Consider the following 122,777-nt stretch of genomic DNA (forward strand, 5'->3'; position numbering starts at 1 on the left):
AGTATGTTCCTTTATTTGTATATAAGTCAAACAATGCATCGTCGTCGGAAGCTACAGCTTCGGTTCACCGTTTTCTCGGATTCTGGTGTGGAGAACAAACAAAATCGAATCTTTGAGTGAAGTTTTGGCTCGAGGGGCTTACCGAAAGTTAATGAAAAGTAAATTAACCGAGAGTCTTTTTGAAGAAATCAGTCCATGGGCTTTCAGTTACCCAACTTAATAAGATAGGATGATTATGATTAGTAATGTTATTGTAAAGACATGCATGTATTACATGCATTATACATATATAGTTTGTTCTCCTCACCAGACAATATATATAGCTTGAAAAGAACTGAAGTAGAGATTTTATAGAGAAAATTTTTAGAATGATCATAAATTTTTTTTATCATAAATATAGCACACAAAGGTTAAAATGATCAAAATATTTCATAAAAAATATAAAAAGACACTTATACATGTATGGTTAATAAATCTAGACTCAAGGTTTACATTTGAAGGGTGAAGTTTAGAATTTTTAAAAATAAACGAATATATACTTAAAATTTAAAATAAAAAATTTCAAAACAATTTCAAAAATTTCAAACAGTTTTAAATAAAATTTTGAAAAAATTATAAAAAGTTCAAATGAAAAAAGTATTATTCAGAAAAAATAAAAATTATTATTTATTTTAATAATTATTTATATTTATATATTTATAAAGAAGTCCATAAGAGTTTTTTAACTCTTTAATGAAACTTCATTTGAACATTTTCCTCTTTATGTGCTCGTTTGATGAAAAAAATATTTTAAGGTTTTTTAAAAGAATTGCCTGAATTTATATTTGTTTCTCGTAACATCAACATGTTGTTGGGAAGAATTAAAACACATGAACAACCCAAAGCCGGTTCTTGGCATAACAAAATGAAACAATAGTTTTGGAACTTCCAAAATTTTCAAGACTAGTATGTACTTTCAGTCTAGCATTTCTGCATAACTAATTGGAATTATGTAAAGATTAATGAGATATGAGCTTCAATGTACATATATAAATTTTATATTGGAATTTTTGATGGAGCGTAAATAATACTCCCTCCGTTTCAATATACTTGATTTTTTAGAGTAGTTTTATTGTTTCGTAATAGATGAAATTTGCACAAATCTATGTAACTTTAACTCTATTAAAAACTGTGTAACCATTTGGATTTTTGTTATTTTTATTTATAATTAAATAAACTAATTTTATATTATAATTTATTGACACTTTTGATAAACAATATTTTTTTTAAATATTTGTGCATTGGAGTAAAATATCAAGTAATAAAAAACAGAGAGAGTATTATATAAATTTTTTTGTATTAATCTAGTCAACGCAGATTGATTTTGAGTTAAAAGCACAAAAAACACTAAGTAGAAGATTGTTATACTACAAACTTAGAGCATGATTATCCCATGATCCTAAAGTGGGATCCTTAATGATTATTTAATAGTTTAATTGTACTTAAGTGGGGTTAAGGATTCTAATTAAGAAACTCCCATTTTGAGCGGTCCAATGGGAGTTTCTTAATTAGGATCCTTAAAAAAAATTAGATAAAATTTATTTATTAAATAAAACATATTAAAAGATAACATTTAAAACATTGATATTAAAAAAAAACATAAAAATAAAGCTTAGTACAATAACTGAGAATAATTTGAAAGAAACACACGAACTCAGTTGTTGTCTTCATCACGTCCAAACTTACTCCATAAATGTTCAACCAAATCAGCTTTGAGTTGTTGATGCATTTGTCTATCACGAATTCTAGTTCGAACACCCATCATATTGGTGATATTTGAAGGGATATCTGTAGAATACGTGAGATCGACATGTGAAGTTCCAGTGTCTTCTCCTTCTTGGAACTCTGAAAGATTAAGAAGAGTATATCCATCTCGTTCATCTTCTACAATCATATTATGGAGTACGATACATGCTCTCATAATGTTCCCAATTTTCTCTTTATCCCAAAAAAGTGCTGGATTTTTGACAATGGCAAATCGAGCTTGCAAGACTCCAAAAGCACGCTCGACATCTTTTCGGACAGCTTCTTGATGTTGAGCAAACAAAGTCGCTTTCGGACCTTGTGGTATTGGAATAGATTGGATAAAAGTTGCCCATTTCGGATAAATACCATCGGTGAGATAGTAAGCCAAATGATATTCTCTTCCATTGACAGAGAAAGTAACTTGCGGAGCTTGACCTTTTATTATGTCATCAAAAACAGGTGAGCGATCAAGAACATTGATATCATTTAAAGTACCTGGAGGTCCAAAAAACGCATGCCATATCCATAAATCATACGAAGCAACCGCCTCTAACACTATTGTGGGTTTACCCGAACCACGTGAATATTGACCTTTCCAAGCGGTGGGACAATTCTTCCACTCCCAATGCATACAATCGATGCTCCCTATCATCCCGGGAAAGCCACGTTGCTCACCAATATAAAGTAGACGTTGAAGATCAGCTGGTGTTGGTTTTCTTAAGTACTCATCGCCGAATAAATATATTATTCCTTCTACAAAGTGTTCCACACATAACCGAACTGTCGTGCCACCGAGTCGGAGGTATTCGTCAACAGCATCAGCCGCAGAACCATAGGCCAAGACACGAATGGCTGCCGTACACTTCTGAAGTGGAGAGAGACTAAGCCTTCCGAGAGCATCTTTCTTTTGTCGAAAGTATTCAACTTCATTGGAAAGTCGATCAACAATACGCATGAACAATGACTTGTTCATTCTAAATCTTCGTCGGAATAGATTTTCAGGATATGTTGGAGTTTCACTGAAATAATCATTCCACAAACGTCGATCGCCTTCTTCACGATTTCTTTCGATGTGAACTCGTTTTTTTCTTTTTTTTCTTTCGTATTCTTGATCACCATAGTTAATGGCCAAATTTTCGAATGTTTGATCAAACTGTTGATCAAAATATTGATCAACATATTGATCAAAATATTCATCAAAACTTGGACCATCTACTCCCTCAAAATTGTTATGAGAAGAAGATGCCATATATGTGATCAAAATTGAAAATGTGTTTTTTTTTGGAAACGAGTGTATTTGGCGAAGGAGATAATTACGTAGAAGATATGATGATGAGAAAGAGTGTTTTGGCAAAGGAGATGATTAAGTAGAAGATATGATGATGAGAAATAGTGTTTTGGCAAAGGAGATGATCAAGTAGAAGATGACGAGAAAGAGTGTTTTGCGAATGAGACTTTGATATATTTAGAAAAGGAGAGAAGTAAACTTGTGAATTATGTATACAAAACTTGTGACTTATATAGAAAAGGAGAGAAGTAAAGAGAAGGGGTTTAATAGATGAGAAGAGAAGAAAGATCGTGTTAGATATGGGTCTTGTAATGGCTTTACTCTTTGAGTTGAGTTGAGATGAGATGAGAAGACAATTATCTAACTTATTTATTACCTAACCACACAGTCCTAACCACAACCATTCATCACAACAATTCACAAGCATTCATCACACTCTCTAACCACAACCTAACATGCATTTATTAACCTTAACAAGCATCTATCAACTTTATTACAGAGCTGAAAATACAGAGACAAAGCATTTACCAGTTTGAAGAGATCGTGAGCGATAGCTGAGAGACACACGGATCAGACGGAGAAGCTCTCAATGTCCTCGTTTGACACTCTCAACTCTTTATTTAGTTTGGTATAAGACTGTCCTTTTCCTGAACAAGATACATACATAAAAATAGATTAGCCGTAAACTAACTTAAGAAGAAGAAGACCTGAGATTCATTGAAGTACCTGAGATTCATTGAAGTACCCAACTAACTAATGATAGATATTGCTTCCTGCTCAATCTGAGAAAGTCCACAACTTGCGTAAACCCTAATTTCACAAGAACCAAAGATAATAAGAATAAGGAAGGTGTTTCATTCTAATACAGTGTTAGAGAAAATATACTAACCGCTTCTATCAAACGTTTCGTAGTCCATCACAAAGCTTTCATCCCCAATTCTTCAGAGAGTAGTTTCAGAGATGAAGATAGAATCAAGAGAAAGCACACACCAATTCGAGTTCAAGAGGAAGACGGAGGAGATGCGGTGATCGGTCTTCTGACGGATGACTCGAGAGAAGACGGAGGAGATGCGGTGAGGAGAACGCGAGTCGTCCTCCGTGGTGGTTTCCGATCAATCTTCTGGCGGAGAAAACGGACGAGACGTCGACGGGACCGACGGAGTCGTCGTCTTTCGTTGGTTTCGATCTTCTCTTTCTCGTCTCTCGGAGAAAACAAGAATGAAACGAAAATGCAAAAAGCCAAGAAAGAAAGAGAAAAGATATGTAAAAACAAAAGAAGATAAATTGTGGTGCTGCCACGTGTTTTAAAAACCACCATAAAACCGATTCCCAAAACCCTCCATTAAGGATCGGTAATCTTGATTTTTCTTTTCTTTGGATTTAATTAATTCACCAATAAACACTAAGAAACCCTTTAGGTTCTGCGATAAACATGGTCTTAGATACACTAATATCCTAATTCATTTTAACTTTATGCTATTTGAAATCCTCGTTTTAGTCAATTAGCTGTGAAAACGTTTATTCGAGTTATTAAATTAATAAATCCGACGACGGATTCGTTTCAGATAGCTTAATTTTTTCGGATATTTAGATTTGGATCTATCAAATTTGTTAATTTAATATTTATATCTGAAAGCCGCGAGTTCGGATCCGGATATCAAAATTAACGAATCCGAATATCCCTAATTTTTTTGCATATTCGGATCGGTCCCATGCTTAGTTTCTTCCTTCATCGTCGTAATCGTGCCCCAAAAAATTAAATAGAAAGAAACTCAAGATTCCAAATCGCATTAAAGAGTAACATTAAAAGATCTGAGGGAAAGAGGCACGAAAGCCTAGAAAAGTCAGATGCAAGTGCCCGAAAAAGAATGTGTAAAGAAACTTCCCTGTTGCCTTTCTATCATGCGAAGACAAAACTTCACCGCCACCTGTTTTGTCTTAAACTTCTTTTCACATTTAGTTTTTTTTTCCTTCGTTTCTGTTTTTTTTTCTTTCAATAATATTTTCACATTATAACAAACAAAGGTCATATTTAATCCACGTAACTCTAATATTTGTCTTTTAATGACTCCTTCGCATATGAGACCACGAATTGAATAAACACACAAACCCTACATATGTTGTGGAACTATGGGAGAGAGAGAAACATCTAGAGAGAGAAAGGGAGAAGAGATGAACAAATGGTTGGGGTTTTCTTTGACACCTCATTTGAGAATCTCCGATAGAGTTCAAGAAGAAGACGAAGAAAACTATGTTGTGACTAATCAACAAAAGGCTCTCATGCCTCTCAATTCGGATGGTTCTCCCTTCTTCACTGATCCTCTCACACATCATCCTCATCCTGGTACGTGTATATATATACGGTTAAGTTTCATGCATTTTGTAACTCATATGCATTTAATTAACAATGAAAAGTTGGCTCGTCATGTTTAGAATGTATTAATTATGCTTCTCTTTAGCTTGTTCAGATGTAGGATTCCCAACACATATATACACATATGCTCAAATATATACTATAAATAGATATGCTCACATATATACTATGCATACGTATGCTCACATATATACTATAAGTATATATGCTCACATATAGTGTATGTTGTTGGTTATGCAACGATTAATATATATTCTTAATTTGTTTTCTTTATATAGTCTGGCAATATGATATTAACCTTAATCATGATGATCATCATCATCATGACGAAGAAGTGCCAAAGCTGGAAGATTTCTTCTCCAACTCTCATCAAACCGAGTGTCCTCCTATAAGCGGCAATAACCAAACCAATGTGAACTGCACTACAATGCTTAACAGATTAAGCCCACCTGGTTATCTTCTCTACGAACAAGCCGTATCTACACCACAATACTCGAACCTAGATACCAACCTAAGCCATGATTATGGAGGTTCGGTCTCGGTTTTCAAATCTTGGTTAGGGCAAGGTACTCCAACATTTCCAGTCTCGAATACTTATGTTAGTGGAGAGGGCAGTACGAGCAATACAAGTAACTTTAGTCACGAAGAGACTAATTATAACACCAGTGGCTCGACGTTATTGTTGACTATGAGCCATGGCGCTGCTTCTGATCTGATCAACGAATTAAATGTATCTGTACCGGTGGAAGAACCGGTTAAGGTAGACGAGAAAAGAAAGAGTTTGGTCGGTAAATCGCAGGCCAAGGAACCGGTGGAAACGAGGAAGTCGGTTGATAGTTTGGGGCAAAGAACTTCTCAGTATCGTGGAGTTACAAAGTACGTAATCAAATTGTCGATGCCTTAAACTTACATGACATTTTTAATTTTATTTTGTTAAAGAACGTACACGATATAACAATGTGAATGCTACACTAAAGTACACATATATATATTTCTGCGTTGTTTTAGTTGTAAATATTGCTGTGTCGACGTCACGTGATATATATATATGCACGTATACAGACATAGGTGGACAGGGAGATATGAAGCTCACTTATGGGACAATAGCTGTAAGAAAGAAGGACAGTCGCGAAGGGGAAGACAAGGTTAGAAAACAAATTTTAAAATGATTAAATTTCGATTTAATTGTATAATCTTATTATTCGTGAATTGTACTAATAATGTTTTTGGTTTTTCTATATACTTTCAAATTCGCCTCTTGATCAATGACAGTGTATCTTGGTAAGCGAAAACACTTTATTTCAACAACCTATTCTGCAACAACCTTTTAAGTTTACTTTCATTTGGTGATATTGAAAACGTTGTAAACTTTACTAAATGATAAATATAATGCTCTTAAGTAATACTATAACAGGAGGGTATGATGATGAGGAGAAAGCTGCGAGGGCTTATGATTTAGCGGCCATGAAGTATTGGGGTCCTACTACTCACTTAAATTTTCCTGTAAGTTTCTTTTGTGGAGTGGACCATACATCCACTATTAGCTACTATTATTACATACACCAATACAACATATTTATTTCGATATTTAGATCCTGAATGCGTTTCTTAACGAACTTATTGACTCTTTTGATTGAAAGATATAGAGTTTGCTGGTGAATAGTGATGTCAGTTTTTTTTTACATTCTTCAATTCAGTTGAGTAATTACGAAAAGGAGATGGAGGAACTCAACAACATGACTAGGCAAGAATTTGTTGCCATGTTGAGGAGGTAAATAAACTCAGAATCACTCTCCTCTCGATGCTATATTGTATTTAGAAAAATACTTTAGGATAGCAGACTTAGCAGTAAAATAAAATTTTATTCAAATTTTCAATGTAAACTAGTATATGAGAGAAAAAAATCCAAATAAAACTAATTAAAAGTTTTTTCAAGTTTTATTTTATATTTGAATTTTTTAGGGTTTAGGGTTTCTTATTATGAGATAGAATTAGGGTTAGAGTTTAGTTTTGGAGTAATTTAATCGTTTTATCCTTTAGTTAATGTTATTTTTAAAAAAATGTGCTATTTTTATCACAGTTTTGTTGTTAGTTAAGAGATTTTCCTTTGTATTTATATTTGATATATATGGAACTATATATTAGTACTATAAATATTTTACTGTGAAAATATGCTATAGATTTTTTGTAGGTGTAAATATTTTCGCCGTAAGATTTTGGTCGTAGGTTTGAAAATATTTGATTATCTAGTTGTAAATTTTCTGAAACCAAGATATATATGAGTATTTTAGGTATTTTATTTTCTAAAACCAAAAATGAAAAAAATAAAAGAAAGTCTATAACTTAAAAAAAAAATCTAAAACATGACAGATTTGCGTTTTTGAAAAAAAAGAATTAAGCTATAGAAATGTTGTAAATCAGTTCTAAAGCACTTGCCAATCATCCTCTTAAACAACTCTTTTTTTTTTGAACTGATAATTTATTTTTAGCCTACAAACACCTTGACCAACATTTTGTGTCGACTTTCTCACATATAGGAATAGCAGTGGATTTTCAAGGGGAGCTTCGATTTACAGAGGAGTCACAAGGTTCGGTCTGGACATATACGTTTGAGAAATTACGTACATTTAGGCATGTAAATAGATTAGGATCGTGATCATGCATGTAAAATCGCTTGCAGGCATCATCAACATGGAAGATGGCAGGCTAGGATCGGAAGAGTTGCTGGAAACAAAGACTTGTACCTTGGCACATTTAGTATGAACCACTTTTACATTAGCTAGAAATTATATATACACATTTTTATTAATTATCAACTATGTTTAATATAATGAAGGCACACAAGAAGAAGCAGCGGAGGCGTACGATATAGCTGCAATAAAATTCAGAGGTGTAAACGCTGTTACCAATTTCGATATATGCAGATACGATGTGAAGAGAATATGTTCAAACTCTACGATCATCAATAGTGACCAGGCCAAACGTTCACCCTCCAACTCTGCCTCTGGCCAATAACGATTAAAGTGAAACTCCTTGCCGGAGAGGGGACGGTAAGACTTTTCCGATGTTTACTATGAGGAACTGATCACTGATGTAATATACAATCTCGTTATGGTTTAATAAACACTAGGGAAATTTGAACACGTAGCAAGCTTGTTGTAGCTCAGGGACACCAGGATTTTCAGTTTCAACTTGTTGTCGTATTGAATTGTTGGTTACATTTTCTAGTCGTGTCACCAATCTCTTTTGTTTCTGAGACCTCTCATGTCATTGAATTAAATCTTATACGTTGAGTTGGAATTATTTATTTTCTAACGAGTAATAGATTAGGAAATAAGAAAGTTCTTAATTAACTGTTTAGGAGTTATCTAAACCTTATTATTTATTGGGTTCAGGATTTTAAATTCTTATATATATGGAGATATCAAAATGTGACATAACATATAAGTTTAGAAATCTTGTGAGTGTTTAAGAATTTGAGTGATTTTTTTAAGCTAATAAGAGAGTGATTCTTATTGATCTTTGAGTTCATACAAACATACATAGATTCTACATTTGGTATCACAGGTTTCAGGTTGACAAGAAATCTGCAAGAAGACTAAAATACCCTTCGAAATATGAATGGTATCTATCGAGATATGATTGAGAGATATGTAGCAGAGATTAAGTCAGAAGATCCCAGAAGTTAATTGTGGGGCACGAGATGAATGTGATCCTTACTTTGAAGGGGAGAATATAAGATATCAAACTATGTCCCACATTGGTAGATTAGACAAAGAGTGTCTAATATATAAAGATAAGTCCAACTCTAATTAGTATGAGGCTTTTTTGGAAGGAACCCAAAAGCAAATTCATGCGGGTTTGCCTGTTAAGCCCAAAGTTGATAGTATCGTACTAATAATCGGGACAATATAGAGTTGGACATGGACTTTCACAATCTCAACAATTGGTATCATAGCCTTAGGAAGCGATGGGGGATATTGTTGCTGCGTCTGAAAAGATAAAACATGGTGGATGAACGCCTTCGATACAATGTCTGATGTTGAGCTCAACCAATTACACCGTTTGGTCTATGAGAATGAAGATCGCATTGAAATTCCAAAAATTCTGGGAAGCTATCGAGGAAGATGAACCAATCAGATGGAGATAATGGCTATAGCTTTATTGTTTCAATATATACATGAAACCCTTATTCTTCAAGCTGGAGAACTCAGCACTGCGAAAAAGTATGGGAAGCAATCAAGACAAGGCATGTAGGAGCAGAACAGGTTAAAGAGCTAGGTTACACACCCTTATGAATGAGTTTGATCGACTCAAGATGAAGGAGAACGAGACTATCGATGTTTTCGGAGGAAATTAGCTGAGATATCATCAAAATCTGCAGCTCTAGGTGTAAGCATCGAAGAGGCCAAACTCGTTAAGTAGTTCCTTGGTAGTCTCCCGCGAAAGAAGTATATTAATATTGTGGCTTCTCTCGAGAAAGTTCTAGATCTTAATACTACTAGTTTCGAAGACATTATCGGTCGTTTAAAATTTTACGAAGAACGCATCTTCGATGATGAAGAACCACATGAAGATCAAACGAAACTAATGGATGCAAACAATGAAGTTTCAACGAGCCAAAACAATCAAGAAGGTAGGAGAGACTACAATAGAGATTTCAGAAACCAAGGGCCTGGAGCAACAAGCTAAATCAAATCCTTATGGAGCTACAGTTCAAGAAGTGCAGGAAAGAGCCATCGGTTTATAGAGAGACTGTCAATAGATGCCTCTTAACTGGGGCAGTGTCCGTAGATGACTTGTTCATCACGGGAACAAGTAAAAGGGTTATTACAGAGTTTAAGGGGGAGATGGCATCAAGGTTTGATATGAGTGATCTTGGTGAATTAACCTACTACTTGGGAATAGAAGTGAGTCGACAAGCCGATGGTATAACCCTGCAACAACGATGTTATGCACTTAAAATCTTGGAGGAAATCGGAATGGTTAAGTGTAACATGACGCGCACACCGATGGAGTCCGAGTTAAAGTTATCTAAAGCTGAGAAGGAAAAAGACATCGATGCTACGAGCTACAGAAGGAGTGTCGATTGTGTCAGGTACTTGATTCATACCAGACCTAACCTATCGTATTGTGTGGACATCTTGAGTCGCTATATGCAATGTCCTAAGGAGTCTCACAGAGCTGCAATGAAGAAATATCTACGGTATCTACGAGGATCAACTACACTTGGTTTGGTCTTTAAGCATGTGCGTTCTGATATACCAAGACTCATCGGATATTTAGATAGCAGTCATAACATCGACCTTGATGATGGATGGAGCACGGCTGGTCACATATTTTACTTCAGTGAAAGTTTGATCACGTGGTGTAAGCAAGAAAACATTGTGTTATCTTCGTGTGAGGCTGAGTTCATGGCAGGGACCAAGGCAGCAAGGCAAGCTATATGGCTCCAAGAGTTTCTGAGTGAGATCATGGAACAGCCGTGTGAAAAGGTCACCATACTGATCGATAATCAATATGCAATTTCTTTGACTAAGAACCCAGTTTTTCACGAAAGAAACAAGTACGTACATTCAAGGTACCATTTTATCAGAGAGTGTGTTGAGAAATGTCAGATCATCGTGTATCATGTTCCTGGTGACAAGCAAAAGACATACATTCTAACTAAGGCACTGGAAAGAATCAAATTCAAGGAAATGAGAGATCTCATTGGTGTTCAAGATTTAGCGGGAAATGAATTCAAACTTAAATGGGAGAATGTTGAAATAAGCTTGAAATAACTTGAAGATCAAGTTATCTATTTCCTACCGAGTTATGGATTAGGAAATACGAAAGTCTTTAAGTGTTTAGGAGTTATCTAAACCTTATTATCTATTGTGTATATGAGTTTATATTTTTATATATATAGAGATGTTAAAGTGTGGCATAACATATGAGTTTAGAGATCTTTTGAATAAGTTTCTTAAACTAATAAGAAAGTTATTCTTATTGATCTTTGAGTTCATACAAGCATGCATAGACACTACTTTATATAAGTTCAAAACAATTACAAAGTAGACAAATAAAACATCTCTTCAAAAAATTATTTTATATTCGAATTCTAGCTAACCTGCTGGACCGAACTATACAATCTAATATATAACAAGTACGCGCACTCCAATGGTGCGCATTTACACGTTCTCTTTTTATTCGTTGTCTGTGTATATGTTGAATACGTTTGCATACATGTGTACACATGTACCTTTATACGTTATACATATACATACATTGTGAATTTTTGATCATAATAACAATTTTGTGTGTATATATGTTGGAGTCTTGGAGAAGATGCGTTTTGATTGAAGTAGGGTATCTTGCATGCTTAGCATCTTTCACAGATTCTTTATCACAGACAAAAATCTAGATTCCTTAATGTCGACGCAATGTGGCCACACATGCACACATTTGATGGCGAGTCTCTATATATACACATGTCCGTGTTATACTATATAAGTATATATATCGAACTGCTTTGAATATGCTTTGATGACGAAGGTGTAACTTTCTTAAATTGGCTCCATACCTCACAGATAAATGATATGATATAACTCAGAATCTACTTTACGTGTGTCTCTTTAATCACAGCACATTCCCCTCGAATACTAGTTAAAAAAATATTTTAAAATAATTTTATAAAATACTGTCAGAATCAGTATTAGACCATTCCATAGGTAACGTTTGTTTCGAAATATGAATCAGTACATTGGTAAAAACATCTGTCACAAAAAATAGTTTTACAGACAAAAAAAAAATATCACCAGAACGAGATCCATTTCCACAGAACAAGAACTATTCCATAGATGCTCTCTTTTTCTCAACCGTTAAAAAAATGACATAACGCGTGTTTTACACTGACATAAATTAGGATAAGACATGCGCTTTGCGCAGGGTAAATGTATATGAAAATTATTTAAGAAATACCGTATCAAAAATAAAATTTATATTATTGATCGAATAAATATTTTTGGCCCTTAAACAATTTTTAAAAACTATTTTGTTAATTATATAATTTGTTTGCTAATAAACTGATCTCATTTTTAAAAATATTTTAGGTTAAAAAGTTATTTATCGCATAAAAACCTAACATTTTGGTTACAATGAAACTATGTCAGCTCGGTTTTATATCATGATTTAGGAATTTAAAAGTTAATTACGGTTATGAGAAGTTTACGTTCACGTGACAATCCTATTTATCTTCGATATTTTTCTCCGTTTTATGTCATTTTGGTTATTGCTCGATATAAATATCGATTTTTGAGTTTATTCTCATTTCTTTCTTTTATTTTGGCATGAGATTTATAAAATGGTTAAGACTCAAAATTATTAAAGAGATACATACTTAGGTTAAGATTTCCGCATTGTGTATAATAAATATTATATATTTATTACTTATTTTATATTTTTTGCGTATTATGAAATAATAAAATAATCAGTATATATTAAAAAACTAAGAAATCAGTTACTATTATGTAATAAATTGGCTTGCACATTTAAATTAAATGACCGCTCTTGTTTATTCGCAATCATTTTAGGATGAATAAATTAAAACAATCAATCTTATATATCGTATATAACATATACAAAAAATTATGTGAGACTTTTAACAGTTTTAGTAATTTATACTCGTTTTGAAAAATTTAAAATACAACATATACACAAAATCTAAAATTTTAATATATGATAATGTAATTGTGTAATTTATTTTAATAATAAAGAATTAAACAAAAATGATAGAAAGTATACAGATTATTAGCAAATCTTCATTATTTAAAATTATTAATTACCATAATGGACATACTATATAATATAACATTCCCTAGCAATTTAATTTTGGACTAACAAAATTCTCAATTGATTTTCAAGCATGACAACTCAGCATGACACTTTTTTTTAATTAGAACAAACTACATGTTCTAAACGTTTTAAATGTTTTTCTATTAATATATAGGGGATGTTAAACCACTAACCATTAATTTTTAACATATTAATTTTAACAGTTTTAGTACTTTTGTCGTTTTTTAAAATTCAAAATATAACATATACGAAAAAATTTATATTTTAATTTTATAGCTAATTTGATTGTTTAATTTATTTTAATAATATAAAATTAAACAAAAACGATGGATGAGATATAAATTGTTATCAAATCTTTATTATTGGAATCATTAATTGTCATATATTTATTAGTCATATTTGGTAATTCCGCAGCTTTTATTTATTTAAGAAAAGAAAATATTAATTGTACACTTTAATTAATTTTATGATTAGTTTAATGAAAAGTATAATATATACTTAATTGGACCAACATATTTTCTAAAGACTCTAAATTTCATTCTGGTAAAAACACGTGGCTACATTTAAATATTGTAATGTTTCTCAATTAATATATAAGGGATTTTTTTTTTTTTGTTAAAGGATTTTCATTAATATTAATAAAGGATACAAGCAAGCTTTAGAACTAAAAGATAACAGTTACATAAGAGAAAGGGGGGAGGAACAGCAAAGGCTGATATTCAACTAGATTATCAAGAATGAGAAAAAGCAGTATGGTGGGTCAAACCAAAAGGAAGCCAACAAGGGACCTCTTGGGAGACCTTGAGCCTCCATCGCCGAGCATTTATCCCGCAAAGAAGAAAGGATGAGTTTTACCACCCTAGCAGCAGGCCATGTGAGGCCATCATGAAGACGCCTGTTTCTTTCTCTCCAAAGCTCATAGACAGATGCCTGCCAGCCCTGAAGAAAAGCTATCCTTTGTGTGTTATTACCAGGAGCATGAGGCAGCCAGAGTAAGACCTCCGACCATGATAAAGGCCAGTCTGCTATTCCAAATGTAGACATGATAGAGTTCCATACAGCAGAGGAGAAGGAGCATGTGAAAAAAAGGTGATCTCTGCTTTCATTGCAGCTTCCACACAACAAACCGACCGTTTCCACATCCGAACTCCAAGTAGCAATGCGGTCGAAAGTTGGATTCCTGTTAAGAGTGAATAGCCATGCTGTTGTAGCGTGTCTAGGAATCACAGCTTTATGCCAGATGAGCGGTGCCCAAGCCTTCCTTTGACGTTGAGTCCGTATGGCGTTGAAGACAATCTTTGCTGAAGGTTTTTCTCTCTCCTCTCGAGAGCGACAACACAGACGATTTCCTCTGCTCTCCGTTTGTTTCCGTCATGCTAGGTCATCGCCCGGATGGCTCCGCCAGCTCCGCCAGCACCGCCCCCTCCCCTCCCACCAGACCCTCCGGCCCTCCCGGCGGCACATCAGCTCCACCCACCGTCCCCTCCTAATCCTTCCATCAAATCCGGCTCTGCATCTCTTGAAGCCTCGGCTTCTCCGGTACTGGTCCCTTCTGACCAGACGACTCCCTCCGCCTCGTCGGTCGGTATTAAGGCTGGTCTTACTGATTTACCAGCTAATTGCTCTCCATCTCCTATGGCTGTGGACGCTCCTTCTGCTACAGGTCAAGGTTCTTCCAACCCAGATCCGACCCCTTCTCAAGAGAAAAAATTTAATTGGGCGGAGAACTTGCATTCTGCTGCTCGATTCCCGGTCACTGAAGTCCCGGTTTTTGTGTCTGCTGAAGGTAGACCTAGAGTTCGTGTCTCCAATGGGGTCTTTGAAAGAGGAGCCAAGCTTCACAGTGATTACATTGTTGGTATTTTCTATGGAAAAGCTCCTTCTTATGGTAAGATTTGGGGTGTTCTAAACTACTTATGGGGCAAGGACAAAAGGGTTACCATCCACCACTTATCGAAGAATGCTTACCTCTTCTACATTCCTTCCCCTTCCCTGCGTAACCGTATTCTCTAACACGAGCTTTGGCGAGTAGGGGATTCTCCCTTCTTTGTAACGAAGTGGAAGTCAGAATTTACCACTAATCCGCCGTCGCTAGACAAGGCTCCGGTGTGGATAACGCTACAGAATCTACCTTTTGATCTCATCACTCCTGAGGGTTTGAGCTCTGTATGTTATCCGCTGGGTAGAGTAGTGGACTCCAAACCGTTCACCAGCATCTCTTCTGCAGAGGTGAAGGTTATCGTTGATCTGACTAAGCCCATGCCTCCAGAGGTGGAAGTTGAATGTGACGATGGGAATGTGCTTCTTATTAAAGTTATTTGCCCCTGGTTACCTCCTCTCTGCCCCATCTGTAACCAAATTGGTCACAAGGCAGCTCTTTGTCCCTCTGCTCCGACTCCAGAGAAGAAAAAGGAGAAGCAAAAAGGTAAACAGAGTGTTTCCTCGGAAAATCAGGCTGTAAAACAAAAAGGCTCTTCTGTTGGTCCAGAATGGCGTCCTATATCTATTGTGGAAAAAGGATCCACGTCAAACAATGCAAGTATCCCAGAAACCAACAAGGGCTCTATCCCAGCGCCCGATCAGAACCTTGAAGCTTTGGCTTTTGAGCCCTCTTCTGCTCACGGAGGCTTGGTGTCGCCCACTGCGTCAGCAGCTGTTGACACTCAAGTCCGTCCGAAAACTTGCAACGACCTTCCTCAACGAAAAATTCCTTTCACAGAGATCAGAAGTAAAGGGTCTTCGAAAGGAAGAGTCTCTGTCAGAGACGACCCTGTGCTCACCGAAAATCCGTTCCAGGTTCTTCAGATAGAGGCTTCTCCAGAAGAAGTAAATGACCGGAGGATAATATGTGTCTCTCAAGAAGTTTCTCCCACCTCTTTGGCTTTGCTAAATCGTAATCAGAAGAAAAGAAAGCTCCGAAACTCCCCAGTTCTCGGTGGTATGCTTCCCATTGCGTGGAAGGATAATCACCCCACCATATAATTTTAATGTTAGGAACATTTTTTTGGAACGTGCGAGGACTAAACGAACCATCAAAGCATAGCCCACTATCTAGCTGGCTGTACATTAGACCAGTATCTTTTGGGGCGCTTCTAGAAACTCACGTTAAGGTAGCAAGCAAGCAAAATATATTGTCAGCTATTGGAGGGGATTGGTCAGTGAAGACTAACTACGAATTCTCGGAACTGGGGAAAATTTGGGTCTTGTTCAGAGCTCTAACTCGTGTTAGAGTTCTTTTCAAAGATCTGCAATCTATCACTTGCGAAGTTATTTTGGAAAACAACACTGAATTCATCTATACAGCAGTGTATGCGGCTAATGAAGTTGACACCCGGATTGATCTTTGGACTTCTCTCCGGGATACCTCAGCCTCCTTCGGCCTCCAAGGAAAACCATGGTTGGTTGTGGGGGATTTTAATGAAATATTACATCCCAGTGAGACGTCAAACAAAAGCGTTATCTCGACGTCGAGGGGTATGAGAGCTTTTGGTGACTATTTATCCGATATTGGATTATTTGACCTTCCTTGGTCTGGCCCAACTTTCACCTGGCAAAATAATAGACCTTCTGATCCTATTGGTAAGAAGCTGGATCGTTGTCTGATTAATGGTTGTTGGCTGCACAAATTCCCTTCCAGTCATTGTTTGTTTGAAGCGCCAGAATTTTCAGATCATACGCCGGGTTTCATCAAGCTGTCTTCTGATCCACCGTCTTTTGGAACACGTCCATTCAAATTCTTCAACCTGCTGCTAAAGAATCCCCTATTTCTAGAAAAGGTTGAGCAGTCTTGGTCAGAAGTTGGGTTGCAGGCTAATTCCTTAAAAGATTTTGGTTTCAAGTTAAAAAGCCTCAAACGCCCGATGAAATCCTTACTGAAGGAAAACTATAGTGACATCGAAAAAAGGGTGGCAGTAGCTTTTGATGACTTAACAGCAAAGCAGTTCCTGGCGTTGAATGATCCGTCTTCTCATAATGTTCAAAATGAAGTGGAAGCTCGAAGGATTTGGTCAGAGTTAAGGGTTGCGGAGGATAGCTTTTTCTATCAAAGATCTCGTATTAGATGGATGTGTGGGGGTGATTTGAATACTCTGTACTATCATAGCCTCACTACTTCTCGGAATGCTGGAAATGCCATAAAATTTCTTACTAATCCTGATGGATCGATGACCTCTTCCCTTGAGGAGGTTCATCAAGTGGCTGTTGATCATTTCCAGACTATTCTCAGCACAATCAGGGGTGCTTTTTGTCCAGAGTTACCAGAATATCTCGAGAGCCTGATTGTGGTTAAATGTTCCTCGCAGCAGCAGTCCCTGTTCAACGAAGAGTTCCCAAACGAACAGATCCAGAGCTGTCTCTTCAAGATGCCAAGAAACAAAACGCCAGGACCAGATGGATTTCCGGTTGAATTCTTCAAAAGTGCTTGGTCTATTGGACAAGAGTTTCTAACTACGGTCAGAAATTTCTTTACCCACTGTTTCATGTCGACTTCTCTAAACGCGACATCTCTGATCCTATTAGCGAAGCGCCCAGGAGCTGATAAAATTCAGGAATTTCGCCCTATTGCCTGCCTAAACACTCAGTACAAGCTCATCACTAGGCTGCTGTCGAAGAGATTGAAATCGACGCTGCCGGGTCTGATTTTACCTAACCAAACAGCCTTTGTGTCTGATCGCTTGTTAGTGGAAAACGTATTGCTAGCTTAAGAAGTTATTCAAGGGTACCATATCCCCTCTGGCCAACCAAAGATCACACTGAAAGTAGACTTAGCAAAGGCTTTTGACTCGGTCCGATGGGATTTTGTCCTCAGTGTACTCGCTGCTTACGACCTGCCTGCGAAATTCATTTCCTGGATCCGAACTTGCATCTGCTCTCCCTCCTTCTCGGTAAGCATCAATGGCGTCTCCTCAAGGTATTTCAAAAGTAAGACTGGCATGCGCCAAGGGGACCCTCTATCTCCAATTTTGTTTGTCATGATGATGAACGTTCTCTCTTTGATGCTTAATAAAGCCGCGGTAGAGGGCGTTTTTGACTATCACCAAGACTGCAAAGAAATGCAACTGACTCACCTTTGCTTCGCGGATGATTTACTGATCTTTCTTGATGGTTCAGAGAAGTCGCTAGAAGGAGTTTTGCAGATCCTCGCTGATTTTGAGCTTATTTCTGGCTTATCAGTGAATATTGCAAAGACCTCTTTGTTCAGCAGCGGTGTTCCAGATGATATTATTCAGAGGTTTCAGGCAAGATTTGGACTATCTCAAGCTTCCCTGCCTATCCGTTATTTGGGTCTCCCTCTAAGCTCCAAGAAGCTATCTTTAAAATATTATGATCCACTTCTTCTCCAGATCAAAAAGAAAGTGGAGTCTTGGACTTCAAGGACTCTATCGATGGCTGGAAGGCTCACTCTCATATCCTCGGTAATAGCGGGTATAACAAGATTCTGGATGTCGGCGTTTCTGTTGCCCAAATGTGTGATGAAGAAAATTAACAGTTTATGCAGCTCCTTTCTCTGGCATGGCACAATAGGCATTTCCACGGGTGCAAAGGTCTCGTGGGAAGAGCTCTCAATCCCAAAGACTGAAGGGGGCTTGGGGCTACGTAATATTATGCACTAGAACGAGACTTGCATCCTTAAACTGCTATGGATGATCTTCTTTAGGTCGGGCTCGCTTTGGGTGGCATGGATCAGAAATAAATATATCTCCTCTTCCTCCTTTTGGGCGTTGAACGGAAAGAACTACAGCTACTCTTGGATGTTTCGGAAAATCCTTGGCATGAGACCAAAAGCTCTACCCTTTTTGAAAATCTCTGTGAAAAATGGTGAATCCACTTTCTTTTGGTGGGATCCTTGGACACCTTTTGGGCCTCTATTCACATACCTGGCTTCAGATGGTCCTTCACTGATGGGCATCCCCATTGATGCTACTGTTGCTGATCTACGGACAACCTCGGGCTGGCTCTTACCAAATGCAAGATCAGATAAGCAACTGCTGTTATTCTCGTACATCTCCTCCCTTCAGCTCCATGACGGGTCAGATGTAGCATGTTGGTCAGTTGAAGACGTGCTATATAAGGGATTGAGACTTTTTTTTTTCAAATAGAACATATGAAAAGAAAGATCCAACGTTTGCCTAAAAAAAAAATTTGCCAAAAAAAAAGAAAGATCCAACGGTTTTATTTTTAATGGAAATTCATGTCCGACGGTTTCATTTGCACCGCAATGAATCATTTTTACATTACATCAAGCCATTTTACGATTTGATTTCCCCTGAAACTTTCTATAAAATGATTTAGTCTGAAACCATGTATGTATATATACAAAAGAAATGTAATGATGGGCCTTACTGATAAAATAATAGTAAAGAAAGATCCAAATGGATTTAGAGCATTTTTATCGCTCTCTTTTGAGCGTCTCTTACGAGGGGGGCACGGTTCAGAAAAAACCGTATGTTATGTATGCAAAATAAAAAACGTGTGTTGTGTGTTTTTTGCGCTGTTCGTGGGCCCCACCGACACGTGACGGTCCACGATTAATACGTTTTTTATTTTATTTTAATCAGAAAAAAAAAATCCTTACTGGAATTTAGGGATAAAGATGCTCTTATGGTCATTTGAGGGTTAAAGTCATACATATCATGCAGAATAATTGCTGCGTAGACCGAACTAAGAGCATGATTGTCGGTGGTCCTTGCTCTTGGGTCCTTAATACACATATATTTGTATGTATCTATTATATATGCGTATGTAATTGCGGGTTAAAGACTTTACGGAAACCCAAACCGAAAGTTCCTTAATTTAGTGTCTGTACGTAGACAGAGTTGGCAGAGGAAACAAACCCAGCGGTAATAGCACCGTCAAGGACAAATAGAACCTCAGAGGCACCAAGGTGAGTGTGCATTAATTGGGATCACACCTTTAGGAGCTAGGTCAAGTCTAGCGGTAGAGAGGCCTAGACCGTTTAGACCAGGGAACTGAGCGGCAAAACCTGGTGTAACCGCAGCACTGATGATGTTGGTAGTGTTACCGGGAGTGCCTAAGCCGGAAAAGGAAGATAATGCGCACACCATTTTGATTGGTTGGTGTAAGAACTAACTCGTTACTTTTAGCTCTGTTTTTCTCTGTTCTGTTCAGTGTTTATGTAGAGAGGTTGGTGGATGAAGTGTGTGGTGAACATTCAAAGATGGAGATAAGCTTAACCATTATGGACGTCCAAGAACAAGGACCACTCTTGAATACAAACAAAATGCGTCTTTTCTTTGACTGCCTGTTCTTCATCACTGGATCGCTGTGATCTGAATGATGATGTTGACATTGATATTTATTGCTGCGAAGATTTCGGGTGGTTTAAAGGAGAAGCCAGTGGACTCGGGCCAAGGTGTGGAGGTTTTGAGAAGAACAGACAAAAGAGTGAGCATTTGATGACACCAATCTTAGGTTCAGGGCATAATATCCGTATCCGAAAAAATCGACCAGAAACGATTCAAAATCAGGGTCCCGAATCCTACTGGACCCAACCTAAATACTCGAACGATCCAAAAAAAACTGGTACCAAATCTAATCCGTACCGAAAACTGAATGAATATCCAAAAATATATAAAATATATATATATATATATATAATTATAATAATATTAAAATCATAAGTCAAATACATTAGTTATTTTGGGGTCTTTATTGATAAAATTGGATAGGTTGGATACAAAATATCCAAACAAATTGTATCTATAATTATTTCCGGATAAAAATAACTGATTCGAATCGTATCTAATAAATATTTTTTGACGAATTTAGGTAGTTTGGATATAAAAATATATATGAATCAATTCAAGTAAAAAAGGTTCAGATTAATAATAGCATTTTATATTTTAAGATATATATATATTTTAAGTTTTCAATACATTTTATAGAGTTAATAATAGCAAATTACAAACTTTTAGAAAATTAAGCATATCACTGAATAGTTAATCATAAAATAATATATTTATCATCAGATTTAATATTTTTTAATATGTACAAACCAGAAAATATTCACCTTCTACAAATAGAAGGAGTACAAAATAAGTAATTGGAAATTCAAAATTGGTATTTAAAATCTGACAAATTAGACATATATAACTAAATTAATAAAGTTTAAGAGAACAAGAAATGAGTAGAGTCAAAATATGAAATTAGACCTTTGACAAAGAAAACGAGTAATTGCAAACGTTAAATTTGAAAATAACAAAATAAATAAAAATAGAAGATGGGAAAAATATGGTCAAGCGTGAAGTGTGTGGTACCATTGACCTTGTTTAACCAAATACGCTAGATTTGCATACTCAAAATTAGGCCTACGACGGATCAAGCAATTTTAAGGTATCCGGATCCGGATCCTTATCCGGCGGATCCATAAGTTTATTATCTTTATCCGGATCTGGGGTTTTCGGATATCCGGGCATCGGATATCCTTTTAAAAATTGTAAGATCCGGTGGATATCCGGATACGGATCGGGATCTTTAAAATAAAAAAAATAATAATATATATATATATAAAATATTAACAATAATTTAAAAATAAAAAGATATATAATGTTTTTAATTATCTCTATGTATAATATTACAAAATTTACATAAAGCCCGGATATCTTTTTAAAAATTGTAAGATCCGGTGGATATCCGGATACGGATCGGGATCTTTAAAATAAAAAATTATAATAATATTTATATATATAAAATATTAACAATAATTTAAAAATAAAAAGATATATAATGTTTTTAATTATCTCTATGTATAATATTACAAAATTTACATAAAATTTATATATACTATTATAAAAATGAAATTATATTAAATAAAAATAGTTTTTATAAATAGATATAACTATTTTGAAATAGTTATTAATAAAACTTACGCATCCGGATATTCAGACTAAAAATTTAAGATATCCGGATCTGGATCTGGCTTTGACGGATCCAACATTTTACTATCCGGATCCGGATTCGGCCCTTCTGGATATCCATATTTTCGGATCGGATCCGAATCGAATCTCATATTGAATCTGGATCTTAGATAAAAGTCCCAAGCCTACTCAATATTTTTTTTTTAATTATACAGAGGTATCCTGGCCTCACATAAGTGATCCAGACTAGTCACGTGTTGCCACGTTTCGGTTCTCTGTCCCTGGCGATGCCGAAATGTTAATTCCCCAGTGGCCGGGATTCGAACCCAGGTGGCGTACACGTGACTAGTATGGAGTATGTGCCTCACCTTCTACACAAGTAGATCTGCCCCTGAGTTTGGACCAGAGCTACAGTTGATGAACCATTAGAAGACACTATTTGACACCTAGAAGAAGGTAAAGAAATATTCTTATAAATATTCAGCAAAATGTAATGTAACTAGCACATGTGTGGCGAAGTAAAGAGTAAACGTACAAAAATGATATATTTCTTGGGAAAATTGAGCTGGATAGCTACAAAAAAATCATAATTTAATGTCTAACTAAAAAACATACCTCCATTATTTCAATAATATATACTATATTAAACCCTAGTATCCGGTTAATTAAAGCTCAAAATACATTCTTCTTCTTTGATTACCAACTATTACCACTTTTCTTCTACCCATACCACCCTGCCCTCTGTCATCGTTACGATATGATGATTTTCGCTTCTGAAACCTACATACCATGACGGTGTTACGGTCGAGGCGTTTCCGATTCTCTTCTTCACATCATCGATGCTTGTCAAATCAGTTGAAATAATGTATGTTATTTCGTTAATTCTATTTTAATAAGGCTATATATTATGTACTATTTGCATATTTTGATATTTGGGTTAGGATTTATATTATTTTTTAAGGTTTAGTGATTAGTGTTTTGCGCTCAGTTTATGAAATGTTTGAGTTGACGTTAGGGTAAACATTACCTCCTTTCCTACTATTTGTAAATTTTAGACATACATAGTATAGTTTGTTCAAAAGACATACATAGTATAATATATTTAAACCATTTTATAATTTCAATAGTAAACTATACCATTCAGCATGTTCTATTCTATTTATATTTTCATTTGAATGTTCTCATATGATGAAAGAGTTATGTTTACATGCTTATAATTTTATTTTTATGTTATTTACCATCTATAAGATATATATGAACATTGAAAACAGTTGTAGATAAACACATTATGCTTTTCTAATATAATATATTATTTGATAATTTCATTTATGTACTATTGTATTTAGTTCATTCTATACCAGTCACTCATTTAGTTTGTTCCGTCATATTCATTTTGGTTGTCGATGTGGTAATCAACACCACCGTACATTTTTATATTGATATTTATTCGTGTAACTGAAAACCGGTTTAAAAGAAGGATAAAACCGGGAGAAAATGGAACAAATGTTATGAAATCTAATTATGTCAAAATCAGTGTTACTTACCTAATTTATATTTGAAATATGGCTATTACACAAAGAAGTCCATATTTCTTTTAATTTTTCTTTTCTTTTTTTTGTTTGGTCAAAACAGAATGATATCTTACTTTTTATTTATTTTGGGTCAAAAACAAGAATGATATCTTTCTATGTTAAAGCATTGTTGTACATTGCCAATCATGGGGCTGAAAAATTGATACTAACCCAAAGATATATTTAACAAATATGCTCCGGCCCATATGTGAAGTTTTGGCAGGAAAGATTGTAAAGAAAATAAGAGGGTGTATTCATTAGAAAAGTTTGGCATGATTAGAATTAAAATAACTAATCAATTGTTATTCAACTATGAATTTTGAAAACTCATTTATAATAAGGGTTATTGGTAGGTGTATTTTAATGGATTTAGAAATCTACAATAAATAAAGTGTTATTGGTTATATTATTTTAAAATTTGTATTGAAATCATATGTTATTGGTTTTATAAATTCTAATTCAAATTACGTGTTATTCAATCATATGAATTTTACTAATAAATTTGATTTCATAATGGATTTGTATAGATTTTTTTGTTAAAAATAAAAAAAAAACTCAAATCCGAGGACAAACCTCCAGATTTGTAAATATTATCTAAAATTTATATGTTAGATTTGAAAATCTGTATATTTTATTTAGATTTGTAAATACTATATAGATTTATAAATGAGTTAAAAATATATATAAACCAATAACGCCTCCAAAATATATATAAATGAGTTAAACATTTATTAGCAGTGTTTTAGAAACCCGACCTGATACTGAACCATACAACTTACCGGATCACCGGGTTACTAAGTCGACTGCAGACGAACCGCGAGTTAATAAATAAATTAATTTTTTATATAATAATATATTAGATATTTAAAATATAAGAAATTTTTTATGTTTTAAAATCATTTGGAAAAATACTTAATTTCGTTTTCTTTATTTTTATTTTCATTTCACATAAAAAATATCAAAACAAATTAGACTATTTAAATTTTTTGTAACAAACTAAGAGTCATGAGATATAATGAAAATATATCAAAACTTAAAATCTATAAGAATTTAAATGTCTAGTATGAATAATCTAGTCTTTAAATTCAAAATAAGATAAAAGTAAAACATAAAATTATAATAAATTATCGATATCAAAAATAAACTAATACCAAATCACATCAACTAGTTTTGTTAATAGATTCATGTTCAACATGATCATATGCTTTTTAAAAACTAAAAACTAACTTATTAATTAGAATACAAAACAAATTAACTGAAAAATCCTAGGAAAAAAGAATTAAAATTCATGTATTGGTTCAACCGGTAGCCGGGTTTTAAAGATTTTTTGTGGGTTTTGTCGGATTTTTTAATTATGGGGTTTTCCTGTAATCCAAACCGGTTTACATACCGGATTACTGGGTTTATCGGTTTGACCGCAGATCTATGTCGGGGTTTGGAAACACTGTTTATCAGAGTACATTTCATATAACAATTTTAAATATTACATTTACTACTCCTGCCACGATTACCCGATTCTTTACCTGAAATACACAGGTCCAATTAAGACATAAGATAAAACAAATCTTACAGGTCGGGTCATGATTATACGCTCCAGATGTCTGCACTGGCACACCTTTAACAATAAATCTACAAAACTGATGCTGCAGAGCAAAAATCATTTTCAAAAAAATAGTTAATGAAAAGAAAAAAGATAAGAATCATTTATTTATATATTCCTCTTAAATCTCTCTGTCTCAGACTGTTTGTCTAGAGAGGACAAATAGATTCGCTTTCCCAGCATCCAATAATTGTCATATAATTTTCTCGAGAAATAAGATTCTTTGGTTTTGTTTCCCAAGAAAATATAATCTTGATTTCATCTCTGCTAATTATCCAGAGGTAAGGAAATCAAAACATTATTTTTCTTTTTTTTTTTTTCTTAGATATGAATCTTTTGGTTTAAGTGTCTGAGGTTTATAGACTTTACCTATTGCTATGAATCATATAGAAATGGTTTTTACTTTTGATGATATTATCTCTCTGTCTCTAGGCTACTTATAGAACAGCTATAACTTCTTCTCTTTTATCTATATACACATATAGATCTTTTTTCACAAAAAACATTGATTGGTATCTTGTCCTAAATTAAGGGTTCTGAGATTGATTGATTGATTGATAATATAACTGAAAAAGAAGACTTTTTATCTTTTTCTTTATGTTAGTGTAAAAATTGGGATCTTATTATGTGAGATCAAAAGCTTATAGACAAGGTCAACGGGAGAAGCAGAATTAAACAGTCTTGTTAAATGTGACTTGTCTTTCCCTTTTGTCTTGCATGTAGATTTTAATAAGCCCTCTTTTGTTTCTAACTGATATTGTTAATCTCAGGAACAAGACTAATCAAGATTTGAGCTTAATGGAATCAAGAATGGAAGGAGATGTGTTTTCTGGATATGGAGAAAGATACCAGATGGATGGCAAAGTGCTGCAGAATTTCCAGAAGAGATTTGTTCAGGTTCAATACATTTTGGAGCAAAACCGGCTTTTGATCAACGAGATCAATCAGAACCATGAGTCCAAACAAGCAGATCACTTGGGTCGAAATGTTCGTTTGATAAGAGAGCTCAATAACAATATCAGAACTGTGGCAAGTCTTTATGGTGATCTCTCTCATTCTTTCGCCAGATCAGTTGATGCTTCATCAGAAGGGGAGTCCACTGGGACCTTGAAATCTGATGGAAAGGCCAACAACCAAAAAATATTTAGATCCGGGTAATGTTATGTAGATTCGGTGCTAATTTGAGTGTGGATTTAAGTAATGACTTGTTGTTGTTGAACAAAAAAGACATTAACAACTTCACTTCTGTAAGTTCTGTTGAAATGAGTTCATGTCTTTAATTCTGAGAATAAAAGGAAGTTCATCTTTTATTAATCAGACTGATCATGTGTAGAGTATGTGGTTTCTTTTGTTCTGGATTTGACTTGTAGACCTTTTGTTGTTGTTGCAGTAACTAAAAGATTAGAAATGTTCATATAATCATATTGACCTTGATTTTAGATAAAATGAAGTATGAAACTAAGAAATAAAGGAAAAAGGAATTGAACTGTACTATAATGTTATCTAACAAAAGAAGTTCATAAAAGAGAATAAAAGATGATGATCATTGTTGCCTATGTGCTTGCATGATCCTTAAAGTCAAAAAGACAACAGAAACTTGTAGTTTTAGCTTTAGTTAGGTCACATTATTCCTCCAAGTTGATTTACAACAGAAAGCTTCTTTACTTCCTCCTATCCTTTTTCTTTTATTTATTTATTTTTGGCTTTTGGACAAGAGAATCCAGCCAACCTTTTAGTTCACTTCATGTATTGGTATTGCACTTTTTTTGTAATATTCAAATTTCTTGGCTCACACTTCCAATCAACTTTCTTGTGGATATCTTATTAAATTACAATAATGTAGGGATGTAAATAGCAGGGTCCCCATGCTCCGGTAAAGATCTCATGCTTGCTATAATACTCATGGTACTTTCTTCTAACAGAAAATAAAATCAAATTTGAATTAGTATAATAGGAGGAAAAAATATATCGAGAGACTCATATCAAATATGCAGGAGTTTCTTCTCTCCTTCAACATAAAGATGTTTATAGACAATGATGATCTCTAACGTTATATTCATCTCAACTTCAAAGCTTTACTTCTTTTCACCCTGTCTCTGCATCACTTTCATCAACTGTCCTTCCCAGTCAGAAACAGCCTTGCTCCATGCGAAACCTTATAGAATTAAAAGCCTCATAAATAGTAATGCTTCTTTGTACTGGCAGCAGCATCAGTAAAACTTGTTACTTCTTTACTAACTCATAGAAATGCAAAAAAAATTGTTATCAATCCTATTGGTGGGATCACACTTAAGAGCTTCAACACACAAACGAGCAGCGCCTTCCTTTGGCTGTAGCACCCTGCTTCTTAAAAAAAAACTTTTTGTTGCTGAAACCAAGCGGTGAAGTTCAACATATGTTTGGTCTGATCAATTAGTAGATGACTTTACCGCTGCTTTCATAAACATACTGCAGCTTCATTAAACCTCCAAATTAATTTGCAAGAGAAAGCAAATAATTTTAGTAGTAATTGGAATTTGGAACCATGTCAACTTCATGCAGATGCATGCTTCCACAGCCTTTCTTTTGTATTCACAAGTGCTTTGACCCGAGTCCCTTTCACAATCAGTTGCAGTATAATCATCTACATCACATCTCTACATTTAGCTCCTGAGACTTGATTCGAACAATAGAATAGTAAAAAGGGCCCTTGACTGAGGAGATATGAAGGTAGAGAAGTACTGGCCATGTCTGTAACTGCAAAGATACGGTTTCTTCCTCCTCACGTTACTACTGTAATCTTCCCAACAACTCAATGTAACCCTCTAGAAGAGAAAGAGTGACTTTAAACCAGGATAAGATTATTATATCATTCTTTCTCTTTCTGCAAGGTGTCCAAAGTCCATACCTACCTTTCATTTTGCAAGTTGCAACCTTATCTTAAACGTTATTATGGTGGCGTTATGTGGCTCTGATAACGTTTGAGACTTTCTTCATATATTTCACAGTTGATAGATTGTTTTGCTCGTTTAGTAGTACTTATTTACTTCTCTTTTTTTTTGGTGATAAATGTTTTTCTTTCATTCTATATTAGCTTACCTAGTGATGATACTATGATGTAGCTTGTTCTTACTTGATATATATTAAACTACCGCTAGTGGTAGTAGTAGTCATCGTTCTTGGTTTAGATTATTCTTTTTGTAAAAATTGTTTCTTATTAAACTAAGCCTCATAGCATTGATCAATCTCTAGTTTATCCTTACACCAGATTTGATGGTGTGAGAGGATCCAGGGACAATGCTTACATTGAAAGTGGAGTTTAATAGTCTCTCGGAGCTCTCTATGTCCAAGTTCTTGGGAGTTCGGAAGCTCCTTACATTGTTCACAATCACACATGTTGTCTTTTTACCATTGATTCTCTGTTTTGTCTCTTTTTAAAAAACAAGCACTTCCATCTCAACTCTATCCTCACACAAGAATTGATGGTGTAAGAGGATCTAGGGACAGTGCTTACATTGAAAGTGGAGTTTAATAGTCTCTCTGAACTCTCTATGTCAAAGTTCTTGGGAGTTCGGAAGCTCCTTACATTGTTCACAATCACACATGTCGTCCTTTATCATTGATTCTATGTTTTGTCTCTTTTTAAAAAACAAGCATTTCCATCTCAACCACTTAAGATTTCCCACTAGACTTCTTTTCCAAAAATAGCATATTATGTTCAACTGTAGTCTAAGATTAGGTTTGATGCTTTTTCTTTTATCAAAAGGGTTTGATGCTTAATAACTGTTTAGGTTGAAGAATTAAATCACATTGATTGTTGTTTGTTTGGTTATCCAAACACATTCATTGCTGAGTATTTGGAGTAGGTCTCTTTTGACCTAGTAAAGATCTTCACATGTTTATGAAAAGAAATACACTAATTATCTTGATGCGGTTGCTTTTACCTCCTGATGGGTTTATGCTTAGCCTTTGAAAGATGCAGCAGCAAACAGGCCATTGTTTTTTTTTTTTTTTTTTTTTGGTAAACATAAGCTACCAAAAATTGTTTGTACAGTGTGGTTTAGTTTGTAAAAGTTATAGAAGACAATTATGTATAACTTAACCACAATTAAATCTGGAGTAACAGAAATACCCACCCACCTACCTACCTACTCCATGAAAAGTTCATTCCGTTTTCCAAACTCTCAGTCGGCGCGTAATCCTAGTTTAGATGTACTAGACTACACGGTGTTCTTATACACGTGACACAAAACGGAGCGTAGCTCATTCTGTTTTGGCATTATTACTGACGTGGCAAAATCGGACATAAGCTTCCTAAGTGATAAACTCATAAGCTATGTATACGGTAGGCCTGGACACGGATCAAATATCCGAGTTTTGAAAGTATTTGTGATTTGTTTTGTATGCTACGAATATCTAATTTTTCGATTTGCTTTGCTTCGAAAAAATACGGATATTCGAAAAAACGGATATCCAAAAATAAATAGATATTTGCGGATATTTACGAATACGTACGGATATCTCATATGTTTTGATTAATGCAAATAATCTTAAAAATTTGATACAAATTTATTTTGTAAAATATTGTTTGCATGATATATAAGATAAAATTAAAATAAATAGTGAATCCACATATTTTGTAAAAAAAATTAAACTTATTTAAAATTTATAATAAGACAAAACTTAAGAAAAAATTATAATTGTCATAAATTTAGTCATTTCCTTTTATGTAATATTTTTATATAAGTAATAATGTGAATAGAATTTGTCAAATCATATGTTAGAATAACAATTATATAATTTTATACATTTAAAAAATCAAGATATACATGATTTATATATTACCGGTTCGGATCGGACATTCGCTTCCCAAAATTTTAATATTTGTGATTTGCTTCGATTTTAACGGATATTGATTTTTAGTATTTGCTTTGATTCGAAGGTTTACGGATATCCGGAATATTCGAATCAAATCGAAACGAATAACGAATCGAATCAAATTTAACTCGAAAAAATTGGGTGCTATCATATAGCTTTGTATCGGCTAAGTTCACGAGTTGGAGATAAGCGGACTCGAACCGCTGATATCCACCACAGGGTAAACCACCGCCTATCAGGCCCCTGACTGATTCTACCATAGAGGCCAACAATAGACTTACAATTTGAATAAAGAAAAAAATTGTATTTCGGATAAAATCCCCAGCTCTACTATACATTCCTAAACGGAGCGTAGTTCATTCTGTTTTGTCAATTGCTAAATTCTGCAGAATTTCAAGATGTGGAGTTAAAAGTTTTTCTTTTAGTGTTTTCATTCCTCTTCAAAATCTTATTTTTGTGATAAAAATAGTTACTTTGAAACTTAGTACTATTTTTGTTTTGAATTGTTTGATGGTATTATTTGAATGAGAATCAAATTTGGTTTAGCGTTTGATGTGAAATAGTACATAGTAATCTCTCAGCAGCATCCTTTATTGTGGATTCAGTCTCACTTGTTGAGCACATTTATCATTTTACTTGTTTTGGATTTCAGGATGTGCGTTTGAGTTAAATATACCATGGGTACTGTGGTTGGAACTGTTGTTGAGGAGTGCAGAGAGTTGTTTGAAGGGCAGTGCTCAGACAAGGATCACACCCAACAACTCAGATTGCCTACAAGCTTGTCTGGGTATAGATTACAAATTGTGTCTTTCGCTTTTGTAGTTGATCCTCTTGTTTGATATAAATGCCTTGAAATGGTTCTTAGGTTGCAGGAGATGGGAGACTAGTGCCTGCAACCGATGAAGAAATTTTGGAGGTGAACGAGTCGGATATGTATACTGCATCAGATGCTTCTCAGACTATAGGCTACCTTCCTGCCCAAGGGTTACCTCCTCGGTTGTCCCACCCACATTAAATTTCTCAAGGTTTGGTTCTCACTGTTATTTACATGTTGAAGCACTTTACATAAATACATATACAGGGAGTGGTTATCCTAGATTTGAATCAAATTTTTGGTTTTTATGACCAAAGTGTATCAATCCTTTTTCCTTTTAGTAATATGGTTCTGTTGCTTTTCCTCCTAGAGTCAGTATTGTTTACTTGCAAACTTTTTAATTAGACTCAGCTATCAATTCAGGTTTATTGCAGTCTGACAATTTGTGAACCATATACAGACCAGGTGAAAAGAAATCAGAATCTATCTGAAAATCTGAGGTCAGGTCTATTATCGTATCCTCAAGGAAGAGAGTTGCCGTCACCAGGGTGGTATCCTTTGCTGGATCTGAAATTGAGGTTCCATATGTTTCTCATGTCAGAAGAAGCCGTCCAAGTGAGTACATTATTTTTGGCTCTTATAGTATTTATCTTGGTTACTCATTCTTCTCAATATTGCACATATGGGAAAAACGATTTGTGTATGTTCTTGTGTGCGTAGTTAGCTTTGCTTTTAAGTTGAACCGTAATCAAGGATAATGCAATGTAGGGTCGATAACATAGCAAGGGAGAGAAGAAGTGTTAGATAAGATACAGTTTCTGTAGAGTTGTGTAACTTTATAAGGAATCTTTATGATATATGATAACACTATAACAAATATTAAGTTAATGATCTTCATTTCGAACTCTTAGATCTGCATTCGTTTTTATATATATCTGAATGTTGGACCCTCCAATGTAATAGTTTTTAAGTATGAAGTCTTTCACACGTATCTGAACTATGTGTTGATGACTTGTTGATATCAACAACAAGACTGTCCGAAATTGATGCGATATAGTGTAAATGTCCCAACCAAATGTTAATATGTGATCGACTCTAATCAAACTCGGTTAAGTCCTCCTGGTTCAGGAAGAGCTGTGTGTGGGGTTTCACCGGTTTGGGGTTAACCGTTTTACATACTTGCTTTTTTTTTTAAATGATTTTGTTTACAGTCTTGCATACTTGCTTCTACTCTAGAACATGTCACATAAATACGGCAGGACCAAATAATTAATATGATTACTAGATTTCTTATGTCCTATTGGGACATGAATATTCTACGTAACAGCATACGACACCTGTGTGTTCTTCCGGTGGATATTCAAATTTTGAAAACATCTTTTTCGTTCATTAAATATTGGAATTGCGGATTTTAAAACCATAAACACCATATAAAGTCTTTGAAAATTGATTACTATATCTTTCTCGCCTTAATATTTTGTCGCATTAAAACCCTACACGCCCATATGAAAATTTAAAATATTTCAAAACGTAATACTAACAATAATTCAATTAAACTTTATAATAAATTAATTATCGTTTCGACCTTATTGGCGCATTGATATGTGCTTTTCTCTAAGCCGTGTTGGGCAGCACGTTAAAATGGACCACCACGTTTGAGTTGTGTTAAAATCAAATTGACCGGTTTTAATTACGTTGTGGGACTCCTCTTTGTAGGTCCTACTCCCTCCTTCCACGTTTCCATTTGTAGCCGTCAGATTTAAATTACCACAAAACGATTCGTGTTGAAAAGTCAATCAAATCGACGGACACGGTTAGCTGTTGGGTGAACTAATCAATATTAAGGTCGTTCGACCACGACATCGCAGCGGCTAGTCAAAGTCATGTGCCATTTTTTCTACAAATTTAGAGTAAGTTTTGGTTTCAATCTAAATCTAATTATCGCCACATGATTTTTTTAACGATTATCGTTTCTCGTTCGAGTATTGAGTTAAACTTGATTTTCCAAAAATGGGACCCAACAGTGATAAAAAGGAGATTAATGGTCTATAAGCGTGAGTGAAAATAGTAAACAGTGGTCAATACCGTGTGCAGGGGATAAAGAAAGTACACAAAACTCGAAAAAAGCCAAAAGAATCATGGACGTGGACCGGTTCCATGTGACTATCCTTCGAACCAAAGTAAACTTGAAAGCTTTTCTGGAAAAAACCTTAAATATTTCACGTTGACATTATACAAATGAAAAGTTGAAAACTATAGAAGTAGCACACAACAAAGATTAAAAAGAAAATAATATGAAAGATAAATCTTCGATTTTTGTTGTCCAGATGATTTAAAAAAAATAAATATTCAAATTTATGTTCACTACATAGAATAAGAATATTAATTAAGTAATTAGCATTCGATAAAATAGAAAATACTAATTAGCATGGTAACGAGGATTTAATTATTCAGTTAAACTTACTGTCTTTTTTTTTTACAATTTACTCACTCATTTTGTCCACATATATGCTTTATTGATAGTCAACACCAACCACTATAACGTCTCTATCTAAAATACACTAACATATACTTATATAATCGAAGTAAAAATAAATACAGGGGGGGGGGGGGGGGGGGGGGGGGGGGGGAATATACATAAATCTATGAGTACGAAACTTGTCATTGCACAATTTTGATCTCTATATGTATCTGTGAGAAGAAACAAAGATATAAATATCTGGTTGGTTAGAAGAATGTATACCTACCTTGTTATTTAATTCATGTAATATGAAATAAATTTACATATTTTGTTTTTTCTCATCACGTCTTTGTCCCCCCCCCCTTGCAAATAGAGAGATAATATACACTATAAGAATACATCATCTATGATGTATCCAGTTCTTATCCGATTCACTCCACATAGCATTTTTTTGCTATTCCAAAATATCTTGATCCTTCTTTGGTCAAAGTCAAGATATCTTGATCATTGCTAATGTATTTTTCATTTAGGCATGTTAATGATTTGTGTTAGTATTATTATTGTGTTATCATTCATATTCAAACATGATAGATTACATGTTTTTGAAAGAGTTACGTGTCTTCCTTCAATAATTTTGTACATTTCATGTTAATATGAATGCAGCCTAATTAACCCACCTCACATATCTCCAAAATGTGTAAATATATGTTTTAGGAGCGTTTTTCTTGCTATTGATTGTTTTAGAAATTTAAATTTTGCCAAACGAAATATATTAATCTTATTTGTAGATATGTCATATTTTAAAGCATTTTATTTTCATATTAAGTAATCCAGTTTCTAGTAAACATTTAATTATATTGTATGTTTTATACCGTTGATATGTTAGTGAGCGACAAAAGACATGATTTAGACAGACAATTTTTTTCTACATCGAATAAACGTCTCCAGCGGCTACGGTCACCGGAATTTTTTCATCTGTTTTATTTTTTGTTAATTGATTTATTCCACACGAATTATGATCTACTATTTTTGTTGCTTTATCATTCAAGTGTGTCATTTCCTTCGGTGATGGAGTCTAACTCTGTTACTGTATGTGTCTCCCTCTAGGAGTTGTACTTTTTGATGTTCAATATATGCTTCGGTTTTATTCTGTTTTGTTTGATGCACTGTCTCCGCCCTAATATATTTCATAGAGGTGTTCAATATTCACAACTAATATTTGAGAATTCAGTTTCGCATCCCGCCATGGCCGGGAGAGACTCGAAGAAGGCTGCATCATCACAAAATTGTTTATCTTTTTATCAAATTGTATTTCCAACATACACATCACTGTAAGGGATGGAGACGAAAGACCTTTGATGTCTGTTACGTGTGACCAATATGGATAAGAGAGGCAATATGGAATCAAGAAATTTGGTTACTCAGACATTTGAAGAATTATATATCTAAAAGGTTGGATGATGTTGTTGCACCACTCTCTGGACGTTGGGAAATAGTGTTTGTTAGGGCATTAACCATGCTTTGTTTGTGCATTAATCTGAAGCATACACTTAATAATTGGTGTCAAGTCGGGAAGACTAGAAACCTACAATATCTTGGAAGGATTTTGGTACGGACTAAATAGTACCAAAGTGACTATTTTTGGAATTATGTTTGGAGACATCGGTTTTGAAGATTTGGTTTGTGAACAAAAAGTTCATCCTGAAGCTGCGTTCAAATCACATCAGAAGAAGATCAAATACGTAACAGATCATATAATGTGTTATTGTATAAGACTATTCTTTGGAAAGCATCGTTTAAATCTCTTATGCTGTAATTTTTTTCATTGTTGGTCAAGTATTTTTTTTCATTGTTAGCTTATGTGTCTATGTATTAGCTTGTTTCCAAGTAATTATGTAATGTTTCTTGTTATCACAATTTGAAATTACTCGAAAAAGTAAGTAATAAACCAGATTTAAGACTTTAATAACATTAAGATTTTTTCTATGAATTAAAACAAAATTACATAGGTTCTATGGAAAAATCTGATTTTAAAGCGAACAAAATATGGAGCGGATTGGTTCAACGACTCTACCTGAAAGTTTGGTTTCGTCGCAGAAGAGAAAAAGGTTGTGTGTGACAACGTCACCACCATCTCTCCTAATTTTCTGAACCCAAGATACCTTTCTTTTTCATCAAATCAAAGACCTACAACAATATACCTTTTTTTGTCGGGACAAAACAAGTATTTTTATATCGTATAGGAAAGTGGTATTTTTACTATTTAGATAAACATCTTTCTGGTTCAAAAAAAAAGATAAACATCTTTCTTTCATATCAAACTTTTTATAAAAACACTTAATTTAGAATATGTATTTTTTAAAATAATATTTTATATATTTTTGGTTTATGTGATACACAATGAAGAATGAATGGTAAATTAGAGTTTCACTTAAATTTTATTTTCTGAGTCCATTATTTAATACTCTGATATTTAATACTAATAAATGGAAGGAATATAATCAATTACTTAAAAAAATCATGATATAATTAACAACTTCACCAATTACGCCTTCTAGATACAAGTTAAATAAAAATGATATTTAAAATCATAAAACTCATTTAAACGCGCTTTATTTAAACTATTGCTTACCATAAATTACAGCTGGCTCATAAATACCTTTACATCTTTCCCCAGATTTATATTAACTATTTTCCTTAACATCCATAACTCTCACAAGTATTTTTTTTTTCAAATTTAACATCCATAACCAATCACTATTTTGTGCTAAGGAAAAACTTACTTGTGGGTAATTGCATACGTATTACTGATAGTAACGTATCTACCAATTACGCTGTTTAATTAATTCTAAATGTTAAAAATAGTTGTAAATTAAAGTTAATTAAATTATAGTTGAAGAGAGAGATACATAGGAAGAAGAAGCAGACCCGAAAGTACCTGCACTGGTTCAGATTTGCTATCTTTTGATAGAAAAAAAAATCCAAAACCGAGTGAAATTTTTCTCCGATTTTTGTTTTTGCTCAATTTTTCTAAGTCTCCTGAGAAAACAAAGAGAAGAAAAAGACAGCAAACTGATAGAGAGAGAAAGCTGCATTTTTTTTTAAATATGTATGCTTTGTGCTCATCCTTCTTGATCTAACATTGCCGACAATTTCTAGGCGAATAATCAAAGCTTCTTACATTTGGGTTTGTCTTCTGATTCTCTACTTCTCTTACAAATCTCCACCTGTCTGAAATTTTTTTCTGTGTTTCTGGGTTTTCCATTGTGCTTGACTTGTCATCTAGTTTATGGATCTTTTATCTCTAATCTTTTTTTTACAGCTGTCAATTTTTTTTTGCGTGTTCTTTCATTCTCCTGCTTAATAGTTTATCTATCTGAATTTAAGAATCAAATTGAGATTTCAAAAACTCTTATAATTTCTTTTTTTTTTTCTTCTCTTCTGTTTCTTTGGTAATTTTTTTTACTCTCTGGGCTTTGTAAATTCATCATCTTTCATAGAAAGTATATTTTTTTGTTGTTGAACTTAGATTCTTTTGATTTGTTTTCCCTATAGAGGTAAAATTTTATAAATATTTTTACACAAAAAATATATGTACGAAATTCGAGCTAATTCCGTATATAGCTTTATCTTTGGTGCTTGTGTCCTTTTAGACTTTCTCTGCCTTTTCCAAAAATATCAAAACTTTGGAAAAAATCTTATAATGGGTTTTGTTCATATATGCACAGGGTAAATTCAAAACCAACATGAAGCAGTAACCTATAATTCTTGAGGAACTGGATCCTGTTTAAAGATCATCTTGTTCTCTTGAGTAAAAAAGAGTAACAATGGCTCGAGGTAGAATACGATCAAAGCTGAGACTAAGCCATCTCTATACATTCGGATGTCTTAAACCAAGTACACTCGAAGGTGATGACCCTCCACACCCGCTCCACGGTCCAGGCTTCAGCCGTACAGTGTTCTGCAACCAGCCTCACATGCACAAGAAGAAGCCTCTGAGATACCGTTCCAACTACGTCTCCACCACTAGATACAACCTCATAACATTCTTCCCAAAGTCCTTATACGAGCAGTTCCACCGCGCTGCAAACCTCTACTTCTTGGTAGCAGCCATCCTCTCCGTCTTCCCTCTCTCCCCTTTCAACAAATGGAGCATGATCGCCCCTTTGGTCTTCGTCGTGGGACTTAGTATGATGAAAGAGGCTCTAGAAGACTGGCGTAGGTTCATGCAGGACGTCAAGATCAACGCTAGAAAGACGTGTGTTCATAAAACTGATGGTGTATTTCGTTCTAGGAAGTGGAAGAAGGTCAGCGTTGGGGATGTTGTGAGAGTGGAGAAGGACGAGTTCTTCCCTGCTGATCTGCTTCTCTTGTCGAGTAGCTACGAGGATGGGATCTGCTACGTGGAGACTATGAACTTGGACGGTGAGACTAACTTGAAAGTGAAGAGATCTTTGGAAGTGACGATGACGTTAGATGATGAAGAGTCTTTCAAGAACTTCATGGGACGATAAGATGCGAAGATCCTAACCCGAGTCTCTACACGTTCGTTGGGAATCTTGAGTATAAGCGTCAAACGTTTCCTCTTGATCCGAGTCAGATTCTGTTACGAGACTCGAAGCTAAGGAACACAGCTTATATCTACGGAGTTGTGGTGTTCACAGGGCACGACACTAAGGTTATGCAGAACTCAACAAAGTCACCTTCTAAAAGAAGCAGAATCGAGAGAACAATGGACTACATCATCTACACGCTTCTTGTCTTACTCATCTTGATCTCTTGCATCAGCTCATCAGGCTTTGCTTGGGAGACAGAGTTCCACATGCCGAAGATGTGGTACTTGAGACCAGACGCGCCTGAGGATCTAACTAACCCTATAAGTCCTGTCTACGCTGGTGTTGTTCATCTCATAACCGCTCTATTGCTTTACGGTTACTTGATTCCAATCTCTCTTTACGTCTCCATAGAGGTTGTCAAAGTCTGGCAAGCGAGTTTCATCAACCAGGACTTGCGCATGTACGATGACGAGAGCGGCGTCCCTGCGCAGGCACGGACGTCGAATCTCAACGAGGAGCTTGGTCAGGTTCATACCATCCTCTCTGACAAGACGGGGACGTTGACATGTAACCAGATGGACTTCTTGAAATGCTCCATCGCTGGGACTTCCTATGGTGTGCGTTCTAGTGAAGTGGAGCTCGCTGCTGCTAAGCAGATGGCTGTTGATCTTGAAGAGCATGGAGAGATATCAAGCGCTAATACTCCTCAGTCTCAGACCAAAGTGTATGGCACTTGGGACAGCAGCTGCACGCATGAGATTGAGATTGAAAGTGGTAATAATAACAATCCTAGAGTTCCTATAAAGGGATTTGGGTTTGAGGATGACAGACTCATGAATGGAAACTGGTTGAGAGAGTCACAACCAAATGATATCTTGCAGTTCTTCCGCGTGTTAGCTATTTGCCACACAGCTATTCCTGAGCTGGAGGAGGAGACTGGTAAGTACACTTATGAAGCAGAGTCACCTGATGAGGCTTCTTTTCTTGCTGCTGCTAGAGAGTTTGGTTTTGAGTTCTGTAAGAGAACTCAGTCTAGTGTGTTTATCCGTGAGAGGTTCTCTTCTTCAGGGCAAATAGTAGAAAGGTGAGTGTAGTAAGATAGGCTTTTTTGATTATAGTCTTTAATTCTCTACTAAGTAGCATACACAATGCAGGGAGTATAAGGTTCTGAACTTGTTGGACTTCACAAGCAAAAGAAAGAGAATGTCAGTAGTTGTAAGGGATGAGGAAGGGCAGCTTCTTCTACTATGCAAAGGAGCTGACAGGTTAGTTAGCATCCAAACCAAACAACTTACAGCATCTAACAAGACATGTGTTACATAAGTTTTTTTTGTTTCCTGTATTTTGCAGCATCATCTTTGAACGGTTGGCTAAGAATGGGAAGACATACTTGGGACCGACCACTAAGCATTTAACTGAATATGGAGAAGCTGGGCTACGTACACTTGCACTTGCTTACAGAAAGCTTGATGAGGAAGAATATTCAGCTTGGAACTCTGAGTTTCAAAAGGCCAAAACTTCAATAGGTTCTGATAGAGATGAGTTGCTTGAGACAGGAGCTGATATGATTGAAAAAGATCTTATCCTTATAGGTGCTACTGCTGTGGAAGACAAACTCCAGAAAGGGGTATGTATTATTAAACAGACACACTAAGGTCATGTCTTATCTTGCATATCTAAACTCAGTTTCTTTCATTTGGATGTAGGTTCCTCAGTGTATAGATAAACTTGCTCAAGCTGGGCTCAAGTTATGGGTTTTAACTGGGGACAAAATGGAAACAGCCATCAACATTGGGTAAAATCTCTCATTTATCTTGAACATAAAACTAGAAATGATATATGTTATTAACAAATTACCTTTTTATGAACTGCAGATTTGCATGTAGTTTACTTAGGCAAGGCATGAGACAGATCTGCATAACATCAATAAATCAAGATGGAGGATCTCAAGATTCCAAGAGGGTATACTAAAACATTCAATGACAAGTCCCTTCAGCTACAGTTTTGAAGCTAACTTTGTATATGTAATGTTTGATGTGTCAGGCTGTGAAAGAGAACATTTTGAACCAACTCACTAAAGCTGTGCAAATGGTGAAGCTAGAGAAGGATCCACATGCTGCGTTTGCTTTGATTATAGATGGGAAAACTCTAACTTATACATTGGAGGATGATATGAAGTATCAGTTCTTGGCTTTGGCAGTTGATTGTGCATCAGTCATTTGCTGCCGCGTGTCTCCCAAGCAAAAGGCTTTGGTAACAAGGCTGGTTAAAGAGGGAACTGGCAAAACCACATTGGCGATAGGTGATGGTGCAAATGATGTTGGGATGATTCAAGAAGCTGACATTGGTGTAGGGATTAGTGGAGTTGAAGGCATGCAGGCTGTTATGGCTAGTGACTTTTCGATTGCGCAGTTTCGGTTTTTGGAACGGTTACTTGTCGTCCATGGACACTGGTGCTACAAAAGAATAGCTCAAATGGTAATAAGTAGCTCTTGTGGGGGTTTTGATTACCTTTTTATTTGTAGTTTTGTTTCTAACATTGTGTTGTTTCTACATCCAGATATGCTACTTCTTCTACAAGAACATAGCATTTGGTCTCACTCTCTTCTACTTTGAGGCTTTCACCGGCTTTTCCGGACAGTCAGTGTACAATGACTACTACTTGTTGCTCTTCAATGTTGTCCTTACCTCATTGCCAGTGATTGCCCTTGGAGTCTTTGAACAAGATGTTTCCTCCGAGATCTGCTTACAAGTAAGCTTTAATAATCACCCTTCAAGAAGTTGAATCTCTGCTGATGACCTTTTCTTGCTTGTGCTTGTGTAGTTCCCAGCTTTATACCAACAAGGAACAAAGAACCTCTTCTTTGATTGGTCAAGAATCCTTGGATGGATGTGCAACGGCGTCTACTCATCGCTTGTCATATTCTTCCTCAACATAGGAATCATTTACTCTCAATCTTTCAGAGCAGGTGGGCAAACAGCTGACATGGACGCTGTTGGCACAACCATGTTCACTTGCATTATATGGGCAGTCAATGTTCAAATAGCACTAACCATGTCCCACTTCACTTGGATCCAACACGTTTTGATATGGGGAAGCATCGCTTTCTGGTATCTCTTTGTAGCACTCTATGGGATGATGCCATCAAGCCTCTCTGGAAACGTTTACAGGATTCTTGATGAGATTCTTGCTCCTGCGCCTATCTACTGGATGGCTACTTTGCTGGTCACGGTAACTGCAGTTATTCCTTACGTTACTCACATAGCTTACCAGAGGTTCTTGAATCCAATGGATCATCATATCATACAAGAGATCAAGTACTACAAGAGAGATGTGGAGGATGCTAGATTGTGGACCAGAGAGCGTACAAAGGCACGAGAGAAGACCAAGATCGGGTTTACGGCTAGAGTTGATGCGAAAATCAGACATCTAAGGTCGAAACTGAGTAAGAAGCAGTCAAATCTCTCTCATTGTTCAGCTCAAGATGCAATGTCACCTAGATCATTGTAGCATGTATAGGGTTTGGTTACTGGAAAGGTCTCAATTCTCTGATGCGTCAAGACTTTGGAGATGGTTCTTGATGCTGTTTTTGTGGAGAGGTTATAGGAGTGAGATCGATGTAAAGAGTAGTAGCTGATTTTTTTTTTTTTAAGTGTTGGTTCTCATTTTTCAACGTGCTTTGTTTCTTTTGTACAAAACTTAGGTTTTGTGGATACTTACTTAGGACACAGATTGCTAAAACCTAATTTTATATTGCATATCTACAGTTTTTTTTATCAGGCTAAGTAGCTGATGTTACTTAGGACACTTACTTTGTGTCTAAGTAGCTTTACTTAGGATACTTCCTTTGTGTCTGATGTTACTGAGGACAATTCCTTTGTGTCTAAGTAGTTTATCAACCTAATTTTATCAGCCTAAGTAGCTATGTTACTCATGGCCGGTTCAATAGTGTCATGACCCGGAAAAAAAAAATTAATTTCCAAACCATTATTGTTCTTTAAAAAATCTGATAGATATATGTTTTTTTTCAAAATACCAGAAGTATTTTTAAAAATAAATTTATGAAAATAAAAAAAATACTTTCATATAAAAAAATTTTTGGGCCCTTTTTCTTATTTTTAATATAAAAATACATGTATTTTTTTTTAAAAAAATCGGATCCTTATCTATTAAGAAATAGGGGGACAACGGATTGACCCGGGACGGTCGCACCGCTCGCCCCCTATCTAAGCCGGCCCTGATGTTACTCTTCTTCTGTTCCTCTCTTCAGAATAATTTTATTTTGCATATATACAATTATAATTTTTTTTATAACATAATTTATAAGATAATTGTTGCTTTATTAATAAAATCTCGATATTCAAACTGATATCTAATGTTTATTATACAAAAACTGAATTCAAACTCAAATACAGTTCTCAAAAATATTCAAAATATATTTAAAATATTAGTTATAATAATTTGATAGTAATCCAAATTACAACTTTTTACTCAAATATATTAGGGTGAATATTACTTGTACTTTTCAAGTAATTAAAATATTTCAACTATTTTTGATACAATCGAATATTAAAAACGAAATCCAAACCAAAACTAAAAGTTTATATTCTATCAATGATACCAAACCTATTCAAGTTATTACCAAAATTATATAAATCTGATGGATACTAGAATTTCTTTTGGTTAATTTTGGGTTAACAACCCGAATGGGTGTAAATTACAAACTTGGATAATGATTGAATCGCGTACGAATTCACTTTCTTTAAAAGTTGTTTCGATCTTATTTTAAGCTAAGAAGATACAAGAATAACAAATAAAATTTAAGTGTTTTTTTTCAAAAATATTTGACGATATTTTAACAATAAATCACTCAATATTTCTAACAATTAGTTTCCGATATTTTACTCTTTTTAAGTTATTACTAGATTCTTTCTCCGCGCGATGCGCGGAAAAGTGTGTGGATAGTCGATTTTAATAATAATAACTTCTAATGTTTTTGTTTGGATTCAAGGAAATGTATCTCCAAAACTAACAAAATTTAAGTTTATCTGTTTTTTTATTTTCCCTTTTATATTAAACAATTAAAATGTATGTTAAAGAAAATATTCACAAAACTTCAAACGAAATATTTTTTTATATTCATAGCGATTTCATAAAAATGAAATTTCAGAAAATAATCTTGGTATTAAAGTATAGAATTAGTCTTCTTTTTTAGAATATAGCAGTTATGGTTAATGCAATTTCGTACCTATCATTACATTAATTTTTATAATGAAAATCAAACTTTGCAATGAACACAATAAATTAAAATATAAAAATATTACAAAAAAAAATGAGATTATCAAATAATATTAAATGTATTACCAAACTATTACAATTAAGTATCATTGTTATGTTTATTTATATAAATTTGAATCGATCAACATTTTATATTGGGTCTGGCCAGAGATTTAGCTGAGTGTTGGATTATTATGGTTTATATTGTTGTGATTTGTAAATGGGTCAGCCCATGTCCATAATATGTTTTAGAATTAGGAAAACAGATATTTGTATATTATATTGTGTATGTAAAGAGTATTATTATGTTGGAAAAAAAAGAGTATTATTAAATTGAATGACTACATAAAATATTGTGTTTGAACTTGAATTTACAGTGTATATTTTTTTTTTTTTGTATTTAGGCAGTTTTAATAAATAGATCATTTACTGTAGTTGGTGTTATATTAAATCAAAATTAGTTGGGTTAAGTCAATGAAAAGAACATTATTAGAGGAACAGAACAGCATGTGAAAGACGCCTCAATTTAAAACCTATCGTACAGATTTTGATTAGCAAGAAATTTAAAATTTAAAATTTAAATTATGATCATGAGCTTTAGTTCATTAACTTGTTGATATGGTATTAGCCCTTTGTAGGGCTTTGGTGCATGTTCAGATATAGTATATATCAAACATTTTATGTTTTGTAAGATGAGTATCGAAACAAATATAGCAAAATCAAACTTAAAAAGAAAGCAATAACATAAGTTAACCAAAAAGAGTTTTCAAGAAAGACATTCAATTGTTGCAAATATGAAGTTTGAAATTGAAAAGGAAAAACGCATAAACGTCTAGTAACCATAAGCACCACCACTTAAAACATCTTAGCCACATTTGGCTCGTTTAGGATCATCTGCTTCATCATTTTCAGCAGCTCTTTTCACCTTTTCGCCCTTAGAGTCCATGGAAGGATCATCCTCAGCACCTCCATCATCCAAAGTTTTCTGGGCGACTGGGATAATCGCATCTTCATCCAGCTCGCCTTCAAGTTCTGGATCGTCTGAAGGGAGCATCTTTGTCACAGTCAAAGATTGGGTCTTGCCAGTCAAATTGTGAGTTGAGACCTTCACAATGAACTTGCGAGTCTGTCCTATGGTATCAGACACAGCTTGAGGCACTGGAACTATGAGCTTGAGGCACTGGAACTATGTAATCATCTCTTACACTCTCATTGGCCTAACATACATTCAAACAATTGTCACTACACATTTCTAACTATATTGAAAGAATACAGTTAAAAAAGAATAAAGATGGCGGTTTGTAATTACCTCAAAATAGCTTTCAACCAATTCAGAAGCTTTCTTTCCAGTCAACTCGTGACCAGCATCACCAAGGAGAAAAAAAAACGCCTGGTCACTCTTATCGTACACAGAGATCTTGGCCAGAAACCTGTGCCGTGAGCAGATTAATAATGAATCCTTTAAAAGAATGAGTATAGGCAAATTTGGTTCACTTACTGTGGAACACCAACAATATCACTCTTCCCACACTTCTTACACATAAGGGTGGTAGGCCCTTTGGTTGCCTTAGTGTGGCACACACCGCAGCCTATGTAATACCAGCTTAAACCGTGCACAACATCAGCAACGGTTGCTATGCACTCAAACCAAGCAACCTGCAAAAAAGTTTTAAAATTAAGTGAGAAACAGAGACTATCATATTAATGTGTTAACCATTGGTAATAAACTACCTTGGCAGCTGCTTGCTTCATATAAGAAAAGAGTTCGCCTATGGTCACTGTCTCAGTCTTAGTGACAACGTCTGCATCAACTCTGTTGGCGACATCTGAGTTTGAGACCAACCTGAGACAATGTCAAAGCATAAATACCATACTGGAAAACAATGAATATATGTTAAACATTATGCTTACCAAGTGAGATAATCTCGGGTTGCTTGGACATCACTGTCCATGAATACTCGTGTTGAGGCCATGGAAGATAGAGATAGGGCACCTATACCAGTTCAAATGATGTAATACAGATCAAAAATCTTAATAAATTAAGTTGAAGACTATGCACATCTATAATTTATGATACCCAGAACCTATCGAGTTACTCAACACCTAATGCTACACAGACTTTACAAACGCTCAAAGCTGTTAAACTACAAATCCAATCGGCTGCAGTTCTATTCATCAAAGCTAGACTGCACAGATAAGAATCACTACCATCCTATGTATTTTCTTTAACAATAAAAAAAATAATATACAAACCTCCAAAACGTTTCGGGTTTAGCGTGGTGACTAAAATAACTTTTGCAGTTCCTCCAGATGCTTTAAATTTTTCACTGAAATCGAAAGCAGCTTTGTCCCACAGGTATAGCTTCATAACGGGGCCTCTACAACATCCAAAACACGCGTGGTAAGGGAAAAAATATATGAAAATGGAAGAAGATATGTATTAGCTTACTCATGTGTTTGAACATGAAGCAAAACGCGGCGAGTTGAAGCTATCTCAGATTCATCTAGCACGAGACTGTCATTGAGAACCTGCCCATTCACAAGCTTGATGTGGCCAACATAATCTACAAAAGACATCATGCAAAGTCAATACTTTATATACTATATTCGCAGCAATGAAACCTATATATATAAGATTGGACAAACCTAAAAAGAAACTAACCTCATCATATACAGATGATGATGAGTTGGAATGATTGTGAGAACTTACCATAGAGATCTCCTTTCAAGTCGCAGGCAGCATCGAATTCTTCATATCCATGGAACCGAAAACGGTCATCAGGGAAACAGACCGGACTGTTCTCCAGAACAGAGAGAGCGGATGCTGATGAGAAGGTGATAACGACACCTGGCTCAGCTACTCGGTACAGAGTTTTATTTCTAGACCCGAAAAAATTATTGAGTCTGTAAATGCCACCCGCCATCATGTGTGGCAAGTAGGTTTCAATCCTTGCAGATGGGATGAAGCCCTGTATAACAGTGCCCTGTTAACAACATGAAAGAGTTATTTTAGAAAAGAAAGTCACGAATTATTTGAAAGGTGAACAAAAATATTAAAGATACTCAACATGCAATATGAATTCAGTAAGTTCAAAAACGTTTCTGTTGATATAAATAACGATCTAAAAACGTAGAGCAAATCACACAAGCGAGACAGTAAAAAGAATTAGCTTACGTGATTAAACTATCAAGCACGAACATTCATTCTTAAAAAAAAAGTGCATCAATATATATTTGATTCTAAAAAATATCAACTTGGAATAGACAGATAAGTTTGAAGCTAAAATGATATCTTAGCTTGTAGTTTAAACAATTTATTAACTTATATCATAAAAAATATCTCGGTTTATACCTCTTCGTCGATGAGTAGCATCTCGAGACCGAAAAGAAGCTTCGTCAGAACATTTCGAGCTTCCCAAAAGTGGATCAATCGAAACCTCACCTCGCCTTCATGAGGACCGAATTGCACATCTTTGAAGAACATCACTTCCCTAACGTTGGCGGAGACAATAGCTTTACCCCTAACATCAGAGGAGACAGCGGCTTTGCCCCTAACGCCGGAGGATACAACTGTCTTCGCCCTTTCAACTATCGGACCTGCATAATATGTATGATCGTTATCATTGTCTGAGAAAGCACAAAGCCTCAGATATTATAATAAGATAACGAAATACACGGGTCTTCTTACCATTAGGTTTCTTCGAGTTAGATACGCCGGTGGGGACACCGGAAGAGCCACCCGTCACGCCGTTGGGTTTGTTCAGACCGGGGGAAGAGACAGACGCATCGCCTTTGGATTTTTTTGAATGGGGAACGCCGATCGAGAGGCCCGAAGAGCCACCGTGTTTGCCGATGGACTTGTTCGTTCCGGGAAAGGAGTCAGCCCCAACGCCTCTTTGTTTCTTCGAAATCAGATCACCGGACAATGTCAATTTTCCGTTCGAACTCATCGCGATAATCAAGTTTGATCGAAATAAAACTCGGAATAAGAGTTTTATAAATGAATTAAGAAAACGAAAGGATGAGAGAATCCATAAATCAGATTAAATGGAGAAATGAAGTGGGGAACGTATTGATTGATCAGATCGTGAAACGGAAACGAAGGGAGGTAAAGCAAAGGGTCTCACGATTTGATCGAGCAAAACAGGATCTGGAGAAAAAAGAAAGCAAAACGGGATCTGGAGAAAAAGAAAAGGAAACGTCGTGACTCTCGTCTCTCAGATCACGCATGAGAAGAAGACAACGCAATAGAGATGGGCTTACTGGGCCAACAAATTAACATTCTTTCATTGGAAAAAAATCGAGGCCCAGCAACAAACACCCTAGATGACGTGTCAAAAACAGAACTCCTGATTGGTGGATTATTTTGTCATACGTGGACAGTCTTCCTGATCAGTTTATTCTCCTTTTATTACTTGTGTGATTTGTCAATATCCCATATATAGAATGTTAAAGGTTATAATGGATAAAACCAACAATTGCAATAGTTAGTCAAAAGTTATGAGTGAACACCAATAATTACAATGGTTGGTCAAAAATCACAATAGTTCTTTACCAAAAGTTTTAATCATAAACAGTTGCAATAATTTATCACTAAAAAATGCAATAGTATATTACAAATAGTTACAATCACAAATAATTATAATCACGAGTAATTCTTCATCTAAATATCCGAAATGTTTCACTTGAACGGTAGCAAAAAAAAATCATTTAAATTTCCAACAATTTCTAAAACTGAAATAGCCAATTAGAACCCGATCTGATAACCATCCAAATTCATAACCCAATGATTAGGTAATGAAAATCATCAAGTTGTTTGCGTGTTTGTTACTTTACAGTGATGTATGTGGTGGTTAATCAAATTTGAGTGCTGAGAGGTGGTTGGCTATTATGGGCCGATATGGACCAGTAGTACGGCCCATTAAAAGTATCCAACAACTCCACAATAATAATAAGAAAATAAAAATTATTAATAGTAGCATTTTGTCTATGTTCTTTACCAAATCTCTGCGTCCATCCAATCCCTTACCTTTCTTGGGATTATTTATATTCGCCGCGTGGTAGAGAGATGTCGCCGACGCTCTTTCGCCGGAAGTCAATCGGAATCCACCGCTACTCCTATCTTCAATCCGCTTGATTCATACGCCTCAAGTACTCTGCTCCAGTAGTAGCTAGTAGTATAGAGGTAGTTCTAGGGTTTCGATTCGATGGAGCCGCGAGTCGGAAACAAGTTTCGGCTGGGGAGGAAGATCGGAAGTGGATCATTCGGAGAGATCTATCTTGGTAATCCCCTTAACTATACTTGCTTGTTTGAATCGAATTATACTGAAGGAGTATGGTGTTGTGTAGGTACTGATATACAGACTAATGAAGAAGTTGCCATTAAACTCGTAAGTATTCGATCATTCGAGTAGAGAGAGCCTAGTTGTTTTGGGGGAATGTGAATCTGAGGTCTTCGCTTGCTTATTGATAAGTACTACTTACTTGCGGGCATATATATCGTGTCGATTTATAAAGAACTGAGCTTTGTGTCAATTCTTATTGTTATTGTTTGTTTTTTCTTAGCTTGTAGCTTTTTCTTTTTACCATGTTGAAATATAGACAGTTCCAAGTTCTGAATGGTGTTGAAGTTCCAAGCTTTGAATGTTAAACTACGAACATTCAGTTTATAGCATGATTGAAAACTAGCTATTCAGTGTGAAATAAAGCAGTAATATGAATTACTATAGAAACATAGGAGGTATATACTGTACTTTATAGGCTAATACACTGCCTTTAGCTATAAGGCTGTTACTTCTTTTTGTTAGAACTGAGAGCTGGTACTGTATTATTGATTCTTGGGAAGATAGTTTATTTAATGCTGAATGAGCTCTTAAGAGCCCACGACAACATTACATGCAGCTGGTGGGTCCATTCTGTTGAAGGTTTTGAGATGTCTTGTTGTGTGGTCTAAAGATGGAGATTTATGAGGCTGACACCTATTATGTTAACGTTGGTTGTATGTTATAAATATACCCGTTTTGAGATGTCTTGTTTCTGTTACCCGTTTGCGCTGGTTCCGACTGCCAAATATGATATTAATCAAATCCTCATTTTTTGTTTTCATGCTTCTTTGTTGTTCTGAATTTTCTACACATAATCATATATCAGAGTTTGACTGCTGTGCTTGCTGTATATGTTCTGATTGGCATGCTTTTTTTCTTCTTTCAGGAAAATGTGAAAACTAAGCATCCTCAGTTACTGTATGAATCAAAATTATATAAAGTATTACAAGGAGGAAGTAAGGACCTTAGTTATGTACTTGTTTTCATTTTGCAGTATGTGCTTTCTTCTTTCTAATTCAAGTAAGGTTGCTTTCCTCTTTTTTATTTCAGCCGGCGTTCCAAACATTAAATGGTATGGTGTTGAAGGGGAATATAACGTCCTTGTGATAGACTTGTTGGGGCCTAGCCTTGAAGATCTATTCAATTTCTGTAGTAGGAAACTTTCACTAAAGACTGTACTGATGCTTGCAGATCAAATGGTAGGATCCCTTCTATTGGCTGAAAATAATTTTCCTATTTTGAACAAAGGTATTGCCTAAATACTTTGGACATATTTTTTACCCTTGTCAGATCAATCGCATTGAATTTGTTCATCAGAGGTCATTTCTACACCGGGACATCAAGCCTGACAACTTTCTGATGGGTCTTGGGAGGCGCGCAAATCAGGTAGTTGTTGAAAAGGGTTGTTTTAGGCTTTGTTTACTCTCCTCAATTATCTGTTAAACGAAACGCTGGCCGAGTACAGGTATACATCATCGACTTTGGTCTGGCCAAGAAGTATAGAGACTCAAATCATCAGCACATACCGTACAGGTTAGCCACAGCCCTGTGATTTTCCTTGTTGAGCCTGTGCATCTGATACTTATGTGCTCACAGTATCGGACTCGAGTTGTTGGATCATAAGAATAATGGGTTGAGCTAGTGCTAGGGATTGCTTTCGTTTTCTACTAGCCTGTGTTGTTTAACTCGAGGTTTTCAATGTTATATATCACTGTGAAAGGATGGAGTCTTCTTGTCTGCTTAAAATAGGCTGCAGTGTGGTTATTACAATATTTTCTACTGTCTGTACCTTACCTGTTTACTGTTAGTTTTTGCCCTATCTAGAAAATGGGGCGAATTTTGCTTGTTTTTTAGTATAATCATTGCTTCATTCTGGTTTTAGTGTATATAAATGTTTAGAGACAAAACAAGAGTTTTTATAGGTGTTCTTTCATTTGGAATAAGGTATTGCTGCCGTTTTAGTCGATATATAGCCTCTTACTCAGGATATTTAGCTTATTTTTTCCAGTTTTTGTGAAGCTGCAATAGTATGTAAGAAAATTATTTGATGAATTGCTAGGATTAGTAACCCTTTCGATGATTGCAGTATATGATATATCATCTTAGCAATTCTAATCCTAATATCTTGCTTATTCCAGGGAAAACAAAAACTTAACTGGAACTGCTAGATATGCCAGCATGAACACTCACCTTGGCATTGGTATACCAGTTCATTTAACTTACTAATTATTCTGAAAATGTAATTCTGAATTGCAATGATCACTTGTATCACAGAACAAAGCCGCAGGGATGATTTGGAGTCACTTGGATTTGTTCTCATGTACTTTTTAAAAGGAAGGTGTGTATCTTCTTACCTTCCATGTTGAGATGTTGCTATTGCTTAGTTATAGTGCAGCCTTTCTCTTACTTTCCCCATCGAATGCAGTCTTCCTTGGCAAGGACTGAAAGCTGGTAATAAGAAGCAAAAGTATGAGAGGATTAGTGAAAAGAAAGTATCGACATCTATTGAGGTATAAATTATCACCCAAGGCCTGTGTTGGTGATACCTGTGATCTAACATTGATTAAATTAAATATTCTTTTTTCTTCTTTCAGTCTTTGTGCCGAGGATATCCATCTGAATTTGCTTCTTACTTCCATTATTGCCGGTCCCTGAGATTCGATGACAAGCCAGACTATGCCTACCTGAAACGGCTTTTCCGTGACCTGTTTATCCGCGAAGGTATGGTTCACTCGTCACTTTTGTTAATTCTAGTCTGGTGAATCAAATCTAACTTGAATCAGTAAAGTAACATGTTGGTTTAAATTTGCGTTCTCTACTCGTATTTTAGGCTTTCAGTTTGATTATGTATTTGATTGGACTATCTTGAAGTATCAGCAATCACAGCTTTCTACTCCTCCCCGTCCCAATGTAAGAATCATGTTGTTTTTTTCCTTTTTCGGATTTCATCTGTCTACTTAATTTCTGCTAATGCACATACCTTTGTTACAGGTCCCTGGAGTTGGGCAAAGCTCTGGCCTTCCCCCTGCTATTACTAGTGCTGAGAGGCCATCAGGTTGTTCCATCTATTTTGATTTTTGAGTAGTTTCTTCTATGTGTGGTTAAGCATTTAAACTATGATCCTCGGTTCTACAGGAATATGAGTATTAGATATGTTCTTTGATTCCACTGCAGGTGGCGAGGAAGCTAGAACTTCTTCTGGCTGGCCATCAGGAAACCCTAGGCGGATTTCTGGACAAATATTTAATTCAGGCAACTTAGCTAAACAAAAAGCACCAGTTTCAAATGATCCTGCAATCTCTAAAGATGTAATGGTGAGTACATAAAGTTGGTATCCTTTTTCTAGCTCCTGTTTTGAATAAGATGAACATAACGTTATGTGAGCCAGTTTGTATACACAAGGATTTGGCCGCTGAATTTGATTTATTTTTACCCCTACCAGTATGTAGTATCATGTTTTGCAAACATGATCTATAGGATTCTTTGTTCTTTATATAAAATAGTAACCGAGTTGTTTTGCTTGTGACAGTTATCTAGCTCTAGCTTTCTCCGCGCAATTGGGTCATCAAGACGTGCTGCTGTCTCCGGTAGTCGCGAGGCTGCAGTTCCTGGAACTGATTCCGAGCCATCAAACCCTCAAATCACTGAAGCTGGAACAAGCTCCAACCCAAAGATTTATGGTGGTCGAAGCTCACCTATAGTCTCATCTGAGAACAAGAAGCTATCATCTCCATCAAGGGGAAATACTTCAGTTATGAAGAACTATGAGTCCAATCTTAAAGGGATCGAGGGTCTGCACTTTTAGCCGCTGGGTACCCACTGACCAGTGAATGATGTTTGTAAATTTAAAGACAAAAGAAAACCTTTCTTAGGCCCTCCCCAGGTTTTAGAGGGAGGGAGACTTTGCTTGTGCTTGTAAGCACTCTCAAATAACAAAAGATAAAGTAAAGACTCTGAAGAAGTGATTCCAGAGGAATACAAACTCAGAAGTGAGTCAAGGAGTCAATAGACTTGACATTTTTAGTCCCCATTTGATTATTTTTCTACTCTGTTGTGTATGTCTCAGTTGGTACTGCAAAGTTAATTTGGAGTCTCGAAGGGATTTGAAGTGTAAGCGTTAATTGTACTGTTTTGTTTAAAACTGGACATGAGAGTTGCGTATGTCATGCCAAGTTGCACCCTTAGAGGACATGAGTGTTCCATGTTGCGTCATATTTCAATTCTTCATATCTATGAATGGAGTATATAGCGAATGCAATTAAATTCATCATAACTTGTATCAGCCAGCCTGAACCTCTTGTTGTTACCAGCGATCATAATATTGAGTTTGCTAAAAGTGGAATCTGAAAGATACAAGAAGCAAGAGAAGAGACTGAGAAGATTTTGTTGTAGGATCATGACAAGAGTTAAAAACCGATATAAAGAAAAGACAACAGTTTTATTATGTACTTATCCTTTAGTTTACAAACAGAACAATCAGATACAACACTTGCTTGCTTGTGTCTACAGCTCTTATTATCAAGATAAACTCCTAAAATCACTCTTAATACAATCAGATATCGTACGTTGATTACTACTCTTCCCTTTTGCTGAATATCTCTCTATCAGATCACCACAAACCGTTGACAGCATTTGAACAAGTCTCCTTGAACCACTTGAAGTTCTTTCTAATAGATCCCTTCACTTTCCCTTCAAGACCATACACGTTATAAGCAGCCACTCTCTTCTTCCTCTGAATCTCTGCCTCCTTTAACCCTTTCTTCACCTTATTATTCGATTTACTGTTGGGATTGTCTCTAACTGTTGTTGGATTCTTGTGTGGACTATAAGTTGACGTGCTATAAGATCTCAACATCACTGGAAGCTGTTGGTTTGCTGGGCTTGGTGCTGCCACTGCTTCTGGTGTTCCACCATTCGTTAAGCAATGGTACTTGTAGGCTATACTGCTGCTTCTCATCTCTTCTCTGCATGACTTTGATTTCAACATCTTCACTTGCAACAACCTCAAGAAGCTGGGTCTGCTTTTAGGAAGAAAAAAAGGAGAAATGCTTTCTTCTTTTTGTGTCTTGTAATAACACTTTTGGCTTATGTAATATAGGATATATATAGAAGGGAGATCAGGTACATTATATTCAAGATGAATTATGCTTGTGTATGTCTAGAGATCAATTTAAAAAATATTATTAGAGTTTAATTATTACCAAGTGTTACAAAAAAAAAGAGTTTGATTACTACTTAGTAGAGTACCTAGTACAGTGTTTGTGTGTTTATTCTTCCTAAGAAAATTCTGTAAGATCTTCTCATCTAATGTTCACTGAATAAACACATGGCCGGTGCTTCTTCATTCATGAATTCGAGAGAATATATTGTTTTTTTACCCTTTTTTTTTTTTTACATTAGCCGAAACACACATCCAAACTCGGAAACTCCACCAAATTAAATAAAACATGATTAAGAGAAATAGAAACTTGTGAGTCGCGTTAACAAGAAAGTTTTAACATAATGCCCAAAAAAACAAAACAAAACAAAAAGTCATGAGATGAGTTCTCTTCTCATTTTGCCAAAAAAAACTCTAAATAAGCTGGAAACAAAACATAGTAAAACTGCGGTAAAAAGGGTGGTAAAATTCAGCAGTTACTCGGTAAAAAAAAGAAAGAAATTACCATGCCGCCACAACAGGAGGACTCAGAGAAGATCAGCAACATTGCTTGGCAACTCTTCAACGACCACATTGTAAAACTTCTGAATATCAGACAACATCCTCTCATCGTCAGTTGTCATGAAGTTGATCGCCACTCCCTTCCTCCCAAACCTTCCACTTCTTCCAATACGGTGAAGGTAGTTCTCAGGTTGGGTAGGGAGGTCAAAGTTAATCACCAGAGACACTTGCTGAACATCAATACCACGTGCAAGGAGGTCAGTGGTTATGAGAACACGGGAAGAACCAGACCTGAACTCACGCATGATGATGTCTCTCGTGTTCTGGTCCATGTCTCCGTGCGTGGCTGAAACCGTGTGGTCACGGCTCCTCATTTTATCAGTCAACCAATCAACCTTACGCCTTGTGTTCACAAAGATGACACTCTGCGTGATGGCTAGCGTCTCGTAGAGATCACAAAGCGTCTCCAGCTTCCACTCTTCCTTGTCAACGTTGACGTAGAACTGCTTGATACCTTCAAGAGTCAGCTCGTCACGCTTCACAAGGATCCTCACCGGTTTGTTCATGAACTTCCTTGTGATCTCGAGAGCTTCAGGCGGCATCGTGGCGGAGAAGACACCGACCTGAACCTTAGAAGGAAGAAGCTGGAAGATGTCGTAAATCTGATCCTTGAAACCACGAGAGAGCATCTCATCGGCTTCATCAAGAACAAACATCTTCATGGCATCAGCGCGGAGAGATTGTCTACGCAACATGTCAAAGACACGTCCAGGTGTTCCAACGACAACGTGGACACCAGACTGGAGAATGCGTTGATCCTCACGCACACTTGTTCCACCAACACAGGCGTGAACCTTGACACCGAGGTAGTCACCAAGAGCCCTCATAACCTTTTCAATCTGCTGAGCGAGCTCTCTGGTGGGAGCCAGAACAAGAGCTTGGCATTGAACGAGAGTGTAATCAAGCTGCTGAAGAACGCCAGAGCAGAAGGTAGCGGTCTTGCCGGTTCCAGACTGAGCTTGCTGGATCACATCAAGACCCTTGCAGAATGGAATAATACCTCTCTGCTGAATAGCAGATGGCTTCTCAAAACCTGGAATCAAATTACCAGTTAGATTACAGAAATTTATGACAAGCTATACTACAGAAGCTCAATGAGTTTGTGTAAGAGTGACTAGGCCTAGGAATTTCGGTTTGGTTTTCTCAGTTTTTGGTTTTTCGGTCCTAGAGATATAGGATCAGTTTGGGTACTTATGAAATTTTGTTTGGTTTCTGTTATTTCGGTTTTTGATTCGGATGACAATGTTGGGAACTGGCTAATACCCGATAACATATTGGGTCTAATTCGGTTTACAAACAGTATATTTAGAATATTTGATTCTTTCAAACATAATAAAATTAATATTTTTAGATATATAAACTATTATTTTAAAATTTTGGGTACTCATTTCATTCTCGGTTCAGTTCCGGTTTGTTTTTTTTAGGCTCTAGACACAGGATCCTTGGGGATATTTATGAAATTTGGTTTGTTTGTTTTTTCGGTTCAGCACAGTTCAGTTCCGGGTAAATGTGCTTAGGGCTAAGAGTGACATTAAGCTTTGAAGTAACTAAAAGAAAGACAGAACCAAAACATATACAATGAAGGAATAAAAATTTGTACTATCTCACTAACCGTAGGCATAGATGCCTCTCAGGAGATCAGACTTGAGTTCCATTGCATCAAAGCTATCACAGACTTCATCATAAGTGGTGTAGAAAGTTTCCTCTCCTTCCTCGCCGAGTCTGCAAAACCACCATAGACCTTAGTCTTGGTTAGCTACTTAGGTTATAGAGTGATTCAAATGGTAAGTGAGAACTTACATGGCATTCATCTTAGAATCAAACTGACGAGGATCGTATTGTGTTCCTTCTGACGCCATTCCTGCCATGACTGGAGAGATATACATAAACACAAACCAAAACGACATTGTAAGAAACAAAAAAATATAGATTTCAAAAATCACACAAAGAAAACATTCAAATGTCTGAGATCCGACAACAACTGGAAAGGAAAGCAAGAATCAAATGAAACCAAAACATAACAAGTTGTCCCAATCTGCATTGTACAAAATGAAACCAAAACATAACAAGTTGTCCCAATCTGCATTGTACAAAACTAGATCTCTAACGAATCAGCATTGCGTAGGATGAAACAAATACGAATCAAAACCAGTATCAGAGATTCCAAACACACACAAAGTACAGAGAGAGACATTAAAACAAACCTGCTGTTAGCACAAAGTGAAAAAGAGAGATCTCGAGAGAGAAGAAATGGTCAAATGAGAGACGGAAACTCCTCGGATCTGCGCCGTGGAGTTTAAGAAGAAGAAAGTAACTGCTTCTACTTTATATACCTTCCACCGTCTTCTTTTTTTAGGTTTGAAAACCAAAACAACTTTTAACATTTTATTTTATTTACTGACTTGTCCTCCAATTTTTCATTTTTATACCTTTTTCACTCTTGTTCCTTTTTCAACATTAGTTCTAAAGTGTGGAAGTTTTATACACTGACTTGATTAATAATTCTATGAATTGAATTTTTTTTTTTTGTCAGCAATTCTACGACTTGAATTAGATCGTCCATTTGTAAATAATTTTTTTTGTATACACAGATAAAAATATTTTAAGAATCATAATAATTGATTAATATTTAAATTCTTTTATTTATAAAATTTATTTCATTTTATAAATTATATATAGGAAAATAAATACTATTTAATAAATAATATAAATCTTGTCTTGTCTATAGATGTATTTTATGTATAAAATATGAGAATTAATTAATTATTATTTTTATATATTATGTTGCATTTTTCATCCGAGTTAAACCATAATTGTTTTGGATTTTAAATAAATAAAACAAATTAATCATGTTATTTACATTTAGTTCAGTTTGTCTTATAATTATAAATATATTTGGGAAATATTTTTTTAATTTTTATATGTTATTTTATAACTAAATTAAATTATTACAGTCATAATTTTAATTTTAATCTTGAATTGGTTATTTATTTTAAAGTTAAATATCCCTTATATACTAAATCACAAGTCACATGAGCAATAACAGTATGACACATGGCATTAGTTTTACAAAAAAAAAAAACTAAAAACAAATAAGCGAAAACAACCGGTTGAAAAAATATTCTCCACCCCTTATTTTTCTGCAATTTCAACCATCTAATTCCTAAATTTTCTCAAAATTTCACCCACGTTTCATTATCAACTGTTTTCTTCTGTATATTTCCAGCTTTAAATATCATTTCCAAAACTTTTTAAAACGGTCAAAAGAGTAAAGAACTTATGCTCTTCCTTTTGTCTATTTTCACAGTTTCTTCAAAACCTCAAACTCCACTCTGTATTCGTCAGATGTAATATGAGCCCAAACAGTAAAATAATTCAGAGTGGAAATGACACTTGTGTATATATACTTCTGTTTCACAGATTCTAAAAGGAGACAAACCTAAATGGGAAATAAAATTTTATCAGCAACAAAGGTAAAGTATTTTATCAGCAACAAAGGTAAAGTATTTACCTTCTTTTTACTTATAAATTGGTTTTAATATCTGTTTTGTGACTTCTCTTTAGAAAAATTATGTTAACTATATTTCTCTAATGCAATAGAGTTGGATATATTGTAGAAGCTGATTCCAATGCTAAGTCTTGATTTTTCAGAGTGAACATAAATATGGGTCCTTTAGAGGAAAGGATGATACTTTCGGGTATGCACACCGTTGCTGATATTTTCTGCTGCTGTTGCGGAGATAATGTTGGCTGGAAATACGTAACTTGCTTTATATCTCTCTTTACTCTTTAGTCTCACTTCCAGTTTTCTTGGGACAGGTTTCTCATTTTTTCACATTTTTTCTTTCTTTATTTGTTAGGAATCAGAGCATGAGAAAGATCAGAAGTATAAAGAAGACAAATTTGTTCTGGAAAGGTAACATCGTCTCTTCTGAAAAGTTTCTCTTGGTCCATAGTTTCAGTTATTTAGTCGAAAAAAAAATTATGTTATCTATTTAGTATTTACTACAGATAGAGAAAATGAGTATACGTTGAAATTAGAACTCTAAACTATATTTTTGTGTTGTATATATCTCAAATTTTAAATATAAAATACTTTCAACATATATCTATTTTGAACTATTTTCCGTTTACAAGGTCTTTATTTGAATGCAACTATTTTATGAAATTGTTATCCATACTTATAGAATATTTAATTAATATAATTATTTTTTTATTGATAATTCTGAAATTGCAGTTTTATCATCAAATAATTTTAAAAACAGTTAATTTAATTCGTGCGTAGCACGAGGGTAACACTAGTAACATAAAATTTTGAATGGACCAGATGATCATAGGATGAATATATAATTTATATGATCACTTATATTGTTTAACACATTTTTTAATAATTATTATATCATTGAGATGATATTTTTAAGTATTATATATATATATATATATATATTCAATAACAACTAAAATCTTATGGATATTTCCTTTTCAGAGCATATATATACATATATATATATATATATATATGACAATCTACATCATATTCTTATGAATATTTTTATGTTCTTGGAAAATAAAATATAATAAAAACCAAAAATTATTAAGTAAAGGGAAAATATAAAATTTTAGTAATGGCATTTTGTAAACAGCTAATTTTGAAATGACGATGTTACTTTAGTCATTTGTTAAGAGTAAAATGACATTTCAGATATTATATATAGTATATATTCCATATCTATATATTTTTTTCTATTATAAAAATTTTCAAATAAAATTTAAATTATAAAAATAAAAATGTAGTAATATTTAGCAAATATTAAGTAAATTTAGTAATTTTAGTAAAAATTAGTAAAAATTACTCTGTAATTATTTAGTAATTTTTAGTAAAAATTAGTAAACATTACTCCGTAATTATTCATCCAACAGATTTTAATTACTAATAATCTATTTTAATAAATTTAATAAAATAAGATAAAAGTATAACCTTTTCCAGTTAGTATTTCTTTTTACTTTAAAACCATGTGCTAATCTGTTTGTATTAAAGTATGGTTGTAACTAAATTATCTATTTTTAGAGTAGAATGATGTGGAATGATTAATTCCACTAAATTCTATTAAAATATTATTTAATGTGAATAGAATGTAATGATCATTCATCAATTATACACAAAAAAATACAAAAAAAAACCTTCAATATAATTTTGTTAAGGAATAAAAGAAATGATACTATTCTATGGTGAACAAGACATTCATTATTTACAAACACGTTATACATAATTTATATTCTATCAATTCAAGCTGTATATAAAAGCAAAATGTATGTGACCAGCATATATAGCAAGCTAAGATATATTATATGTTGTACAAAAAAAGAACAGATTATACCTTTAAAATAATTGAAGCTTCAATACTAGAGAATCTTGGATACAGTTATAAATCCATCCCTTTCGTTTGTCGATCTTTTCCGAAAGATAATTCTATTGCATTTCGATCAACATCGTTTTTCCAAACAAACTCTCTTTGGTGGAGATCAATTTTATGAAAGTACATCATTCCCTCCTGGGTGGTACTTGAACCCAACCCCTACAGCAATAGAGACAATTAATATGGAGAGAACTATGGGCACTAAGTGTTCTATTTCTTATAAGAGAAAGCAAATCCTGTAATACTTGAAAGACCATTCGGTTGCATTACCTTTCTCTTTTTTTTCCACTCTCCGAGTTCATGTAGTGAGTAAAATGTTTCAGGTTCTTTACTCTTATGTGTTGCTTGAGTATATATTTTGTATAGTGTTAATCAAAAAAAAGTTATATTGGATGAAGAATCTACTTACCTTGACAATGAATGTTACAAAATCAATTATGAATAACGAAAGATTGAGTACTGAAGATTGAGTAATGAAGGCCATAAAGTAGAAAACAAATTTATTAACAATCCAATCATTTGAGTTCCATCATGATAATGTACAAGGTAAAAACTTTTACGAAATATATGTAGAATATAATGCACTATGGGTATATATAAGAAGTAAGCTACTAACTTGATATGTCATAATTATGACACTTCGCAATGATAAAATGTTTGTGTACTCATTTAAAAAAAATTAATGTCTTAAATGACCTTGTTTTTTTATTTGAGCGGTTGAGCCTTACTGACCTTTTTTAACATTCAAAACTTTTCTTGTAATTGGATATACGACATAGTAATCACGCTTTCCGCTACTGAAAGGCAACTTTGAACCAATATATTTTGCTTCATTATATAATTTACAAATAAAATTATAAATTTTTAAAAAGAAAAGAAAAGGTAATATTTAGTAATCTTGAATAAAATTAGTAATTATTTATCCGACAGATTTTAATTACTAATAATATAATTTAACTAATTTAATAAAATATTTGATTGTGTAAAATAAAGACTAATTACCTACTTCAATTAGTACTTTTTGCTTTGAAACAGTGTGGTAATCCGCTTGTATTAAAGTATATTTTATATTTTACATGAAGTTATGTCCAAGTCCATGGAGCAACAATGATACTAGAGTTTTTGTTCTGTTTTCGGCAACAGGAGAATTAATTAGTTACCTTCAATACTTGCTAAAACTTGGATTCCAAAGAAATACCTGTTTGCGGAACAGTATTACGGGAACAATTGTATGGAAGACTAAAATAAGGTCATTGTAACCACAAATTGCTGGTTCTTGTCGAAAACTCTACCATGAATTTAAGAATTTAATGTACCAAATATTATATTAATTATATAGAATTAATGAATGAAGCTTTGCTTTCTAATTTGTATGATTGTAATAGGTTGACAATATGAGTTGTAAAAGTTACATTGTCCTCAATCAAAACCATCTTGATAGAAATAGATCTTGTGAATATTTTTCCAAATCTTCAAAATATCATCTTAATAGTGAATTAGCATGAACAATAAGTGTAGTTTTCTACAAAGAAAATGCTTTTTTAGTAATAAACTAAAATTTTAGATATTGATATATTTGTGTTGACAATTATTTACTTATATAGTTATATATGGGCATCGAACTGTAATTAGGATTAATAATTTAAACTAAAAAGACAAATGTATACAGTTAAAAAGAAATTTATTTAGAAATAAAAAATTATGTAATTATAAAAATAAAATAGTCGTCAAAGTATTCCTAACTGATGTTAGTAAATTTGTAAACAAAAAGAATTATTTAAATATCCTAAATCAATATGTTTCTAACAAACATGTATAAATAGCACATAAGAGAAAAGATACATATGCTTTTGTTAACATGACCCATGTCGTAATAAATATGTAAATATTTAACTAACTTGAGAAAATTCCCTTTTATTAAATCACATATTTCAAATATATGAGATTGTTGTATACTTTAAAATTTAAGATATTGTCACTTTGATATAAAATCAAATCATCAAAATTATGGATATAATGTTTTTGTGAAATTAATGTGAATGTAACACTTAGAAATTTGTTTTTTTTTATATAATATTATAAATATTTTACATAAAAATATATGGTTGAAATTCTAAAAATAGAATTATTATTAATTATTCAGACTATTTGAAAATAGTGCAAAAACTATTAAATGTGAATTTTAATAAGTAATTCAATACAACAAGAAACGCATCAGACATGCATCCTTGTAAAACTATAAAAAATTTGGTTGTAAAATCGTAAAATTTTTAGTACGTAATAAAAATAATAAATCAGAAACTTTTTTTATTACAATTTTTGAATAATTTATTTTTCTCCCAAAATAACATTATAATACAAAATATTACTCAAAAACAGAGGCTCAGCTCTTAAATTAGAGCTTCTTTTTTCGTATATAATATCAACAACTAAACCCGAGACTCACACGTCCCTTGCTGTGTGTGTACTGCCTGGCCATCAGAAGAAAGTCTTCAAAATCACGAGTTTTGTCACCTAAGGAGACTGATAAGCTCAAAGATATGTCTCATAGACTCAAGCCAGGACCACAACCCCGTCACGAAAACCAGCAAAAGAACATATAAATAACACAAAGTTTTTTTTTGTTCAACAAATAACACAAAGTTTAGAGACAATAAAACTCCATACATTATATTATTATTTTAGCTTGTTTCCTAATGAATAAAAAGATAATGCGCAAGTCACGATTTTTACATTGTTCATGTATATCTTTAGCTAACTCCAGCAGAAGATCAGTTTCCTCTGCAAGCTTAGTCGTCTTCTTCAACTCTTCCACTGCTACTTTGGCAACGTGTATTTTATTCTCTGCCATTACAACTTTACATGCAGCGGTTATTGCAGCTTCGTCGATCATCTCTTGTGAAACTGAGGGGGTCGGATTGTTTGTTTGCCGGAGTTTTATATCTGTCTCTTTTAGGTTTGGAGCAGGTGTTCTTGTTGTTGTTTCTGATCTATCTGGTAGCTTATAGAAGTTCAGTAACTGCTGAGTGTTGGATCAAACAAGACACAAATTAAAAGAGAAAAAAAAAGAGATATGGAGGAGATGGTTTTGTATGTGAATTTAAAAAGAAAATGTGGCAGAGAAGAAATAGAGGTGAGGGTTCAAAGACTTACAGGTTTTGAGTTGCTAACCTTTGAAAGTTAGCCTGAGCAGCAAGCCTCCTCAGTAGTCTTGAACTAAGGACGCTTCTGAAATTTGGTGGCACTTCATGCCTTGGCTGCTCTTTCCATAGTAAACCACAAGGTCCATTAGGAAAGGTTGTAGCCACTAGGACGAATTTAAAAGAATATATAACAGAGACTGACCCCAACTAGAGTAAAATCAAGATTAATATAACATTTCTTAGATAGGCATAGTGGACAGCTTTAAAATGAATAGCAAAGAGAAACTTGTCTAACCTCAATGAAGCTGAAAATGGATCACCAACATCAGATCAATTTGCATCCGCTAAAGCCGAGAGAGCTTCAAATATCATCCCATCATACCTGAAAATTAGCAACTCATCAGAAGTTTTACCAATGCATATATTAATAGATGCACAACACAAGAAACTGAAGAAAAAAAGAAAGACAAACCTGGGAGCGTTTTTTGTATCCACCACAAAGATATCAACGCTAAAATCAGAAGATGCACTGCGTGGAAGGGAAGTAGCTGGTGAAGAAGAAGAAGAGTTAGTTAACATTAGGAGGTGGAGTAGAGGTAGAAATTATCTGATTAATCTGAAAACTTAAGTTACATGACATATTTAAATGGTCTATTCAAAATGATCTGTAACTGAAGCTAAATCAAACCAAAATGAATCTAAATTGAACCAAAATGAATCTAAATTGTTTATAGGATATTAGTCAGTTTTTAGCATTGTTATCCGAGTTTAACCGAAAAACAAAATCGTCAAATCAAAATAAGATCAAATTTATAAATATATGAAAAAATTCGTTATATGTATCTCTAATATCTGAAATAAAATTTAGAAAAATTGAACTGATCCAAATTGAAATGTGAACCGAAAATTGAATGCTAGGGGCTAGCCACAGTCCACATAAACGAAATTGGGTTTAACTGACTTAAACGAAAAGCTACGGGGCCAAATTCGAAATTACAGCGAATATCAAACGAATCTAGACAACAAGTGGGAACGAGTCTGGTCTTTCAGACAGAACTAACGAGGTAGTTTCCCTTAAAAAAAAAAAAAAGTTAAAAACCCTAAAGACAACAATTTTAATTCCATTTCTCATTTCTCATTTGCGCAACGTCGGAGAGAGAGCAGCTGCATCACACATTTCTCGGTCGCCTCTCCTTCTCTCTCTCTCTCTCCTGCGACCATCGAAACCCTAATCTCTCTCTCTCTCTCTAACTCTCATCCTCCCATGGCGGCGAACAACAACAGATCCGATCAAGAATCAGACGAAAACACACGTCTCTACAACCCTTACCAAAACTTCGAGGTCCCAATAAAATCTCAGTACCTCTACAAGCTCCCCACCTCCCCCGAGTACCTCTTCAGGGAGGAGTCCTTAAAGCAGCGCCGCTCCTGGGGCGAGAATCTCACCTTCTACACCGGAACCGCTTACCTCGGCGGCTCCGTCTCCGGCGCCACCGTCGGGGTCTTCACCGGCATCAAGAACTTCGAAACCGGCGACACGACGAAGCTCAAGATCAACAGGATCTTGAACTCGTCTGGTCACACGGGTCGAACGTGGGGTAACAGGATCGGGATCATCGGGTTGATGTACGCAGGGATCGAGAGCGGCGTCGTGGCTGCGATGGATAGGGATGATGTTTGGACGAGCGTGGTGGCGGGTCTTGGAACCGGAGCGGTTTTTAGGGCGGCGCGTGGGGTGAGATCTGCGGCGGTGGCGGGAGCTCTCGGTGGGTTGGCGGCTGGGGCTGTGGTTGCAGGGAAGCAAGTTGTGAAGCGGTATGTGCCCATATGATGAAGAGTGTGTCTAATTGGGAAGACTCTCTGTCTTCTCGTTTGTTTGAAATTTTTGATAGATTTGATTAGGTTTTTCGTTTGGAATCATAAAGATGAAAACTTTTTTTCATTTGGGTTCTTAAGGTGTATGAGTCTGTATGTCATTTTGATGAATAAATCTGCAAACTTTTTTATATACTGATGAAATGGTATATTCATTTGCCATGAGTTTATCGCTTCTTGGTTGTAGTTTCTGATAAATTAGTGTTCTTCGCTACAGTTTATGCTATCGTTTGATTGATCTATGTGTTGTATCAGACTTGAAGTGGTGAACATTTTTTTTTCTAGAATTTCTTATCACTTTGTTCTCCTGTTGTTCTCAGAGTTACGCCTTTTCTGATCCTGGTCCTTGTTGTCCCCTATTGTTCACTGTCTTTATAAATATCGTCTAGTTATGTTTATCTGGTTCTTTTCACTAGAACCAGTCACAAATTCTGTTTTTTTTTTTGGTTCTATATTGTATAGGTATGTTCCTTTGGTTGTTTATTGTGTAGTTATGTTTTTCAAATATTAATACACAAATACAGTATTGTGTCTTCTGTTCTTTAGCATTCTCTCAGTCTCCCAGATGATGTGGGATCAGTCACAAACACTGTTTTGTGTTTTACCTTGGCAGTTTTGTTGTATTGTTAATTCATTTCAGACGACTATTATCTTAGTTGCTGGTGATTTCTTACATGATATGAAACAAGTTATGTCCTCAAGTAATCCTTCTTGTATCCTCTAAAACGTCTTAAAATTGTAGTGTTTGCAGTTGCATAGAGTTTCTGCAAAACTATCTTCCATTAGTAAACAAGTATTCTTTTAAAGAGGGTTTCACTTTACATCACCAAAACTATAAAGATGTTTCATATACAATATACTAAGCTCCAACACTCTAAGGGAGACCACCCCACTGAACTTTGGATGGAGCACAACTCATTAAAGACCAACGGTTGCCTTTGTACTGCCTTCTCTGTGCTCTTGGTGCTCTACTTTTTGGTACAGAATGACTACGCATCTTCAAATGAGCACGCTCTTCTTGAGTCTCAGGTACTCCACAAGTTAGCTTCTTGTTGATCTACGTCCAAATTCCATGTATTTTAGTATCAATACTCAAATAGGATTCATCCTCTTTCTACATGACACAAACTGGTTCATGGTCTATATCCATTTTTCTAAGAAACTAACCTGAGAGGAAGGAACCGGGGCAAGTGGATCTGGTTCGTCACATTGTGATATCTGAGATGTTATGTGCTGAATAGGTTCATGATCTTCTCTTGCAAACTCTCTAAGCCTCTTCAGAGCCGGTAACAGTACTGAAGCAAGATCAGGTCTATCCTTTTTCCTCATCTCACAGCACTGCAAAGCCAATTTAGCCAGCTCCAGAGTCTCTTCTTCAGGCCAATCTGCTACTTTTGGATCCAAAACTTCACTTAGCTTGTTATTCTCAATCGCCGTCTCTACTCTATGACGTAACCCCATTGCTGGCATGGCTGTTATGATTTGAAGAAGCACCACACCAAAAGAGTACAAATCAGATTTAACTCCAAGCATTCCTGTTTGCTGATACTCAGGGTCTATGTAACAAAATGTACCTAAAAGGAAAACAAACATCAATACTCTGATCAGGACCGGATCTGAAAATTTAGGGGCCATAAACATTTCTTAAGAACTTTTATAAAATAAATTTCTTCATATTTTGAGAGCCTTTACGTCAAAAACCTACAAAATTTTTGGGGCCAAGACCAATTTTCATTGGGCTTAGCTCAAATCCGGCCACTGTGGTTCCATGTTAAGATATCTTAGATGGTATATAAGATTCTTACCGGCTGCAGCGGTTATATGATAGTCACTGACGCTATTTGCACCACATGGAGGTACTAGGCGAGCTAGACCAACATCACTTATCTTGCTAGTGAAGTGTCTGTCAAGGAGAATGTTTGCTGGCTTCAGATCACGATGAACTAATGGTTCAGGTTTTGCACTGTGAAGGAAAAGAAGTCCTGTACCAATCTCAGCAGCTATTCTGAACCTTGCTCTCCAAGAAAGTGGAGGTGTATTGTCTTTGCAGAAGAGACGATCCTCAAGTGTTCCATTTTCCATGTACTCATAAACAAGACAACCATAGTCAGGACATGCACCGAGGAGGATCACCATGTTAGGGTGTCTCATGCTACTCAGAACCTCAACCTCTTGTTGGAACTGTTTCAGGCCTTGTGTGATACCTGACTTCATGAGTTTTATGGCGACAAAAGTGTAGTCTAGGACAGCCTTGTAGACAGGTCCGTACCCTCCTTCTCCAATCTTTAGAGCATCTGAGAAACCATTGGTTGCTTCTTCAACATCTTCGGTACTGTAACGTCTGTAAGAGACATTATTGGTCATCTTTTGCTTCCCCAACTTGGCTTGCAGCTCAAGTAATCTTCTCTTTTGGCTCTCCATTTTGACTAACTGCTTTGCCATTTCAGCTGCTTGGATGTCTGAATGTCTTTCCATCTTCTCCTCAGACAATGCTCTAAGCATCTCTAATGCTTCCTCTGCTTCAAGATGTTGATTCTGAACATAAACCATGTTAATATAATAGTAAGAAACTGAAGGACAGAATGTCTACTTGAATGTAATGATACTGACCATGGATGTAGAAGAGATGGAGCTTCCTTTGGTAGTGGAACTTTGAGAGATGGTGTAAGAAGTCATAGTTGAGACCACACCATAACTGCTATTCTCAGTGTCTGACTGAGAAAACTCACTCAGAGATTGTGGTGGCGAGATGCGAGGTGAATAGGATTGAGAGGAATATGAATTGGAGTTGTTGTATTGAGCAGATAGAGATGATTGTCTGCCAAATTAAATGTAAATCAAAAAGGACATTACTCTCTTTCATTTAATTGTTGTTTTATAGTTTAAAATTTGTTCAAGTGTCATTTTATGTTTTCAATACATTTATTTGATAGTTTTTCCAATTTACCCATATTTTATCGATAATTAACATAATCAAATAAAACAATATATTAATTATGGGTAAAACAAAAAAAAATAATGATTTTCTATGAAAGAAATAAGAACTAAATATAAAATGAAAGGGAGAGAGTATTTACTAAAATCTTTCAAACAAGAACCATGGTTTGATAATGGTTGGAAGAAAGTTGAGATGTTACCTCTCTGAATCACAGGAGCTCGTTGAATCATAATTATACAGCAAAGAAGAGAGATCTTGTTGTCTATGACGATGTTTCTGAGCCTGGCTTGCGGATTTGCTTTTTTTCAGCTTAGCTTTAGACACAACAAAGACTGCACAAGTCTCTGGAGCTGTTTTAAGTAACGTGGTGGGCACGTCTGGACTCTTAAACTTTCTGGTCACAGAGATGGACCAATAATGTTAGTAATCATACAAACCAAAGTCTAGTATGAGAATCAATAAAGAAAAAAAGAAATATATACTTGAAAAAGGATTTGTGAGCAGATGAGCCAACAACAATGTTTGAAATGGAATAGTTGGTGATGTAGTTGACAATAGCATTGGAGATGTCACTATCTCGAAGCACAACCTCCTTGGCTATAATCTGACAAGCCATTGTATGGTAAGTAATGAACCATAAAGTGATTTTCTGCAATAAGGAGATTGAGAAATGATTACTAACTCCTTTTCGAGCGCAGAATCCTCTGAAAGGAAGAAACAACTGTTGTTCCTCGTCTTGATTGTCATGTTGTAAACATGGTCTTATGTTTCCTTCTGCAAATTAAATCGAAACCTAATTAGAGTTCTGTTGACATTGTTGTTTTAATATGATTAGAGGTAGAGAGCAAGCTATGCCTTTAGGTTGAACGTGGAGAAGGACACAATGAGGAGAATCGACAAGAATGTTCTCAATAGCCCATTTCAAGGCGTGTTGGCTGTTCTTGTCTTTATCAATGGCGATGGCCGTGATTAAGCCATTGTCTATTCTTCTTGCAGACATGTTGTTAGACTTGCTTCCCAAGAAACGTGAATAGCCTGTTTCTTCATAAGCAAACCATAACACTTGTTAATATATCACTTACATCTTTAACCAAAAACGATTGTGTTTGTTTTCTTTCGTTTGGCTCTGCAGCCTCTGAGAAGTAACAATGGACGATAACAGAAACAAACTTTTGTATTGTGAATGATGAAGCTTTGAGTGGTTTTGTATTTTTAGCTATTTTTGGAAGGTTTTTCTCAACGACTCTCAACAGTCTTCTGAACAAACAAACGAAAATGGAGAATTTTATATCACAATTCTTAAATTATCTTTAGAAAGTGGGAGTTGCTGGTGCATTCCAGCTTGTTACTATAATTAAGCATCGGTTCGAATCAAAAGGGAGGCCGATTATTTCATTAACTAATGCAACATACTATTCTGTGCTTTATAAGTCTTATACAAAATATATGGTGATAGATGATATATATATCGTTTCACAGTAAAATTGTATATTAAAAGTGTGATTATGTTATTATTTACCATTCAAAATATTTAACGAATTTTAGTATTTTCATCGTTTGTAAAAATTAATTTGCTATATCTGTATTTGCACGTGTTATAAATAATACATAAAAGAAACAACACAGTGTTGTTTTTCTCCTTTTGGACAGATATCTGAAGCCATATGTGAACTCAGACCCGGAAGTGAAGTTCATGCCGAGGTCAAGAGAATAGTAGCAAGTGATGGTCTTTGGGACATAATGAGCAACCAAGAAGTCTGTGAAATAGCTAGGAAACTCGTAGTGTATATTTTTAGAAGCCCTAGTTGCATTTATCTATATATGACGAAGTAATGGTGTCATCAAAGGTGGACGTGCCGGAGTGGTTATCGGGCATGACTAGAAATCATGTGGGCTTTGCCCGCGCAGGTTCGAATCCTGCCGTTCACGGTTTTTTTGGTTTTTTTGCCTGTTTTCCATCTTTATTATTTTTTCATAACTTAATCATTCTACTATAGTCGGTCAAGGAAACGGTTATAATCCAAGGCCCAGGGCCATTTTTAGGGTCAACAAAAAATAAATCGTATTTGTGAATTAGTTTCGGTCATTTCCTACTGTTTAAGTAAACCTAATATATTACTTAAACAGCAGTCTAGGGTTTTCGTCTCTTCTGGTCTTCTCCATGAAATCTGGCGAAGCAGCTCCTGCTGTCGTGGTTAAGAGAGAGCCTGAAGATGGTGACTTGGAGACCAAAACAAATCTGAAGAAGCAGAAGAAAGACGTAGTTGACACAACGGAAGGATTGTTTGATCATCTAAAGCGGATGGAATCAAAATTTGATTTGTTGGTGACAAAGTTGGATCTATTGATCTCAGTGGAAGGTAAGGGAGTTCATGCCAAGAAGTTTTTAAAGGCCAAGGCTGAGATCAGTTCATCCGAGGATGAATCATCTTCTTCTGATGATGAGGATTCTGTGGAGAAACCTGTTGCAAGTGCTAAGCCGGTTGCTAAATTTTCTTCTTCCTCCGAATCAGAAAATGATTCAGAAGATGAGAAGGAAACTCTGGCTACTAGTTCAGATTCATCAGATGATGAGGAAAGTGACCAAGGTGAAAAACCTGAGCAGAAAATGGAGGGCACTAGTGCTGATTCTACCGAGAAATCTGATGAAAAGGAGCGTGAAGATCGTTTCGGTTTTGCCCCTGGTCGTTTTAGGGGTGGTCCTTTAGGATTCCGTGGTCGCGGTAGAGGTCGTTGGCCTTTTGGAGGTCCTTTTGTAGGTGGTCGTTGTGGTGGTCTTGGGCACTGTAGCGGCTGTTAAGGTTTTGTTGTGCGAGTAATAAACCTCTTCTCTAGCTATTTGTTTTTTTTAACTTATGATTCAAATTCAATGCACCCTTTTTATTACTTCGGTTCCACAATTTAAGCAAGCAAGTATCATAGGGACATGACACATGCCCTAGAGACAAGAATTGTTCCGGAAGAAACACACTTCAAATCAAAGCATATTTCAAAAACTTTTAACACATCACTCATATTTAAAAAGAGAAAAACCTCTTTTCTCTCTAGCTTCTCGTTTTCCGTGCAAACCCTAATCTCAGCTTCCCTGCTGCCTCCATGGCTGGAGAATCTTATCTCCGGCCACCACCACACCCACCATCCTCTCCTCCTCCACATGTTCCTGACCCAGCCTCATTCCCGCCTCTCTCCACCTCCCTTGGTTCCCATTCCTTTGCGCCCATCCCATTCTCAAGCCACCACTCGCCCTGGAATTTGCCTATGGTGAAATCTCCTGTTATTGGCCCCTCTGTTCTTGTATCTAGTTCCACCACTACTCCCTCGCTGGTAACAGCAGAAGGAGAAGCAACCACTACTCCTGTGTCAACTGAACAGGCAGTTACTACCAGTTCAAACTTAAGCAAAGACCTTCAGAGTTCAGCAGCACCAGCCATGAATGTCTCTGGTCCTCTGCTTACTTCCGACCCCATTCTTCAATCCCAACCCCTCCAAAACCCTACTGATGGTGCTCCTACTAGCCCTTCAGCCCCTTCTAAAACTTCAATTCCAACAGGCACCAACTCCACTAACTCAAAAGCCCCAAGGAGCCATACAGTTAAACCTCTCCCAAATAACTGGGCGAAGAGTCTCCAACAATCTACTGATAAAACTCTAAAAAAGGTTACTAACCCTAGTTTCTCTGCTGATGGCACGCCAAGGATAAAAATCCCAGACTCGGTTTTCCAAAAAGGAGCAGATCTGCATCAAGACTTCATCTTAGGAGTTTTCCTTGGAAAAACTCCAGCCTATGCTCAAATCCAGAGTGTTCTAACCCACATCTGGGGGCGTGGCTTGAAATTGGAGATTCACCTGCGACCAGAGTCAAGATCAATGTTAGTAAGGATACCTAACTCGACAATAAGGAAGAAAATTGTGGACCAGGAATTCTGGCATATAGGAAACGTACTTTTCTATGTTGCTCAATGGTCTGCTTCAGTCGCGACTCAGCCTCCCTCATTCACCTCAATCCCTCTTTGGGCTCATTTCAAGGGTATACCCTTTGATTTATATACCCAAGAAGGCCTCGGCAGAGTAGGAGACCTCATTGGTCACCCTCTTGAAGTAGACGACTTTACCATGAGGAGAGTGAACATTAATATTGCACATATTAAATGCAGAGTTGATTGCACCAAACCTTTGCCTCGTAGTGGAGAACTCGAAAGAGACAATGGCGAAGTTGTTACTGTTGATATTGATTACCCTTGGACCCCTCCCATCTGTCCCTGCTGCAATGAATTGGGTCATCTGGAGACTCATTGCCCTTCTAGTAAATGGAAACCTTCCAAACCTGCACCGGTAAAAGAAAGACCATTGAAGACTGTCCCAGCCAGCTCTTCTTCTCCTTCAGGGTGCAGCCACAGCGAGCCAATAGCTCCATCTAGTTCTCCTCCTCAAGAGGACTCTATGGCTTGGGAACCTTCAATCATTGCTCATGGTGCCCAGACGTCTCCAATTCTCTCTCTCGAGACTCCGGCTAACCCTCCCGCTTCTCGGGAATCCTCTCCTGAGGTCTCTGTAGTTGGACTTCTACAGCCTTCTGATTCTGTAGGAACCTCATCTACCCCCACTCCCTTTAGTTTCTCCTCCTCTCCTCCCTCTCTGCCTTTTACTACCCCTCACTCTTCTTGTCTCCCTCCTGTCACTGATGATGGTATTTTGTTAACTCCCCCCTCCTCTCCTCCTCCATCGCCTTCCACTGTAGTGTTTGCGAAAAACTTTACTAAAGATACTCCCTTACTACCTGAAGCAATAACCCATCTCCTCGCCCTCCCTGCTGTCCATCATCCTCGCCCCATCAATCCAAAAAACTTTAAAAAACCCCTGTCCCCATCCCATCCCCCACCTAGTAAGTACCTCTTATCTATCAACCCTTTCGCCTGTCTTGCTACCCCCCCTGCTGAACCACCCTCTCCCTCCGGTCCTGCGCCCTCCTCTGATCCCTCTTTTCCCTCATCCTCATCTTCATCCTCAGATTTTACTACCCCCGCTGTGGGTTCTTTCCTATCAGAAGGAGAGACCCAAAACCTATAAAATCTTTTTATGTTAGAAAACATATTTTTTTGGAATGTCAGAGGTATTAATGAATCTGCTAAGCATTCAAATTTTCGGAGGTGGATAGCTACTCACCATATTAGTTTAGGAGCCCTTTTAGAAACCCATATTAAAGAACCTGTCCTCAGCCCGACCATGGCCCTTATCTGTCCTTCATGGTCTTATGTTTCAAACCATCACTCAGACCCTGACGGAAGGATCATCTTGATCTGGAAGCCCCATCTTAATATCACCATCTCCCACCAGTCTAGACAATCTTTGACTTGCCGTGTCGATTACCCTTCTGTCCCACCTTTCTACTTCACAGCGGTCTATGCAGGTAACACTGTAGAAGAACGCACTGAGCTGTGGGTGGAGCTCCTGGATCTCCATGCTACTCTCAACCTAGGCTCATACCCTTGGCTTGTTGGGGGAGACTTCAACGAAATAAGACATCCATCAGAGCACTCAATACCATCTATCTCGCAAATCTCTAGCCCTATGATTGATTTCAACTCCTGCCTGCATCAATTGGAAATCCAAGACCTGCGATATCATGGTGAAAAGTATACTTGGTCAAACAAACGACCTGATAATCCTATAGCCAAGAAGTTGGATCGCGCCTTGATCAATGAACATTGGTTAAACTCTTACCCCCGTAGCCTTGCCGTGTTCCATGCCCCTGATATCTCAGATCACACTCCCTGTTGCATTGAACCTGTCCGTCCTCTACCTCAAGCCGGAACAAAACCATTCAAGTTCTTCAATTACCTCACCCTTCACCCTGACTTCCTTAAACTGGTTGCTGAAACCTGGGTTTGCACTGAATCGGAGAATCACTCATTATCTCAACTGAGTGTTAAGCAAAAAGAGCTAAAGAGTGTTCTAAAGACATTAAACAAGGAAAATTTTTCAGACATACAAAAAAGAGTTTCAGATACTAACTGTTTGTTCATGGATGCGCAGGTACTCTCACTACGTCAACCCACATCAGATAACTTTGCCGCAGAGAAAGCCCTCCTTGAAAAACTCCAGTTTCTGAAAAAGATTGAAGAAGAATACTTCAAGCAATTATCGAGAATTAATTGGCTTAGGTGTGGTGATCAGAACACTAGCTACTTTCACAAGGTTGCTACTGCTAGGAAGGCATTCAACTCAATCATCATCCTTATTAGTGTTACTGGTATAGAAGCAACTTCACCTGAAGATATTGGTAACCTTGCTGTGGCGCACTTCTTGAACATCCTTGGGCCGCCTACTCCGAAAACTACCCCCCAGATGATCTCCTCTGTTGCTGACATGATCCGAACAGACCGCTTTTCCTGCTCTCAAGCTCAAGCGGCTCTTCTCTCTCGGCTGCCTACACCTGAAGACATCACCAAAACAATGTTTAAGCTCAATAAAAACAAGAGCCCTGGACCAGACGGGTTCACTTCAGGTTTCTACACAGCTGCTTGGGATATACTAGGCCAAGAAGTCATAAAGTCGATATCATCATTTTTCAAAACCTCCATCCTCCCTACCTCTACAAACTCCACCATTCTAACCCTGCTACCCAAATTCCCTGGTGCTACAATCATAAAAGACTATAGGCCTATCTCTTGTTGCAACACCCTCTACAAAGTAATCTCTAAAATCCTAGTTAACCGGCTTAAACCTCTGCTCCCTTCCATCATCCTCCCTAATCAAACTGCTTTCATTAAGGGTAGGCTCCTACTGGAAAATTGTCTCTTAGCTTCAGAGCTAGTCTCGGGGTACCATAAACAACAAGTGGAGAAGAAGCTCACTTTAAAACTGGACATAGCCAAGGCTTTTGATTCTGTAAGATGGGACTTCCTCATTGCTTGCCTCCTATCTCTTAACCTCCCACAAGACTACATCCAGAGGCTCGCAGCCTGCTTCACCTCCCCGTCATTCTCTGTTGGCATCAATGGTAGACTCCACGGTTTCTTCAAAGGCACTAGGGGACTTCGACAGGGTGATCCGCTATCGCCCTACTTGTTTGGCCTGGTCATGAACATATTATCGCATAAGTTAAATGAAGCTGCACAATCGGGAAGATTTGGATTTCATCCTAGATGTCAAGAATCAGGACTTACCCATTTATGCTTTGCCGATGACATACTAGTCTTCACGGATGGTTCCCTCAACTCAGTACAGATGATTCTCCAGCTCCTAGATGAATTCAAGGCCTTCTCTGGACTATCAATCAGTGTAGAAAAATCATGTTTCTTCTCCAGTGGCCTCTCTGAAGTCGAAATTGATGCAATCACAGAGACTTGCGGCATCCCAGCAGGCACCTTCCCTATCAGATACCTCGGTCTGCCTCTGAACACGAGGAAGCTCTCTATTGCAAATTGTGAACCCCTCCTGCACCAAATCAAATCGAAAATCAACTCTTGGACATCCAAATATCTTTCCTTCGCGGGCAGGCAAGTCCTAATTTCTACGGTCATAGGAGGCATCACTAACTTTTGGAGTGGAGCGTTTGTTTTACCTAAAGAATGTATCAGCCTCATAGATAAAATGTGCAATGCATTCCTCTGGAAAGGAACTCTCGAGGGTAAATATGTCGCCCGTGTTGCATGGGAAAAGGTCGCAACACCTAGGAAGAATGGAGGGCTCGGTCTCAGAAATTTGGCAATTTGGAACAGAACCTGCATCATCAAACTCCTTTGGCTCCTGTTGTTCAGACCAGAATCAGTATGGGCTTCATGGATGCAAGACAATGTGATCAAAGATGAAAGTTTTTGGGAACTAAAGCCGAGACTAAACCATACCTGGATATTTAAAAGGATTCTTGAGGAGAGACAGACAGCGCTACAATGGATCATGATCAGCCCAGGCAATGGAAGAAACGTCAACTTCTGGCTAGACCCCTGGACTCCATTTGGTCAGCTCATTTCCTTCATCGGACACCAAGGGCCAAGGCTAACTGGCATTTCCCGAGCTACCAATGTTGCAGACCTTTGGATCAACGGACAGTGGTCATTCCGTCATGCTCGATCCCCCCAGATGGAGGAACTTCTAACCTATCTCACCACCGTCACGCTTACAGATGAACCAAGCAACGCTCAATGGATTATGGATGGGGCTCCTAAACATACTTTCTCCTCCTCTGCGGTCTACAATTCCTTCTTCGAACATTCTCCAATCGTGCCTTGGCACCCAATCATATGGATCAAAAAAGGTATTCCTAAACACAAGTCTCTTGCCTGGATCATGTTACTTAACAGGAGCCCTACTCGCGATCGTCTCCTTTCTTGGGGCCTACAAACGGATCCTCGCTGCCTTCTCTGCAACCTATCCGACGAATCAAGGAATCATCTATACTTTGAGTGCCCATTCTCCATCGCCATCTGGTCCTACTACGCTGCAAGACTAAGGATCCCACAAACTAGCAACTCGTGGGCTGATGTAACTCACTCTCTCCTGTCTCTAACTGGTACAAAGGATCATATCTACCTTTCAATTCTCTCCTGGCAAGCAACAGTTTACGAGGTGTGGTGGGAAAGAAATGAAAGGCTTCACCGAGGGAAATTCAGATCGGTGGACATGGTAGTGAAGAAGATCAATGGACTCATCAAAAATAAAATCTCTTCTCTCAGACCGGAAAGCAATCGCAGGGCCAGCTCTCTTATGCAAATCTGGTTTTCTATCATTGACGGTTCCAGTTAGATCCTAACTAGGGTTTTCGATTCTAACGAGATTCAGATTTCCCTTCTCCATGCGCCCTGACGTGGGTAATGGCCGCTCTCCTTACTTGGGCTTTTTCTATTTTCTATTTTCTTTTCTCTTTTATATGGGCTGATTGAAGGCTGGTTCTGATTGGGTTTTTAATTCTCATTGGGGCTTCGTTAGTCCGTCAAGTTTACATAACTAAAGTAGGTCTTGTAATCACTTTTGCTACCTTATTTATTTTATGCAAGAAAATGTTCAAAAAAAAAAAAAAAAAACATCTAGATTCATTGTTCTTGAGATACTCCTTAGAAGAACATCCATAACCGGACCAAACTCTGAATTAACCTTAACCGGTGGGTTCGGCAACTTACAAGCCATCTCTTCTATGTTCGTGGAATGATAATACTCTGCTTAAACTTCAACCCAAGAACTTAGATGTCAAATTATATATCGCAACTTGCGACGGCTGGCTTGCACTGTCCATAAAAAGTTGAACCGGCCAGCCCGCGGAACTCCATTCATGATGATTAAAATATGTATATAGTTTTTATGCTATAAATGTCATTTTAGAATGAATGTGATTTATGAAAACATAAGTCATGGAGTTTTTCTTCTGTAATGATATGCACTAGATTGAAAACATTCATTTTCCAAAAAAAATAGAACGAGAAACTAGAGAGAGAATAAAAGAATTATAGAAGAACGAGAGAGTCTATAGCAGATATACTTTACAATATTCTTATCATTTGAATTATTTACATATAATATATTTGTTTTCAATTATCAATCGACACTGGTGTCAAAAAATTAAGAATATTGAGAATAACAAACATATAATGAACTGAGATACAAAAGTTAAAGATAATTCATAAGCTTACTACATGAGATGATACAAAGAAAGTGAAGGTTAAAATATTGATAATATTCATTTTTTTGTGTTGGCTTAGATTATAAAGTTACTAAAAGAAACATAAAAGTATAAAACCTAATTTATGTTGTGCAGATATGATACACGGTTTTCTTTAAATGTCTTGTTTATTCTTGTTTTTATTCATTTGTATTTTACAATGGTTCAATTTTTTTTATTATAGATAATAAAGTATTTATAAAACATATTTGTTTCAAGTAATTCATAGTTGTTATATTCTATAAAAACTCATAGTTTTAGAAATATTAAGCAGGTCAACTCGCGCCTAAGTAGTCCAACCCGTAACAGACTCGATTTTATCTTTGTCCATGTAGGTCAGTCCGCTGCGAATTGCGGTTTATATATATATATGTCTAGATTCACTCCGCTACTGGGTTATTTGGACATAACATGCGGATTATGGTCTACATTGGCATCTTTACATGAGATGTACCCACCACACCACCACCGTTATCATTACCTTATATAATTATATATAACAATAATAACTATATGAATGTATTTTATTTTATAATAGATATTCACTAACCAACCAATATCATAATTATATTTATAAGAAAATTAAATTAAAATTTCCATAAAATTTTATTTATGGACTAATATTTATATATCTACATATATAGACAGCAAATGGAATATTTTTGAAAAATAATATTCGTCTTCATGAAAAACCAAATTCTTCATCAAAAAGTTTTAACTTACATCTTAAAATCAATATAATATTATTATTAATTATATTAAATCAATAACTATTATAATAATATGAATTTGTTATTTATATAATTATATAATGTGTTGAATATTTTTAATTTATTATTAAATCGCTATTACTAACTTACATATATGTTTCTAACTGTTGTACATGTCGCACATCGTTTAGCAATGCTTTTTTTTTGTCAAATAGTTTAGTAATGCTTAAAACGGCAAATATATGTATATGTAAACTCATTCATTCACAACTATAATCGCAATGTTTAAATCAATCATGCCCATACCTAAATTTCACATTAGCAACACATGCATATTAGCACGAGTCTGTTAATTAATGTGGACTTTAGAAATTTTATTATAGAATTTAGTCTTTATGATTTCCTGATGTATATGTATTATGTATCTGATGTAATTGTAAGAATTAAAAGATATATATAGTTACCGTTATATTTTGTACAGCTTAAATATTGCTTTAGAAAATAAGTTTCTTACAGCTATTTTTATATCTTTAAAAGCTAAATAAATCCTTATTATTAATTTAATGGTTGAATATACAAATTAAATGTATAAAGACAACCTAACCAATCACCTTCAGTAATAGCATATCAAAATGCACACTATCAAATCAATATTTTCGGTGTTTTTAATCTGAATGAACTTGTAGACTATTTCAGATTCTTACTTCTTTCTTACTAGTTTCAACAACAACTAACTTCATTGTTGGATATGGGCCCAAATTATCATCAAGGGCCAATAATTGACTTATCTCAGTAAAACAACAGACGTAAAAAAAAGAAAGACTGGCCCAACAAAAGCCCAACTAATGGAGAGTCAATCGATTTACCCACCCGTCAGGACGACCTAACACACGCAACCGAGTGTCAGAAAAGAGAGAGGCTGATGTGCCGCAATCCACGGATCATTACATGGAACCAGCTCAGCATGGAGTTCAGGACGTTCTGAACATTTCAACCGAGGTTCATGTTTTTCACCGTGCCAGACTTGAGAAAAATCATGCCAGATTTGACTTGGATCAAGCTAAACTTAGCTTGGGTCGTGATGAACCTGAAGACAGACATGGATTCTCACCCGGCGGACCATCCGGACATTCCCGTAGGAGTCCTTATCGTTACCGCCGTGCATCCAATGGGTTCGGATGAACCTGGACATCAGCTGAAGAGTCATCTTTGACCAATCTGCATGGAAGACTGAGTCTTTGACTCATTAATTCAGATCTGGTCAAGATTATATTTTCTATGTATTGTTTTTACACAATTTCTTTAATTGTCTTTGACTACAAAACACTATAAATATGTAGTCACTTTGATGAATAAAATCAGTTCAGTTTTGGTTGTTTATTTGGTTTCTTCTCTGAGTGAGAGAGAGAGTTCTTTAGCTAGTTCATCGGTTTGAACTGGCTTGTTGATTTGGTGGTCAGCCAATCATCTTTGTGTGTCGTTTGGTGGTTAACCAACACACTACATTTGTTCTTAGGTGGTTAGCCTTAGATCGTGGGTATATCAAGAGTCATTCCGCATCTCTTGACGATCCTTTCAATCCATCTAAGTTCCAGAAGTGCCGTTTAACTTCTCGGATCATATCCAACACCCAGCTAAAGTGATCCTCCCTATCTTAGGGTTTTTCAGTTGGTATCAGAGCCACTTTGGCTGGTTTGTTTTCATTCTTCTTATCATCTTCTCATATCTTCATCATTTTTCTTTTCTTATTTCTTTTTGGATCCGGGCTGTTCCTTTACTCCCTTGTGATCGCCAGTTATTTAAAAAAAAAAAAAAAAAAAAAAAAAAGAAAAGAAAAAGAGTAAAAGTTTTGGCTTGAATCACTTCTGAAGAGAAATCCAGGGGGAGTGGTGGAAGAGAAACCCTGCTGGCTGAAGAGTAACCCAGCCTTAGGACAGTTAAGGCGGATCCATATAAAAATTCTCTTCATCTTTCTTTCTCTTTTGTTTTACCACAAAAGTTTGTTATGGGTTTTGACTGCTGATTTTTTACTGCCTATCATCCTTTGAACCATTAAAAGAACTCTGAGTGACCATCTAAAAATCGTGAGCTAAACACTTGAAAGTGTGAAGATTTTTATTTGCTAACTTTGTTAAGTGTTTTCAGGATGTTTGGACTTCTCAAGAAATCAAAACCACAACAAGACGTTTACTTTCCTTTTAAAACTGTTTTTGAAAAGGAGCAATTGATTTTTGATAAGAAACAGTTTACTTCTAATGAGTTTGACTTTGTGCAGAAACAAAAGAAGAGACAAAACAGGTGTGATGATGAGAAGTGGGTCAGAAGTCGTGATCGTCCCTTCACCAAAGCGAAGAGAAGCAACTGTGATGTGCCTGATCAGAACGAGCTTCAGACTTATGCCAGCTTGGAAAAGATGTTGCATAAGACAATTCATGTTGTCCGACAACTCAAAAAGAAGGGAAACACCAATACTTCTTCTGCACCAAAACAACAAAGTAATTCTTTTTCTCTTTCAAATTCTGATTTAAAAACTAATGTGTTGTCTTCTGATAAAAGCAAGGCTGTGAAAACCACAAGCAAGGCTCTTTCTACCAGGTGCTTCAAATGCCATAGGGTCGGTCATTATGCCAACAAGTGCCAAAAACAGAAACCGTTGGTGAATTTGGAGAAAGCTGAAACCGAGACAGAAAAGAAAGACCCTTTGCCAATTTTTGACGACTATGCACATGAACCGAAGGAAGGGTCAGGTGGAGAGCAAAACTGTGGTCATAAAGAAGGATCTTCTCCCATTCACAAACCGGACCAAACTCAAGGTGAGCAACGTTTTAATTATGATTCTTTTGCTTATAACCCTTTTCCTTTTAATGTTTCAGATTTGAGGACAAATCTTTTTGAAGAGGAAGGGAATGATGTGCCGCAGTCCACGGATCATTACATGGAACCAGCTCAGCATGGAGTTCAGGACGTTCTGAACATTTCAACCGAGGTTCATGTTTTTCACCGTGCCAGACTTGAGAAAAATCATGCCAGATTTGACTTGGATCAAGCTAAACTTAGCTTGGGTCGTGATGAACCTGAAGACAGACATGGATTCTCACCCGGCGGACCATCCGGACATTCCCGTAGGAGTCCTTATCGTTACCGCCGTGCATCCAATGGGTTCGGATGAACCTGGACATCAGCTGAAGAGTCATCTTTGACCAATCTGCATGGAAGACTGAGTCTTTGACTCATTAATTCAGATCTGGTCAAGATTATATTTTCTATGTATTGTTTTTACACAATTTCTTTAATTGTCTTTGACTACAAAACACTATAAATATGTAGTCCCTTTGATGAATAAAATCAGTTCAGTTTTGGTTGTTTATTTGGTTTCTTCTCTGAGTGAGAGAGAGAGTTCTTTAGCTAGTTCATCGGTTTGAACCGGCTTGTTGATTTGGTGGTCAGCCAATCATCTTTGTGTGTCGTTTGGTGGTTAACCAACACACTACATTTGTTCTTAGATGGTTAGCCTTAGATCGTGGGTATATCAAGAGCCATTCCGCATCTCTTGACGATCCTTTCAATCCATCTAAGTTCCAGAAGTGCCGTTTAACTTCTCGGATCATATCCAACACCCAGCTAAAGTGATCCTCCCTATCTTAGGGTTCTTCAGAGGCGTTGCACCTTAGTACGAAGCCGAACCTGAACGTAGCTGTCAACAGCTCCACTGAACACTGTTTTGAACCAGAGAAGTAATGATGAGAGAAGATGGAATCGACACGGAGATGAGTCTATAAAAAGGGAGCGAGAGAAGGACATAAAGAACATAGAGAATACCGAGAGAGAAACTGATATTGATGACGAGTTCACCTTCTTTGTATTTCTCCCTTTCAGTATTTAGCTTAAACACTTCAATAAACGAAACTTTTGGACCCCTAAACACTATTTATTGTTTGATTAAAGATCACTAAATTTGATTACTAGGATTCAAAACTTGAATTGGTAGAGGATGAACATGTTGATTTTTGACGAAATTACAAAAAGAAAAAACAACAAAAGATAGAACATTGAATAGTCTAATCTTCTTAAGCTGTTGCTTATCCCTTATATATTTATTAAGAAGCATTACAACAATTTTTGTAGTCACGCGTCATCACTTGAATGATTATTAGAATTTTTAGAAAAATAAATTGGTTCATATGTTTTTATTAAACTAACAATAAATTTATTATTTATGTTCTTTATTATCTCCTTAAATAAAATTTACGAAATTTTCTAATGTGGGGTAAAGTGTCTATCATGACATTTAATGATTTTGAATAATAAAGATTTGATAAAAATTAGTGTATTTTCTATCATATTTGTTTAGTTTTAAACTATTAAAATAAATTAAACAATCACATTAACCATATAATAAAAATTTAGATGTTTCTGTATATGTTATATTTGAATTTTTAAAAACGACTCTATATTATTAAAACCTTTAAAAGTCTCGCATTCAAATTTTGTGATCACTGGTTTTAAATTTTTGTTATGACAAGATACAAATGATTACAAAATCATATAGTAGAAAGTCTCATTTAATAATAATTATTATTAAACAATATATATATATATATATATATCGTTTTAAATTAAACTATACAACATATAAAATACATAAATATTTTAATTTTGAAATTTAGTTTGAATAATTTTTTTTTTGATAAAAGCTTTGAACAAATACTGACAACTTTATTTTTTAAAAAATTGTAAATTATAATTTATTAAAACTATTAATTCCAAAATGAAAATTTTGTTATCAGTTATATAATTTTTTTGCTATCAAAGATACAAATGATCAAAACCCATATGAATAGAAAGCATCATTTAATAGAGATTAATATTAAAAATATACTATATATGTTAATATTATTTACATTTAATTATATATCCTATCAAATATAAAAATTATTGTTTGGATTAATAAAATTTAATTATATGTTTGTATTAATTTAATTATATATAAAAAATAATTAATATATAATAGTTACTGACCTTTTAATTATTCAATATATATTTATAATTTTATAATATAAAACATATAATATATAAAATATTTTTTATGTATAATGTTTATCCCGCCCAAGGTGCTAGTCTTAACTCTTAAGTATTAAAAGGTTTGGACGAGTCAACATCCATACATATATAAATCACCATGTGTATCGTTACAGATATATTTAAATAAAAACAAGTAAGATCTATTGTTGTATGTGTACTTCCGAAACTATGCGACGGTTCCTGCCTCTCATTACAACGGGTGGAGACTTGTAACAGTTTGTACGACAAGCTGCACATTCTGACGCTGGCAATGAGCGCTTGCAATGGCCACGACAGATCTTACTGCATTCTATTTCCGATTTTGCTTCACCTTCTATGACAATTACGGCTAGTATCATCATTATCCACACCATGCTCATTACTTTCCCATATTTTCTTGTGTATTTTTTTTTCTGTTGCTAAATTAGTGTATACTCTTCTTATTTTTCTTTTTCTTTATGTTTATGAATGACTTAAGTTTATGATGCAGAAGTCTCTTTTTATAGTCACGATGTCTTTCAATTATATATCAGTCAAAGTTCAACAGTAAACCAAAATAAATATCAGTCAAACTTCTTGTTCAAAAATATTTATATCTATTAGTCAAAGTTTTAATTGTTGTCATGTTGGTGGATTTAATTGCTATCAAATTATGGTCTTTATTTATTTTTCTTTTGCTATATTTCAAAATGATCTATTAACATTTTCATGTTTTACCTGTTTAAATGAGAAATAACAAAATAAATATATAAACACTTGGACAGACCCTTGGATACCAGATCATACACCAAGAGCTCCACGGCCAAGGATCCCGGGATTAAGGATTGGGAAAGTAAATCAGTTATTCAGTCAGTATGGTTATGGATGGGATGAGCAAAAGGTGCGGGCAGTAATAGTGGATGAAGATATACCAAAGGTACTAGCTTTAAAGCTGTCTACAACGGCAAAACAGGACTTATTGGGGTGGCATTATAAAGATGATGGAATATACACTGTCAAATCGGGGTATTGGCTAAGCACTCATCTACCAACAAGAGAAAGAGTGGAACCGACACTTGGAAATCCTAGTTTGAAAAAGAAAATTTGGAACACGAAGATGCCTTCAAAGATACACCATTTTATATGGAAAGTTCTATCAAGAAGTATAGCCTCTGGAGCAAACCTAAAACGGAGACATATCATGCCAGATGCCCAATGTAGACGCTGCTGCAATGGGGATGAAACAGATAAGCACCTTCTATTCGATTGTATTTATGCTCAACAAATATGGAGAGCTTCTGGAATCTCTAATACAATCTTGACTGACCCACGGACGTCGTTGGAAGAAAAGATAGAAGTATGTCTCCAATGCTGCACATCTACACACCTCAGACATCTGACAAACCTTCCATTCTGGTTATTATGGAGGATATGGAAGAGCCGAAATTTACTGATATTTCAGAATAAACAGATTGATGGGAGACATGTATTACAACAAGCTAGGCGAGATGCCCAGGAATGGTTTACTCACTCAACATTAAATGTGTCTTCTGGTCGACCTAACATCCCAAGCCAACAAACACTGATGCGGAATCAACCCTGGAAACGCCCACCAGTAGGATGGCTAAAATGCAATGTAGATGCCTCTTTTGTGAATGCAGAGACTCCAAGTAAAGCTGGATGGATTATAAGAGATGAAAATGGAACTTATAAAGGTGCAGGTCAAGGTATTGGTGTATGTGTAAGGTCACCAATGGAAGGCGAAGTTCAAGGAATAATCATGGCAATGCAACAGTGTTGGGCAAGAGGATACACAAGAGTAATCTTTGAAAGTGATTGTAAACAAGCGATTGATATTCTGAATGGATCGGGACTCTACTTTACAGGTTATAATTGGATCAGAGAAGCTTGGTGGTGGAGAGACAAGTTTATGGGTGTAATCTACTCTTGGGTTCGACGTGATGCAAATAAAATTGCAGACAAATTAGCAAAGCAAAATATCCCTTACAATGCTTTATTTTGGTTTTATAACTATGTACCAAGGTTTTGAACAAAAAAAAAAAAAAAAAAAAACTATGTACCAAGGTCAATTGTTGTAGACCTTCACATAGATTACATTGATTCAACTTAATCAATAAAGTAGTCGTTATAAAAAAAAAAAAAACAAAATAAATATATAAATAAAATACACCAGTAGAGATCCAAATAAACTAACACACTTATATCTTGTGTGTAGATGACTAAAGATTTTTTATATAAAACTCTATACTTGACCAAAAAAAAAACTGAACCAAACTCTGCCTTAACCTTAACTCATGGGTTCGCCAACCTACAAGCCATATATTGTATGGTCTCTGAATGATTCAACCCATAAGCTGTATACACCAACAATGTCGACCGATCATTATAATTAGCTCTATAATTATATATATATATATAAACATTTTAATTTACAGTATATTCACTAACCAACCAGTATCATAATTATATGTATAAGAATTTAAAATTATTATTTTTTGCAGAATTTGTTTTTTTTTGAGCAAGCAGAAACTGTTTTTTAACCACTAATATATATCTACACAGATATAGAAATCGAATGAATATATATATATATATATATATATATATATATATATATATATATATATATATTCATCTTCATAAAAAAATCTTACTAAAATTATAATTTTTATCTAAATAAGTATAATATTATTATTAATAATATTAAATTAATAAATTTTACTTTTTATTATAATAATATGATTTTAATATGTTATAAATATATAATACGAGCATGCACACGTATAAATATTTATAAAGTTAAAATATTATAATTAATTGATATTTACTTTTAGTTTTAAATCAATTTATATTTTATATGTTTAATTTAGATTAATAATATTATATTATTTTAATTAGACATATGATTTGGATATGTTATATCTAGTCAGTTTGGTTATTTTTGGTTCAACAATCGATTTATTTATTATTAGGATATATTGGGTTGCAACTATTTCTCTGATTTCAAGTATAATATTTTACTCTAAATATTTAATTTTGATTAAATTCTTATTTGTATTTAGATTGGTTATTTTCTTAGATATGTAAATATATTTTAGTAAGATTATTTGTAACATAATATATATTGTGATTAGAACTAAATAAAAATAAACTAAAATATTTGATTCAAAATTACGTAAATGAATATAACGATAATATTCTGAAGTTTCATGGATATATATAAAATTATATTGTAACAAGAGTTAATATTTTATTTTTATTTATTTATAGAGTTTGAGTCATCCTATAATTTATATGTATAAAAATAAATTGATTCTTATTATTTGTTATTGTAGTTTGATCTATTGTTGTATGTTTACTTCGGGAACCATGCGACGGTTCCTGCCTCTCATTGCAACCGGTGGAGACTTGTAACATTCTGTACGACAAGCTGCACATTCTGACGCTGGGGAAGAGCGCTTGCAATGGTCACGACAGATCTTACTGCATTCTATTTCCGATTTTGCTTCACCTTCTATGACAATTACGGCTAGTATCATCATTATCCACACCATGCTCATTACTTTCCCCATTTTTCTTGTGTATTCCTTTTTTTTGGTTGCTAAATTTGTATATTTTCTTCTTATTTTTTTCTTCTTTATGTTTATGAATGAGTTAAATTTATGATTCAGTAGTCTCTATTTATATAGTCATGAGACCGTCATGAACGCTTTCTTTCAATTAAATTAGTCAAAGTTCAACAGTAAATCAAAATAAATATAAGTCAAACTTCTTGTTCAAAAATATTTATATTTATTAGTCAAAGTTTTAATTGTTGTCATGATTGGTGGATTTAATTGTGATCACATTATGGTCTTTATTTAATTTTCTTTTGCTATATTTCAAAATGTTTTATAACATTTTCACGTTTTACTTATTTAAATTATCTATTGGACTTCTTGTTAAAAAAACAAATTATCTATTGGACATATATTTGCTTCTTGAAATCCAAATTGGAGAAGATAGAAGTAACCAATTTTGACCTGAACCCGGTCCCGATAAATCCGAATCTCAAAACGGGTTATAATCCCATTAGATGATGAATCATCATCAGATGACGAGGAAAGTGATCAAGGTGAAAAGTTGAGCAGAGAATGGCTAATGCAGATATAAAGATTGGTGTTGTTAGCAATAGTGGCCGTTGGCCTTTTGGAGGTCGTTTTTCAGGTGGTCGTTGTGGCGGTCTGGGGCGTTGTGGCCGCTGTTAAGGTTTTGTTGGTGGCGGAAGAAACAGGTCTCTGCAAGTAATAAAGTTCTTCTCTAGCTGTTTATGACAGAATCATGTTAGAACTATTAAGAGTAGACGAGCACTGCTCTAGCTATGTGGTGTTGTTAAACTCTCCTTACAACTTGTTTTTTTTAACTTGTGATACAATGCAACCATTTTTATTAGTTAAGTTATTTTCATTAAGTTCCTCTAATTAAGCAAGCAAATTTCACAGGGAAATGTACCTGCCCTAGAGACAAGAATTGTTCCGGAAGAAACACACTTGAAACCAAAACATATTTTAATTCACCACTTAGACTCATTGTTCTTAAGATACTCCTTAAGAACATCCATAACCGAACCAAACTCTGCCTTAACCTTAACCGGTGGGTTGGCCAACCTACAAGCCATCTCTTGTATATTCTTTGAATGATACTCGATCTTACTCTGCGTAAACTTCAACCCATGAGCTGTACTCACCACCACCGTCCGATCATTAGCTTCTATAACTCCAGCTTTCCTCAGCTTCATCAGAGCCGTCAACGCAACACCAGTGTGTGGACATATAAACATACCGGTCGAATCAGCAAGAGCCATTGCGTCCATCAACTCCTCTTCAGTAGCTTCCTCAACAATCCCATTAGACTTCTTCAAAGCATACACAGCTCTATCTATAGACACAGGATCACCTATCTGAATAGCGGAAGCAAACGTTGTGTCTGCTTTCATCGGGTTAAAATCTTGATCAAACCCTGACTTGTAGTGCAAGTAAAGCGGGTTTGCGTTAGCAGCTTGAGCACACACAAGCCTAGGGATCCTATCAACAAGCCCTAACTCTTTACACATGTGAAACCCTTTGTAAAACGCGTAGATGTTACCGAGGTTCCCTCCAGGGACGATGACCCAGTCTGGGACTTCCCAGTTGAACTGCTGCAAGATCTCAATAGCCGCCGTCTTTTGCCCCTCGAGACGGAGGCTGTTGAGAGAGTTGGCTAAGTAGATAGGGAGCTCCGCCGTGACTTCTCGGATCAGATGCATGCACCCGTCGAAGTCTGTGTCGAGGCTTAGCACAAACGCTCCGTTTGCGATAGGTTGCACGAGCTGAGCCGTGGAGATTTTGTCCGCCGGTAAGAAGACGATGGAGGGGATTCCTGCGGCGGCGCAGTATGCGGAGAGCGCGGCGGATGTATCTCCGGTGGAGGCACAACCGACTCCGACGACTGGTTTGTTCATTTTCCGGAGACGGTTTACCTGAGAAACAAGAACCATCCAAAATATTTAAAATCATGAGTTGTAATATTTTATCCCAAAAACTCAAATTATCCAATATTTTCTTTTCAGTAAAAGAAACAAGAACCTTCATGCTAAGATTATGTTCGGTAATTTGATTTTTTGTTCGGTTGGATAAAAAAGTTGGAAATCGGTTAAATTCGGAGAAAATAATTAATTTGGTTCTAGTATGGTTCTTATTTTTGGATAATTTTGGATAAAATATGTGGATAGTTTCGATAATTTTAAATATTTAAGATAAAAATAATTAAATAATTCGATTTTCGGTAAACAAATAATCAGATATTTTTTTTCAGATATTTTGATTTATAAGTAATGATTTTAAATATATTTTGTTATTTCAAAATTAAATATAATTAATATTTTAATGTAAATAAAATGTATTTTTAGTTAACCTGAGAAACAAGAACAGTCATGCCAAGATCTTTGAACGAGCCCGTGTGGCTGATACCACAGTGTTTCACCCAGAGATCGTTCATCTGGAGGTACTGTTTCCCGAACCTCTCGGCCCAGAAGAGGTTTGAGTTTCCTTCGAAGGCGGAGATGATGTCATCGTCGTCGATCTCTGGAAGAACCCACTCTTTCTTTGACCAGACGCCTGATCCGTACGGCCAAGTGGTTTTACCGACGCGTGAGTCGAAGAGGTTACGCCAGAATGCTCCGTCGTAGCATTTTAGGGCAGCGAAGTCGTGCTGGACGTCGAGGAGGCCGCCGGACTGGGAGCGGTAGACGATCTCGTCGAGGGAGTAGGACTCAGTGGAGAGCGGCGGAGCGTCGAAGGGGACGTAGCGTGCGGAGAGATTTTGGAGCTGAGGACGGCGGCGAGCCTCGTCGCGGATGTTTTCATCGGAGCGGCGGTGTTTCTGCGGCGGAGCAGCGGGAGAGGGAGTGGTTTGGGAGGTGCATCGAACCGTGGATGAGGCGGTGGAGTGAGGTCGAAACAGGGTTTCAGAGTGGGAAGGAAAGTAGGTGGCGGAGTGGAGGAGAGAAAAGAAAGCCATGATGAGAGAGAGAGTAGACAGTAAAGTACAAAGACACTGAAACTGATTGGAGAGAAGAATATTGACACTTTGGTCAGAAACTAATTTATTTATAAACCCAAAGTATAAATGTGTTCACTATTCAACTATACTTAATTGATTATCATTCCAAATTCCCAAGAAATCAAGAATTTAAATATCTGTACGTACATGACTAATGATTTTTCTAAAATGGTGCCTTTTGTAGTGCACTAAACACAAATGGATCTTAAACATTCATGAATCATATATGAGAATTAGATTGTGCATTTCTTAGAGAAATACAGATCAGAAAAGCACTAACGTTTAAATATGGTACATCTCTGAGGCGAACTCAATACCAAGTAATGATGTAGTTCCAGTATACCAGAGTACGCGAGCTTTATGCTTACAAAATATGTGTCTGGTAGATGGTTTTTGGACTGCGGAGTCCCAGTACAGTGGATATGGTTGGGTATTGCTTGACGAAACTGAAAAAAAAAAACAATTTTTAGGGTTGAGAAACAACGAGAGATGCTTGTCTTTGTTACATTCGGAATTGGATGCTCTCATTGGAGAATATGGTTCACCACACCTCGTGCCAGTCCTTTGGGACTAATTGCAAAGACGTAATTTCAATGATAGAGGATCCAAGAGCATGGCTAAGCTTTTCCACGGAGTTGGTGGAGTTCAAAGCTATCAAAAGAATTCAAAGCTATCAAAAGAAGCTATCAAGACTTCAAGATCATACATGTACCAAGGATCCAGAACAAGACTACTGAGAACACCATTAACTCTAGCACCCCATTTGGGGTGCTTAATTTTTTTGTTTTTTTGGTTTTTTCTCTGATTAAAAAAAAATAAAAACAAACCAATCACGGGTCGCCACGTGTCAGTGGGGCCCAGAAAACAGTGCAACCACCAATGCTTAAATAGGCAACAAAAGCAATGGTGCTTAAATTTTTGTGGGACCCACCCACTATTATATTAATTTTTTTGCTAAGCTCCCCCATTAATGATGCTCTGATACTTTAGCCAAGACTACAAAAGTTTTTCATAGAGATTTATTTTTTGTGGGTTGTTCAAGTCAGTTTGGATTCTCAGATCACCTATAGTTTGAATGGTAGCACAACATTTTGATGTAAAAAAATAAAATAAAATAAAATAAAAAATATGGTACATCTTATTCATCTATCTTCATGAGTCTTTATAAAATAATACTGAGTAAATTACTGGTTTATATTTTATAAGATGATTAGTTAATTCATCAAGAGTTAAGCATTCCTCAATGGAGGATTATACTCTTATGAGAAAAATTGAAGACACCGTTTCATGAATACAAAAATTATTGTGAGTTAGTGCCTTCTTAATCAAGTAACCATATATGAAGATAAGATTGGGAGTGTAATGGTTTGTATGTCATAATCCAGATTCAAGAATCAATAGTGTGTGCTTGTGAGTTGTGTATTAAAAACATATAAAAGATTAATAATAAAATTTTGAAGTGTACCATATCGTATAATCAATTATCAAAATTGATAATGGTGCAACTTTTCCTTTTCAATAGAAAAAGACTTTACGGATTGTCGTTTTCTCCACAATATCTTGTAATACCTATTGGGTCAAAGATACAGTAAATGAACAAGTCATGTGAAATAAGCTTACACAAAATGATAGTGGCCCGATTAATCCGGTTTCAATAGGGTCTATTTCGCGTGTGCCTTGTTACGTAACTCATGTCTTTCTTTGTTTGCTTTGGTACACTCGGATAACATAGGTTTCCTTCTTTGTTTAGTCTATGATGCTACTTATTTCACTCTTCAATTCTATGTTGTGTATCTTTGCTCGCAGGAATAGTGCAATCCATTGTCGTTTCCTTAGCTACTACTGCATCTCTAATGGGTGTTTAAGGTACATTTTTCAATCACAGCTGCTTTTACTTCATCACTGCTTCATTGTACAGAGTACTTAAGGTTAAGATTGAACTTACAATACAGACGCGGGTTTTGGGTTAAGTACACAGGGATAAGATTTTGAACCAACACAAGTGGATCTTACAAATAGGAACATTGTGGTGGGCAAATATTAGGATTGAGTTACTACATATAACAACCAACATTGTTAGGATTGGATTAGTTGGCCCAGTCCATCACAATTCTAATGATAATTTTTGAAATCATATTACATGCTGACTTATGCACCTCTAATGCTGTTTGGTGGGTGTCTTACTCTGTTTTACAGAGGATGGCTTGGGGTGGTTTTGGGTGTTATGTTTGTAAGAAAGAAGAAGATAATGGGAACATGGTTAAACCAGACTCTAAAACGGTAATGGCTATTCAGGGAGTTACTGCTGCTATTGCTCGGAGTGTTTCTGCTTCGATTACGATCAGTGGCGTAGCCAAAAAAAAAAAATTAATCATAGTAAAAAATTGTATAAAATACCAAAAAAAATAAAAGATGTATTTTGCATACTAGAGACTGCTTATATATTCTCTATAAGTCCACATTCAAAATTAAGAAGGTAAAAAAAATAGTAAGAAATTCTGTTTAATCTCATTTTTAAATATTAAAATCATATTATAATATTTATTTATTTTTTATAGAATCATGCGATAAATTAACGTAATCAATATCTTCATCTACTAGATATTTTTACTGAAACAAATCTTTATTTATTTGATAAATTTAAAATATATAATTTTTAAATTATAGATTTTATTTAAAAATATTCAATTTATGTATTAAAAACTTATCTTAGAATTTAGGAATTAAATTATAATTTTTAAAGTTCATAAATAAAAAGTATAAAACCAGTATGATCACTACCTACGAGTTCTTGAAACAGCTTTCTGCTAAGAACCATGACGGGTTTTGCTCTAAATCATAGTGTTAACAGCTGAGAAAACCATGTAGAAAGTTCTTGTCTTGCTGAGTTGCTGTTCAGCTTTCTCTTTTGTTTCCAGTCATAAGATGTTAGGAGTGTGTTAATTCAGTTGTTTCTAAATAAAAGAAAAATGTTGTTTTCCGGTTTGGGATTGAATTGGATTGGTTCACTATGGCCGTGGTATTAGACCGGTATGGCCTGCAAGACTTACATTTGGTAAATGGGCATATGGCATACTCTTACCTCTCAATAAACAGACACATGACAAGATTTGATTTGGCTCTTAATTCATGAGTCACTTGCTTACAGATTTGATTGTGACTACATATAATTGAAAATGCTGTCTTTTGTTTTAAATTTTTATCCAAGTAAAATGGGATCATTGTTAGCTTTTGAGGAACACAAATGTGTATCTGTCACATAAGTCAATGTATTTTGGAGCAGAATCTTACGTTTCTTCTTACCTTATCAAAGTAGTTTATTCTTTCTTGAATAGTAAATAATTTGTAGAGACGGCTTTGATATTTTATTCATGAAAGTGTTGAAGAGATGGTATTATTTTCAAATATCTTAAGTGATGAAATGAGACTCATAGTAGAATATTTCAACCTACATATATTCTTAATTAAAGGAACTGTATACAGAATAAGAAATGATCTTATATATAAACTAGATTCTTCTCTAAGAATATATCTCAAACATTGTCAACTAAATTGTAAAATATTCAAGATTCCTAATGTCTCTTCACACTTGCTAATGGAGAGGAAGCAGAATATGTGTTTCTTTATCATATTCATACATAATCCAGAGACTCCTTCATTACATAAAGCAATTCAAAGTTTATAAGAAAATCAAACTAGTAGTTTACACATAAGTGAAAAAGTGTGTTCCAAAGTGAAGATTTTGGTTGTTGTTGTGATGTCTAACACATACATAAAGTGAAATGAAAACAGTAGCAAGTAACAGAACTAGTAGTAGTAGCCAAGGATGACTTCCCCCGTTTGGTGGGAACATGGAAACAGCACCAAAAGATCCAATGTCTCAGATATGGACAGAGAAATGGTGCAAATCCCCACCTCCATGCATGTCATTGGACTGACCATGAACACGCATTGCTTGGTTAGTCTGAGTTGGGATTGGGAAACCTGAAAACTGGAATCCGGTGTGTCCAAAGACATCACCTCCGTCGGAAACAGATGTAACGTCAGAGCCAGAGGTGGTTGAGCTACGGTCTTTGTTGTGATGAAGCATATGAGATTCGAACCTAGACATGTTTGTCTTTTTGCTTTCCTGTTGGACTGACTTGCCATGTTCTTGTTCGGATTCTTGAAGAAGCTTTTTGGTGTTGAGGAATCTTCCACCGGATCCTCTTGGCCTTTTAAGAGCATGAACATGTCGAGACTCATGAAGATACGGCTGTTGCAGTAAGAAAAAGACAGAGATGAGCAAATGAGAAGCTTTTGTTTGATGTGTTGATAAATATTGTTACCTTCCTCGCTTTGATTAGTTTGTTCTGAGCCTCAAGCTTGGCACGTTGCTGCCTTCTCCTCATGATTGCGTGATACTGCTTCGCATTGACAAAGACTGGCTCAGTCTCAGTGATCTCCGCTGGTAGCGGAACTCGACCAGGAACCATACCCACCATTTGGTGATTGCATGCCTGCAAAAGAGAGTGAAGAGACTTGAGACCTCATGAAAATTATGTCTTGGCAAGGAATAATGAAACTGATTCATTGCATACACTTACTGGTGCCTGTGGCAGATAAGTTGCAGCTAACATACTACCAAATTGTGGATCAGCATAGTGAAAAGAGAAATTAGCCTGCGGTGGAGCAAAGTGGATACTAGGGAGTCCGGTCATGGAGCCTGGTTTAGGATGAGTTGTGAAGCCCTTATGCTGAGTTTCTTCAGATCCTAATCAAACATCATAGAAAGTAAGAGAGAAGCTAACATTCTTATGGAAAATGAACATATACCAGCAATCAAGATCAAGTCAAAGCATCAAGCAAGAACCTCATCTTCTCAATTGGAATAGGAAGACAATCATAAACAAACAGAACAGAATAAGAACCTAGTGTAAGAAACTGACCTGATTTTGTTGAAAAAGGGATTTGTCTGGAAGGATTATCATCATCACCACTACTAGCAATATCAGTGTAAGACTGACCAGTGGACTGAGTTGAAGATGAATCCTGGTCCTGGAAACTGATTTGCTTTGTGGTATGTTCAGGCCTTGCATCAACCACTTTCATGCTTAGGGGTTCAGCTGGAACCACTCCCCATGAGATGCTAGTGTTAAGGTACGGCAAAGTTGAATCTTTCTTATTCATCTGATGCATAACGTCTAACAAGTTGAAGAAGAAGACCTATATATCATTCAACCATGATCCAAAGATTAAAACTTTTTAATACACAAAACAAGATCCATAGAAAAATTCAAAAACCTAGAATATATGAACAAATTGAGATTGAAAGTTGCTAACTTTATACAGTTTTGGGCAAAAAGGCGTTGACTTGAGAAGAAAAGATTAGCAAATCAGTACACAAGATCAATCACACGCAACGAGAGTGATAAACCAGAGTTCGAACAACGAAAAGGGGAAGACTTGGGAGAGATTAAACATCTAAGCTGATCGAACAAGGGACTAGAGATGCAGAAGGAGATAGGTGGAGTGAAGAGAAAAACCTTTTTTGAGAATTAGATGGACCGACGGTGAAGAAGACAAGACACCAGATTAGTTTTGCATGTCTCCTTGTCCGAAGTAAACGGTTCTTGTCTCTTTATATGGAAACTCGGTGAATCAGAGTGTGTGTGTGTGTCGTGTTGGACTTGTTTGATCTTCCTTATGCTTCTTGGTCTTCTTCGATCTTTTTCTCTCTCTCTCTCTCTCTCTAGGAAATCACCATCGCCATGGCCACCATTACCACTCCTTGTGGTTCATTATTGTCGTTAAGTGGTTTAATTATTCATTTAAGAGCGCTTAATTTAATTGTTTCACTTTACCCAAACACACAGAATAAAGTCTCTCTGCCTATCCCACTTTCTAGAATCATTTACCCCCACAAAATTAATAGATAAATGACTTTTTGCTCATTTTATTATTTGACATTTCTGATTCCTAAATTCCCTATAAATAAAAATTCAGATAATACTAAAATCTTAATTTCCGTCATTTTCTTTGGCGTATACTCTCAGGTGCTTTGGCGGTAAAAGATAGACTGCGCTCAAGAGGTATCAACATCGAGCGACATGCTCGTCATGTGGTAATGGTCGTGAAGATATCAACCATGTGCTTTTTCAATGTCGGTTTGCTCAGAATGTTTGGTCGCTCTCGGCGGTGCCTATGCCTCCATCAGGGTCTTGGTCTAACTCGGTCTTTCTAAATATCTATCATTTGGTGAAATGTAGCAAGGTGAATTCATTGACTCCAGAGTCAAGACTTGTGTTTCCATGGCTTTTATGGCTTATATGGAAAGCTAGAAATGCATTTTGCTTCGAGTTCAAAAGACTTGACCCTGCTATTATCTTGGATAAAGCTATCACGGAAGCGCAAATTTGGAGTGAGCTTCAGGCTCCCCCTCGATCAGAGATTGTGTATGCTCCAGATCTCACGGGTTGGTCTAGGCCTCCTGTTGATTGGATTAAATGCAACGTTGGGGCCTCATGGCAGAGTGGCTCTGTGAATAGTGGAGGTGATTGGATTGCTCGTAACTCGGATGGTAAAGCTCTCCTCCATAGTAGAAGATCCTTCTCCAATGTTTCCAACCCACTGGAAGCAGATCTCTGCTCTCTCCTATGGTCTATTGAAGCAATGTGAAGCTTACGTATGAATAAAGTCGTCTTTGAGTCATCATCAGTTTCACTCAGAGATGCCTTTCTTTATCCATCTTATGACTCTCCAACGTGGCCTTTGGTACTGAATATCCGCCACGTTCTTGATGGTTTTGGGGAATGGAGGGTGGAGCATGTGATCCCGGTTAGTAACAAAGTAGCATCCATGATTGCTTTAAGTGTTACTACGGATCTACACTACCAATCTTATGTGGTTTCAGGAGGCCCTTCTTGGTTACGTAATCTTTTAGAGCAAGAAGCGGCTAACCCTCATTCTTAAACTATAGTCTTCACTCTTTATCTTGGGAGTTAAGTCCTGCTGCACCACCTACTGGTGGCTTCTTTGTTTTTATGTTACTGTCTTTTCCTTTGTTACTCTGTTTTGTTGAGGTTGTTTAACCTCTGTACTTTTCTTGAGGCTTGCCTCGGCTTGGGTCTTTGGCTCTTGCCTTTGAATATGAAATCCAGCGTTAAAAAAAAAAAAAAAGGCAAATGATAATGTATTATATCCTGTATAACGTTTCTCCCATCTTAAGTTTTCGAATATAACTAAGGATATGTTCGTTTCACGAAAATTAAAGTTTTGTTTATTAGATTTTAAATTACAAATCATATGAATGATTCTTCTAGATAAGAAAAAAGTTTTTAGTATTACAAATTTAGACTTAATTCTAAAAATCAGTCTGTTGAAACTAATTGAACCATCTAGATAGAGATGGTTCTATCAAAAAAGTATAATATTTACTATATCCTTTATATAATTCACAAATTAAAAATTTAAATTTAATATCATTTTGTTATTCACGAAAATAATAAAACTGCAAAAACGTAATTTCAAGCCAAAGCTACAAAAACGCAATTTCAAACCAAAACCATAAAACAATTTTTTCCACCGAAAACGTAAAAACACATTTTCTAACCAAAACCGAAAAAATACATTTTTCCGCCAATGCAAAAAAAATGCATTATAAAAAAAATCGCCAAAACAACAAAAAAAAATTCCGCCAAAATTGCAAAAACGTATTTACCGCCAAAAAACGTAAAACACATTTTTCCGCCAAAACCACAAAAATGTATTTACCCCGCCAAAACCACATAAAAAATATTTTTTCGCCAAAACCGCAAAAAAAAACATTTTCCCAACAAAACCGCAAAAATACATTTTCCCACCAAGATGCGAAAACACATTTTCTCACCACAAAAGTATTTTTCCTGCCAAGACACATTTTCTCGGCAAAAACCGGAAAAAAAAACATTTTTCCACCAAAACTGCAAAACACATTTTTTCGTCTAAAACGTAAAAATGTATTTTCCCGCAAAAAATACTTTTTCTTGGCAAAAATTACAAAAACACATTTTCCCGCTAAAAGCGCAAAAACCGGAAAAACGTAATTTTGTCAATATGTATTTTTCCGGTAAAACTGCAAAAATATATTTTCCGCCAAAAATTTAGATAGCTAATAAAAATTAATATAGTGAAAAAGTTAAAATATGATTAAATTAAAACATGGGTATACTATACTAAACTCATGTAGATTAAAATGAATATAAAAAACGAACATAAGTCCATTTAGATGATTCATCTAGATGATCCATCTACATGAACAAACGAACTGTTCCAATAATATATAGATGGATCATTTGGATGAATCATGTCAATGAATCATCTAAATGGTGATGACAAATGATAAAACAAACATCCCCTAAGTATCTTGGCTGTATGATGTCTTCCTAATTAGTCTAGAGTTTAATTAGATTTTGATCCGCGCTTGCAAAGCGCGGAGTAATTTATGATGAAAAAATCATCACTAACTTAATTGTGTATTTAAAACATCTTTACATTTAAAGCAGTGATTTTAAAGTTGGGCCGAATCCGCGGTCAACCCGGTTAATCCGGTGATCCGATAATCAATTTAAATTTTGAAAAAATCCATATTTAAAAAATCACTAAAACCCGAGACTAACCGATTGAACCGATGGAAGACCGATATGTAATCCAATTTGATTTAAATTGTTATAGTTTCATAATTTGTCACCTACCTATACTAATAAGTTCTATTTAATTTCGTCCTTTTATAAATTATATGATTTGTTTTCATTTATTGAATTTATCTAAAAAATTTGAAAGAAAATTGTTAGAAATTATTAAAAAGATTGTTTGGACACAATATTAATTATAATGTTGTTTGGAAATATAGATAGTAGTATAAAGAAATGAGTATATTATTTGGAAACATGAATAGTAGTACGAAGAAAAGAATATTAGTGATTTAATGTAGGTTTAGGTCTCAGACGGATCGGGTACCCAGGAAACTTTAAGGTTTCCGGATCCTTATCCGGCAGATGCATAATTTTACTATCCTTATCCGGATCTTGGATATCTTTCTAAAAATTATAATATCCGGCGGATATCCAGATATGGATCCATAAAATAAATAAAAAATAATATTAATATATATATATATATATATATAAAATATTAACAATAATTTAAAAATAAAAATATATATAATGTCTTTAATTATTTCTATGTATAATATTACAAAATTTACATAAATTTATATATACTATTATAAAAATAAAAATATATTAAATAAAATTAATTTATATATATATATTACTATTTTTAAAATATTTATTAATACAACTTACGGATCCGGATATCTGGACTTAAAAATTAAGATATTTGGATCCGGATCCGGCTTTGATGGATCCAACATTTTACTATCCGGATCCGGATTCGACCCCTCTGGATATCCGAATTGTCGGATAGGATCCGGATCGAATCTCGGATCGAATCTCGGATCGAATCCGGATCTCGGATAAAAATCTCAGGCCTAGATTTAACTATAAAGTAGAAAGATGTATTTAATATAAAAACTTTCAAAATAAATAGTAAGTCCAACACAAGGTTTCTGTTTTAATAATAAGAGGATTAGCCTTTTTGTTGGAAGTGTGTTGTCGTTTGGAGACTATGAAAGCTCTTAAACTTGTGTGAACCGTCCTTAATTGCATTTGGGTCATTACTTATTGTTTAGTCATCTCCCACCCTCTTCTTATCTCGTAATTAACACGCTCTTTGGAATAAATTAATTTGGAATCAGATTTCAGTTTTGATCTACAAGCAGGGCCGTCCCTGCCATAAGACCAGTGAAACTAGAGCTTTAGGCCACAAAATTATTACAAAATATGAGGCCACATTTTTTGAAAAAGAATGATTATAGTTAAGTGGTTAAAAACATATTCATCTTTGTTTCAGTTGGAGTCTGCATCTTCAACGTTATGGTGTCCTTCTTTTTTTTTTTTCTATTGCGACATGTAGTTTAAATAACTTATATGTTTTTTTTTGTCAAACAAATAACTTATCTGTTTCTTTTTTCTCCTTGTGTTACTTAACATTACAAATAATAATAGTTCAATTCAAACTAGTGATTTTTATTTTATTAAAATGTCTACTAATAATCTGACATAACTAAACTACTATGAGTTAAAAAAAAAATTAAACTACCATTTCACTTTGTATTTGAAAAAGAGAAACTATTATATATGCATATATATTATATAAATATATTTTACAAATAAATATAATGTTACTGTATATAAATATGCTTCAGGCCACCAAATTTATCAGGGACGGCACTGTCTACAAGTTATAGACTTTGTTACAACCATTATTTTAATATAGTATAGCAGTTTAAGGAAAGTGTAGGCATGTAAAATGAGAATGGAATAAGGATTTTATTATACTAAAACTTAGGTTTGGTTCTTAATCAAGTACCTAACCTTTTTCCTGCAATGAAAGAAAGCTTTAGTGCAAGTCAAGCATAGTCATATGCATCCATTATACTTGGAACAACCAAAACATAATAATTGTTTATAGGCTTTTGAGTCCTTAATCTCGATCCATGAGAAGTTGGACACGTGGGTACCGGAGGACTCATAATCCCCCACCCCCAGTGACCAAAATCAAAAGTTAATTACCTTTTCTTTGGTCAAAAATCAAAGAGGACTTTGATGTATTATGTCATGAAAAGAGCAATTGAGAAAGACCACATCCTTCATTTTATCTTGCCTCTTAAGTAATGAGTAGGTGAATGAATCACTTTACAAGATTGCTTCCATGGAGATGTTTTTATTTTATTTTAATCAAAGCTTCCGTGAAGATGTTATATTCACTTTCAAGGCGTTAACTGTGAACAACAATTTCAATGAGTGTTAGTTGTATTGTCATGATGTATTTAAACATTTCCAGTGTGAGCATAACTCTTTTGGCTGTCTAAAGTTTGTGTGTCTACTACATCTTTACCGTAAACTACGGAAGCACAAAGTTCATGAAAAGTGAAAACGCAACACACATACAGAAGCACAATCTGATAAATCTTTTCAAATAAAAAGCAGCACACTGCTAGTGATTTGCCAAATCAAAGTATTATCTTTCAATATCTATGAATCCAATCCATTCCAAGATTCAGATTTTATCCATCTCTACAATTGTCTAAGAAACAGTTCTACTCATTGTTTTGTGTACCTATATCATGTCGAAATCCTATAAATAAATCATTTACTTTTTGTGAACACTGTGTAAATAGGTTTATGCTTTTCAAGAACTTGGAACAAACAGGGGAGGGTAGTAGTGGAATTAAGACCCCGACCGTTTTCTTTCCCTAGTTACGAACATACATGCTTCTCAAACAGCTAATAACAAACAAAGAAACCACGAAAGAGCAAAAAGGCTGAGTTGATTCTTGCACATTCTGTTTCACATGCCTTGTGACTTGTGTTGTGTCAGTGTCACCATAAATTCGGAAGTTATAACAGAAGAAGATGTGATGTGAACCCAATCAAAACCCTGAAGACAAGTTCTTGTGAACTTCTATTGTCCCAGTCTCTAGCCTAAGCTATTTGTGACACACACTCAGAAGCACACAACCAAGTAAAGACTGCTGAGTGAACTGGAGCACTTTCACTCAACAAGAAATGACAAAAGCTTGAAAACATACCTCTTCGTTTTGTCCCTCGTTAAGAAACTGAGTGATCAGATGCTCATCTTGAGAGTTGAGATAAAGGCTATGACAGAGGAAACTTGCAGCAGCATCACTCTTGTAGTTGAACCTGATGATCTCTACGGCATTAAAACCGTGGAACTCTGACCTACTGGGTCGATGCCTCTGCTGCTCTACTTTCTTCGTCCTCCGTTTATGACCATAAAACAGAAGTGGTTGCTGGTACATCCCTGTCAGTACATGAGGTGCTTGTTTCTCAGAACTAAAACAAAGGTGATCAACGTTGCCGGCAAGCCCCACCATCTGAATTTGTATGTTTCCTCCAATGGATAGATATGTAGCGGACCTCATTTCCACTTCATTACTTGAGAAATACAAAATAATCTGCCAAGAACGCCCAGTGAATTCCTTTACGGTGATGTGGTAGTTACTAGTAAGCTCATCACAGTCTGTGACATCAAGCATTGTCAGGCTAGTAAGGTTACTAATGGACTCTGGAATCCTCTTGAGCCTCTTGCAGCCTTGAGTTATCACTTCTTCCAACTTCACCGCATGCGAAAGATCTGGAAGCTGTTCAAGATTCTTAGACACTGTCAAGTCTAGTCTTCTCAAGTGTAGTAACCACTGGGGATAAGAAGATAAACCAACAAGGAATAAGCAAATTGTTAGTTAAAATGTGGTAGTAATCACTGCACACTGAAGAGCGTTTACCTTGGTTCCTTTCATCAAGCTTGTGAGATTGCTGTAACGTAAACTGACTTCGACAAGACCTAGTGGAAGGAACCGGGGAGGAAAGTCTGTCAAAGGAAACGCATCCCAGTGTAGTAACCTAAGCCTCACCGAAAGTAAATATGTATCGTCACTCATGAAATGCAGCATGGGATCAACGTGGTCCGAGTGCCTGTGAACCTTGAGGAACTTGTGATTATTGTGGTCGTTTTTCGCATACCCATCGAGATACAACTCTGATTCGTTGTCATGTGGTGTTGACACTGAGAAAGTTAAGTTTGCATTTATACAACAGCAACATATGTTACAGATGCTGTAGACTAGGCCTGCGGTTTATAACCGAGCTCGCCGAACCAAAGGTAGGTTTATTAAAAAAAAATCTGGTTTTCGGTTCGGTAATAAATTAGTTCGGTTTTTCGAAAACTACTCGGTTCCTTCTTATGTGGTAACTGGTAAGGACGAAGAGACTTGGGCTCGATGCATCACAAGGTAATGATGGTATCCAAGAGGTGTGTAGCTACGTAGAAGCATCTGAATACCTTCAAATTAAATCAAAGCGATACATAGTAGCAGATGAAGGAGAGTATTCACCTTCATATCACATGTTGCTTTGACAACATCTCCATAGCCCTCAAAGCGATGCTTGTTCAGCGTTCAATAAAACTAACAAGCAAAGACTTATTGTCCCTATGATTATGTAAAGATTTGATGGAAGCTATGAAAAAAAGGTGGGTCACACTTGTAGGATATTGAAAAATAAATTCAATGCAATATCAACATGTTTCACATTGGAAACCTCCCTACCTCCTTTATTAAGCAAAACTCAAAGATAGCTCTCTTCATATATCTGATCAATAACAACATGCTTCACATTAGAAATCTCACTACCTCCTTTATGAGGCAAAACTCAAAGATAGCTCATGATACATATCTCAGCTGAAGCAATAGTGTCATCCAGGGGATCTGGGACCGTTCTTCTCGATCAAAAGGTATACAAAAACAAAGTTTCTACGAATTTAGAAGATAATAAAAGTAGACCGACCCTTTTCAATTACAAAGGCAAGTGTTCCAAAACAGCTACTGACAAACAAACAAGCCAACAGAAGCAAGCCACGAGGGAAATCGAATAAATAGAATAAACAAAAGGGTTAAAACGACACACACATGCTGAATCTAGTTACCAGATTTGTTTGGCCAAATCATGTAACATAATTTACTAGAAGGACCTTTTTCATTGATCAGCATTAAGGGCTTTGGAGATCCATTCTGATGCTGCGGCTTGAGTTTCTGAATCCATCTTTGGAAGTAGCGACAATGGAGTCACAGAAACCTGTCATTACAAAAAAGAGTTCAGTAAAGTAGCTTAGATTCCAGACCAGAGAAGAGCGTGTGATCATGCCAACTTACAAAACCATCTTCTAGAGCCTTGATATCCAAATCTTCATCCGTATGCTCTTCTTGTTCTTTACCCACAAACTGCATATTAACATAGTCAGGACTCAGGATCTCAAACACAATGGTACATACTATCAATATCCAAAGGATTTGTGAAGAGAACGTCTCAAAGTTCTTCTTTACCTCTAGGCGGAAGTATTTCTTAACACGGCTATCAGTTTTAGCAGCAACACCAACCGATTCAATCTCCACAATACTCTTCTTCTGTGTGGTGAAACGACGAGCCGCTCCCTGAGATCACCAGATATCTTAATCTCAGTATCTAATTAACTACTTTTGGACCTTGTGAAAACAAAGTTGAGGTTTATAACTTTTGAATAGAAGGAATTAACTCACAGCAGCTGAAGCATCTCTGCCAAGCTGAGCAAGTTGAGCTCCTAGGCTTTGTTGGTTGGACATGAAATTCCCAGCACCAGGGTGACGGTTAGCTGAAACAGCTTGGCAGCTAGGAGTCTGCCTCCACATGCTTTGTTTTGTTACCTTAAAACCCTATTCATATATGTACATGAAACATCAACTTCCCTAAACCATTAGCCAGTGAGGTTCTAATTTCACAAAACAAAGAACATGGTAACCAATGCAAGCATAGAACTCGAACCAACAACCCGTTTCTGAGTCGAAAATGCAAACCTTGTTTGATGAGGGGGATGTTGGAATTTCTATTCTGAGAGAGCAATCTTTAGGGAAAACTCCTTTCTCAATGTCTCTAATTGTGGCGGTTATCAAAGGTAAACAGACACCAACAGCATCCTTAAAGTCACTTTCTTTGCTTTCATCTTTCTTCCTGTGATAATAGATAAGAAAATAAGAAGTATGACCAAAACGTCCCATGATAAATAATCACTAGTTCTATGACATATATCAGCACGCATTCCCATGATATACGCACCAGTTCAATGATAAACACAAAGAGGGTACTCCAGAAATCAAGGCTTCCCTGGCTCCAGCCACTCCACCGGAATAGAACCTGAAAGATTCTCGCATCAGGAAACACAAAGCAGATGGACAGACAAGGAATAACTAGTTAAGAAAAAAAGCACATACATTTGATGCCCACAGCTTGAGCCCTGATTGATTCCACTAATTATCTGAAGAAAATAAGGAAAAGGATGCATAACATTAGAAGATACCATAACATCATATATGATGGGGAGATGATTAAAAAAAATGCTAAACCAGTATTGGTTTTGACCAAGCGAAAAGCGCTCCGGATAATCCTAATGAGATGCAGTCCACAGGAGTCCCTGAGACAAAAACAACAATAATCTCAAAGCCTATGAACAGAGACGGTACTCACACCATGATGCAAAAGACTATTCCAACAACCAACAAAAAGACTTCAACTTTCAGCTTATAGATGTAATGATCATTCACCTGAAACTTCAAAGGCTGTGGCACCTTTGATACCAGCGGAACTCGCAGCAATGGTTTCTCCAGGAGTCATAGAATGAGAAGAAGCCGATTTATCCCTGCCACATTCACAAGCCTTGTGGGTCACTAAAAGTTTGAAACTTTAACAAGAAAAATTGAACAAATCACAAAACCAAATCTTGCTCACGTTTGAGGAGCACAGACATGGACATTGTAGAGCCCTTCCTTAACCAAAGCCTCGACGAGAGAGACGAGCCCAATCGAATCAATCCCATCCCCATTCGTGACTAAAACGATGGGTCTGGAGTCATCGATCTCCTCCTTGGCCGCAACATCGACGGAGACAGAAGTAGACGGAGGAGGCTCCTCCTCCTCCGCGGATCCATCGCTTCCTCCTTTTCTCTTGGAAAGCACGTCCTGGAGATTCGAGACGAGCGCGGCCGACAAGCCGTTGTTCTTCGAGGTCATCGTGTCGAAAGAGAGAGCACGCAGATGAGGTGGGTCCTGTCTTGAAGACGAAGAAGAAAGTTGGGAGAGAGAGAGAGAGCGGGTCTAACGGAGGAAAGAGAGAAGCTTTAATTGGCAGAGAGAGAGAGAGATTACCTGTGTCAACTGTTATCTCTTTTTAGATAGACAAGAGGAAGAACAGTGACCCGCTATTTTTTTTCCAAACAGAAAACATAAATATTAATAAGTATACAATTTAAGTTAATAAAATATTTAGCCATATAAATACATAAACCTCATAATTAAAATAAATTATTTGGAATAGTATTTTTTACAAGTTAATATAAAATTATTCTTACTCGTAAACTCTTACTTATGCATATAAAGACCTGGACCTTGAAATTAAAATAAATTTAATTTTTTTTTTCTGGTTAGGGTCAAAAGAATGTAACATGTTATGAATGGTCCACATCTAATAATTACTCAGTTATTATGACATGCATTTAAAGATATTTGTGGAAAATAATTTGAACCGACAACATCATAGTATCATGTTGGTTGATAATTAAAACTGTTAATTGTTGCTAGATCATATGCTACTGGAATTTTTTTTTCTTATATCAAAATAGCCTTTTGATTTAATTAGTTTTAGTTGCACTATGTTATTTATGCTTTATTACTGAATTGGGTACAATTCAAAACTAGGCGCGAATCGGGCGCTCGACCGGAGTCTAGCGAGTTGAAGAAAAATCGGAGATTAATCGACGATTAGTTTTGAGTATCGTTTTCAGTTTTCTGATAAATGTATATATTATTACTCAGTTTACATAAAGAACATCAATTGTTAATGTGGCCTAGTGGTCATCTTGTGTTTTAACTGAGTGTCAGTTACCGAGTTCAAACTAAGAGTAGGGTATATTTTGCCTCCATTGTTTTTATGTTTTTCTGGCTGTTTATGCATCAAACTTGTAGATCTAACATATTACACCCGATTTCAAGCTTCCGAACCCTAAAAACGTGAATTATTTTGGTGACTCCGATTTAATACCCGAGTTTGACGAAATCGGTATGCTTCACCACCGCACAGCGTATTTCTGCCCCGCGTTATCGGCCGCATCGGCCACGTTTTAGAACCTGGGGTACAACTACATTAAATAAAATATCTGAAGGACAAACTACAATTTCTATATTTGTCTACTTGATAGCTTATTCCAGGTAATAAAGTATTTTTTAGTTAGGGTTGCATTCTATTACTAATAATTTAAAACTGATTTATGAATGAATGGAGGAATATTGTAGGGTCTCAAAGTCAAGTAACGAATTAGAAAATGTATCAATACGAGGGTAGTGTTGTAGATGAGATTATTGTCTCCCTAACTCATCCGAAGTCGTCATGATTGAAAATACACAGAAAGTACATCGAGTGCCATGCTCTTGGTATGAAATCATTTCCCTTTTCTGAAAAGAACGTCAGGACTATTAGGGAGAAGATGGCGACGGAGATGTTTGAATATAATCTTTGCTACTATAAGGACGGAGATGATGCAGACTACAGCAACTTGGATATGTACGTAGGCTAGTGATGTGTAATCTTCTCTCCTTTTGGTGCTTACTTTTGTTAGAACTCTTGGATGTGTAGTTTGTAACCTCTTTTGTCCTTTTTTGTAACCTTGTAGTACGTTAACAAGGTAGGATATGAGTAACTTTTTTTGTAACCTATCCTCCTACCAACTAGTTTGGTAGTGCATCTAACAAGGAACTTGTTCTATTGTTCATAACAGAAAGTGCATAAGTGAAAAGACGATAGAAATAAGTCATAAAACAAGTACATAAGTCAAAAGACAATAGAAATAAGTCATAACACAAATACATAAGTGGAAAGACAATAGATGGTAATAAGTCATAACACAATACATAACAAAGCAAATAGAAAGATACGTGGAAGAGTTCTAGACGACTTTATAACGACCTTCAAACGACTCACATAAGATTTGTTTCCAGAAGACTTGATGAAGACCTGATGAAGACCTTATGACGACTCGTACACGACTTTCAGGAAGACTTACTTCTAAGAAGACTTTCACCTTGACTATAATTTTTTTTCCAAACGTACGTAATTATATAAATTTATAATCTGAAATAATCAAATAGATAAACCCCTTAATATATATATATATATATATATTTTTTTTTTTTCATAAAGACGTACTTCTCATAGACTTTCACCTTAACTATAAATTTTTTCCGGAACTGATTTTTTTCAGAACTTATGTAATTATATAAATTTATAATCTGAAATAATCAAATAGATAAACCCCTTAATATATATATATATATTTTTCATGAAGACTTACTTCTCATAGACTTTCACCTTTGACTATAAATTTTTTCCGGAACTGATTTTTTTCAGAACGTATGTAATTATATAAATTTATAATCTGAAATGATCAAATAGATAAACCCCTTAAAATATATATTTTTAATTTCTACAGTTTTCATACAAAATTCTCTTATAATTTCTTTAGTTATACTATAGAATAGATATTTGTGTAGGATCATTTATATTTTCTTGTTGTGTTTAAAAATATACTTTAGCATGTATATTTTTAGTACATATCTGAATTTTGTAAGTAATTATTTTATTAAATTTTATACATGGTTTACGAATTTAAATATCTTTTAATGGTGAATGATATTTTAAATGATTTTTTTTCAAAAATAAATAAGTTAACTTATTAATTTTTCTATTTAGTTCATATAGTACTTCTATTTAGTTCATATAGTTTAGTTCATGTATTAATTGTTGATTCGGGTTACAACAAAGAGACCGTTTTCGCAAGTATAAAAATGCTATTTACAAAGTCGTCATAGAGTCATCTGGAGTCGTCATGAAGTCTTCTCATGTTTGTACTTGTAACATAGTAATATATCAATCATGTTTCTGTGTTGTCATACTGGATATAACCAGTATTAGATTGTTAAAACCAGTTCGGAAAGCAAAGTATCTAAAACATTAGAACTTAAACATCAGAACCAAGTCAGGAAACTAGAAGCGGAAACATGGGAATACAAAATGAAAGAAATGGGCGTTGACAATCCTGAATCATTTACTTATATGCGGCCGGCGTGAAAAAGTCTGGTCTCATTAATATGCGTCTTCGTGAGGATATCCCTAGATTTCGTGTGCTGGGTGCAACTGGCTGCTTCTGATGAAGCTGTAACTCACCGTGTAGCTGTGACTCCAACACATTATCCACTATCCCATTCCGCTGTTTCCTCTTCCTATTCCTCACATAGACCTGCACTGGCTTCTGATGAAGCTGTAACTCACAGTGTAGCTCTTCTTCCTCGTTCGTTCCCATCGGTTCCCGTAGAGGCTGTGTCTCATCACGAGGCTGAAAAGAGGAACTTTGAGGCTGAATAGGGGAATATTGAGTCTGTGACCGTAGCTCACCGTGTAGCTGTAACTCCCGCTCTTCTTCCTCGTTCATTCCCGTCGGTTCACATCTGTTCCCGTCCATTCTCGTCTGTTCCTCTATTTCATTTTGATGAAAAGAGGAATCTTGTTGCTCATTACCAGGCTGAAAAGAGGAATTTTGAGGCTGTGGCTCATCTTCCTCTTCTTCGTTTTGATGAAAAGAGGAATATTGAGGCTGTGTCTCATTATCAGGCTAAAAAGGGGAGGAATATTGAGGCTGTGGATCATCACGAGGCTGTCCTTTCAAAGCTTCCAATTGTGCTCTTAAGTCAAAAATCGCTTTGCCTTGTTGATCGGATTTCTTCTTCAATAACTCCACTTCTCTTTGAATTATCTCATCTTCTCCCACCTCCAGGTTTGTCTCTAAATTATCCCCATTTCTTTCTCTTGTGTTCTCTTTGACTTCAACAACCCGGTTGGATTGATCTTTTTCGTAGAGATGATCCCAACAAATTTTCTTTTGTTTCATCAAAACAAGTTTCCAGTTGTTGATGGTGGAATGATCTGTTTCGGGTTCTTGGACTTCTGCCACCAGATGATGCTCATCAATCGTAGGTACCAAAATAGACTCGATATCCTATAAAAATAAAAAGCAATAAGTCTTTCGTACGTCTTCCTTAAGTCTTTAATGAGTTTTTCTGCCTCATCCGCTTATCAGTTGTACAAGCATACCAAAATCAAACCAGCATATTATACAACATATTATGCATTTCAAACTAAGAAACCAGCATACCAAAATCAAACTAACCTTATCAGTTCCTAATGATCTGTATATGCCATTCAGTGAAAAGCCTTTTTCGCCCGTTTTGCGAAATTCCATCTTACACATCCGTGGACATGTATTCACTGCTCCTCGTACAGGCAATCGATATTTGCTCTTGAGGTTTGCAATACATTCAAAAGGAAATATCTGCAGAGTTCAAAAATAAGTCAGTGAATTCAAAGTCTTTGATTCAGAAAGAAAGTACAACGCAGAAAGAAACCTCAAAGCCAAAAAGAAACCTCTAAGGGAGTAATGAAGCAGGGTAAATTCCAACTATTCAAGGAAGGCTTGGAACGCTCTGAAGGCTCTTTCATCTTGTCTGCCAGGATATCTAAGCAGTACTTAAATGACAGAGTATCCCATGGAAAAGTCTGACACAGATCTAAATGGTTCACTAACTTAAGGAAGAAGGGGTCTAAAAAACCTTTTCCTTTATTCTTCCTTCTTATAATGATATATCCTATGAAGTATAACAATGTCATTTTCACAAGATCTTCATTATCCTCAGCCATTGACAAGAATTTTTCTTCAACGTCTAACCGATCAACCTTATCTATGTCTAAAAAGTTTCTATGAGCGAAACTGAGACTTAAACTATGCTTCTCTGCAAAGCCTTTCTTTGACGGGAGTTCATCGCATCACAATCCCGTTAACAAGGCATGTTCCCTAATGGAATATCTAATTGGGATGCCATTAACAACAGGGCACCACTGATTATCCTTGATGTAGCTAAAGCCCACAGTCCCATGAGTTTATGACAGCTGTATCTAGAAATATGAAAAACATGCTTAAACTGTGGGTGATGGTGAAACCAAGCAATCTTATCATCCTTCAGCTTTGTTTCTATTACATCAAGTGTTTCCTTAACCCGGCACGACGTTCCCATTCTACACATATGCCTATAACAGGACGGATCAAATAACATTTCTGGCGGAGGAACAGACTCTGTACCCATCGAACCCCTAGCATATCAACATTACAAAATTTCAACCCAAATCCACAACCCAAATACACAACACAAATCCACAATTCAATTGATCCACTTACCTGTTGTCAGAGACTCCGACCATCGAACTAGGATTCCAGACCCCCGGAACCCGAGTTCGATTGCCGAAGACCTCCGAAACCCTAGTTCGATGGTCGGAGTCTCTGACAACAGGTAAGTGGATCAATTGAATTTTGGATTTGTGTTGTGTATTTGGGTTGTGGATTTGGGTTGAAATTTTGGAATGTTGATATGCTAGGGGTTCGATGGGTACAGAGTCTGTTCCTTCGCCAGAAATGTTATTTGATCCGTCCTGTTATAGGCAGACGTGTAGAATGGGAACGTCGTGCCGGGTTAAGGAAACACTTGATGTAATAGAGACAAAGCTGAAGGATGATAAGATTGTTTGGTTTCACCATCACCCACAGTTTAAGCATGTTTTTCATATGCCTAGATACAGCTCTCATAAAGTCATGGGACTGTGGGCTTTAGCTATTAGAACTGCTTACATCAAGGATAATCAGTGGTGGCCTGTTGTTAATGGCATCCCAGTTAAATATTCCATTAGGGAACATACCTTGTTAACGGGATTGTGATGCGATGAACTCCCGTCAAAGAAAAGCTTTGCAGAGAAGCATAGTTTAAGTCTCAGTTTCGCTCATAGGAACTTTTTATACATAGATAAGGTTGATCGGTTAGACGTTGAAGAAAAATTCTTGTCAATGGCTGAGGATAATGAAGATCTTGTGAAAATGACATTGTTATACTTCATAGGATATATCATTATAAGAAGGAAGAATAAAGGGAAAGTTCTTTTAGACCCCTTCTTCCTTAAGTTAGTGAACCATTTAGATCTGTGTCAGACTTTTCCATGGGATACTCTGTCATTTAAGTACTGCTTAGATATCCTGGCAGACAAGATGAAAGAGCCTTCAGAGCGTTCCAAGCCTTCCTTGAATAGTTGGAATTTACCCTGCTTCATTACTCCCTTAGAGGTTTCTTTTTGGCTTTGAGGTTTCTTTCTGCGTTGTACTTTCTTTCTGAATCAAAGACTTTGAATTCACTGACTTATTTTTGAACTCTGCAGATATTTCCTTTTGAATGTATTGCAAACCTCAAGAGCAAATATCGATTGCCTGTACGAGGAGCAGTGAATACATGTCCACGGATGTGTAAGATGGAATTTCGCAAAACGGGCGAAAAAGGCTTTTCACTGAATGGCATATACAGATCATTAGGAACTGATAAGGTTAGTTTGATTTTGGTATGCTGGTTTCTTAGTTTGAAATGCATAATATGTTGTATAATATGCTGGTTTGATTTTGGTATGCTTGTACAACTGATAAGCGGATGAGGCAGAAAAACTCATTAAAGACTTAAGGAAGACGTACGAAAGACTTATTGCTTTTTATTTTTATAGGATATCGAGTCTATTTTGGTACCTACGATTGATGAGCATCATCTGGTGGCAGAAGTCCAAGAACCCGAAACAGATCATTCCACCATCAACAACTGGAAACTTGTTTTGATGGAACAAAAGAAAATTTGCTGGGATCATCTCTACGAAAAAGATCAATCCAATCGGGTTGTTGAAGTCAAAGAGAACACAAGAGAAAAAATGGGGATAATTTAGAGACAAACCTGGAGGTGGGAGAAGATGAGATAATTCAAAGAGAAGTGGAGTTATTGAAGAAGAAATCCGATCAACAAGGCAAAGCGATTTTTGACTTAAGAGCACAATTGGAAGCTTTGAAAGGACAGCCTCGTGATGATCCACAGCCTCAATATTCCTCCCCTTTTTAGCCTGATAATGAGACACAGCCTCAATATTCCTCTTTTCATCAAAACGAAGAAGAGGAAGATGAGCCACAGCCTCAAAATTCCTCTTTTCAGCCTGGTAATGAGCAACAAGATTCCTCTTTTCATCAAAATGAAATAGAGGAACAGACGAGAATGGACGGGAACAGATGTGAACCGACGGGAATGAACGAGGAAGAAGAGCGGGAGTTACAGCTACACGGTGAGCTACGGTCACAGACTCAATATTCCCCTATTCAGCCTCAAAGTTCCTCTTTTCAGCCTCGTGATGAGACACAGCCTCTACGGGAACCGATGGGAACGAACGAGGAAGAAGAGCTACACTGTGAGTTACAGCTTCATCAGAAGCCAGTGCAGGTCTATGTGAGGAATAGGAAGAGGAAACAGCGGAATGGGATAGTGGATAATGTGTTGGAGTCACAGCTACACAGTGAGTTACAGCTTCATCAGAAGCAGCCAGTTGCACCCAGCACACGAAATCTAGGGATATCCTCACGAGGACGCATATTAATGAGACCAGACTTTTTCACGCCGGCCACATATAAGTAAATGATTCAGGATTGTCAACGCCCATTTCTTTCATTTTGTACTCACAAAAACAATAACCTTAAAGCCTATGAACCGAGACGGTACTCACACCACTGTGTATTAAGACACTAAACTAGCAAAAGACTTTTCCAACAAAATGAGATTCAATGGATCTTGTTTCAACAAAAAGACTTCAACTTTCAGCTTACAGATGTAATGATCATTCAATCAAAATCAGCAAATACCTGAAACTTCAAAGGCTGTGGCACCTTTGATATCAGCAGAACTCGCAGCAATGGTTTCGCCAGGAGTCATGGAATGAGAAGAAACCGATTTAACCCTGCCAACAACAACAATTAACAGAAATAACAACAATTAACTATTCTATGACCTTCTGAACTAACAACAATTAACAGAAATAACAAAGTTGAGGCTTAAAACTTTTGAATAGGGGGAGTTAACTCACAGCAGCTGAAGCATCTCTGCCAAGCTGGGCAAGTTGAGCTCCTAGGCTTTGTTGGTTGGACATGAAATTCCCAGCACCAGGGTGACGGTTAGCTGAAACAGCTTGCCAGCTAGGAGTCTGCCTCCACATGCTTTGTTTTGTTACCTTAAAACCCTATTCATATATGTACATGAAACATCAACTTCCCTAAACCATTAGCCAGTGAGGTTCTAATTTCACAAAACAAAGAACATGGTAACCAATGCAAGCATAGAACTCGAACCAACAACCCGTTTCTGAGTCGAAAATGCAAACCTTGTTTGATGAGGGGGATGTTGGAATTTCTATTCTGAGAGAGCAATCTTTAGGGAAAACTCCTTTCTCAATGTCTCTAATTGTGGCGGTTATCAAAGGTAAACAGACACCAACAGCATCCTTAAAGTCACTTTCTTTGCTTTCATCTTTCTTCCTGTAATAATAGATAAGAAAACATTTAAACCCAAAACGTCTAATGCTATATATACTCACTAGTTATTTGATACATTCCTATGATATACTCACCAGTTCAATGATATTGACAAAGAGGGTACTCCAGAAATCAAAGCTTCCCTGGCTCCAGCCACCGCACCAGAATAGAACCTGAAAAATTCTCGCATCAGGAAACACATAGCAGATGGACAAACAAGCAAGTATACAAAGACAAAAGCACCTACATTTGATGACCACAGCTTGATCCCTGATTGATTCCACTGATTACCTGAAGAAAAAGAAGCAAAGAGAAGGATGCATAAACTATCATAATATCATATATGATTAAAAAATGCTAACCAGTATTGGTTTTGACCAAGCGAAAAGGGCTCCAGATAATCCTAATGAGATACAGTCCACAGTAGTCCCTGAGACAAAAACAATAATCTTAAAGCCTATGAAGACACTAAACTAGCAAAAGACTTTTCCAACAAAATGAGAATCAATGGATCTTGTTTCAACAAAAAGACTTCAACTTTCAGCTTACAGATGTAATGATCATTCAATCAAAATCCGCAAATACCTGAAACTTCAAAGGCGGTGGCACCTTTAATATCAGCAGAACTCGCAGCAATGGTTTCGCCAGGAGTCATAGAATGAGAAGAAACCGATTTAACCCTGCCACATTCCAATTCACAAAGTTGGAAACTTTAACAAGAAAAATTGAACAAATCATAAAACCAAATCTTGCTCACGTTTGAGGAGCACAGACATGGACATTGTAGAGCCCTTCCTTAACCAAAGCCTCGACGAGAGAGACGAGCCCAATCGAATCAATCCCATCCCCATTCGTGACTAAAACGATGGGTCTGGAGTCATCGATCTCCTCCTTGGCCGCAACATCGACGGAGACAGAAGTAGACGGAGGAGGCTCCTCCTCCTCCGCGGATCCATCGCTTCCTCCTTTTCTCTTGGAAAGCACGTCCTGGAGATTCGAGACGAGCGCGGCCGACAAGCCGTTGTTCTTCGAGGTCATCGTGTCGAAAGAGAGAACACGCAGATGAGGTGGGTCCTGTCTTGAAGACGAAGAAGAAAGTTGGGAGAGGGAGAGAGAGCGGGTCTAACGGAGGAAAGAGAGAAGCTTTAATTGGCAGAGAGAGAGAGAGAGAGAGATTACTTGTGTCAACTGTTATCTCTTTTTAGATAGACAAGAGGAAGGAAGAACAGTGACGCGCTATTTTTTTCCAAACAGAAAACATAAATATTAATAAGTATACAATTTAAGTTAATAAAATATTTATTTTTAGTAATATTTTAGTTAATTAGCCATATAAATACATAAACCTCATAATTAAAATAAATTATTTGGAATAGTATTTTTTACAAGTTAATATAAAGTTATTCTTACTCGTAAACTTTTACTTATGCATATAAAGACCTGGACCTTGAAATTAAAATAAATTGATTAATTTTTTTTTCTGGTTAGGGTCAAAAGAATGTAACATGTTATGAATGGTCCACATCTAATAATTACTCAGTTATTATGACATGCATTTAAAGATATTTGTGGAAAATAATTTGAACCGACAACATCATAGTATCATGTTGGTTGATAATTAAAACTATTAATTGTTGCTAGATCATATGCTACTGGAATTTTTTTTTCTTATATCAAAATAGCCTTTTGATTTAATTAGTTTTAGTTGCACTATGTTATTTATGCTTTATTACTGAATTGGGTACAACAAAACTAGGCTAGGCGCGAGTCGGGCGCTCGACTGGAGTCTAGCGAGTTGAAAAAAAATCGGAGATTAATCGACGATTAGTTTTGAGTATCGTTTTCAGTTTTCTGATAAATGTATATATTATTACTCAGTTTACATAAAGAACATCAATTGTTAATGTGGCCTAGTGGTCATCTTGTGTCTTAACTGAGTGTCAGTTACCGAGTGCAAACTAAGAGTAGGGTATATTTTGCCTCCATTGTTTTTATGTTTTTCTGGCTGTTTATGCATCAAACTTGTAGATCTAACATATTACACCCGATTTCAAGCTTCCGAACCCTAAAAACGTGAATTATTTTGGTGACTCCGATTTAATACCCGAGTTTGACGAAATCGGTATGCTTCACCACCGCACAGCGTATTTCTGCCCCGCGTTATCGGCCGCATCGGCCACGTTTTAGAACCTGGGGTACAACTACATTAAATAAAATATCTGAAGAACAAACTACAATTTCTATATTTGTCTACTTGATAGCTTATTCCAGGTAATAAAGTATTTTTTAGTTAGGGTTGCATTCTATTACTAATAATTTAAAACTGATTTATGAATGAATGGAGGAATATTGTAGGGTCTCAAAGTCAAGTAACGAATAAGAAAATGTATCAATACCAGGGTAGTGTTGTAGATGAGATTATTGTCTCCCTAATCATAAAATGTCAATGGTTAGCTAGCTCCTTAATTTTGATTATTGGAATGGTGTGATTGTCACGTCGTGATGATTATTCGAGTAAATAAAGTTTATAGGAAACATGAACTGTTGTAAAGTACAATGACATGAATCTTCTTCTTTCTTTTTTACTCATCTATTGCCCGCTTAACAAATTCAAAAACTTTATACTTTTATCCAAGTTTTAGGCTCTCTTTTAACAGACATAAAATGAGAGAAACTGTACTTCGTAAATAAATCATCAAGATTTAATATTAAGAATGGCCCTCTTGTTATCATTCATTCCTTGTATCTTGATTCGTCTTCTGATGTATGCATTTCTAAGAGAATTGTTGGCTTAAACCACTCATTAGTTGGCCCAATATGGCAATATATAATCTGAACTTACATATTACTAACCTTAACAAAGCCCATAAATTCATAATAGTACGATTCTTTTTTTTAATAACTTTGGCTTTGAAAAAGTATTCCATCTACAAAATCAGAATAAGAAAAAACCACATAAACAATGTACAACTGTATCGACCTTCCAAGTTCCAACCAGAAAACTCGATCAGATGAATAATGTTCAGCCTACGACTCTTTCTACTTATAAAACTAAGATAGCTCTGACTTCATTAATTAATTGAGAACACAAAATACTATGCCGTATAAGAAATAGAAAATTCCTTAAAAATACACGGACTAATTTTTATTTGCTAATAAAATACACGAACTATTTTGGATCCCCGTTTAATACACAAACTAATTTATGTTGTCTATTAAATACACAAACTATTAAAATTCGCAGGTTTTACGCATCGTTTTAGACGGCGTTAACTACGTTTAACGGAAGTGAAGACGACGTTAATGTTTAATTAAACATGTGTCTAATATATGAAAAAAAAATTCCTTAAAAATACATGAACTAATTTTCATTTGTTAATAAAATACACAAACTATTTTGGATCCCCATTTAATACACGAACTAATTTTTGTTTCCTATTTAATACACAAACTTTTAAAATTTGTAGATTTTACACATCGATTTAAACGACGTCAACTATGTTTAACATAAATGACTTTAGTTTTAACTAAATGTATGGTTAAAATGTGAAAAGCACGCTCACCCTCAACCAAAACCTCTCGAATCGATTGATACTTATATTCAAGCTAGCTTCAATTCAAGTTTGACACCCTAATCTATTCTAACCTCTTTTACTCATCAAAATCTGTTACTTTTCTTCTTCTTCGCTTTGATTTCATTTTATATTGCTTCAAAGTGGAGTTGATTTCCATGTCATGAAAAATGATGAAGAAAACTAGGTAATTTTAAACGAGTTTCTGATTTTGGAATTAGTTTCCGATTCTTATTTTTCGTCAATCAAGGTTAATTTACACTATGCAAGTGTTATGAAGAAGAAAACTACCAAAATAATCTATCCGAAGGATTTTCAAAGAATTTGTCTTTCGCAGTTTAACCACATGTTTAACTCAACACTAAAATCTATTTCACTTTTGTTAAACATAGTTGACATCCACTAAATCATGTTAAACATAGTTGACGTCGTCTAAATTGATGTGCAAAATTTGAAAATTTTAAAAGTTTGTGTATTAAATGAGAAGCAAAAATTAGTTCGTGTATTAAATGGGGATCCAAAATAGTTCGTGTATTTTATTAACAAATGAAAATTAATTAGTGTATTTTATTAACAAATAAAAATTAGTTCGTGTATTTTTAAGGAATTTTCTTTTCATAAATTAAGCACATGTTTAATTAAACACTAATGTCGTCTTCACCTCCGTTAAATATAGATAACACCGTCTAAAACTATGTGTAAAACCTACGAATTTCGAAAGTTTGTGTATTTAATAGGCAACGGAAATTAATTCGTGTATTAAACGGGGAGTCAAAATAGTTTGTGTATTTTATTAGCAAATGAAAATTAGTCTGTGTATTTTTAAGGAATTTTCCCTATAAAAAATAAAGAAGTCTATTTGAACAAAATACTGTAGCAGGACGTACCGTCGACGAATCTATGACTCGGCAAAGTATAGTAGCATACGTTACTTACGTTGCCAGATTAGGCTGTACCGACAAGATCGTAAGAATATGTTATTAAATTTTCGACGATGATTTCACATATATTTAGCAAGCGTATTATATTTATTTCAAAGTACGATCCAAGTATCAAGATCTCCAGTATCTATGACGTTGGATACGTTTGAGATAAACTATATATATTATTACTTTGGAATGTATGCTTCTGACATCTCTATATAGACAACATACCATTCCAAGATTTTTGTGAAAAAAATAACCTGTTTCAACTTTCAACTTTAGGATGGCTCGTAAACGTATCTCTAAAAAGCTCTTGACAACATCCTTACCGGTAGAATATCAACCAAATATTTTAGCTATATAATATTAATTTAATTAATTTAATATTGAAAGAAAGAAGATTTCAAACAATTTCGAAAAACTCCTCAGTGTTTTGATGTGATTGGTTTAATATTTTTGTGCTTAAAATTTTAACTAAAACTCAATATTTTGAAATCGGACCGGAGACTAACTCGGCTTGTTGAATCGGATTTTAACTTTTAATCTTTAGACAAAATAACTATTATACATATGTATTATTTTTATAAAAGTTTCTATCATTGTTAAAATCTAAATATTATATGAAAATAAAAGAAAAAAATCAAAATATATAAAATATAATAAAATTTAATTTACTTAAATAGATATTAAACAAAGTATGAATTTTTCATAAAGTCTTTTTAAAATTTACAGTTTTTTATTTTTTATTTTTACTTGAACTTTTTTTAACAAAAAACAAGTTTTCATTTTGAACCGATCACCAGTTTTACCAAGTTTGACAGTTTTTGACCGAGTTTGCCAGTTTAACTCAAATCAGGTTTTTAGCATAATCTAGAACCGGTTATAAAGGTGAGTCATGTTCTGACCGACCGGTCTGGTCCAATTTTCAAAGCACTGCTAAAACTTGATTTTAGTGACAAAATATATGAGTAATTGCTGTTAAAGATATTTAGTTTATCTCCCGCTTCTTGCCTTCAGTTATGGTTGTGTTTTAAAATGGATTAGAGTTTGATCCACGCAGCAGCGCATGTGTTTTTTTAAATTGAAATGAAGGATTATAAGTTATGTTGGTTGCGTATTTATGTTTTAAACGGTGAAAAAATCAAATTGATATGTAGGTAAGTAACTTGTAATTTGATTTTTTTTTTTTTTGACAGCAAACAATTCACAGACTCATATTGACTCTGTAAACCAAATTGGTAACTCTGCATCCATGTGTACGACGAAAGACGGTTGATGCCGGGCACTGCGTGCTAAGCTATCCGCTTTTTGATTCGCCGTTCTTGGTACATGAACGATCTCTGAGTTGTGGAAGTTTCTTCTCAAAAACTTGATGTCTTCCAGGTAGGTTCCAAATGCAGGCCATTCCTCGGGTTCCGAAACCATCTTCACCAACTGAGAACAATCTGTTGCAAACGTAACCTGAAATTGTCGTAAATTCCTCACACATTCCATTGCCCATATCAATGCCTCCACCTCCGAGTGAAGAGGTGATAGGCATGCACGTACATTTCGTGCCCCTAACAAACCATCAAAGCCTGGTAACTTGTAATTTTATAATTCTATATAAAGTGAAACAATTTGAATGTTTTTGTTTGTAAAACATATTCACTTTGTTTTTTTTTAGTATGACGTTTTAAAGAATGTTTTCACTGAAATTAGATGAAAAAATCAATTTTCAATGCAAATTTATTACTTTTATGATGTTTTTGGTTAGACAAAATACAAAATTAAAAAAAAAATCTTAATTTATGTAAGCAAATCTAAATGTCAAAGTAAGAAAAAATGGAAATAGTGTCATTTAGTTGATAATATATATATATATATATATATTATTTTTGGTGAAATGTTAAATTTATATTATAAGGAAAAAGTTTTATGTACAAAAAGAATCATAAGAATAATCATGTGCTACTAGTGAGATCAAGAACCAAGCTAGTGCCTCATAAACCATCGTTGGAGCAGTCTCCGAAGCTTTGCTTTCTCAAAGTAGTGTCATTTAGTTGAATATATATTAGTACATCTATATTTGTAAATACATTTGTTTCACAGACAAAATATGCTATATTTTGTATCTTTTATATATAAAACAATTTATTTTATATGTCAAATTATTTTTCAATTTAGATTTAACGTTTGAACAACGTTTTAGAGAGAACTTGACGACGTTTTAGCATATGCGTTGTACACTCTAGATATTATTTGTGCTGATAATTTGTTAGTTTTAACAATAACTTAGATTAAAAGACATGGTATTCATTACTTTTTCTAATTATCAAAATATTTAATAAAATCTATTTTGATATAATTTTAATATCATTTTAAAAATATTTCTTTGCAAGTATTTATAGTTTTTGCAAACTATACTAAAATGAGATATAAGTCATCTTTAGGATTTTAAGATTTAGTAATTTTGTGGTTAGTTTAATTTTTTGTTTTAAAAGTAGAATATTCTTAGAAAATTTAAAATCTTTTTGTTATAATATAATTATAATTTTGTGATTTACAAATATAGTATTGGTAAAATCAATAAATTTAAAAACCAGGGTTTAAAATATGCCTGGTCTGATAGATTATAATTATTAAATAAATAGTATTACATATATTTCAATTTAGCTGTGTGATTATAAACAAGGTCTATTATATGTTTTATAATGTTATTAATTTAATAAATATTGTTCATAATATTAAAAAAACAATCACATGTTGTGATAATTTTTTGACATCATCAAAGTTATAATAACAATAATCATATGTTATGGGATGTCAAAAAAAAATCATATGTTATGGTTGCATAACATAATACTAAGACTAGTATACACAATCATATATTATGATTGCATAACATATGAAGAAACAAAATATAGTTAATGACATGAGCTTAAAATAGTTAATGGCCTCCGAAATAATTATATATCTTGTTATAATTATTAGATTAATATGTTAGTTATATTCTTTATAAATTAGTTGGTATATTTAATTGATTGATCTTGAATACAAATTTTTGAATTTAACACATATTAACGGTAAAAAAAATTGAGATTAGTATATTGTTGATCTTATTAAGATATACTTGTGATTATATTTCTTATAAAAATATATGATAAGATAATCAAATGTGATTATTTTCTAAGAAATGGCCCAAAATGAAATATCATACATGAAAGAAGTCATGATTTCTGTTTTAATAGATACAATAAACATTAAGCTTTTTTGCATTTGTTTAATTCATTTCTCTTTGTTTTCTCTTTATAAAACTGTATAGCCATAAAGTCATAGTTTGTAGTATTTTCTTGCATTCTAATAGAACACCATTTGTCAAAAAAAAAAACATGTCTCTAAAGGTAGAACAATTATGTGGCAATATATAAGAATAATTAACACGGGTTTTACCTTTTTTAAGCGTCCATTTCACGGTGTCTAGAACTAGAAGGGCGTACGGTAAGTCCAGCAGTACGTTAAAGACCATGCCTTCTAAATTATAGTAGGCTGTATAATGGTCTTCTTTTTTTTACTTTTGGGTTTAATATAAATTTATTAAAAGAGCGGCTATGCTAAATTTATTGTAAAACATTGAATTAAAAGAGAAAACTATAGTTTTATAAACGTTTACTATAGTTTTAAAACTATTTAGATTTTAAAATCTCTGCATATTGCAAGACATGTTCTTGCAAAAAAAAATATCATCAACATCTCCAAAGAGTCAAAGACCAAACCTTGCAATTCTTAACCATATGATCTTATTTTCTTCTTTTAATTCATTTAGGAGGGAGATAAATGCATTTATGCATAAGAAACAAATAAAATATAGAGATTATAAACACGATTTACATAATTTTTTTAAGTCTGTTCGATTTATAATAATTACCAAAATAAACATAACAAGATATAATATAGAAGAATTATTTTCGGTGAAATGTTTGAAGCAGTCTACACCACAGAAAGCTAAATTCAACTTCTTATTAGCTAAGGAGGGCGGCTTGACCAAAACTGATAAACATTTTTGAAATAGAATGAAAATCAGAAGACGTAAGATATTGATTTCCTATAAGTCGAACTACTTAAATAGAATAATCCCCTACATATTATTTGAGAAGCATTGCAACATTTTTTTGTAGCCACGTGTCATCACTAGAATGATTCTTAGAATCCTTAGAGAAATATGTTGGTTCATCTAAATATATAATAAGCTTTTTATTAAACCACAATAAATACATTATTAATGTGCTTCATTATTTCCTTAAATAAGATTACGGAATTGCCTAATGTGGCTAAAGTATATATAACAATTAATGATTTTGAATAATAAAGATTTGATAAAAATAAGTGTGTATTATAATTATATTTGTTTCATTTTAAGCTATTAA

General features: G+C 35.3%; 18 protein-coding genes, 1 non-coding gene and 2 pseudogenes across 30 annotated transcripts; 11 read left to right on the forward strand and 10 right to left on the reverse strand.

Moving 5' to 3' along the window:
* Window positions 1–5,039: 5,039 nt before the first annotated feature.
* LOC106449641 (AP2-like ethylene-responsive transcription factor AIL1) lies at window positions 5,040–8,700 on the forward strand. The gene is made up of 9 exons (XM_048757360.1): window positions 5,040–5,417; window positions 5,726–6,323; window positions 6,510–6,592; window positions 6,720–6,728; window positions 6,862–6,950; window positions 7,145–7,218; window positions 7,985–8,035; window positions 8,128–8,204; window positions 8,284–8,700. The coding sequence occupies exons 1-9, from the start codon at window positions 5,204–5,206 to the stop codon at window positions 8,460–8,462; spliced, it is 1,374 nt and encodes a 457-aa protein (XP_048613317.1). The 5' UTR covers window positions 5,040–5,203; the 3' UTR covers window positions 8,463–8,700.
* A 5,975-nt stretch (window positions 8,701–14,675) lies between these two features.
* On the forward strand, window positions 14,676–17,986 carry LOC125584205. Its single transcript, XM_048752297.1, has 3 exons — window positions 14,676–15,171; window positions 15,316–16,221; window positions 16,380–17,986. The coding sequence occupies exons 1-3, from the start codon at window positions 14,676–14,678 to the stop codon at window positions 17,984–17,986; spliced, it is 3,009 nt and encodes a 1,002-aa protein (XP_048608254.1).
* Window positions 17,987–18,214: 228 nt separating this feature from the next.
* On the forward strand, window positions 18,215–18,895 carry LOC125584206. Its single transcript, XM_048752302.1, has one exon. The coding sequence runs from the start codon at window positions 18,215–18,217 to the stop codon at window positions 18,893–18,895; it is 681 nt and encodes a 226-aa protein (XP_048608259.1).
* A 6,767-nt stretch (window positions 18,896–25,662) lies between these two features.
* LOC125587184 (protein ELF4-LIKE 2-like) lies at window positions 25,663–31,907 on the forward strand. 8 transcript variants are annotated; one of them, XR_007323632.1, is made up of 5 exons: window positions 25,663–26,020; window positions 26,101–30,756; window positions 30,840–30,974; window positions 31,053–31,212; window positions 31,462–31,907. XR_007323632.1 is itself a non-coding variant. In XM_048757367.1 (2 exons), coding segments are annotated over exons 1-2 (390 nt in total). In that variant the 5' UTR covers window positions 25,663–26,018; the 3' UTR covers window positions 26,489–31,907. The 8 variants fall into 8 exon arrangements, 1 of the variants encoding a protein (XP_048613324.1); XR_007323633.1 differs by having other exon boundaries at window positions 26,101–30,592; XR_007323635.1 differs by having other exon boundaries at window positions 26,101–30,592; window positions 30,840–30,968.
* Window positions 31,908–36,375: 4,468 nt separating this feature from the next.
* On the forward strand, window positions 36,376–41,794 carry LOC106381291 (probable phospholipid-transporting ATPase 5). Its single transcript, XM_048757363.1, is given in 10 exon segments — window positions 36,376–36,649; window positions 37,191–37,962; window positions 37,965–39,102; window positions 39,173–39,283; window positions 39,369–39,645; window positions 39,725–39,813; window positions 39,893–39,980; window positions 40,062–40,496; window positions 40,579–40,770; window positions 40,843–41,794. Coding segments are annotated over 9 exon segments (3,690 nt in total). The 5' UTR covers window positions 36,376–36,649; window positions 37,191–37,289; the 3' UTR covers window positions 41,530–41,794.
* Window positions 41,795–44,161: 2,367 nt separating this feature from the next.
* Window positions 44,162–47,246, reverse strand: LOC106363209. The gene is made up of 10 exons (XM_048752304.1): window positions 46,985–47,246; window positions 46,649–46,893; window positions 46,007–46,280; window positions 45,746–45,860; window positions 45,550–45,674; window positions 45,208–45,289; window positions 45,028–45,139; window positions 44,795–44,952; window positions 44,606–44,726; window positions 44,162–44,476 (listed from the first exon to the last, which is right to left on the reverse strand). The coding sequence occupies exons 1-10, from the start codon at window positions 47,244–47,246 to the stop codon at window positions 44,162–44,164; spliced, it is 1,809 nt and encodes a 602-aa protein (XP_048608261.1).
* Window positions 47,247–48,278: 1,032 nt separating this feature from the next.
* LOC106396574 (casein kinase 1-like protein 2) lies at window positions 48,279–52,666 on the forward strand. Its single transcript, XM_013837005.3, has 14 exons — window positions 48,279–48,579; window positions 48,646–48,686; window positions 49,507–49,576; window positions 49,671–49,819; window positions 49,911–50,006; window positions 50,086–50,153; window positions 50,759–50,820; window positions 50,895–50,958; window positions 51,046–51,130; window positions 51,215–51,341; window positions 51,451–51,530; window positions 51,612–51,675; window positions 51,795–51,934; window positions 52,150–52,666. The coding sequence occupies exons 1-14, from the start codon at window positions 48,504–48,506 to the stop codon at window positions 52,423–52,425; spliced, it is 1,398 nt and encodes a 465-aa protein (XP_013692459.2). The 5' UTR covers window positions 48,279–48,503; the 3' UTR covers window positions 52,426–52,666.
* A 214-nt stretch (window positions 52,667–52,880) lies between these two features.
* LOC106421798 lies at window positions 52,881–54,007 on the reverse strand. Its single transcript, XM_013862616.3, has one exon. The coding sequence runs from the start codon at window positions 53,605–53,607 to the stop codon at window positions 53,230–53,232; it is 378 nt and encodes a 125-aa protein (XP_013718070.2). The 5' UTR covers window positions 53,608–54,007; the 3' UTR covers window positions 52,881–53,229.
* Window positions 54,008–54,056: 49 nt separating this feature from the next.
* On the reverse strand, window positions 54,057–56,704 carry LOC106396560 (eukaryotic initiation factor 4A-3). Its single transcript, XM_013836988.3, has 4 exons — window positions 56,544–56,704; window positions 56,140–56,209; window positions 55,952–56,061; window positions 54,057–55,372 (listed from the first exon to the last, which is right to left on the reverse strand). The coding sequence occupies exons 2-4, from the start codon at window positions 56,205–56,207 to the stop codon at window positions 54,306–54,308; spliced, it is 1,245 nt and encodes a 414-aa protein (XP_013692442.1). The 5' UTR covers window positions 56,208–56,209; window positions 56,544–56,704; the 3' UTR covers window positions 54,057–54,305.
* A 5,700-nt stretch (window positions 56,705–62,404) lies between these two features.
* On the reverse strand, window positions 62,405–63,627 carry LOC106411566 (annotated as a pseudogene).
* A 318-nt stretch (window positions 63,628–63,945) lies between these two features.
* On the forward strand, window positions 63,946–64,939 carry LOC106396554 (mitochondrial import inner membrane translocase subunit TIM23-2). Its single transcript, XM_013836977.3, has one exon. The coding sequence runs from the start codon at window positions 64,164–64,166 to the stop codon at window positions 64,728–64,730; it is 567 nt and encodes a 188-aa protein (XP_013692431.2). The 5' UTR covers window positions 63,946–64,163; the 3' UTR covers window positions 64,731–64,939.
* A 68-nt stretch (window positions 64,940–65,007) lies between these two features.
* LOC106411565 lies at window positions 65,008–68,712 on the reverse strand (annotated as a pseudogene).
* An 847-nt stretch (window positions 68,713–69,559) lies between these two features.
* Window positions 69,560–69,641, forward strand: TRNAS-AGA. Its single transcript has one exon. It is a non-coding gene; the product is annotated as a tRNA-Ser (tRNA).
* A 232-nt stretch (window positions 69,642–69,873) lies between these two features.
* On the forward strand, window positions 69,874–70,598 carry LOC125584209 (nucleolin 1-like). The gene has a single exon (XM_048752313.1). The coding sequence runs from the start codon at window positions 69,874–69,876 to the stop codon at window positions 70,510–70,512; it is 639 nt and encodes a 212-aa protein (XP_048608270.1). The 3' UTR covers window positions 70,513–70,598.
* Window positions 70,599–70,808: 210 nt separating this feature from the next.
* Window positions 70,809–72,779, forward strand: LOC125584211 (proline-rich protein 36-like). Its single transcript, XM_048752319.1, has one exon. It carries the CDS (start codon window positions 70,809–70,811, stop codon window positions 72,777–72,779), a length of 1,971 nt encoding a protein of 656 aa, XP_048608276.1.
* A 14,799-nt stretch (window positions 72,780–87,578) lies between these two features.
* On the reverse strand, window positions 87,579–89,744 carry LOC106397113 (threonine synthase 2, chloroplastic). The gene is made up of 2 exons (XM_013837673.3): window positions 89,070–89,744; window positions 87,579–88,635 (listed from the first exon to the last, which is right to left on the reverse strand). Exons 1-2 carry the CDS (start codon window positions 89,673–89,675, stop codon window positions 87,691–87,693), a joined length of 1,551 nt encoding a protein of 516 aa, XP_013693127.2. The 5' UTR covers window positions 89,676–89,744; the 3' UTR covers window positions 87,579–87,690.
* Window positions 89,745–93,320: 3,576 nt separating this feature from the next.
* On the reverse strand, window positions 93,321–95,503 carry LOC106399653 (nuclear transcription factor Y subunit A-3-like). 4 transcript variants are annotated; one of them, XM_022702789.2, is made up of 5 exons: window positions 95,243–95,503; window positions 94,646–94,900; window positions 94,304–94,470; window positions 94,046–94,216; window positions 93,321–93,972 (listed from the first exon to the last, which is right to left on the reverse strand). In XM_022702789.2, the coding sequence occupies exons 2-5, from the start codon at window positions 94,893–94,895 to the stop codon at window positions 93,598–93,600; spliced, it is 963 nt and encodes a 320-aa protein (XP_022558510.2). In that variant the 5' UTR covers window positions 94,896–94,900; window positions 95,243–95,503; the 3' UTR covers window positions 93,321–93,597. The 4 variants fall into 4 exon arrangements, with proteins under 4 accessions (XP_022558510.2, XP_013695565.2, XP_048613350.1 ...); XM_013840111.3 differs by having other exon boundaries at window positions 94,646–94,922; window positions 95,243–95,500; XM_048757393.1 differs by lacking the exon at window positions 95,243–95,503 and adding an exon at window positions 95,040–95,234 and having other exon boundaries at window positions 94,646–94,922.
* A 397-nt stretch (window positions 95,504–95,900) lies between these two features.
* Window positions 95,901–96,668, forward strand: LOC106413225. The gene is made up of 2 exons (XM_048752331.1): window positions 95,901–96,276; window positions 96,394–96,668. Exons 1-2 carry the CDS (start codon window positions 95,901–95,903, stop codon window positions 96,666–96,668), a joined length of 651 nt encoding a protein of 216 aa, XP_048608288.1.
* A 3,290-nt stretch (window positions 96,669–99,958) lies between these two features.
* LOC106413216 lies at window positions 99,959–102,819 on the reverse strand. The gene is made up of 2 exons (XM_022708654.2): window positions 102,103–102,819; window positions 99,959–102,015 (listed from the first exon to the last, which is right to left on the reverse strand). Exons 1-2 carry the CDS (start codon window positions 102,268–102,270, stop codon window positions 101,356–101,358), a joined length of 828 nt encoding a protein of 275 aa, XP_022564375.2. The 5' UTR covers window positions 102,271–102,819; the 3' UTR covers window positions 99,959–101,355.
* A 231-nt stretch (window positions 102,820–103,050) lies between these two features.
* On the reverse strand, window positions 103,051–105,725 carry LOC106399584 (5'-nucleotidase SurE-like). Its single transcript, XM_013840051.3, has 11 exons — window positions 105,550–105,725; window positions 105,134–105,454; window positions 104,950–105,044; window positions 104,752–104,819; window positions 104,620–104,663; window positions 104,465–104,542; window positions 104,206–104,359; window positions 103,912–104,064; window positions 103,699–103,806; window positions 103,528–103,596; window positions 103,051–103,450 (listed from the first exon to the last, which is right to left on the reverse strand). The coding sequence occupies exons 2-11, from the start codon at window positions 105,412–105,414 to the stop codon at window positions 103,352–103,354; spliced, it is 1,149 nt and encodes a 382-aa protein (XP_013695505.2). The 5' UTR covers window positions 105,415–105,454; window positions 105,550–105,725; the 3' UTR covers window positions 103,051–103,351.
* Window positions 105,726–106,691: 966 nt separating this feature from the next.
* Window positions 106,692–115,080, reverse strand: LOC106399614 (5'-nucleotidase SurE-like). 2 transcript variants are annotated; one of them, XM_022702798.2, is made up of 9 exons: window positions 114,634–115,080; window positions 114,462–114,556; window positions 114,239–114,306; window positions 114,124–114,167; window positions 113,972–114,049; window positions 113,726–113,879; window positions 113,432–113,584; window positions 113,211–113,305; window positions 106,692–107,062 (listed from the first exon to the last, which is right to left on the reverse strand). In XM_022702798.2, exons 1-8 carry the CDS (start codon window positions 114,912–114,914, stop codon window positions 113,300–113,302), a joined length of 879 nt encoding a protein of 292 aa, XP_022558519.1. In that variant the 5' UTR covers window positions 114,915–115,080; the 3' UTR covers window positions 106,692–107,062; window positions 113,211–113,299. The 2 variants fall into 2 exon arrangements, with proteins under 2 accessions (XP_022558519.1, XP_048613365.1); XM_048757408.1 differs by lacking the exon at window positions 106,692–107,062 and adding an exon at window positions 107,193–108,347.
* Between the last annotated feature and the right edge of the window lie 7,697 nt (window positions 115,081–122,777).

This window comes from Brassica napus, chromosome A2 (assembly GCF_020379485.1).
Source record: "Brassica napus cultivar Da-Ae chromosome A2, Da-Ae, whole genome shotgun sequence".
In the NCBI taxonomy this organism is placed as follows: Eukaryota; Viridiplantae; Streptophyta; class Magnoliopsida; order Brassicales; family Brassicaceae; genus Brassica; species Brassica napus.

What these genes read in the sequence shown, in the direction of transcription:
- LOC106399653 (XM_022702789.2), bottom strand. Translation starts at nt 94,895, where the DNA reads ATGCATCAGATGAATAAGAAAGATTCAACTTTGCCGTACCTTAACACT. An exon ending in CCCTTTTTCAACAAAATCAG is followed by an intron (nt 94,471 to 94,645) that starts GTCAGTTTCTTA and finishes ATGTTTGATTAG; the next exon opens with GATCTGAAGAAACTCAGCAT. An exon ending in AACTAATCAAAGCGAGGAAG is followed by an intron (nt 93,973 to 94,045) that starts GTAACAATATTT and finishes TTACTGCAACAG; the next exon opens with CCGTATCTTCATGAGTCTCG.
- LOC106399614 (XM_022702798.2), bottom strand. Translation starts at nt 114,914, where the DNA reads ATGACCTCGAAGAACAACGGCTTGTCGGCCGCGCTCGTCTCGAATCTC. An exon ending in TCAAGCTGTGGTCATCAAAT is followed by an intron (nt 114,050 to 114,123) that starts GTAGGTGCTTTT and finishes AGAATTTTTCAG; the next exon opens with GTTCTATTCTGGTGCGGTGG. An exon ending in TTGTCAATATCATTGAACTG is followed by an intron (nt 113,880 to 113,971) that starts GTGAGTATATCA and finishes CTATTATTACAG; the next exon opens with GAAGAAAGATGAAAGCAAAG.
- LOC125584205 (XM_048752297.1), top strand. Translation starts at nt 14,676, where the DNA reads ATGGCTCCGCCAGCTCCGCCAGCACCGCCCCCTCCCCTCCCACCAGAC. An exon ending in TGGAAAAGCTCCTTCTTATG is followed by an intron (nt 15,172 to 15,315) that starts GTAAGATTTGGG and finishes TTTGGCGAGTAG; the next exon opens with GGGATTCTCCCTTCTTTGTA. An exon ending in AAACTCCCCAGTTCTCGGTG is followed by an intron (nt 16,222 to 16,379) that starts GTATGCTTCCCA and finishes GGGCGCTTCTAG; the next exon opens with AAACTCACGTTAAGGTAGCA.
- LOC125584211 (XM_048752319.1), top strand. Translation starts at nt 70,809, where the DNA reads ATGGCTGGAGAATCTTATCTCCGGCCACCACCACACCCACCATCCTCT.
- LOC106396560 (XM_013836988.3), bottom strand. Translation starts at nt 56,207, where the DNA reads ATGGCAGGAATGGCGTCAGAAGGAACACAATACGATCCTCGTCAGTTT. An exon ending in GATTCTAAGATGAATGCCAT is followed by an intron (nt 56,062 to 56,139) that starts GTAAGTTCTCAC and finishes GTGGTTTTGCAG; the next exon opens with ACTCGGCGAGGAAGGAGAGG. An exon ending in GAGAGGCATCTATGCCTACG is followed by an intron (nt 55,373 to 55,951) that starts GTTAGTGAGATA and finishes ATTTGATTCCAG; the next exon opens with GTTTTGAGAAGCCATCTGCT.
- LOC106421798 (XM_013862616.3), bottom strand. Translation starts at nt 53,607, where the DNA reads ATGTTGAAATCAAAGTCATGCAGAGAAGAGATGAGAAGCAGCAGTATA.
- LOC106449641 (XM_048757360.1), top strand. Translation starts at nt 5,204, where the DNA reads ATGGGAGAGAGAGAAACATCTAGAGAGAGAAAGGGAGAAGAGATGAAC. An exon ending in CACACATCATCCTCATCCTG is followed by an intron (nt 5,418 to 5,725) that starts GTACGTGTATAT and finishes TTCTTTATATAG; the next exon opens with TCTGGCAATATGATATTAAC. An exon ending in ATTTACAGAGGAGTCACAAG is followed by an intron (nt 8,036 to 8,127) that starts GTTCGGTCTGGA and finishes AATCGCTTGCAG; the next exon opens with GCATCATCAACATGGAAGAT.
- LOC106396574 (XM_013837005.3), top strand. Translation starts at nt 48,504, where the DNA reads ATGGAGCCGCGAGTCGGAAACAAGTTTCGGCTGGGGAGGAAGATCGGA. An exon ending in TAGTGCTGAGAGGCCATCAG is followed by an intron (nt 51,676 to 51,794) that starts GTTGTTCCATCT and finishes ATTCCACTGCAG; the next exon opens with GTGGCGAGGAAGCTAGAACT. An exon ending in CAATCTCTAAAGATGTAATG is followed by an intron (nt 51,935 to 52,149) that starts GTGAGTACATAA and finishes TGCTTGTGACAG; the next exon opens with TTATCTAGCTCTAGCTTTCT.
- LOC125584209 (XM_048752313.1), top strand. Translation starts at nt 69,874, where the DNA reads ATGAAATCTGGCGAAGCAGCTCCTGCTGTCGTGGTTAAGAGAGAGCCT.
- LOC125584206 (XM_048752302.1), top strand. Translation starts at nt 18,215, where the DNA reads ATGCGCCAAGGGGACCCTCTATCTCCAATTTTGTTTGTCATGATGATG.
- LOC106413225 (XM_048752331.1), top strand. Translation starts at nt 95,901, where the DNA reads ATGCCTCCATCAGGGTCTTGGTCTAACTCGGTCTTTCTAAATATCTAT. An exon ending in GATTGCTCGTAACTCGGATG is followed by an intron (nt 96,277 to 96,393) that starts GTAAAGCTCTCC and finishes GTATGAATAAAG; the next exon opens with TCGTCTTTGAGTCATCATCA.
- LOC106396554 (XM_013836977.3), top strand. Translation starts at nt 64,164, where the DNA reads ATGGCGGCGAACAACAACAGATCCGATCAAGAATCAGACGAAAACACA.
- LOC106413216 (XM_022708654.2), bottom strand. Translation starts at nt 102,270, where the DNA reads ATGCTGCATTTCATGAGTGACGATACATATTTACTTTCGGTGAGGCTT. An exon ending in GCTTGATGAAAGGAACCAAG is followed by an intron (nt 102,016 to 102,102) that starts GTAAACGCTCTT and finishes TCTTATCCCCAG; the next exon opens with TGGTTACTACACTTGAGAAG.
- LOC106363209 (XM_048752304.1), bottom strand. Translation starts at nt 47,246, where the DNA reads ATGAGTTCGAACGGAAAATTGACATTGTCCGGTGATCTGATTTCGAAG. An exon ending in TGCTACTCATCGACGAAGAG is followed by an intron (nt 46,281 to 46,648) that starts GTATAAACCGAG and finishes TGTTGTTAACAG; the next exon opens with GGCACTGTTATACAGGGCTT. An exon ending in ACCCGAGATTATCTCACTTG is followed by an intron (nt 45,140 to 45,207) that starts GTAAGCATAATG and finishes ACATTGTCTCAG; the next exon opens with GTTGGTCTCAAACTCAGATG.
- LOC106399584 (XM_013840051.3), bottom strand. Translation starts at nt 105,414, where the DNA reads ATGACCTCGAAGAACAACGGCTTGTCGGCCGCGCTCGTCTCGAATCTC. An exon ending in CACAGCCTTTGAAGTTTCAG is followed by an intron (nt 104,820 to 104,949) that starts GTGAATGATCAT and finishes TTTTTGTCTCAG; the next exon opens with GGACTCCTGTGGACTGCATC. An exon ending in TCAAGCTGTGGGCATCAAAT is followed by an intron (nt 104,543 to 104,619) that starts GTATGTGCTTTT and finishes AGAATCTTTCAG; the next exon opens with GTTCTATTCCGGTGGAGTGG.
- LOC106397113 (XM_013837673.3), bottom strand. Translation starts at nt 89,675, where the DNA reads ATGGCTTTCTTTTCTCTCCTCCACTCCGCCACCTACTTTCCTTCCCAC. An exon ending in TGACTGTTCTTGTTTCTCAG is followed by an intron (nt 88,636 to 89,069) that starts GTTAACTAAAAA and finishes CTTGTTTCTCAG; the next exon opens with GTAAACCGTCTCCGGAAAAT.